Source organism: Pelmatolapia mariae, linkage group LG3_W, assembly GCF_036321145.2.
Source record: "Pelmatolapia mariae isolate MD_Pm_ZW linkage group LG3_W, Pm_UMD_F_2, whole genome shotgun sequence".
In the NCBI taxonomy this organism is placed as follows: Eukaryota; Metazoa; Chordata; class Actinopteri; order Cichliformes; family Cichlidae; genus Pelmatolapia; species Pelmatolapia mariae.
In genome coordinates this window covers 65,454,143-65,579,708 of record NC_086229.1, presented here as the reverse complement: position 1 = coordinate 65,579,708, position 125,566 = coordinate 65,454,143, and the positions used below count along the sequence as shown (strand labels likewise).

Sequence of the window (125,566 nt, the reverse complement as noted above, 5' to 3'; positions counted from 1 at the left end):
AAAGGTAACACAGTGCTTGAGTTATTAATGGCCATTTGAAAAAATGATTGTAAAGCATCAGTTTAAGAGACCATCTTTTCAGTCGGAGATGCTACACACAAAATCATGCTGCTACAAACACTCATTACAAGATAAATAAATAAATAAAAACATCCATAAAGGATCAAGAATTTTATTATTTCTTGTTCAAGAAAACAGAGATCAGCTGTTTTAGAAAATAAACTGTATTGTCAGGAACTGCATCTGTATGGCTGAGGTCACAGAGGGAGTTAAAAGCAAAAACATCTGGTAGCCCAGTGGGATTTGACAGGTGGGATAAATCAGGTGTTGTGGGAAACTTGGGGGAAAGGATTGCATGGAGTTATTCAGGAGTAAATATTTTATAAGATTTGGTAATTGGGTTGAAACTTGTTTTCTTTTTTTTTCTCTGTGTACTTTTAGCACACATTACAAATTACTTGACAAACAAGCTTCATTAAAACTTTGGTCCATCGATACAATCTGACTGTTAGTTTGAAGCAACCATCAGCTGAGGCAGCAGTGCTACAAGCTGCAGTTCCTCTAAAGTCCACATGAGGCTCCAAAGGTGACTCAGTCCCCACAACTAACAGCAGAAATAAACATGTTTACAGTTTAATACAAAAATACGTTTTCGTCAAGCTCTTCTAAACTTTAATGTTCAGTGTTTTGCAAAGAATTAAAAATGAATGTCCAAAAATCAGACATTTTCTAATGTAGGATATCTTAATTAGCCAATAATAATAATCAGATGTCAAATTACTTGAAATATACTGTAATCTGTTATCTGCTCTGAGCTAATGCTGATTTCTAACAGTGATCTTAGAAGGAATGAGAGGGAGAAGGGTGAAGACGCATCATGTTCATGATCATGTCAATGCAGTCCCACTGTAAAGCTGCCAGGTCGGATGATGTCTATATCATGTCATGTGGAGCCTGCTGCCCTCGCTCTATAACTTTTCACTTGGACAAACTCGAGCAAATGTTAAAGTGGCACAATCATTTCACTACACTGGGTAAATTATTCTCATCCATGATTATACATTTACAGAGTATTAACATTTCTGTCATTCAACAAGATTTATCATCAGCTCAGTCAAACATGGATATGCTCTTATTCTGTTTAATTGCTGCATTTTTTAACATAATTTAAATTGCACATACTAAACTTCATGACTGTGTGTTTTTATATCACAATATACTTAATATAACTTCTTTCTCAATGTTCACATTTGTCTGTCTGTTCCAGTTCACAGTTTTCCAGTTTTCCAGGCTACACTCCATGACGTATTGTCTTACTCCAACTGCATCACAGAGAATCTGGATCTTCTCGACGCAAGATCTCTTGGAGGCCACACAGACAAAAAACTCACACATTAGAACCATTTCATTAATCAGCCTCTATTTTCCTATCCATCATATTGATTTAATTTACTTTTGATGATTTTCATTTAGATTTAAATGTGAATAGATAACCTCTTTTAAAGCACTCTGTATAGTTTCAATGGAGATAATCTGGGAGATCTCATCAGTTTTGTGAGAGTGACAAAAATGTGGCAACCACCTTGTGCAGATCTACAATCTTGTTCCTCTTCCTCATGTTTGTTCCTCTCATGAACACCTGCCACTTGTATGTTCCAGTATCATTAATCATTATTCGTCACATCCTTCAGAATCAAAGACACGTCTCCGTCCTTCATCTGTCTGTCCTGCACCCGATTCTTAAAAGATGGATGCTGGTTTTCTGGATCAAACAGCTCATCCCTGTACAAAAGCACATATACATGTGGTCAGCTCTGCTCAGCTCTAAACCAATGATTCTGATATTGTTATTTGGAGCTCGACATGTCAGAGTGACATTCTTCTGTCCAGACTCAGCTGTGATGAATATCCGGTCTGAAAGAGGAAACAACAGCGAGCACAGAGGTTAAAGGTCAAAGTACAACTGTTCATTTTACAGTCAGGAGCTACAGACAGACCACATACATTTAAATTAACAAATGTAAGGATGAGATCTAATGAAGCTTTTTAAAGAAACCACCTATTCTTCTTAGAAATAATCAGCATAAATATTTTCTTCAGTGTGTAGTTTATTTTGAGCCTGTGTACAGGAAGTAGGAATGAATAAAGATGCATGAATCATGCTATGAACAAGTGTTAAAATATCTTTTTGCTTTAGTTTTGCTGCCTTTTCTGTACCACAAGAGGGGAACAAAAACTTTCCTCTATCAGTTAAACATGTTTAACTGTGATTCAAATATAAAAATATTTAGTTGATTTCTAATTCAGCTTCAGCTCTTCATATGTGATGAGAACAGGAAGTTCACATCACTTACAGACTCACTGACATCGTGGACATGAACAAATTTCTGAGCAATTTCATTTTACTTTGTCAATCTGAGAATCCTGTTTGATTAAAAACAAGCTCAGTCTCACCTGCAGAGACAAACAGGAATCAGAGAGACAGTGAAGTCCAGCAGAGAGACGCAGAAGTTACAGCATGAAGCATTTCTGCTTCATGCACACTTAGATATTTTTTAATTGTCTAAAGGACGGTGATAATTTCCAAAAGAGCAGAGGACTTCAGTTTCAAACCTCATGAGATTAAATTGGAGTGTGTTTTAACATGTGTGTTTGTTTTCAGAGGGAGGGAGGTGGGAGGGTTGAACTCGGACATCAAACATTTATCTATCTCATCTTGTTAATGTTTTTCATCATGAATGATAAAGCAAATGGGAACATTTACGTTGTTGAATCCAATTTTTAATTTTAAAAAATCATACAAATATTTGATTTAAAATATGAAATATAAAGAGAAACTAAGGACAGTCGCATAAACTATCACAATGGGCAAGGAAAATACATGCAACACAGATTTAATAAAGGGGAATACAACCATGTGCGACATGTGTGAAACCAGGTAAAGGGAAGACCAGGACACACCAATACAGCTGAGTGAGGAGGAAGCTAAAGAAAGCTGAGGTAGATACTGCATTTAAAGACAAAGTCACCGAGCTGTGGAAGATACAGAAGCGTACAGATGAGAAAACACTGTGAAGATGGTTCCACAAAAGGTGAATCCGCACATTAAATCTGAATCCTTTCGATCCTCTGTCCCTGATTTATGTTTGATTCATGAACGAGAGATGCAACTCTTCTTATCTCTCAAACAGAACTGAGTCCAGGCAGCTCAGACTCTGACCGAGGTAAACAACAGATCGCTGACCAGCAGAGCGCTTCAACTCTGTGCTCAGATGACCTTTCAAAGTGCAGACTGGCGCCACATGATCAGACCTTTGACCATGAGGACAGTTTGTGTTTGCAGTGAAAGATCCAATCATAACTGTCAGGAAACTTTTCCACTGACAGCTGAAATGAACATGAAGTTGTTGCAGGAATATTGAATCACATTAATGGTTCAAACCCTCACTATGGATGATGTTCGGCTCTCTGTGAAGTTTGGGATGTTTAATGAATGCTCTGTTCAAAATCCATTCATATAGAGTTAATCCAGAAAAAAAATACGTTTTATCCATAACACCCCACCCCTCACTGCCTGCACAGTAAAAATGTGAAGCACTGAATAATTACAAAAACTCTTTGTTTTTGTTTTTTTTCAAAAAGTATTGATCCATTTTAGAAGATACACACATAATCAAAGATTCATGAGGAGTAAGTAAATGTATGAGTAAAATACTCTAAACCATGAAGGTACATGTGGTTTGAAGTCTGAGCGTCTTCCTCCTCACAGCAGGAAGATGGTCGCTTTCTGAATAATTTGTGGTTTACATAGAGGCTGCTTCAGCACCTGATGGTGGGTTCTGTGGTTGCTGCACTGTGCTTGCTAAATCATGGATCCAAAAACATAACCATTGCTTACAATGATGCACATCACATTAGATAACTAAGATCCTTTTGTTTATTTAGAGCAGCTGACCTCAGACCTGCGCTGGTGTTCAGTGAGTTAAAAAGGTGTTCCTCTTAAAGTGGAACCTCCCACTCACATTTGACTGTCACTGTAAAGACAGACGTTGTGTTGGACCAATTACTGCACTGACTGTACAGAGCCAGCAGCTGAACGTGAGCTCATTTTCCTCCGCAGCAGATCATACAACAGATCAAACAACAGAGGACTCAGTGTGGAGATGGGTGGGGAGAAGGTGCTGGTTCTTCCTGAAATACCACTATTTTCCATCACGACCATGGAGTTTACTGGTGTGAGTCCAGAGAGGGTCCCATCAGTAACATGGTTAACCTGACAGTCACTGGTAAGCTGAGTGTGTGGAGTTAGTGTTGATGAAGCTGTGTGTAAATGGATGAAATGCTGTAGTTTGTCTCTGTGTTGAGGTGGATCAGTGATCCTGCAGAGTCCTGTCCTCCCTGTGATGGAGGGAGATGACGTCACTCTGCTCTGTAAAACAAAGACCACTCCCTCCAACCTCCCAGCTGCTTTCTATAAAGATGGCTCCCTCATCAGGAAGCAGCCTACAGGTCACATGACCATCCAGCATGTTTCCAGGTCTGATGAAGGCCTCTACAAGTGTGACATCAGCGGTCATGGAGAGTCTCCATCCAGCTGGATCACTGTCACAGGTGACACACTCACCTGTCTGTGTTTCTGCAGCTTTCAACATTCACAATGTGACGACAACTTAATGACTGTGTTTGCTTTATTTTAGACAAACACACCACCACACCTCCACCTACATCCAGACCTCCAATTATGACCACCTCTAACCCTGGTTCCTCTCTCATACCTGTGTTGGATCAGTCTGTGTTGTGGTTGTGGTGTTACTGGTTCTGCTGGTGAGACGATGTGTTCACAGGAAACCTGATGGTGAGACTCAGACTTCCTGATGTTTCATGTATTATTTGTTTAGTAGAATAAAGTTCACATTCATTATGATCACAGCAACAACTTTCTTAAATGTGATCTCTGTTTTGATATTTAATATATATCGTTGTTCATGTTGGATAATTTCAGCAGATCAAGAAGAAGCTGAAGAAGATGACATCATCACTCATGTCATGTACAGTTTCATCAAATCATCAACAACAGCCAGTCAGACAAAGCAGAGGTGATGTTGTGTTTTCTTAATTTTGTTATACTGCGAGGACATTTATGTAGTGGAGATCAGGGTTCCATTATGTTTATCTATATTTTTTCCATTTATGATTGATACTGAAAGGTAAAGATTAAACGATTAAAAGCACACATTCATCATTTGGGGATATTTTGAATTTAACAGATTTTCGGGGATCATGTTAGCAGTGTTCACCTTTTCCTTGTTGTCTCCTCAGCTGGAAGTGAAGGCAAACAGCAAAAGGATCTCAGTCCCCTGCTTAAGATCCCCTAGATCAGGGGTCTCCAACTCCAGTCCTCGAGAGCTGCTGTCCTTCAGCTTTTCCATGTTTTGAATGATTGTGTTGCTTGTTACCAGGCCTTTGGCAAACTTGATGGCATGCTAAAAAAGGGTCATTCAACCATTTGAATCAGCTGTGTAAGAGTAGTGATGCATCTAAAAGCTACAGGACAGTATTTCTTGAGGAGTGGAATCAGAGAAACCTGCTCTAGGGAAACCAAAGTGTCAGGTTACGTCAAATCTTGGTTTGGTGTGGGTTTATCTGGATATGTAATTTTTCGCTTGGTTTTGGTAGCTCTGGTGTCTGGTCATTCCAGAAACAAAATCGTCGACTTTCACAGAGGCTGGTCATAAATGACTGCCGTAACAGTAAAAACATCCAGTTGGTGGATTAATTATATTTTATTTTCAGGGCTTGTTGTTTGAACCTGAAGTCAAAACCATCTAAACTGACACGATGTAAAGAGATCAAGTATGAAAATATTTTAAAAAGGAGATGAAATGAAAGAAATGAATTCTGAATATAAATTAGTAAAAGCAAGTGTCCACACCCATGCTCTCAAACAGCCAATCAACAGATGAAAGATGAAACATGTGACCTTAGCTCATGTTAAGTTGTAGCTCATTTGTTACTATGTAAAAGGTACAACATGATGGCTGCTAAGATGTTTGATTTATTTTTAAATGAACATTTATGCAGCGTAGCACTGAGGGCACATTTAAATACATAGTTCAATTATACGTTTGTTTCCTTTGACTATGGTTTGATTTCTCAGATGTAATCATGTGTGTTTATCTCTGTACTTACTGAGTGTTGTTCACTGTGAGCTGGACTGTGTGTTTGTGGTCTGTGGTTAACTGAAACTAACAGCTCTGCAGTTCTGTTTTTAACATTTGTGTTTCCAACATTTTAAATTCTATCTCAGTAACAGTTCATAGTTTCTGTGCCTTCCTAACATGTTGAACATGTACATTGATGTTGATGAATCTAGTGTAACTGCAGTCTGTAGCTGATGAGACGTCTCGCTGCAGAGTCTTCTGGTTTGTCTAATAATAGTGTTCATGCTGTGAGAACATGTTTGCTTTCTGCTCTGTGGTGAAGTGTCGAAAAGATAAAGGCTTTGTGGTCGTCTGACTTCCTAATCACAGAAACACCTCCAAGGTCTTTGTGGTCACTCTGTGTTTCACAGCAAAGATATGAAGATGAGAAAACTGAGAAAAGCTGCTGTGGTTTATTATAATAAATAAACCACATCTCTTCATGAAGCTGAATCTTAAAAAAAATCACCTTCAGTAATTTAAATGTGTTTTATTCTGCAGAGAGTGAACCAGCTGAAGACATCAGTTATGAACCAACAAGGTATCCCAGGTACAGCTGCTCTTTATCTTTGACTCCTAGCTAAGCTAACCACACAACATCCTGACTCCAGATCAAAGCTCTGAACTGGGACTATGTGTGAAGCAGAGAGGTGAAGATTGGAGGTCTTAATTGAACTAAAAAGCTTGTAATCATGCTTCCTGTTGTTTGAACTGTGTGTGTTTGTGTTCAGACTTTAAACCAGAGTCAGACGTTGTCTACTCTTCACTGAAGTAGTCCACCAGTCCAAACACTGACGTCCAGCTGCTCTAACTGGTCTCCCCAGCACCTCAGACCAGAGGACATCCACATGTTTAAATATTTTGATTTTTATTGAATTACATTCAGTATTTGAATGTGTCATTTTCTATATCAGTAATAAACCTATTAGTCTGTTTTATGTCCTCGATAATTTCAGTGTTATTTATCTGTTGTTCTATTTGTTCTCACTTGTTTTTCCTCGTGTGGTTCTTTGGGTTTCACCAAGGTGTCAGATGGAAAGTTTGACTGTTACTGTTTGGTTGTTGCTAACTGATACACTCTTGAGTGCACAAAATAATAAACATTAAACCACAACCACAGACTAGAAACAGCAGTTGTAGTTTTATTTTTTGTTTTGTTTTTTCATTTAATTTAATATATATATATATTTTACTTTTCTTTCTTCTTCCTCTGTGAAACATTCACAGTGTCACATTCGGTGATTGAGATGAAACTGAGCTGAAGTGTTTTAGTGTCTGAAACTACAAACTGATGAGCTGGACTTCCTTCAGGATCCTGAACTCAGAGCTCATCCTGCTAAACCTCTCAGTGAAGTTAAAATGCACCTGAATCACATTTAATGTCTGCTCCCATCTACTGGATATTACAGCACAGCCGATAACCTCTTTAACATCCAGCAGGTCACCACGTTAATGCGAGTTAGAGTTTAATATCAGGGTGGTAGTTTGACAAACTGGAAGATGCCCTATTTCAAACTTCCACTGCTGTACATTAAATAGACAAAATTCCATATAGATGATTAAACATGAGCCTACCTACACCCACCGACAGTCTGCTGGTGATGTTCACAGCCATGAACTGGAGTCACTTTATATCTCATCTGGTCTCAGGATCTCTCAGGAGGATGGAAAACATCACTGTGGTAAAGATCACGAGGAAAACTCTGCCACTGTCACCTGACTATGGATAAACAGAGTCAATACATTGATACTCACTGTAGTGCTGGAGGCCATGCAGAGTAAATACCTCATTAAACACCATGTTTCTGTCAATTTAATAAAATAACTTCAGCTTTGTCCGAATTTAGTAAAAAGTTTTAAGAGCTGCCTGTGTTTTAATTCATATATTGGATTATATCAGCCGGCTTTATACATAACTTATACATAACATTACTGGCCTTGTGGATCAGTTTATTCAGTCTGTTGGCATCTGTGACCCTCAACCTGCTGCCCCAGCATGAAACAGCATAGAGGATAGCACTGACGACAACAGAGATACAACAAGATAACATTAATTAGTAGGGATAGTTAAAACGTCTGTTTACGTTTGTTAGCCACTTGGCTATGATAGTAAACAGTAGACACTGATGTAGCTTACTGAATCTTTTGGACTGTGTTCAGCACAATATTAATTAGTCATTGTCAATTGTTGGTTTGTCCTATTCTCATTGTATGGTGAATTATAATGGCTGCTTGTTAGCCGTACTACTACTATGCATACTCTTTGTCTCCATATATATATGTGTGTGTATGCATGTTTATCTGGTTAAATTCTGTATGGTTCCGACAACAGTTTTTACTATAAAATATGTACAGTCCTTAATATCTTTTATGTAAGTGTGTAGAGCTGGGCAATATAAGATTTTTTCATATCACGATATGTTTTTTTCATTTCAGGCGATAACGATACATATCACGATATAAGCCAAATAACTATATTTGTAAGATTTAAATTTGCCATTGCTCACAAGTAAAATGTGAAATAATTAGCAGCTTGTTTTGATTTTAATATTTATTTCCCATAATAAGTTCAACAGGGTAGATGTACTTAAGGAACATGAGACTTCAGTTTCAGATAAATAAAGCCAAATATTGCAAACTACACAAAAGGCAGCCGCTAAAGCATTTAAGTTTCAAAATAGAACAAACAAAACAGACAAATAAATTGTCAATTCCACTTAGAAACAAAAATATCAATTCTAAAAATAAATCTTAGTTTGTTTTACAGAAGAACAGACAAAATTGACTAACTTTTGTCAATATCAAATAAACTGAGAACTAAAAGGAAATTCTCAATCTCTCCTTCTTGTATAGCTTAGCTATTACCTCAATTAGCTGCTTGAATCCTTCATTTTCGACTGTGTTTATTGGTAGCATGTCTTTAGCAAGACAGTAGGCTATGGCATTCGTTATGTCGCTATGTCTCTTAGCTTTTTTGTCATATGGTAAGACGCTGGAGAAAGCCGACTCAATTGACTGTTGCTTCTTCGCAGGGATTCTCCTGGTTGTTTTCGATGACGAATTAGCGCTTTCAGTCTACGGAACCTCTCTGGCCCTTCCTTTCAACAATCTCTCCGGAATTGGAACCGTCATCTGTGTTCTCTTCGGTAACCTGGTCACCCAAGCTCTCGGTTGATTTTTCTCTAGCGGGCACACTCATTTTCTCCATTACCCTGCCGGCACGGCGGCTGGCTGCTTCCCAAACAAATACACATGTGCGGCTTGGCACTTGTGCTGTACGGCTGTGATTGTTTCGGCTATGCGCTACTTAATGTGGATTGGATGTTCTTTTTTTTGTTTAAGACAGGAAGAGAGAGAGATGAGGTCTATCGCAATAGTTTCATTTTTCTATCAAGAAAAAGTTATTTCGCAGTACATATCATTATCGTTCTATCGCCCAGCTCTATGTGTGTGTGTGACACGGCAGAGGGCGCCCAGGGCACCAAACAGGTTGGGACCGCCCTTGAATATAGGGTACATGCGCCTTGGTCGTTCCATAACTTGGCCCACACCCATGAAAGTACGTGCCTGCTGCCTTCTTCTCAGGTCGTGTGAGGCAGAGCTTTTAGCTTTCAGGCCCAACTTGGATTTAGGAGACAGACACCCTCTCTTATTCTTAAGATGTGTGTTTTCTGATGTGTTTTGAAATTCACAAGTCTTGTGACATAATGTGTGACCTTCAGTTTTGAACAATGTTTCAAAAGTTGCAAAAGCTGTTACTTCTCCAAACTATAACCGAGGCTATTTGCTAACTGATGATAATCATGATAATGAGTTTATCTCCAAGTCAAACTCAGTCACGCTCTTCTGTACGTGTTGTATGGTTAAGAAACCATAAGACAAAATTAAGATCCACCAAGCATCTGACATTCATCACTGTTTTCAATATGTTTGTCTTTTGACCACATGAAACACTCAGTGTTTCAATGAAATCCAAACACCCTCATTAATAATGTCTTATTCAGCCAAGATAACAAATGAGGCATTTTTTGTGGAATGTGGTTATAAAATGTAGTTTAAGAACATGAGTTAAATCAGACTTATGAAAAGTTTCCTTTGTGGTAGGCTTACTGCTGTGTAAGCAGCTTGTTGGTAATATGCTTTTAAGGGTGAAGCATGAAGTTAGGTTTAATACTGATCAGGCATTCACAAATATTTATGTTAACATGTTAAGCATTCAATCGCTCCTCTCTTCCATCTGTACGTGTTTGTGAATGTGTTTGTTTTTGTGCAGAAACAGGGCTTCCCACCCTCGGTCTCCACGGTCATATGAGCGATCACACACCTGTCCTCGATGTCCCTGTTTGGAAGCAACTGCTTACGGTGGGTGCTCATCTTCAGTCTTTGCTGGATGACTGAAAAACTATAAATAAGTTAGTGAAAGCCTCGCTTCTCTGCCCGTGTGATTGGTTTTTCTGCCTCTTTGAGAAGTGTTTTAAAAGAGTGATTGTGTGGAGAAATTATACTGTTGGAATTTGGACCTTCACTAATGTTTACTTTGTGGATTGTTGTAAATAAACACACTAAACATGTAGATTGAGTCCTGCAAATGATGGGATGTTCATAAGCCACACTTTGACCTCCCTCATATCCCATCCAAACTGTGGCCGGATTTATGCTTTCAAATACAGCAAGCATTCTTATATTCTACCATAATAGAATATTAGGAAGTAAAAAATTAAGAAATAGCACCTAATTATTTCTAGAGTTCGATGCTAAAATGCAACGTATAAAATTATCTAGAGAAAAGTACAAGCTATTTTGAAACACTAAAATAACAACTTCATGATGGCAGGATCCAATGTATTTATTCAAAGTAATGATTTTGTATCTTGATTTATTTTAAAAATCATTCATGTAGTAATGTTTCACATTAACACTAAGTAGAGTCTATTGTTTTTGTCAGACAGGAACATGTGTAAAATGTTAAATACAACAAATAGTCCGAGCAGAATGAATGAAGGAAAACATTCACATAGTTGATTTTGTGTTTCGTCAGTGAAGCTGGTGCCCTGTATGACTGAGGTCTATGGAAAAGAACCAGTTTTAGGCATTCACACATGTGACAAGGATGTCTCATGAATTTCTGAAGCATACAATATAAGGCACCCTGAGGTGGCTGTTTTTGGGATTTGGCACTCTATGAAAAACATTGAATTGAACGGATACATGGTAACAAGTGAAAGAGGGTGTAATTTATTTTTCACATTACTGTACAGGGAGGATGTAGTCATTGGGACAAACTGAAAATATTATTTAAAATAGCAAAATGTCAAAAGGAGGGTGCAGAATATTATAACAATCAAACAAGTGTGCACATAAATATCTCTTTCAAACTGACTAAGACTTCATATTTAGGGCAATCACTGCTGATCAGGGCTGTGTCCTTGAAGGCAGAAGATTTGATCAGGTCGTGATCGCCCTACAGTTGGATGTCTCGAGACCGGTCTTTTACGTGGTCTTGGTCTTGTCTTGATCTCGCTGTCTCGGTCTTGCTGTCTCAGATCAACATAGTGGTCGGGGGATTTGGAGTCAACAGTATCCATGACACACAACATAACGTCCGATAACGTTCGTGTCATGCGCAAAAGCATCAGTTCTAAGAGCCGTGCTTAGAAAGTGCTTTGTAGTGAATCAGAGTCGACTCCCATTGAGCTAGAGCCGGCTCTTCACCTAATTTCCTTTCGCTGCTCAGCTCTCACACAGTGGCTCAGCTATGCTCCAATCCCTCCATATTGTGGCCAATCACATGCGAGGATATAGGATAATATCATTGTGTGAAAAACAGAGAGGGTGACAGACGCGACGGTCAAGTGGAGCGTGCGTCTGTCCTCTCAGTAAGTGAGTGAGACAGTCGACAGCGGTGAGGAGGGCTGTGCGAGTGTATCGCAAAAACACATAAATATGAACGACACCCGTAAACGAAGCAGCATCTGGCTGCAGTTTAAAGACTTTTTTGTCTCGGTCTGTCTTGGTCTTGGTTTAGGCGGTCTTGACTACAAGTCTAAATCGCCCTCATTTTATATAGCTGTACTTTGTCCCCCAGCTAGTTGCATTACAGTGGTAACTAGTGTTGTTTTTTTTTTTTATGAGAGTAGACAAATATGCTTGAATTAAAAGTTTTCACTATTTATTATCAAATTGTTAGAATTTCGGATTATTTTACACAACTCCATGGACCTCTTTCTCTCTGGCTCAGAGACAAAGGCTGCTGTGCCTCAGCAGTAAATGCTTTTTTTATGTGTGATAAACAGGAAACTAAGGTGATTGGTCAAAAGTTGGGAGGAAAACCACAGTTCTCCTTATTTGGCTGAAATCCACACATGTTTAGAGATGACCTTGGCAACACTCCCATTACCATGGCAACCACCTCTTGCCCTCCAGTCAGGCCTACATGAAGAGAAAGAGAGGGGGAAAGGAAAAGGAAAGAGAGCTTCTCTAACCCCAGAAATGTATGACCCTGTTTATTCTAGCAGTGTCAGGCTTAAAGTTTTCTACCTTCTGGTACCATCACCTGTCCAGGCAGACCATCCCCCTCAAATTCCTCAGAGAACAGGCTTCTGTCTGTGCCTGTTAGTATCAGAGTGTTCAGACTACTTTCAAAACTTCTCTACAAAACACTGTGTGCAGTGAAGGATAAAACAAATGGGTGATGCTAATTATGAGGTATATAGCCTTGAAGATAATAAATAAATTCCAACACGAGGGACTACAAAGGACAGGAGAAAAGGCAAAACATGGCATCATATTGTTTTTAAGCTGTGTCTACTCAATCAAAATAAACTGTAATAAGTTCTGTATGGAAAAAGTAATAAGAAGAGGATCCATATCCTATTTAGTTTAATTAAATCATTGCACTGTACAATAAAAATGAGTCAAGCAAATATGACAACAATGTATTTGTATCAATGAAGACAAAAATAAAATGTGTCCTTTTGAAAAGGTATTTTATGAGTCCTTTTCCTTTTACCATCTGCTTTGTTTGCTCACATATCAAACAGTAGCTAAGATCAATTCTGTAAATTATCATTGGACCAACTTAATATTAATACTTTATTCTGGATATTATTTAGGATCTTCTTTACTAAATACTTTGAGCTCAGTCAGATATTAGCAGGTCAGACTTGTTATTTTCTATTTAGGTATTTAAAAATAAAGAGAGATGAAAAAAGTATTTGGTGTTTACGTTTAGACCAATAAAAAAAGTGACATGTGAGAAAGACTCAGAGGCCAATTTGATTTAATGCTTAAGAGTTTAATGATGAAGATAATAAGAACAGAAATGAATAGTTTTTGCGATTAAAAGACACAATCCAGTCCACTCCAGTTTGTGTCACCTGTTGCTTCATTCTTTATGCAGCAATACAGCGAAAGAAGATAAGTAAAGATGTAAAAGGGGAAACTGATAGTTCAGGGAGTTGGATGAAAGTATTTGCTTCTTTGTCTGATGGCCCATGCTTTTCATGGAAGACCAGGAATCATCTTCTTTTTCAGACCCAGACAAAATCGGTATCAGTGGTGACCGTACATATATCATTCGTTCATGTCTTTCCTGTTTACACACACAAAGAAAACAATATTAACTGAAACTATAAGACATGTATACTGAGGGAAATATTCAGTATGTTGCATCAACAAAAAAAAACTGTATACTTTAACAGCACTGTACAAAAAGAATGGATATTGTTATTAAATATTAAGAGAAAGAAACAAAGTGGTAAATCAAAAATCAGGTTTACCCCCGTCGCCCTCTGCATCTCCGTGGCCATGTAGTGCAACATCTGCCCCAAGTACATCTCTTCTCAACAACATGCTCTTCTAAAGACAAGCAAATTACACTTGTATGACTTTTCTGGATCTGTGAAAACATTTTGTATTTGCATGATGTTCTTTCTTTTTTTATTCTATCGACACACTTTTCAAATGTATATATTTAATTAAATATTTTGCCATATTTAATATAAAATTTTAGATTTCAATTTACATTAAAAAATAATAATTTTGAAATAACACAACATTTGTACTACAGACTTTGTAGTACATTGACATATTGCTGTTCCGTTCAGCATGACAGAACTGTGATTAATTTTGCTTTGAGTTTTTAAAATGTTGACCCACCTGATGGCTTATCCTCTGCTCCACTGCTGCCTGATTTTTCTGTAATAAAAGTTCAAATTAAAAAGTTCAAATTATATTAAAACATCAGATCTTGACTTTGATTGTTAAATTTCCATTTAATATTGAAAACTGTTATTTTTATGGATACATACAGACATATACACACATTATGTACAATATACTTTAATACTCACGAGCAGTAATGATCAGAGGCATCATTACACAAAGAAGCGCAAACACAATCAGCAGCTTCATGGTGATCTTTAATATCTCTGTGAAAAACAGAAGACATCAAGACATCATTCATTAAAAAAAGGATAGAACAGATTTTGTAGCAGACCTTCTGGAGAATATGAAGAATATTTGTAGAGTAGATTTCTTTTCAGCACCGACCGACAGCTTCAGCCGTCCAGTGAGAAGGTGCTAAACAGCAGTAAGATCAGTGCTTATATACTGTTTCTTTGACGCATCAAAACTGGGAACTAACATTGAAAAACTGACACGTGTATCATGTAATTCATGCTTGCCAGACTTCCACTGCACCTATTTATTTCTTCACCAGAATAATTTCCTCATACTGACTACTTCTCCTTTCGGCTGCCTAATTAACTTTACACCGACTAGTTGACAAAGTGTCTCCAAAGAGTATAACTACATGATATTTCATGTGTTTAATTAGGATTGAACATGTCTTTTAAAAAGAATAATAATCATCACCATATTAAAGGAATGATGGCTTGGTGTTCCCGTAGAGAAGCTACAGAAGGTAGCTAGGGAAAGGGACGTAGGGGCTTCTCTGCGTAGGCTGTTGCTCCCATGACCTGGCTCTGGATAAGCAGAAGAAAATGGATGGATGTCCAAGTTATGATCCCTGGGTTTTGGACCCTACTTTTGTGCATTGACCTTCTGGGTTGTGAAAATGTTTTATGTTTCAGTTTTGTTCCTTGTCTCTTTGGTGAACAGGGTTTTCAGCTTCTTGTCTCGTCATTTGTTAATATCATTCTTGTAGCCTATTTAATGTGTTTTTGGGGTTTGTTTGTTTTTTTTTATTATATCCTAATGCTGCAGCTTCTGTATTCCTGGGATGGCCAATATTTAGTTTCCAGTTTTTTAGTTTCCAGATGACTCAATTATTGTGTTATAGTTTGTACAGGTTATACGTTTGTTAAAGTTTATTTTATACACACAATTTTTTGATATTTTCGTATTTTCCATTTTTTCTTCTCGTTGCAGAATGAGAAATTAACCCACACACAATTACCTCCAGCTAGAGAAATGAAGCCAGCCACAATTGTGATCTATAGTGAGAGTAGACAGAATACATGTGTGAAGGAGCAGAAGGTATGACAGTGAAGATGCAAGGAGTAGAGGTAGTGATGGTAGATCAGTGTAAACGCATGAAGTGAACCATACAGAGCAAGAAAGTCCAAAAGAGAGGTGAAGTGACAGTGAAGTGACACCCACTCTTCATTTAAGATGTGTGTTTTCTGATGTGTTTTGAAATTCACTGTCCTAGCCTGTTTGGCGCCCCGGGCGAACACGCCCTCTGGCGCGTTAAAATGTGTGACCTTCAGTTTTGAACAATGTTTCAAAAGTTGTTACTTCTCCAAAATGTCAACTGGCTAACTGATGATAATCATGACGAGGAGTTTATCTGCAACTCAGGCTTAGTCATGGTCTTCTCGGTTGCCTGTTTATATTGCATGGTTAAGAAAATATAAGACAAAGGAAAGATCCACCGAGCATCAGACATTCATGGCCATTGTTTTCTGAGCGTTTGTCCAGTGTTGACCTGTTAAAAGATTGCTGAAATGCCTGCAAGGCTTATCTAGGGTATATTAATATGGGACCACTCATAATTAGCTGATTTGTCTTTGAATCATGTTTAAGTCTTGTTTTGTCGTTGTTTTATTACCTGTACAACACTAAAATAGAGACAGGATTGGCAAATTTGGAATATTGTTGGTGGATATCCACAAAACAGTACAAAGGTAGGTCAAAATGTCATCAGGTGCCCACCTAATCTGGCAGCACCTCCCCATCGGCTTGCAAGATAAACATTAAATGGTGAAATATACTTATATTAAGTACACATTTTTGTATTAGTATTCATATTGTTTTCTCAGTATGGTGTACCATATAGGACTACCTTTTGAGCTAGATAATGGAAATTAACAATTAATAATAGCAGACAAATAGTAATTAATATATCATATGACTGTATGGTCAGATACAGTCTGCAATTTACATCTTTTCTCTACATCTATGCTTAACTCCCTGCAGTGAAGCTCAGAGGAGGATGGCCAGGAAGGTGGCAAGTGACAGTGTGATAATGTAGATGGACATAGACGTGGAGACGGAGGACCAAACAGCGGCACGGCAGTCACAGCTGCTGAAGCTGGACCAGACAGCTTCTGTTCCCACTCGGGGCTCTCCAGAGCCCCGAGTGGGAACAGATGCTAGGCCAGCAGGCGGGGCGACCCCTGGCTGAGGCAAAGCAGGGTCAGCAGTTATGGAGACCACAGGGCTCAGGTGAAGCTGAGCCAGCAGATTTGGAGACCTCTGGCTGAGGCAAAACAGGGCCAGCGAGCAACAGAGCTAATGATTGAGCAAGGGACAGAAGCAGAGTTTGTAGTGGTGGCTGAAGTGGTGGTTGTGCTAGTTCTGCTGAGCCTCCAGAAAACGAGGAAAATGGCTCATCTGAGCCACCAGCGAGGACAGGAATGGGTGCCGGCACCTGCCGAACACTAGCCGCTCCCAGGAGTAGGTATGGGTGCGAAGGTCGGCTGTGTCCTGGCCTGCCTCACCTCAGGGACCGGCATGGGTGCCAGGGCAGACCAGACACAAGTCATTCCCACCCGAGGAGTAGGTACGGGTGCAGGATTGAGCTGGTTCATGGCCACCCTCACCCTGGGAGCCGCAACAGGCACCGACAATGGCAGGGCAGCAGCTGTCCCCACCCGAGGAGCTGGTATGGTGCAGGGACTAGCAGAGCCTAAGCCAGTCTGAAAACTGGAGTAGTGACCCACCGGGCCCTACACCCCTCACCCAGGAAACTGATTCAGGTGCAGGGGAGGGCTAGACCGCAGCCGCCCTGGGAACAGGAACACAGCAAGGCAGAGGAGCAGGCTATGGAAAAGACTGCCATGTCCAATGTGAAAGGAAACGCTAGACTGTAAAAATTAGTTTTCAGCAGTTGTTTAAAACAAATAACAGATTCAGCTGGAGAGGACTGTTCCACAGTTTGGGTGCCACAAACACAACAAAAGCACTACCCTTCTCTAAATAATATTTGCTTTATTTTATTTATTCTTCTCAATGTTTTTAGTTTAGTTTAGTTTAGTTATTTTGTTTATTTCTGTGCAGGGACCTCACAGAGTAAGAATTTTATTGCACAACTTAACCAATGTGTTCTCTGCTGTAAATGAAAAACTTCTTGATCTTGATATTGATGTTTCACTAGCTTTTCAGAATCACTCTGAGAGAGGATGTTTTCAATTCTAGAGATATTGCACAAATGTGAGAAAGCAGTCCTGTGTGTTCAATATGAACCCTGAAGGTGTTACTAGAGAAAACTACCAGTAGCTAACTGCGTATATTTGAAGCTTAAATTTCACTCATTTTCAATCATTATAGATAATTACATTTTCTACCATAAAACTTTCATGCACATCAGAGACAGTTGAGCAAAAGGCATGATCGATCTAAAATTGAATGATGCCAATGGATGTCTTGGATTTTAGTTATTAGACCCATAAATATGTGAGATGTGGAACAGACTCATAGACCAGTTGGATTCAATGCTTGAAACTTTAATGATGAAGATGAAAAAGAAAAGTTCATTCTGGAAAATAAAGATTTACTAAAAGCATTCTTTCCATTACACATTTGGTTTGTGCCTATCAAAAGAGACAGTCAAGCTCCAGTTTTCCACTGTTTGCTTCATTTCAAGTGAAAGAAAAGAAGCAAAGATGTGAAATGAGAAACAGAATTTTCAAGGTGGGATATTTAGAGATTATTTGCTTCTTTGTCCAGTGAACCATGCCATAATGTCAGGAATTATCTTCTTTTCCAGATGCAGACATATGGATATGTGACTGTATACATCATTCATAAATCTGTGTCCTGTACCAAAAATCAACATTAAGTGAAACCATAATCCATCCATCCATTCTCTTCAACTTGTCCTTTTCAGGGTCGCAGGGGGCCTGGAGCCTTTCCCAGCTACCATAGGGTGAGAGGTAGGGTACTCCCTGGACAAGTTGCCAGTATGTCACGGGGCTAACAGATCGAGACAAGCAATCATTCACACCTGTCAGCAATTTAGAAGGACCGATCAACCTAACTCCAATAACTACATGTCTTTGGACTGCGGAAGGAAGCCAGAGTGCCTGTAGAGAACCCACACAAACACAGTGAAAGCATGCCAACTCTAGACTTGGTGGAATTGAACTCAGGACCTTCTTGCTGTGAGGCAACAGTACTAATCACACCATGCAGGGCCACTGTGCTGCTCCACATACTTTTTTGTACTGAGGAAAACATTTAGTGTTGTATGATACCAAAACCACAGTGACTCTAGACTATACTTTCTCAATGTATATAAATATATAAATATTGTTTGATATATACATTGACATATATATATTCTAAATGAGTGAAATACCTTTTTTATGTAATATGGTAAGAAAGATACAGTAAATAAACTGTTTTTTTTTTAAGTTTTTTAAGTTCAAAATAATAGTAAGTATTTGACACACCAAACATGTCTGGGTATTCTTACTGTTCCCCCCCAGCCCCCCAACATCAACATCACATTTACCTGCCCAGTTCATGTGTAGGCGGTGCTGTCTGTGGATATAGTTGTTAGGGTCTCCACGAAACCAGTACATACATCTGAAAGGAGTTCCATCGATCCAAAATCAATGACGCACCTATAAAACAGAAACAAATGGACAATAATGCATTTAATACTATGCACATACATCCAGTATTATTAAAGTACAATGGTTAGATTCATCTTTCTAAGTGAAAGCTTTTGTATTATGATCAACGTTTATGCATCAGAGCCTCCAATTCATGTAACTGAGTATCTGTTAGTGGCACAATATGTGAAGCTTTGAATCACTCGGTACTGCCGAAGGCTCTGTACAGATGCCAGGGTTGCATGCGTGGACTGACAGTGTCTCTAGTGGAGTGAAGTAAAAAAAAAATGATTTAACCAAGCTGGACTTTATAAAATATTAAAGGAAATAAACAGAGATGGGATAAATGGAAAAATCTAAATCATTATTTTTGCCTGAGCATGAGCCCAATCCAATTGCTTGCACCAATGACATAGGGCTCTCCTCTCAACAAGATGATCTTCTGAAGACAGGCCAATAATAATTTAGTATAAGTGAATAAGGATTTAAAGTGTATATATTTGTTGGTGTATTTAAGATAAGAGATAAGATAAACCTTTATTAGTCCTCCACGTTGGAAATTTTTTGGTCACAGCAGAAAGTACAAGTTTTAAAACAGTAAAAATTAAGGAAAAAATATTTTAGCATATTAGTAATATGTATGTATAATTTCTTGAAATATTTTCTCTTCAGGGCCTCAAAACACAACTTTGTACCACAGATTTAGCAGCACATTAGCAGGATGCTGATGTGCTGCTCTTCTTTTCACCTTCACAGAAATGTGATTCATTTGGTGGCTTTGCCTCTGGCCAACTCTTGCCCCCTTCTTCTGGATGTGTTAGGAATAAAATGATTTTAAAAAGCTGTTTTTGTGATATATATACATATACATACATATATGTATATATATATATATATACATCCTTCTGATATATATATATATATATCAGAAGGATTTACAAACCTGCTTACACATCATAACTACCTAAAGTCAGGGTGATATTTCTCTGGGCCAAGGGGGTCTGAACAGTGTGTCCCAGACTTAGATAATAAGTAGAAAACAGCAGGCTGAGAATTGCTCGCTAATATAAATACAGAAAGGTTAGGGAGCGAGATGTTTTTCTTTTCTATCTTTTTCAGGAAAAGGAGCAGATGCAAGACGAGGTCAGACGTGGATGAAGTGCTGGAGAAGACCCAGTCAGGTACGGATGAACCACGTTTTTTCCCAGGAGAAGATATTCATAATAATACTTGTTTTTGCTGTGGTATAAAACTGTATTGCCCACTTACTGCTGGAGTGTCTGAGCTGAGTCTGCGCTCATTCATGGAGATTTTTTTACTTCTGCACCCAAATCCAGGAGACACGAAACTCAAAATTCATAACAGATGAAAAATAATCATTTGATGTCACTTTTTTATCTGCAGATTACGATGTAGATGCAGTGAATTCACAGTGACCTGCAATTATGTTTTAGTCTACATTACTCAGTCATTCAATCAATTAATCAATCAATCTTTATTAGCAGACTTTATATTCAGAGTCTAGAAAAAACAACAAGAAAACATCATATATTTGTAATGATTTAAGACCATTATATACATAAAATACATATAATAAAACAATAATATATATATATATATATATATATATATATATATATATATATATATATATATATATATATATATATATATATATATATATATATATAATAAAACACCTGGCAACTAATAGGATTTAAATAAATAAATAACAGTACAAAAAGTCAAATAAATAAAGGCATTTTGATGAAGGAACTGTTAAACAATTATGTTAAATAATTAAATAATGTAAATGTATCTAAATATTTACACATTGTTGAGTGTCAATGGAAGTATCTGTAAAAATAAATGTTAAATACAGCTTGAAAAATACACAAAGGGTATCACAAAGAAAGGGTACAAGAATTAGGCTAACACATCTAAATGATTCAGTTGTTACAGAGGAAGATCATTGTGAAACCAGTAAAAATGAATTTTGGTTTTGGTTCAGAGCTAGCCACAAAAGCGTATGATACACATTTTAAAGAATCACAAATCTAATCATAGTGTATCATCTCGAGAGACATGCAGTGCAATGCTTCTGTTTATTTGACTGGAATATAGACAATTTATATTAACAATTAATTTTACAGAAGTCTTCAGGAAATCCTGCTGCACGTAGAACGAGTTCAGTCTCACCAGTAGAGATGAGCAGGAGGCAGACAGAAAAGTAAAGTCCAGTAGAGATGCAGAAGCTACAGCAGACATTTCACACAGATGTCTAATGATACTAGAGAATGCCTGAGATTAACAAAAAAACAAAAAACAAGTTAACGAGAAATTCAGTCCTTAGTCTTCAACAGGCTGTAGCACGTCTAATATAACCTGAAGAACAACTCATTTATTTAGGAGTAAGGTGAGTCAGCGATAACTACTCCTGCTTTCAATTTGTAACTGATCAACAACACCAGCAATGTGTACGCAGTGTTTTAATCCAGAAAAAAGGAAAGTAGTACTAAAAAACAAACAGCTAAAAATGTGAATGTTCATTTAAATCACCGATGACTATAAAGAAACACTTTTCAGTTCTCTGTGTGATTTCACTCCTGGAATTACAGTGTGTGTGCATATTTTCAACATACAAGTAGAAATAATGTTTCAGTAATTTACAACAAACTATTCATCCAGCAGAGCTTCATCTTTCAGGCATTGCAAACTTACTGACAGCACAATTCAAACCCAGAGTCGTGGTGGTGTGCACATCCTGACCACTCTTCTCCATTCCAGTTTGAGAAAAAAAGAAATGTTTCTTTGCCTGATGAACATAATTTAAAATGCTGCTGCACCAAACAAGCATTTTGCACAAATGAAGTAAGAAGGTCAGGAAGTACAAGAAACATATGTCCCAACATGCCCCCATCTCAATTTACTCAGTGGAGTGCAAAATGATTTATACTATTACAGCTGAAATTCCTGTCACCATCACAGCTACAACAGTGGTTGATAATGCTCTGGTAAAAAGCAGGGAAACCCAAATTAGCTCAGCTGCCAATTTATACACAACAGGATGTTCAAGTGTCATCATGTATAAAGAAGCCACTCAGCTGTAACACCTGGATTAAACACTAGATGGCAGCTGTGATTGTGTTGGCCTTCAGCTTTACTTCCTGATCAGGCTGTAGTATTTATAAAGAGGTTGAACCTCCAACAGCAGCTGCAATATGAAGAAAAACTTTATTGTTTGACCAACACGTTTCAGCAAATAGTGAAGCAGCAAAACATCCTTAAATATACTACAAACATATAAAAATATACTAAAAAAAATCCCAACTAAAGTTAATTGAAACTAACATTGATGACACCAAAGTACCAAAACTGTTGAGGGTTTTTGTTTTCTTGCCACATGAATAAAGAACTTTTTCAAATACTGGCAATTTCAGTTCTATATTTATGTGATTTTATTTCTGTGTAGGCCACTATGTACCCGACCAAACACACACTCTCTCTATCTAGCTCTCTCTCTCTCTCTCTCTCTTTCACACACACACACACACACACACACACACACACTATTTAAATCCAAAAATAACATCACATAGCAATGATCAGTAACCAATGTCATCATTATGGCTTTTGTCAGCACCATGGACAGCAGCCTGAGTCAATGCTCAGGAATAGCTACTACATACATAACACATAGACATTAAACAGAATTTACTTATGCAGTTCTTTTCCGTCTGAGCATTCAAAGGGCTTTTTTCCAAGAAGTGCCATTGACCCACACTTTCATACATTCTTTTTTTTTCTTTTTTCTTTTTTTTTTTTTTGATGCCCAAGCAATTTTTTTAATTTTATTTTATTTTCTTACCTAACACACACAGAACAACTCACTCTGGCACCTCCGGAGCATGAGCCACCACAGCCACTCCCATTTAACAATAAATTGTGATGGATACACTTGTTACAGCAGCATGAAGAACATGAAGAAAAAGCAAATTAGAAATTTATTAGAAAAAGGTTAGTATTGGTGGTACATCTCAAAGTTTTAAATATTTTTATACCCATACTAATTATGCTTTATCTAATTCTTAGTATGGGTATGTTGCCTAAAAAGAGCCAAAATAGTATATTTACGTACAGATCGATACTATGCACAATAAGAAAAAAAACAACTTATTTTTATATGTACATAAATTGCAGTGTGAATAATAAATAATATATATGTGTTTACAAACAGCATTTATCCTGTTGTGTATTGTACAGTCTGACTGCTGTCAGGATGAAGGGAGGGGCTTGCTCAGGTCCTCCACAGCCTCACACAGGTGGTGAAAGGTGTTTTCCATAATGAACATTAGCTTGGCTAACATCCTCCTCTCACCCATCTCCTCTGTGATCTGTGGTCTAGGGGAATGTCTGGGACAGATCTGGCGCTGTTCACCAGTCTATTTAGCCGTTTCCTGTTCCTCTCTGTGGTGCCACCTTCTGAGCAGACAACTGCATAAACGATAGCAGTGGAGAGGCCTCTCACTACCTTCTGGGTCTCGTGGCACCTCCCCGTGTACCACATCAGGAGCTACAGATTTAGTCAAAGATTAGTTCTCTGGTCATCTGTTAGATCTCTGGAGGTTTAAGTACCTTATCACCACCTGAGTCCCTGATAAGGACGAGCAGAAGAGGATGGATGGATGGATGCTTAAAGAAGGGTCTCTGCATTGGCTCATGACTGATAATAACATCCTGTCCAGTCTGAGCTGCATGGTCATGAGTCTGTAGTTTATCTCTAAACACTTCAGCTCACTGGTGTCATGTCCAAGCTCTGAGTGTTACACTATGAGTGTTTCCCACATGAAGGAACAATAAATAAACACTCACATTAAAGATGTTTCTACCAAATAGTTTTACTATTTTTTCTTCTAATTGACCAGTTAATTAATGAAAATGAATTTTTTTGCCATGTCAGCTGCTGATGGCTAGTTTCAGTGTGTCGGTCTGTACTGAAGCTCACCTGAGCAGTTTACAGACACTGTAAAGCTGCTGCTGCAGTTTAGTGGTTGGTTTCTTTGTTTTGTGCACTGGCAGAAGGTGTGCATCGCTACAACCAAACCGGAAGAGGTCAAATTTTCCATCTGACATCTTGATGAAACCCACAGACCCATGTGAGGAACTTGAGTGAGAACAGAAAATGTATTTTTCCTGCAGAGAAAACAAATCACAGTAGTGCGAAGAAGAACAAGGTGCTTAAATATATATATTTTTAAATACAAATAACAGACAATTTACTGTGTCCATAAAACACATTTAAAACACCATTTAAAAATGGATCTAAATTTTTACTTATTAGATGTTAAATTAATGACATTAAACATTGCTGCATGTGGATGTCCTCTGGTCTGAGGTGCTGGGGGGACCAGTTAGAGACCAGCAGCTGGTGGTCAGTGGTTGGACTGGGGGACTATTTCAGTGAAGAGTAGACGACGTCTGGCTCTGGTTTAAACTCTGAACACAAACACACACAGTTCAAACAACAGGAAGCATGATTACAAGCTTTGTAGTTCACTAAGGACCTCCAATCTCCACCTCTCTGTGTTACACAGTTCAGATGTTACACCTCTGATCTTCCATACTGCCCACACTTTAGTGGCTTGTTGATGTTTACAAGAGTAAAACCTGGAACCCACAGAGCTGAAACAGTTGCTGTGACCTTTTGCTGCTTCCAGCTTCTCACAGAAGATTTCACAGACAGTGACAATTAAAAACAGGAACAACCACCACATGAAGTATCTGTTCTGTACACTATGAGATGAGATTCTTATAAATTGACAGCATGGTTGGTATTCAGTTTTTGCTGTCTTGTGCGACACCCTCTTGTCTCACATCATGTTTTCATTCACTTCATTCTGGTATACTGAGTCACTTTGTAACAGGCTGCCGACTTTTCCCACACTCCCACTGGGTAAGAGAGTAGTGAGGCTTCAGAGAGTAAAGCTGAGCAGTGGTGATGTACCAGTGAAGTGAGGTGTGGGTGTGTAAAGTTTGACCCAGTTAACTGCACATAAAAAAAGAACCTAAGGTTAAACCTTTTGGTACACCACAGGTACAGTTAGCTGTAGATGATGAAATATGATCTGTGGTGACATAAAAAAAAAAAAAAAATTACTTAATCAAAAGCTACAGATGTGTGTCAAAAAATGCACACATGTGGAAGAAGTGATAAACTTCATCATGCGTCCTGCCAAAACATTGGTCTGCAGCCAAAGCGTCTGACTAACAGCAATTACTGTGCACACACTGACCCCATTCTTTGAGATTCTTTGAGATTCTGGTTATGCTGATTTACCTTATTTTTTTAAATATAGCTCTATTTCCACTGTGCAGGAAAACAATAAATTCCTTATGAAATTATAGAAAAAAGTTAAATATCCCGAGTTTTAGTCGTGACATGGTTTGCTTACCTAAACATGTCTCTGTCCAAACTGATAAACAGAAGCTCTACCTCTTTTCCTCTAAGGTGTGATGGATGTTTGTCTATAACTGAAGTCTTGAGCTCTCACTGCTGAGTAGATTACAGATGGATCACTTTCTGCAGAACAAAACACACAAATTAAAGCGTTGTAGTATTATTATACTACAGCTGGCACATAAGATTTTTTTATTTTGATTATGTGGAGGATAAGTTTTGGCTTTTGTAACTAGCAGCAGATTTTCACAGTTTTTTCCACTTCTCTGAGAGACGAGAATTGATTGCTTAAAACTGGTAGGCATGACAGCTGGGTTTTTTTCATAAGTAACATCTTTAATTCTCAATGCTGGTTGGATTGCAGTTGGGCCACTTTCTGCAGAACAAAGCAGACACGAATGACTGCAATTGCAAAAGTAACAGTGCTGCTATACTATTACACTACAATGGTAAAATGTTTTTTCCTTATGCAGACATTAAATTATAACTTTTGTGACTTTCATCAGGTTTTCAGGTTCATTGCATAGAACTGTTTGTATGAAAATAAAGCTGAACAACCACAGAGATGCCCCCTTATCTCCGGACAGTCTGACACTTCACCACATAGCTCTGTAAACTAGTTCTCACAGCGTGAACAGTCCTATATGCGAAACCAGAACTCTCTGTGGTGAAAAGTCTCTTCAGCTTCAAAATAGAATCAACAACAGGAAGTAGCTGCTGTGGTTAAACATGCAGAATTTGTTCTATTCAGTCTGTTTCTTCTGACATCTCTTTCCAGCAACACATTCACTCTGCTAACAACTTGTGTGTACTAAAATCTGACGGCAGGGACCTCTGGACCTCATCTCAGCTGCTTTTGAATTTATGGCTCAGTTAAAGCCATGAGTCTCAATACACCTGACATCTGGTCCATGTAAGGTGAACCTGTCTGTGTATGTGGTAAAGGGCAAATAATGCCCAAAACTGCAGATTTGCCATACTATAGCTGAACAATTTGGCAGTGACAAGGATGGACAGGATTACATCAGAGGGACAAAACAGGTTGAGATAGTCTGGAGTTTAAGCTAGAAAAGCAAAGCTAGTTGGATATGTTCAGAGGAGGGATGTTGGACATATTGGATAAAGGATGTTGAAGACGGTGCTCCTAGGCAGAATACAAAGAGGAAGACATCAGAGGTTCATGAATGTAGTGAAGACATGCAGAGGAGTGGTGTGACAGAGGAGGATATTAGAAATAGAACAGTTAGCTTGGAAGCACTAAAAAGCTTAGAATAACGTGAATGGGTGTGATTGGGTGATAAGTTGTATAGAGTTGCTTTGAGTGCTCCGGGAGAGTAAAAAAGCACTATGTAAGAATCAGTCCATTTATTTAAACAACCAAAAAAGCATCCCTCTGAAAATGGTTAGGTACAAGGACTAGAGAACTAAAACTCAAAACCGCATTAAAAATCACAAGAAGTTGTAAATATCTTAAATATAAAGAAATGAACTCAAAACTTTTAAAAAGCACTTCTTGAATGTGTTTTTTTAAACAACCATAAATAAATACCTAAATATTTATTTTAATACACATTTTTTACACTATTCTGATCTGATTAGTTAATTAATTAGAAAAGATAACCAAAGGGACACCTGATATTCCCACCAGCCCTGTGCTGATTAGTAAATCTTAGCTTGCTACATATGGTTAATATGCGGACCATCTAAGCATCAGTTTGTTACTGTGCTAATGTTAGCATGTAGCTTAAAACAAAGCCTCAATTCTTGACTGTTAAAGTGAACCATGATGGAAACAAAGAAGAGCAGCTGTACCTCTCATCTTTGGTTTATTTTGGTTCTCCTTGATGACAATTTGTCCATAGCTAATGTCTTCTGTTCCCCCTGCTGAGTAGACTACAGCTTTATCACTCTCTGAAAAATAGGAAAAGGAAAAAGAAAACACAGAGATGACATCAGGGCAGGTAGTAGAGTTGAAAGCAGAGCTGAAACTAAAATCTTTCAGAAAGTAAGTAGAATCTCATTTATGGAGAATTATTTGGATAAACAGGTCTTGTCATGTAATATTCACACTTTGTGTTTTAGTGTTCATAGTGTTAAAATATTTTTTATTACATTTTTTTGTGACAACATGACTGCTCATCATCATGATTTGTAGCAGTAAACATGTCAGGATGTCACACAAACTGTTAAATAATGATGTCCTGCTCTTTTTGCCGTAATGAAACCGGCAACTGAAGGTGATTTGGGAGGAACAACCTGAGCCTGAGCAGTGTTTTGTTACTGGACTTTTTTGTAAACCACAGTTTGTCCATAACGAACAACATGTTAGAAAATAAGGTTGTCCGTAAATGCAGGTGCCACCACGATGCCCTAAGCTGCAGGTCCATGATCAATTTTGTAATTGTATCATCAGATCATTTGAATCAGGTGACAGGGAAGACTGGACAGACCTGGCACATTGAAAGGTATAGTGAGAGTGCACTGGGATCACCGAGCAGAGGTCCTGGTCCATGAGGTCTTCAACTCCCATGAACCAGCAGTGCTTCGATAGCATTGCAGGGAGACTAGGGACAATGAGTCCATGTTCAGCACCTCCATTGCTGATGCTGCTGCACTGAGCTGCAGCCTCAAGATGGTTGGTGCCTGTTGTGGTTACCCCCAAAGCAGATGGTAGACACTTGAGGTGATGGGTACCATTAAGCTGAAGGAGGAGTCCTATTGGGCTTGGTTAGCCTGAGGGACTTCAGACACCTCTAATAAATGCCAGCAGGCCAAGCAGAACATGGTTGAAGCCCTCCCCAAGCCATGGCCTCACCGAAAGTGTTTTGATACAAGAATTGGTCCTGCAGCTGCAGGAGACAATGGAGACAATGTACTGGTGCACTGCAGTGAAAAGAGTGGTGAGAGATTCTTAGCTTTCTCGTTTTGCAAGTTGATCTACTGTCTAACCATTAGCTATGGTCACAGGTTCAGGGTCGTGACAGAAATAATGAGACTGTGGATACAAGCAGTGAAAATAAGATTTCTCCAAAGGGTTTCTGGCCTCTCATTTAGAGAAATGGTGAGGTGCTTGGCGATTTGCGAGTGGCTCAGAGTAAAACTGCTACTCATCCATATTAAGATGGGCCAGAGTTTTCATACCTACGGAAAATGTAAACACTTACTTTAAAGTTACTAACATGAAATAAATCTAAAAATAATAAATATGTAGATTAATGAGCGAACACACCAGAGCATGTAAAATTCAAAATTCTGAGTCTCACCTTCAGGTTTCCTGTGAACACATCGTCTCCCCAGCACAACTAGTAACATCAGCAAAACCACAACCCAGACTAATTCAACAGGCAACAACACACGGAGAACAAGAAAAAGAGCAAAGGTAGGTGGAGGTGTGGATGTAGGTGGAGGTGTGGATGTAGGTGGAGGTGTGGTGGTGTGTTTCCCTAAAATAAAGCAAACACAGTCATTAAGTTGTCGTCACATTGTGAATGTTGAAAGCTGCAGAAACACAGACAGGTGAGTGTGTCACCTGTGACAGTGATCCAGCTGGATGGAGACTCTCCATGACCGCTGATGTCACACTTGTAGAGGCCTTCATCAGACCTGGAAACATGCTGGATGGTCATGTGACCTGTAGGGTGCTTCCTGATGAGGGAGCCATCTTTATAGAAAGCAGCTGGGAGGTTGGAGGGAGTGGTCTTTGTTTTACAGAGCAGAGTGACGTCATCTCCCTCCATCACAGGGAGGACAGGACTCTGCAGGATCACTGATCCACCTCAACACAGAGACAAACTACAGCATTTCATCCATTTACACACAGCTTCATCAACACTAACTCCACACACTCAGCTTACCAGTGACTGTCAGGTTAACCATGTTACTGATGGGACCCTCTCTGGACTCACACCAGTAAACTCCACTGTCCTGAGTGAATAGTGTACTAATGTTACATGAAGAACCAGTCCCTCTTCCCCACACATCTCCACACTGAGTCCTCTGTTCTTTGCTTGTGTTTCTCCTCAGAGTCCATCCAGCAGAGCTGTCGTCCTCCTCACAGCTCAGAGACACAAAGTCTCCTTGAAAGAACTGAGAGCTGCTGGGACTCACAGTCAGACGAGCTGTGAGGGTTAAAATGAAAAACCGATGATCTGTTAGACTTTACATTGTGAAACATGAACTCAATCAGGTCATATCAGTGAGCATTTCTCAGGTTTAAACTGTGACAGAAGAAGGTTACTGACCTTGGTTTGTTGTGCAGCTCAGCAGTGAGATCAGAACTAAAGAGAAATGACACTCAGGTTGATTTGAGGTGAACATAAAGAAAAACAACAACACATAAACAGCTGACAAACACAGACATCACACTCTTTTGGTTCTAGGGGATTGAAAAGATAAATATAGATAGATACTAGGTCAACTAGTTCACAAACTACTGGCATCAATGCAACTAACACAAATACCCCAACATTTCTGGGCACCTTGTCTCTAAATTTGGGCCAATCTTGTTTGTGTTGCATTTACACCTACAGCCAATTTAGAACCACCAGTTTTTACGTGTTTGAACTGTGGGAGGAAACCACCACAGACAGTAACCATTGCACCTCTGTAACACCTGTACTGTTAGACATGACTTAAACATTGTTGTATTATGTTTAAATTAACACTTCTCACCAGTTTTTAAGGACTTTACTTTTGTGCCACTTTAGAATATAATTTACACATCTTTATATATATACTTTTTTGTTGACAGTAGAATAAAAACTTCTGTTGGAGAATTTATTTTGATTGTTATTCACTCAAAACTTTTTGTTTTTGTGCCCAAAGATTTTATCCACTATATTTAAATAACCCATTAAAGTCATGTGTCCACTGTGCAGCTGTTTTGATATAATGAGTGAATGATTTGATCTTTTCACTGCCTGCTGTGTTTCCTCGACTCCTGAGCAAAGATAAAGAGTCAGTTCAGACCTGCAGTTGGTCCTCGTGGTGTTTTGAACTTGAATTCAGCCTGATTTGTTTTTCATGTCTTCTCCTCCATCATCAGTTATCAGGAGAGCAGACAGTCAAAGTACAAGAATTCAAACAAACACAGAGATTCTACTTACAGAGCAGACACAGCACAGATGTTTCCTTCATCGTCCTTCTCACTCATTTGACCTTTTTTCATTTCTGTCACTGACACCAAGTAAAGCCCGCCCTCTTCCTCTGAGCACCAGCTTTTCTATTGGTTCAAACACAGTAAGTAAGTGTGTGTGTGTGTGTGTGTGTGTGTGTGTGTGTGTGTACACCCCCTCAGTGAGAGAGGCAGATATGAGCTGAAACACAGGAATCAAACCAGGGACGCTGCTGTTATGGAGCTGAACTGGAACCATTCAGACACTGAGGCCCTCTGAACACATTTTAATTACAGCTGTGCAGAGACACACTGATGACTGACTGGAACACTATGATTCACATTTTACATTAACACCATCCTCACATGCCCTGGAGGTCGGGGCAGTGGCCCCCCACATCCTCTAGCAGATCATTACATGAAGGAACCTTTTAAAAACAAGCGCGCTCATGCTCACAGGTGTACACACGGGTGATCACACACACAAACTACACCCTTTTCGGCTCCTACCTCAAAGCACACTGTGCGCTGTCGATCTCACGTGCTGCACAATAATGTTTAATATTTAGTATTTACTGTCATATTCCCATATATCAATGCGATCTTGTTTATTACTCTTGTTTTCTTCTGCTTGCTTTCTTTTTTCTTTCTCAACAGGTGATCCAGGTCATTGATATATGTATTTTTTGTCTGCTTATTCTGCTGGTTTTTGGTTTTTTTGCCCTTTTTCCCCGTCCCCCTTCTCAGGTTTTTGTTTTTTTCTTCTTTCCCTCTTTCTTTCTCCCCTTTCTTTCCACCAGTCAAGTCTGTCCCGTATTCAGCAAGTGAAAATAAAATAAACAATAAAAGGTGAATCAAATGGACCATTACGGCAAGGCTGGGATGGTCCATTTGGTAAAGTAAATCCGTTGGGCATCTTTCTTCGCCTTTAGACAATAATTCTGAAGGCAAAAGAACCAAACGGGACAGGTATAAAAAAAAACAAAAAAAAAAAAAAAAAAAAAAACACCATCCTCACACATGCTTTATATATGACCACTAGAGGGAGATGTTGGACTTTACATACTAACATGGAAACAAGCAGATTATCAAATTGAATGTAAATTGTATATGAACGTAAACACGGATTAATTCAGTTTTAATGATAATCATGAAAGTAAAACTTGTTATATCACAATGTGTATGCACATCTCAGCACTTCCTGTATTGTTTTAAAAATTTAAATCTCCATTTCTTAACAATGCTTTCATTTCGAAACAATTAAAGGGAACTTAAAAAACTTTTAAAAAAACTTAAACTGATCTCAATTTGAATTAATATTTTATAACTACAGAAGTCATTTTTGGATTTGATATCAAACTACCCAAAAGAACGTGTTGCCACATCAGAGAATAGGGAGAGTGCAATTCAGAGCATATTTGGCTTCCCATTATACAGCAACATGGCTCAAACGGAGGAACAGTGAATGGCTTAGACACGCAAACACTCAAACAAATTCATCGGGAAATCAGGAAGATGTGAAAACATGTTTTACATGTGCTTTGTGCTGAATTATTGATGGTTACTAAAAACATCCAACACCTCAGCAGGTGTCTCAGAAAGTATGAATGCACTTTGAATCACCTTGCTGTTGAATTGTCCTATATAAATAAACTTGCCTTGCCTTGACAAACTCCATGATCATGACAAGAATTCCATCATGTGTTTCAGTCATGGTTTCATTTTGTGCATTTTATGCAGAATACATGTTCCACATGACCTGATTTCCCCATCCATCCATCAGCTCTGCAAATATTTAACATATTATTTTATAATACAATGAAAATAAACTTCCTGACCAGTCATCTGTGCAAAATGCTTGTAAGCCTTTTGAAGTAAGCTATTCAATTTTTGTTTTTTTAACACGTGTTTCATAGAGCAGTTTGTTGGCAGCAGCATTTTTGAATGACTGAGCAAAGCAAAAAAGTTTGGATTTAGGCAGTGTTGTCTTTAACTTCACTGAACGCACGACCCAAAAAATGAAGGTCTGATGCGTGAGCATGTTGGGATTTTGTAAAAAGCTGAAATGTTATTATCGCATGTGTTGTAATGTGTTTGTGTGTGAGGATTTCTATAAATGAGTGAACTCTAAACCTTAAATAAATGTGTCTGTTCCTCCAAACTGTGATGGTACGTCAGCAAATTTCAGATAACAATAGTTGTACATCTACAGAAAATAAATAAATACTCATTTCAGACAAACATAAAATTTTGCTGTTTTTATTTTCATTTGCACATTTCTAAAATACTATGGGCCATTTATACATGTTATTTAATTAAATTACACACAGAATACAAAATATATAAGGAAAGATGTTGGCTTTAACTTTAGTTCATTGTATCCTGCTAGGCAGTATTTTTGTCAACTTATCAGCTCAGTGTTAATTAGAAAGACTTTAACTCTTGCTGGACCAGACTCATTTCTTGGGACTTTCCAACAGATGCTTGAGAATATGATTTCAATTCTTTAAACTGTGCTTAAACAGTTAAACATTGCAGTTAAGATAATAATATTTTTTTAATAATTGCAGTTTCCTGTCTTGGGCTGACAGATTACTGATCCTCCATATTTTTCGTAATAATAATTTTTAATAGTTGTTTGATACTATATGTTTTTTTTCCCCTCTTTCTTGAGGGACTCTTAGCTTTTATTGAACATTGTCTCTGCTGTGAAATCTTTTTGGTATAAAGCAATTTTTATGTTTTTTTTGTTTTTACTTGTACTCTGGTGTTTAGGTTTCTTCAGTGAGACTAGTAAGGCAGGTTTCTCTCACTCAGCATCACCATGTGAGAAGCTCTGAGACATTTCAAAGTTGCTGATGTTCATCAGGATGTTAGTTAAAATTCTGTTTGTGTCGTGTAGGCCAGTAGATCATAAAACCAACAACAGCAGCAAAAGGAAACCCAGCAGACACACTCAGACCAACTTTCAATCCAACAGATCCATCCTCCTCCTCCATCCTCTGTGTCTGTTGGCCTGACAGATTTGATGTTCCTTGACTTGTGTTCTTCCTTATTTTATAATGTTTTTGTTTTCTCTTACTTGAGGCACGATGTGTATCATGGAGGAATTGACGTTCACCTCTTCTGTTATTTAAGCCTAACATTAGCTTACTTATCAAACCATTGTTCATCCTGTGAAATTTCTTGGAAAATATGCAGCTGTTTTTGTTTCATGCTCGGATGCTATTGTTTTAGTTTCTCCAGTCAGATTTTCTATTGATTTTCTGGCTTCCTTTTCCCAGCATCATCATTTAAGAATCTCTGGGACATTTCAAACAGGTTGCTGTTCAGCTGGAGGCTGGTATGAATCTTTACTCTGTTCTTGTTTATGTTTTCGGTAGAGCAAAAAAACTGAAACACCAGCAGCAACAAGAACTGCAAAAACTGAGAGACCAACAATCAGTCAAACAGGTCCATCCTTCTTCCCTTCATCCTCCTTCAATTCATTCAAAACAATTTTCCACTTGCTGTCAGTCTGATGCAGTTAAACAGTTTTTTGGATTATTTGAGGTATATTCTTGGTTTTCTATGATCTATTTGGGGTGAATGCAGCTGAGATCAAATCTGCATCAATTGCTTCAATAGAGAAAGAGAGAAAAGAGAAAAAAACATTTACAGCCACAAAAAACACATGAATAGACTCAAATAATAAGGGTAAAAAAATTGTAAGTAAAAACATTCAAAAAGAGTAAAATAAATGAATAACAAAAATATGACCAGCTCTTGAAAAATTTAAACTGACAGCCAGAAAACAGAATGAAAAGTTCAAAAAGCTTCACGGATCAGAGGAAACATCTGACTGTTACAGAAATCATTTCTATCTTTGGTTTTATGACACTGTCAGAACATTCATTCAGTTATAGTTAAATAGATCCTGAACTCCATCAGATTGTTATTGATGACCTATGATCCACAGTAATTCATATGTTCATCATCACACAGTGTTTGTGTTGTTAGCTGGTTCAGTTACTGTCTGTATTAACAGCTACATGAGGATCAGTCTGTGTGTTACAAACAGCTGCTGAAGATTCAGATTCATAAGGTAAAAGACACTACAGTCCAATTTTCCAATGCATCAGAAGCCAAACATCATCTGTGTTGGAAGCAAGCACACAACAATATATGTAAAGAACATGAAATGCTAACAGAAATGATTTAGGCCACAGTGTTTTATTCAATATTAGACAGCATCTAGTGTAAACTTTGCCTGTTGATTAAAATGTCTTTGATTTTTCTTGGATCTTTTTGAATCTAATTTCTTAGGTCTCTCCTACAGATGCTGGAGAATTTTTTAATTTTGAATTGCACTGTGATATCACAGTTAAAATAACCTACAAGTTTTAATAATTGCAGTTTGGATTGATTTACTGCTCCTTGTCTTTTTGTCTGATAATAATAATGATAATAATGATACTACTATTGAGAGACACTTAGCTTTTTATTTAACATCATCTCAGCTGTAAAATCTTTTTTTAATAGAAGCCACTCTTTTGGTTTTGTGGATGTTATTGCTTTTTATTCTTCAGTCAGATTTACTCCTGCCTTTGTTGCTTCTCTTACCCAGCATCACCATGTAAGAAGCTCTGAGACATTTCAAAGCTGCTGCATTTCACTAGGATGCTGGAATGAATCCCGACTCTGTCGTTGTTTATATTTTCTGAAGATCCAAAAACCAACAGCAGCAACAAGAAGCACAGCAGAAACTGACAGACCGACGATCAGTCCAACAGATCCTCCTGTCAGACCTGCAGGTGAGAAACAGGTGTGAGGTGTCAGCTGTCAGGTAGGTGATGAGTGAAGAACAGAACAGAATCCATTTCCTCTTCAAACTGCTGTCAGACATTATCTACTGCACTCTGATCACATCACTCAGACCAGGTGCTTTCTACAAAGTCTCATCAACAACATCTTTAGAAACAAACATCAACAACCAGGAAGCAGCTTCACCTCTGATCACACACACACTCAACTCTACTCACTCACCTGGAGGAACAACATGAAGGTGGATGATGCTGATCAGCTTCAACGGTTGTCTGACTCCCTGGACGACACGACACTCGTATGTTCCAGTGTCATTTATCGTCACATTCTTCAGAATCAAAGACACGTCTCCATCCTTCATCTGTCTGTCCTGCAGATCCACCCGGTTCTTAAAAGATGGATGCTGGTTTTCTGGATCAAACTGCCCATCCCGGTACAAAACAACATATTCTTTTGGAAGGTAGGATATGATCCACTTTACAACTATGATTTTGTTGCTTGGAGCTCGACATGTCAGAGTGACATCCTGTCCAGACTCAGCTGTGATGTTTTTCTGGTCTGAAAGAGGAAACAACACAGAGCAGAGAGGTTAAAGGTAAAAGTACAACTGTTGACTTCAACAGCAGCCAATCAGAATGAGAAACACACACACTTACTGTTTGTAGTGTTATTTATAATAAATAATTAACGGCAGGATCTGTGTAATATACACATCTATGCAGTGAAACGTGCTGATAATAAGTGAACATAATGTGTGAGAGAAAGCAGCCTCTCATTATAAGACACTGTGAGTCTCTGCATGCTGCCTTTATGGAGCTACAGCTGTTTGTATACACTGAACAAAAAGCTTTGTAGCTGTATAAAGGGCTGGATGTAGAAAAATGTTTTTAGGGTGGCAAAATCAAAGGCAATTCTTTACAGCTTTTACCTTCTGTAATATCCCTTAAAATAAAACTAATAAAACTAAGCTTCTGACTTTTTTGTACAACCATTTCATGCTTGCAGATTTTGCAGACCTAACCAACCAGCCAGACGCTAACCATCGCACAGCAAGCTGGACTGCTGGACATGCTAAAAGAAGTTTGAAGTTATGCATCTGTAGGGGAATTTATAGGAAAATGTTTATACTTTTTTTTCGCTAACAAATGTTTGGGGCTGAAAGCAGGGTTGGATCTTTGGTTTCATTCTATAATACTGGACTTATTTTTCTACGAAGGTTTGAACTTTGAGTGTGTTTAAACAAGAGAGAAAAGTGTGAAAATGTTCATGCCCCTCACCTATTGCAGGTTATTTTTAGAACATAACTCACGCGATTAATGGGGAACCACTGTATATGCATTGATCTGTGCAATATACATTTCAAGTTGTCAGAAGCAACCACCGCCTATGATTATGGGGGGGCAAACTTTTAATCAGCAGCATGGGTATTTCAGATTTCAGCACATGTGGTTGATTGTTACAATCTCCAGATGCAATGAAGGTGAGTGTTATTAACATCTGGTGTGGAGGACAGGTCACATCTCCAGATCACAGAAAGATTTAAGTTGACACTGAAACAAGAAACAGAAATAGTGATAGATTGTGCTCCAACACAATAATACGAAGGTTGCTACTGACAACAAGAAATAAAGCCAGGTGAGGGAGGGGGTTACAATATGAAATATATATTTAGTTTTAAAATTTATATTCAGTGTTAATAGTAGCTAGATTCAAAGTGTTGATGCTAGCTTATTTTAATAAACATCAATATTAGATACAAAACTACGGTGGCATTAGGGGTGGCAAGAGATCAGTTTAGGGTGGCACATGCCACTCCATGCCACCTCTGTAGATCTGTCCCTGACTTTATACTCACTCCTGAAACTGCAATAGATCACACTGACACACACAATACCCTTCTTTGTCTCTGTGCTGGAAACTGCACTGCTGACCATGCGGTCAAATTCCCGTTACTTCACCCAACCATGTGACATTTACACAAACAATAAACTGATTCAATATGATACAAATTGATTGGGAAGTATGAAGTAAGATGTTTATTCCTCTTTATCTCAGAGGGAAACACCGTTTGGTTTATAAACCTCACCTGCAGAGACAAACACGAAGACACCGACAAACAGCAAAGTCGAGCAGAGCGACGCAGTTACAGGAAACATTTCCGTGGTTTCTGTTTCTGCTGATCTGACTCTTAGATTGTTCTAAAAGTCTGAGTTTGTTGATATTTCCAGTTAACCTGAGGTTAAAACTTGACTGACTACATGAGGTTAAATTTGAGGTTTAAATAATGCTAAAACATTGTTTTTCAGCCACTCGTTCAAATGCCACACTTTCGATTGTCTCTTAAGGAAGTTGCGTTAGTGTGACGTTTGGTAGGTTGGACTGCATGATGACCATAAGTAAATTTGTCATAACTAAAGCGGTGAAATCTAAAGCAGGTCTGAGTGTTTAACAGGTTCAGTTCTTGAATGATCTCCACAGAACAACACAAACATAACCTCATCATCAATCATCAGCTACATACTAAAGACCATCATCATCAAAGGACTTCAACATGACGTCACTGTATAAAAATGCATATTGTACTATGGAGGAGGCAGCATTTAGCTGTAGCCTCCATAAAACCACAGACAACTTTTTCCTAAAAACTCTTAAATATTATTTTAAAACACTTACTGTTCTTCTGAAGAAATCTCTGAAGTCCTCGAAGTCTTTTCTGATCATCATGATGGAAAAAATAATCAAAACATTTTAAAAATGTAACGAGCAAAAAAATGGTAAAAAATAAAATAAATGGACCTCTGTACTAAACATCCAGAGAACAAACTGAGCTGTGTTTCCTTGTCAGCTGTTTTTATACAGACACACAGATCTGTGACATCAGCGTCACCATAGCAACCACATTCCTCTCCACCTATCAGCTGTGAGTTCACATATTCGACAAACAAATAGCACAAAAACAAAGTCACAGCTGACTCTGAGCCCTCACAGTCAGCTGATCATTCTGTCAAATAACTTCATGAAACCCTGAAATACAATAAATGTTTTCAGGTCCTTGAAGTACACACGGGTGGGGGCTGGAAACCCACTCCACCTGTCACAGTCTGAAGACAGAATGTGGTTTCTGTTCAGTGTGTGAGGATCAGTATGATGTAGAATAATGTGAGTAAACTTCAGCAGGTTCATGTCTGTGATGTAGAGAACAGGAACAAGCAGAGGTGCCCTGGATGTTTGATCTGTGCTCTGATAATTCAGCGTATCACCATGTGGGACAGGAGACTGTCCAGTACAAGTTACAGCCTGTCAGAGTGTCGCTCACATTTACTGACAAACATCAGATGCATCTGTTACTGAACTAAATGGTAAGTGATGATAAAATGCAGTCAACTTAAAATTGTCTTGTCATCTTCCAAATGATCAGTAAGTACTTTGAAATTATCATGCAAGAAAGTGTGTTAAAAACAACAAACGGGAACCGGACCTCCAGCTTTCTTAAAAGTTAATGTTTGATTTTTCAGTTTATGTTCCTCCTATGAGGCGAGAAGATAGACAGAAATACCAACATGATCCTTTAAAAAAAAAGCAGGTAAAAATTTGATAAAAGTTTATGAGAAGTTTTTTTTAGTTCATTGAGAAACGTTAACTTGTAAACCAAACACTGTTTTGTTTCTAAATCTCACCTGCAGACACAAATACAAAAACACCAACAAACAGTAAAACGGATCAGAGTAAAGGAGACATTCCTCTGTTATCTCACTTTGATTATCTATTTTGTTTTGGGTCTGTTGGTATTTCTAGTGAATAAGAGAATCTGGGCTTCATACACCTGACTAAGATTAAATTCAAGGTTTAAATCAAGTCACTGATTATGGTAAAGGATCCGTCGTTGCGCTACTTGCTTGATGAACCATAACTGTTAAAGAAAGAGGAAGCCATATTGGGGGGATGTTTGCGTAACTATATATATAAATGTGTCACAATAAAAAGGTGAACGATGGAGGAGGCAGCATTTAGCTGTAGCCTCCATAAAAGCACAGCTGTTCTGGAGAACTTTGTCCACCTTTGATTGTCTTTAAGTTGTGTTGGAGCCACAGAGAGCAAATCTTTGTTCTTTATGGAGAACCAGTGAGGCTGTTTGGACTTTCCTATGAAACATCAGTGCAGGAGTCTCTCAGTACATCTATTTACAGTGAGGACGAAGAAGCAGCAGAAACACACACAGAGAAAACATGGAAAAGATGAGCAGCAAATAGTATATAATAGCAGGGAGAGAGAGGGTGCAGTCCTGTGATTTGCTTCCTGTAAATCACAGGATTGTAATCACAGTACAGGAGAGTAACCGGTTACATTTAATCTTTGTGATTGAGGTGATTTTTTTCTTTATATTGTGTCAGATAAAGTCTGACAGCTTTTGGTTCTTCAGATGATAAAACACATTGAATTCATTTCATATGATGTGTTTTCGCAGATGAAACCAGCCAACAGTAAATCAGGTGCTTCACACTAACTCCACATGAAATTCATCTGTAACCAGCTGAACCAGTTAGTGGTTACAGTAACTAGTTATTCCACTAACCCTCACAGATTTCAGTCAACCTGTCAGATTAACTAAAAGACTGAAAGATGTCAATTTAAACACTGTTGTTCTGAAGGATCCCTGACACAGTCGTCTGATCATCAGGATGGGGAAATTATCCACTTGAAGCAACAAACCCTCGACGCCCCTGTGTGATATCATAGCAACATTTTAGAAACCACATTCCTGTCTTCTGTAGCTTCATACATACATATTTCCAATCCAACTTTATTTGTAGATTACTTTAAAAACAAAATGATTTATGGTTTACCAAAGTGCTTTCTAGAGTATTTGACAACAAATAAATTTAATAGTAACAGAAAGTCAACACGTTTGAGTTAAACAGATAGATATGTAGAGACAATCTTTCAACACACTGTTTGGTTGGAAGTTGTCTGACTGAGAATTGAGATTAACTTGGTCCAATGAATTAACTTCAAAGCTTGCATGTCTCTAAACATGTTGTAAAATGTTTTGTACAATGTGTTTAGATAGGAGTCAAAGAAGAAGAGGCGGCTTTTTGTAATCCTTTACACACGATACCAACAAAACCAACCTTGATTGTTCAAAATATACGTTACCTTTAAAAACAAAAAAAAAACAAAAAACAAAAACAAAGCATTCATCATAAATCCAGTAGGAATGATCCCATACACATGAATAAAAAAAACCACTCAACATCTGTAGACATCTAAAGACTTTAAAAAGTAAAAAAAGCAGGTATCAGGGCTCTAGACTAACTTTTTGACATGGGCGCACCGGTACGCCTAACTTAAAAAATTTAGGCGTACCGGCACAAAAGTTAGGCGCACTCAAATTTTTCAACCGCTTCGCTTAACACCGCAGTTTTACATGTGCACCTTCTTTGGGGGGAGGTCCATACAGACAATATTCATTTCTAAATTATTAACTAACAATGTTGTGCTTAAAGTGCTTTGTCAATATTGTAGAAAATGTTAAACTTAATCATCATCTTGGCCTCCTCTGACGACCTGTTTGCTGTTGCATGCTGCTGAAAGGCAGTGGGGAGAGAGGACACTTGGGCAGTGCATTTATTGCAGCATGAAGTGTGTTTTCTGGATACACTGCTGCTTTTTCAGCATTCAAAGATTGATGGCACCGTGTCAGAGCACTGGCTATGAATTTCAGACGGATCAGGCCTTAACTTAACAAAAAAGTTATCAATAGTTCTTTTCATCTTTTCTTATTACCCACAGCTACATCCACTTCTGTCAGGCCTAGGCTGCTCACTAGGGCTGGGTATCATCACTGATTTCTATAATCCATTCGATTCCGGTTCTCAAAGTCCTGATTCGATTCACTTTAGCCTCAGACAGTCAGAAATATTATAATTCTGATCATTTATCAGTACTGACACTTGTGAGACTTCATCAGAATTGTGAACATCACAGCAGATGCCTTTGTGTAAAAGTAACTGAGAATAAAACACAGAAAAACATGAAGGAGATTTTCCTGGTCTGGCGTTTTATAGCAGATAACCTTAAAAATATTCTGCAATATTCTGCAATTTTGCATAATTTTAAGAAGTTTAAATTTCTTCAGTATTGAACAGCAGAAATTAGGCTTTCTTGTCGGACGTCATTTACATGAAAAAAGAAAAAGACAGCGCTGTAAACAACGGTAGACTGGTGGGTAATAAGCGAATGAATAATCCAGAAAACAGAGATTTGAGACGGGAAACTGTTCTTGAAGTACACACAGGGAGCTGTGTAGGAAGTGTAATTTTTATCGTGGGGAAGCAAAACAGCAAAAGTCAGAGGGAATTCATGACGACATTGATCAAATGTGAGGCGCAGTTTGCTGCTTCTTTTTGGCTCGGCGAATTTTGGTTGGAGAGACAAAACCTGCAGCTCAGAATCAGCGCAAAAAAACGTAAACACAGCGCGGACCCGACGCATCAGAATCGCTAAGCTCCGACAGCGTGTCCATCTGCGGGCCGTCCGGAGAGAAAGCCGAGAAAGACAAAGCTGATTCTGATGCGTCGGGTCGCTCTGTGTTTACGTCTTTGTGTGGAATCCGTTAATGAATTGATATCGCCTTATTAAAGCTACTCACCTCCCTCTTCTACCTGCACTTTCCACTGGACCACGGCCAATCAGAGAGGTCCCGCCCCTGACTATCTCTGATTGGTTTAGTCCACGATAGGATCATAATGTGTGTCTGCTGTTGACAACATGGAGAGTTGCAGAGATTTTTTTTTGTTACCCAAACAGGTGCGACCAAATGGTTTTTTTAGTCGCACCACGGAAAAATTTGGTCGCATTTGCGACCATATTGGTCGCACTCTAGAGCCCTGGGTATGATCCCATACTCAAACAACATTAATGCAAAAACAAACAAACAAACAACAAACACTTACCAGCGATTCCCTCATTACATCATGAAATCATTAAGGCTAAAAGAAAATACCTGATTTAATATTATAATTCATATTAATGATTTTTTTACAGCACCCACTACAACTGTCACAATCTTCAGACAAAATCTTCATCACAGTTTCACTGTTTTAACAAACTAAACGAGCCATGAGGAACAGAAAGAAGTCCGGGCTGAAACAGTGCATCCTGGGAAAGTCATATGACCATGTGGGAAATATGGCTGCTCAGAGCAGTTGATGAGTTACTGATTACTGTTCATGGTGAAAACGTCAGAAAAGTCAGCTTTGTGTTTGTGAAGTGAGTCTCAAAAGGAATTTTCCTTCATGAGATTGTTACCTTAAAATAATTATTTGATATCCTGATTATTCATCAAATCTTCAGCAGCTTTGTGTTGGTGGAAAACAGGTGTATGTGTGTGTGAGTGTGAGTCAGTATCCTGGTCAAACTGGTTTAGCACCGAGTGTTTGTTGATGGTACACATGGACTCTATGTGTTTTGTATCTGAACACATGATCTGATGGTTTGTACAGCAAAAATGAAAAGACATTAAGCTTCTTTCTTCTCAATTTTTATCCTGTGTTCATGTTGATTGTGAAGTGATTTAATGTTAGTAGAGCTAACAGAGCTGCTTAGATGTTAACACAATGGTCAGCTCAGCTGCCTGAAAGCAACAAAACCACATAGTTCAAAAAATCTTGAAAAGGAATAGTTGCTGTTGTTGCAGTCAGCGACTGAACCGCCAATCTTTCACTTTCAAGGTGACCTACACCACCTACTGAGCTATAGCAACTCCAAATGAATACTTGCTACTAGCTAATTTAATTAGCAAGTGATTTTGCAGAGTCTGCTTTGAATAAAGGATGTGAAGATTACACTGTGGATTTTTTAAATGTTTTTTACTTAAACAGCTACACAGCTAAACAACACAAAACTGTGTGTTGTAAAAGGAACAGGAAGTGATACTGACACACACAGAGCAAACACCAATTGAGAGCGCCACCAAACTGTTCAAAGGCCATTTAACTCGAATTACTTCACTGGTAAGCTGAAGTTTAAACACTAGATGGCAGCAAACATGACCTTTCAAGTGTCAGCTCTGAGTTGGCTCAGCAGATGAGATCCATGAGTTACATGTTCATTGGTTTTTAGTTTATCTCCAAAAATTTTAGCTCTCTAGATTCATGTTAAAGTACTAAGTGTTAAAGAATTTAATTCAAGTGGGTCAAAGGCTATTCTGGAAATGAGTAGAAGACCTTTTGTTTGTAGATATCTGAGAAGTATACAGGGAATCATTCCCAGGAGGAGGAACAAAAAAGAAATCTGTTTATCAAAATGAAGCACCCTGTAGTCCAACTACACTAGACTAGAAGGTTGGAATTAACTTGTTTTTGTTCAGTAGAAAAAGGTCCCAAATTTGCGATTTGTAATAAATATTAATTGTAAAGAATCACATTTACGAATCTGCAACCAAATAATGTTTAGGTTGCTGTTATTATTTTTCCTCAACATCAAACAGTCAGCTGCTGCCGCTGGTTTCAGTGTGAATTAGAACATCAAGGTAAGAACTCTTTCCATGTTGTAGCTCTTCTGCAGGTTTTTTTTTTCCTCTTCTTCCTCTTCTCTGAAGTGAAAAGATGTCTGCGTCGGTTAGCCACAACCAAACCGGAACAAGTCAAATTTTCCATCTTACATCTTGGTGAAACCCACAGAACCACGTGAGAAACACAAGAGAACAAAGGATTTTTAATCCTGCAAAGAAACACATGTTTGCTGTGGGAACAAGAGCAAGTTATTTCACATATTTTTATTATAAATAACAGTGAAGTTACAGTGTCTATAAAACACATTTGTATATTTGTATTAGCACTGATGGTTCTGTGTCAGTAAAACATCATTTCTGATTATTTTAAATCAAAAAAGAGTAAAAAAAAAAAAGAAAAGAAAAACATGCACATACATAAAAGAAAAAAAAACTTTGTTAACATGTGGATGTCCTCTAATCTGAGGTGCTGGGGGACCGGATAGAGACCAGCAGCTGGACGTCAGTGGTTGGACTGGTGGACTACCTTAGCGAAGAGTAGACGACGTCTGGCTCTGGTTTAAAGTCTGAACACAAACACACACAGTTCAAACAACAGGAAACATGATTACAAACTTTGTAGTTCAATCAAGACCTCCAATCTCCACCTCTCTGCATCACACACAGTCCCAGTTCAGACTTCAACAAATTCAAAAACACTTGAACCTGAAATCCACAGAGGTCAAACAATTAACTCATAAACTAAACTGCATTAAATTATATTTCAAAGTCTAATATTTAATTTTTGTTCATCTAATTGTTGCTATTTGGTGACTTTGTTGCAAGATTTGGCCTCATTCAAGAACATCCTGTCATAAACTGGTGACCTCCAGAAGGGAGTATCCCAACTCACCTTTACAGCTGGGAAAAGCTCCACCATGCAAATGATCCTGAACAGGAGAAGCAGCAAGAAACTGGGTGGATTGACGGAACTAGCTAAACATTTATTCAAAATATGGAACTAACTAGTCTTCTAACTAATCGAACTAATCTTTTGCTCTTCTGGCATAGAAACAGTGTGAGAAGAGCTCTCTCTCTCTTTCTCTCTCTCTGTCTCTCATTCATTGGGTGGGCGAGCAGCGAGACTTCGGAGAACAAAGGTGAGCAGTGGTGCACAGTGGTGTTGCAATGAAGCAAGGCATAGGTGAGTGAAATTTGACCTAGTTAAGTGCACATAGAGGAAAAAACAGAGGACCTAACACTGAACCTTGTGGTGCATCACAGCTACAGCTAGATGATATGTTACCTATATTGACCAAAAAGCTGATTTCTAAAATATATGTATGAAATATATGAAATCAGCAGCTGATAAAAATGTTCAGATCTACTGAGTCAAATGCTGTGGTTATGTGTGAAAGAAAGCAGCCATGCTTCAGTGCAGTAATGGCAGCAGATTTATTTCAGTCTGTTAATGAGTCCTAAACTCTCATTTTCCACCATGTGGCAAATGTTACTGAACTGCAGCAGGTACTATGTAATGCACATGGTGCACTGCAGCAAAGTTTACCAAAATATCAGGATTGAGACGGTGTTACTGGATTCTGGTTTGGTTATAATTTGTAACCAGTCTGAATCAGCACCTTGTTTAAAGTGATTACATTTGTCATGCTCGAAGGGGGAATGGCTGCTTCCACTTAGCACATCTATTGTGCTATCCTGTAATTTCCACATTTCAACCAAAGCTCTTGTGCAAACTTGTGATAACTTTTGACCCACTTGAACAAAATCATTTCTGTTTAAGGTAATTTAAGTCAAGGTATATTAAATCAATTTAAATTTTTCATTGACTTCACAGTTTGCTTTGCACTTCGAATGAATAGTGGAACTTTGCAGATAAAAAAAATATATTTCTTTCTGAAATTATACCAAGAAGTTTGAAATCTTGAGCTTTAGTCAAGATCTGGGTTGCTGATCTTTGTGTGGAGACCAGAAAATCTTGTGTCCAAAGTCAGACGTAAAGATCATCTGTACCTCTTTTCATCTTTGGTGTGATGATTATGTGTTCATAACTAACATCTTCAATTCTCCTTGCTGAATAGATTACAGCTGGATCACCTTCTGTAGAACAAAGAAAACACAAATTACAGAAAAGGCAGCAGCAATGTTATACTATTTCACTTTTTTAATTTTTTCATTATACAGACATTAAATGATTACTTTTGTGACTAGCAGCAGGTTTTCAGAGGTTTTTCCACTCCTTTAAACCTCTGCTGAGAAACATAACATGATTGCATAGAACTGGTAGGTGTTTGTGTAAGAACAACATGCACAGCCACAAAGATGCCACCTTCTTTAAGTGCCGTCTGACACACTTCACCGCAGCGCACCAAGCAAACAAATTCTCACAAAATCAACACTGCCATTGGCCAAACCAGAACTCTCTGTGGTGAAAAGTTTCTTCAACTTCAGACTACAAGAACAAACTAAATATAACAGGAAGCAGCTGCTGTGGTTTGACACAGACCTTTAAGACGACAAAAGGACCCACTGTCTTATAGTTGTCTCTTTATACACTTCATATATCCAACACATTCACCACTCTAATAACCTGTATGTGGGTCAAGAACATATGGCGAACACAGCTGGACTGCTGTCTGCCCATCTTGGTTTATTTGTGGTTCCTAGAGAATTTTAAAGTAGAATGGGAGGCTGAGCCCTCGTTCTTCAGAACCATGTTCCAGTTTTGCTTCAGGAGACAGACACAATCTCAATTTTTAATATTAGGCATGTTCAACCGATCTTGGCAAATGACTTGGTGCTATATGAATAAAAGTGAACTGAATGGAATCTGGGCACCTCTTCAGTGATGGTACTACACAAAGCACACTGTAGATTTCTACTCTGGCAGGGGGAAGTATAAACTTTCAGATAGATGGGATCATGTTACAGTGGACAGTGGCATCTTGGACAATGGACTGAAAGAGCTGAAGACATTGTTAGATGGTTGCAGACAAACATCAGTGAACATCAGGGATACAAGAAGAGTCTGGACAGTCTGAATTGTACATTGAACACAGAAAGTCTCATTACCAAGCATATGGGCCTGTGGTGGATGTAAGGATAATTATGATGATGCTTGTATCTTAAGTCAAAGTAGCTGAAGTCAAAGTAAACTTTATTGTCAAGTTTTGTTTGGTCTAAATTTCTGAACAATTTCTTAGAAGCAAGATCATTTTATCTTATAAAATTTGATCAAAAATAATGAGTTTATTTAGAGCTCAGTGCCAATAAGACAGGTACAAGATGCTGTGCTAGAAAATGTGGCCATCCTCAGGAATGAATGATTTAATATCAGGAAGATTCTGGGTCCTTTTTCCTCTGCTCATGTTAGCCTGTAATTTTCAACTAGTCCATGTCCTTCAATACCTCTGCAAAATAACTTTATAGTCTAGTTTTTGTGTTTTTGATGATGATTTGTCCATAACTGACATTTTCTGTTCATATTACATTCGCTTAATATGTTTGTTTAATTATTATATGCTTCTAACCCACTTTAGATGAGGTTTAAAAATGTTTAAAATGTTTGATTGTGTTTTTTTTAATCATAATGTCAATGTTTCGGCTGTGTGGCAGGCAGGAAGTGGACCCAAACGCAAGCTCACGAGGCAGGAATGAACTCAAAACGCAGCTTTATTGCTGGACAGGAAGACCAGACAAACTAAACTGGAAACTAAACATATTGCACGGAGAAACACACGGCCATGAATGAGGGAGAACGCGACACAGGACTGAGGGAGACGCGGACCTACATACACAGAGGGTTAACAAGGGGAGTGGGCGCACACGGGGAACACAGGTGACACTGATAATCATAACAAGACACAACAGGAGTGAACGCAATACTGACAGGAGACTGTCAAAGTAAAACAGGAAGTGCACAGAGGTTCAGACAGGAGGAGAGAGAGCACGGGGAGAGCACAGACATAACGGGCTGGGTAAAACATGGAATAAAACACAAGGAGACGAGGGCTCACAGATACACAGAGGGGCACACAGGGGGTAAGAGTCACAAGGGGAAAAACACATAAGGAACAACATAACAGAGCAACTCAGGAAGCATGGCCTAAATAAGGAACAAAATACATGAAAACTAAGAATACTGGGCCAACGTGGCCCAGGACCATGACACATAAACAGGAAACGGTACAAATGCAGAGGTGTTAGCTTCTGTTAACCACAGACAACAAACACAGAGACCAGCACAGAAAGAACATCACACAGTAAGCACGGAGTGATTCAATTGCGAAGCGCCTTTTTAAAATACAACACTATGGGCCACTTGACCTTAATTGATTAATACTTATACCAATATTATGGGGCCTCTTTGACTGACATGTGGCTCGGGACAAAGGTGGCTGAGCTGCTAGCTGTCTGCTACGTTTCACCTCAGCTAATTGGAGTCCCTGAACTTGACTTCTGGACTGTGGTTGTAATGTTGGAGCTTCAACAGTTAAATTTTCACTCACCAGTTTTAAATCTAAGATTTTAATATATGTTATTTATCAAGAACAGATGTCCTTTTACAGTATATTTAAACGTTTCCTAGCTTTTTAAAAATGTCAGGACTGTTTCTACTTTCTAAATCATACTTGTCCACACACCCAATATTACCTCCGATTGGCTGTTGTTGATGATTTGATATTGTCGTATCTCTGCGCATGTTGTCATCTTCTGCAGGTTCACTGTGATCTTGTGAAATGTTTCAAATTTAACAGTGAAATATGTTATTGTAAAGAGTCTAAACAGAGCCTTAAAGTATCAAAAAGTACATATACATACATATATATCTATATATATAGATATATATATATATATATAAATGCAGATAATGTATATAAAAAACAATTTCAATATATATTTAAAAAACCTTACACGTCTAAAATGCAGCCATCTGGGTCTCACCTTCAGATTTTCTGTAAACACATCGTCTCACCAGCAGAACCAGTAACACCAGTAGAACCACAAGACAGACTGATCCAACACATGACAACACAGAGAGAACGGGAGGAGAGAGTGATGGAGGAAGAGTGATGGAGGTGGAATCAGGAGCAGAGGTGGATGTAGGTGGAGGTGTGGTGGTGTGTTTGTCTAAAATAAAGCAAACACAGTCATTAAGTTGTCGTCACATTGTGAATGTTGAAAGCTGCAGAAACACAGACAGGTGAGTGTGTCACCTGTGACAGTGATCCAGCTGGATGGAGACTCTCCATGACCGCTGATGTCACACTTGTAGAGGCCTTCATCAGACCTGGAAACATGCTGCATGGTCATGTGAATTGTAGGCTGCTTCCTGATGAGGGAGCCATCTTTATAGAAAGCAGCTGGGAGGTTGGAGGGAGTGGTCTTTGTTTTACAGAGCAGAGTGACGTCATCTCCCTCCATCACAGGGAGGACAGGACTCTGCAGGATCACTGATCCACCTCAACACAGAGACAAACTACAGCATTTCATCCATTTACACACAGCTTCATCAACACCAACTCCACACACTCAGCTTACCAGTGACTGTCAGGTTAACCATGTTACTGATGGGACCCTCTCTGGACTCACACCAGTAAACTCCACTGTCATGAAGCATCATAGTGATGGTACAGGAAGAACCAGCTGGTTTTCCCCACCAATCTCCACACTGAGTCCTCTGTTGTTTGCTTGTGTTTCTCCTCAGAGTCCATCCAGCAGAGCTGTCGTCCTCCTCACAGCTCAGAGACACAAAGTCTCCTTTAAAGAACTGAGAGCTGCTGGGACTCACAGTCAGACGAGCTGTGAGGGTTGAAATGAAAAAAATGATGACCTGGTAGACTTCATTTATTTTATTTCTGAGATTTTACATCAGCCTAAGCAGAGAAGCCCAAACCTGGGTCTGCCCCAGGGCCTCTTCCCGCTGGGACATGCCCGTCCCGGACACCTCCTGGGTGAAGTGTCCCACCTCACCCAGGAGGCATCCTTGTCAGTGTGGATGCTTCAAGTGTGGCAACACCTTGAGGTGTTATATTAACATATTAAGCGCATGAAGTTTGCGTTGACAAACATGAACCCAATCAGGTCATATCAGTGAGCATTTCTCAGGTTTAAACTGTGACAGAAGAAGGTTACTGACCTTGGTTTGTTGTGCAGCTCAGCAGTGAGATCAGAACTAAAGAGAAATGACACTCAGGTTGATTTGAGGTGAACATAAAGAACAACTCCAACAGCACTTTCTGCCAGTTGAGTGTATTTTAAACATTCTTTCCTTTATAAATGATTAATCCTCACACCATATATTGACTTAAATTTAATTCAGTTCTATTTTATTTTGTTTAAAATGCCAAATCACAACAACGGTAGGCTGAAAGTTCTTTGCTGAGAACCCCCCCAAATCAGACAACTCCTCATGACTGCGCAATTTGGATACACTGGAATGAAAAAAACTTAAATAAGGAAAATAGAGAGAATTAGGATCTGGGAGTTGTGGAAATGAAGACAAAATAAAGAAAATGGGATAAAACAGATGTTTAATATGTCCCAATTTGGGGGTGCATCCTCCTGAGGACCCAGACTTTGCGGTCTACATGGCCCGGGTCCTTCGAAATGGGACAGCCTTTAGATATGCATCTCTACTGGTGCTCTCTCCGGCTGTAGTGAGCCTTGACCTTCCAGCTAGCTATCGAGCTGGTGAGTAAAGGGGGTGATCGTGGCTCAAGAGTTGGGAGTTCGCCTTGTAATCGGAAGGGTGCCGGTTCGAGCCCCGGCTTGGACAGTCTCGGTCATTGTGTCCTTGGGCAAGACACTTCACCTGTTGCCTACTGGTGGTGGTCAGAGGGCCCAGTGATGGCCATCACACTGGCGCTACCGGGCGCCAATGTGTTGGCGCCGGGTAACTTGCCATCACGAATGGGTGAATGACTGGATGTGTAAAGCGCTTTGGGGTCCTTAGGGACTAGTAAGGCGCTATATAAATACAGGCCATTTACCATTAAAAATGTCAGAGTACTTTTGCAAATATGTGATGTTTTGATAAACCGAGCAGATATTTGAAGTTTACACAGCTGCATTCTCGCCTGAAAATATGTTAAAAGTTTGTTTTGTGACCCATAAAGAGTAATATTTCAAACTGTTTTGCCTATTACATTGCCGCATTTGAAAAGTATTTTTATATTATTATAAAAATATTATAAATACTACTTCAATTAATAAAGTGTTGAAAAGAGAAATAAGAGGAATATTAAAACTAAGTAGCTGCCGCCATTGTTGGGAACTGGATTTGGCTGCTTGAATTCTGGGTTGTCTTATGTGTATATTTAACCCCTAATTTTTAATCAATCCTGATCTGCTTCATGCTGTGTGCTCTCCTGTCTGTCAGTTAATCTATGTTTGTTTGTTTTTTTCAGTCAGTCTGCCTTATATTTTGTTTAAACTTGACAGTTTCCATCTAATAAAGCTGTGTCTTCAGTCTGTCTGCTGAGTCCACGCTCTGCATGCATCACACAGTCACTAACCACAGCACCTCTATGACACCTGTGCTTTTAGGTCTAATTTTAAAACCTTTTTATAGTGTTTTGGAGGAACTTTGTTACTGACAAACATGTTTATGCAGTTTGGGCTCAGCTTTTAATTTGGTTATAATGTTTACAGCAAGTATACAAAATTTATCCTCTACAGTTACGTTTCCTCAACTCCTGAGCAAAGATAAAGAGTCAGTTCAGACCTGCAGTTGGTCCTCGTGGTGTTTTGAACTTGAATTCAGCCTGATTTGTTTTTCATGTCTTCTCCTCCATCATCAGTTATCAGGAGAGCAGACAGTCAAAGTACAAGAATTCAAACAAACACAGAGATTCTACTTACAGAGCAGACACAGCACAGATGTTTCCTTCATCGTCCTTCTCACTCATTTGAGCTTTTTTTCATTTCTCTCACTGACACCAAGTAAAGCCCGCCCTCTTCCTCTGAGCACCAGCTTTTTATTGGTTCAAAGACAGAGGTGGGGGACTCACGTTTTCTAATTACTAAAGAGACATCATCATCGAAACTTTTTCATAAAATATGATTTGCAACTTTTTGTCTTTTTTCCCAAAATACTTTAAAATAAAACATTCATTGGTTAACCAAATGAAAACAAATTTAAAAAAACAACAAAAAAACAAAGAAATTTCAATTGTCCTCTGCTCTCAGTGATCTGTAGTTTGGTTGATGAACAAATCCATGTCCATGTAGTTACGTCCCCCTCAGTGAGAGAGGCAGATATGAGCTGAAACACAGGAATCAAACCAGGGACGCTGCTGTTATGGAGCTGAACTGGAACCATTCAGACACTGAGGCCCTCTGAACACATTTTAATTACAGCTGTGCAGAGACACACTGATGACTGACTGGAACACTATGATTCACATTTTACATTAACACCATCCTCACGTATGGTTTATATATGGCCACTAGAGGGAGATGTTGGACTAACATGGATACAAGCAGATCATCAGTGATGCTTGAGTAGGAACATCACACTGAGCATTTGCATCTCATAATAATCTCAAGTTTACTTAAATGAAATGGAGCCCACCTGTCACAGGGCTGGAGGCGAGTACATCCTGGACAGGTGACCAGTCAATTGCTGGGCTAACACAGAGAGACAGACAACCGCTCACACTCACATTCACATCTACAGCCCCACTAACTGTATGTCTTTGGACTGTGGGGGGAAGCCAGAGTACCTGGAGAGAACCCACACATACACGGGGAGAACATGCACACTCTAAAGGCCCCCGGGCCAGTTGGTCACTTTAAGCTCAGGGTCTTCTTGCTGTGAGGCACTAACCTAAAAATGACGTCACTGTATAAAAATGTATATTGTTCTATGGAGAAGGCAGCATTTAGCTGTAGCCTCCATAAAACCACAGCTGATCTGGAAATTAAATATGTCATTTAAAACACTTACTGTTCTTCTGATGGGACCTCAGAGTGATGCAACTAAACAACCTCAGGTTTTTTTGAGTGATATTCTTGTATGTTTTATCTGATCTATTTGGACCGACTCCAGCTGAGATAAACTCTACATCAATTATGTCAACAGCAAGATTAAAGTGATATAAAAAAAAACTTTTACAGCCACAGAAAACACACGAATAGACACAAAACAACTATTCAGTACTATTTTATGTAAAAAAAATTATTAGATCTTGAAATATTTCCACTGCAGTAACAACCAGAAAACAAACAACACAAGTGTTCATGGGATTAAAAGTTCAATAAATCTTCAGATATCAGAGGAAACATCTGACTGTTACAGAAATCATTTCTATCTTTAGTTTCATGACACTGTCAGAACATTCATTCAGTTATAGTTGCCAAATGAACACCATCAGACTGATTATTGATCAGTTAGTGTCTGTAATTAAGTAACAGCTGATCTGCACATGAGGATCAGTTTGTGTGGTTCAAACCTCACAGAAGAAGTCTGACTTTAAAAACAGTGGCTGAACCTGTAACATTCAGGGCACTGAACTCTGAAAACTGATGAGAAACAAACCATAAAAAAGTAAATTCCTGACATTAGTGGAAATAAAATTTTGCTTCAAACAAGTTCAATCGGAAACAGAATATGTTGTTTGGGAAAACACTGAAATGTATTTGTATTCATTTTAAGAAGTCTTAATTATTGTTTGAAAATATGAGCTCATGTCTGTCCACAGAAATGTAAAGAGTAAAAAATGTTGAGCTGATATGAGCGGCTAACCACAAACACAAATCTGACATTCATTTTCTCTACAAACTAATTTAGCTGCCTCAGAACAACATACAATCAAATGATGAAAACCTGTGTGTGTTTGAAACATTTAACACACATCATCAAAACTGAACTACTATTAATAATAATTGTCCAATACATCAGAAGCCAATAATGCTCAGTGTTAGAAGTAAATACATAACAACAGATGTTAAAAACAGTAAAGGTGTAGGCTTTAACACTTTTTACAACATTATTCAGTATTTTCTGTCAACTTCTCAGCCTGCTGATTAAAAATGTAAAAAAAGTGATCCTTCCTGTATGGCTTTGGGTTTAATTTCTTAAGACTCTCCCACAGACTTAGGACAATATGATTTATTTATTTTTAACCTGCAACTTTTAATAATTGATTTTCCATTGTTATTCCTTTGTAATTCTGGGACATTAGCTTTTATTTAAACGTGGTCTCAGCTGTGGAATCTCTTTGGAATGAAGCAACTCTTCTGGCTTTCTACTTGGACTCTAGTGTTTAAGTTTCTTCAGTGTGGTTTTGCTGCTTTTCTGCCTTAATGTAGGCTTCTCTTACCCAGCATCAACATGAAAGAAGCTCTGAGACAATTAAAACTTGGTGATGTTCATCAGGATGCTAGTTAAAATCTCGGTTCTGTTTGTTATGTTTTCTGTAGATCAGAAAACCAACACCAGCAGCAACAAGAAGCACAGCAGAAACACTGTGGAATCTATTTGAAATTAAGCAACTCTTTTAGTTTTCTATTTGGACTGTATTATTTTACTTTCTTCAGTCAGGCTGACTTTTGCTTTTCTGCCTTAAAGATGCAGGCTGCCATCTTTAAGCATTCTTATGTAAAAGTCTGCAGTTCAGCAGGTGGACGCTCTGAATCCTGACTCTGTTTGTGTTTTTTGTAGATCACAAAACCAACAACAGCAGCAACAAGCACAACAAAAACACTCAGACCAGCGATCAGTCCAACAGATCCATCCTCTGTGTGTCCTCCTGTCTGACCTGCAGGTGAGAAACAGGTGTGAGGTGTCAGCTGTCAGGTAGGTGATGAGTGAAGAACAGAACAGAATCCATTTCCTCTTCAAACTGCTGTCAGACATTATCTACTGCACTCTGATCACATCACTCAGACCAGCTGCTTTCTACAAAGTCTCATCAACAACATCTTTAGAAACAAACATCAACAACCAGGAAGCAGCTTCACCTCTGATCACACACACACTCAACTCTACTCACTCACCTGGAGCATCAACTTTCAGTGTGACGATGCTGATGGGGTCACTAACTAGATTAGCTCTCTTCCTCACGTTTGTTCCTCTAATGAAGGCCTCACACTTGTATGTTCCAGCGTCATTAATCATCACATCCTTCAGAATCAAAGACACGTCTCCATCCTTCATCTGTCTGTCCTGCAGATCCACCCGGTTCTTAAAAGATGGATGCTGGTTGGTTGGATCAAGCTGGTCATCCCGGTACAAAAGCACATATTCATCTCTCAGGTCAGCTCTGCTCCACTCTACACCGGTGATGCTGCTGCTGTTGTTTGGAGCTCGACATGGAAGAGTGACGCTCTTCTGTCCAGACTCAGCTGTGACGATTTTCTGGTCTGAAAGAGGAAACGACACAGAGCAGAGAGGTTAAAGGTCAAACTACAACTGTTCACCTCCAGAGCAGCAATAATTGGCGTTATTTTAGTGCCTCTAATCTGAGTGTACGTACAAAGAAAAAAAAAGCACAAATGTTGCATTTTGAGAAGAAAATTATTTTGAGTGTTTAAGTTTAATTTGAGCAAACAAAATTAATTTCTGCAGGCAAGAAATTTATTTCAGTCTTTGCTATTATCCATAAACACACACACACACACACACACACACACACACACACACACACAATAACAGCCCCTCTCACTGAGCAATTAGCATTTGCTCTTGCTCAGATCTCTTCTGTGTGCGCTCACAGACATCTGTGGACCTGCTCTCACTGGGTCATTGAACTCACAGCATCTCAATTCTTTGTGCACTCAACGCTTTAACATCAGCACAAGATCGTTTGAGAACAACTGCACAGTTCCTGCAGCTTCCACAAACAAACACATGTGCTATTCAGAGTGAAGAGTACATACTTACTGCTTGTATTATTATATACAAATAATTAAGATGAATGTAAGAATCAGTGTTATATAAACATTTATACAGTGAAACATGTGCTGATAATAAGTGAACATAATGTGTGAGAGAAAGCAGCCTCTCATTATAAGACACTGTGAGTCTCTGCATGCTGCCTTTATGGAGCTACAGCTGTTTGTATACACTGAACAAGAAGCTTTGTAGCTGTATACAGGGCTGGATGTAATGAAATGTTCTTAGGGTTCCATGGAAATCAAATCGATGACCAAAAATCACAGGCATTTTTTTACACATAGGCAGCTTTTGCATTTTGTAATATAAAAAGATTTAAGCTGACATTGAAACAGCATCCAGCCTTGTTGAGTCTCCATATCAGCTTGTGTTGAGAGTTCGGACTGCCTTGATCGGTGTTATTGATCAATGGTCATGAGAATTTGCATAATTAAGATTTAGGAACTGACCTCACAGCCCATTGTTCCTTCAGTGGGCTGGTTTCAGTCATTATGCAAATGTACTGGTTATAAGATTGGGGAAACCTGCAGTCAGCTGAGACTGAAGAAGTCACTTGGATGAGTGATGAAACGTTTCTCCCACTGAAATAAACAGAATCAACCTTTGGAGATGATTGAGCATGCATCGACTGCAAACTATGCAACAGTTTTTATATTTTATTGACAGATTGTATTCTGGCACAATAATATGAAGGTTGCTACTGACAAGAAGAAATAAAGCCAGGTGGAGGGGAGGATAACACTGTGGAATATATTCCGTTTTACAATTTAAATTCAGCATTAATAGTAGCTAGGTTCAAAGTGTTGATGCTAGCTCATTTAAATAATAAAGAAAAAAAACGTCAAATAATAAAACTACAACGGCACAAGCTGTGGCAAGATAACTATTTTTGGGTGGCACATGCCACTGCATGCCATGTCTGTAGATCCGTCTCTGGCTGTATACTGACTCCTGACACTACAACACATCACACTGACACACACATTACACTTCTTTGTCTCTGTGCTGGAAACTGCACCGCTGACCAAGCGGGTAAATCCACACAGACGCCACCAGACCTCGTGATGCCGTCAGGCAAACAAACAGTGAGAAACTAGATGTTTGGGAAGTAACATGTAAACCAGAAGGATGTTTATTCCTCTTTATCTCAGAGGGAAACACCGTTTGGTTTATAAACCTCACCTGTAGAGACAACCACGACGAAACGGACAATCAGCAAATTTGAGAAGAGCGACGCAGTTACAGCAGACATTTCCGTGTTTTTGTTTCTGCTGATCTGACTCTTAGTTTGTTCTAACTATCGGTGACTGTTGATATTTTCAGTTAATAACAGAATCTAATTTTTTAAACTGACTACATGAGGTTAAATTTGAGGTTTAAATAAAGCTGAAACATTTGATTTTCAGCCACTCGTTCAAGCACCACACTTTCGATATCTCTTAAGGAAGTCGCATTAGAGTGACGTTTGGTAGGTTGGACGACATAAATAACTACGTCATAACTAAGGCGGTGAAATGTAATGATTTCGTTGAGAGACATCAATGTGTAAATCAGGCTAATTCTCTTTTACTTTTACTGATACAGGCTTCTCTTACCCAGCATCACCATGGAAGAAGCTCTGAGACAATTCTCACCTGCTGGATTTGACTGGGAGACTGGAATAAATCCTGACTCTGTTATTTATGTTTACTGTAGATCAAAAAACCAACAAAAAGCACTCAGACCCACTCTCAGTCCAACAGATCCATCCTCCTTCCCTCCATCCTCTGTGTCTCCCCCTGTCTGACAGGACATTTCCTCTTCAAACTGCTGTCAGACATTATCTACTGCACTCTGATCACATCACTCAGACCAGCTGCTTTCTACAAAGTCTCATCAACAACATCTTTAGAAACAAACATCAACAACCAGGAAGCAGCTTCACCTCTGATCACACACACACTCAACTCTACTCACTCACCTGGAGGAACAACAACTCTCAGTGTGACGATACTGATGGGTTCACCAACTAGATTGGCTCTCTTCCTCACGTTTGTTCCTCTAATGAAGGCCTCACACTCGTATGTTCCAGTGTCATTAATCATCACATTCTTCAGAACCAGAGACACGTCTCCATCCTTCATCTGTCTGTCCTTTAGATCCACCCGGTTCTTAAAAGATGGATGCTGGTTGTCTGGATCAAGCTGGTCATCTCTGTAAAAAAGCACATATTCATCTCCCAGGTCAGCTCTGCTCCACTCTACACCTAAGATGATGTTGTTGTTTGGAGCTCGACATGGCAGAGTGACATTCTGTCCAGATTGAGCTGTGATGATCTTTTGGTCTGAAAAAGAAAACAACACAGAGTAAAGAAGTTAAAGGTCAAAGTACACCTGTTCACCTCCAGAGCAGCCAATTATGGCGGTATTTTAGTGTCTCTATTCTGAGTGTGCGTAAAAAAAATAATTAATTTGCAAGCGCAAATGTTGCATTTTGAGAAGAAAATTATTTTGAGTGTTTAAGTTTAATTTGAGCAAACAAAATTCATTTCTGCACGCAAGAAATTTATTTCAGTGTTTGCTATTATCCATATACACACACAATAACAGCCCCTCTCACTGAGTTGTTAACATTTGCTCTTGCTCAGATCGCTTCTCTGTGCACTCACAGACATCTGCGGACCTGCTCTCACTGTGTCATTGAACTCACAACATCTCTGTTCTGTGCGCACTCAATGCTTTAACATCAGCACAAGATCATTTGAGAACAATTCCACAGTTTCTGCAGTGAAGTATACAGTATACAGTGAAACATGTGCTGATAATAAGTGAACATAATGTGTGTGAGAAAGCAGCCTCTCATTATAAGACACCGTGAGTCTCTGCTTGCTGCCTTTTCTGTAGCTGTGGCAGGCATTTTTTTACACATAGGCAGCTTTTGCATTCTGTAATATGAAAGATTTAAGCTGACATTGAAACAACATCCAGCCTTGCGGAGTATCATATCAGCTTGTGTTGAGAGTTCGGACTGCCTTGATCGGTGTTATTGATCAATGGTCATGAGAATTTGCATAATTAAGATTTAGGAACTGACCTCACAGCCCATTGTTCCTTCAGTGGGCTGGTTTCAGTCATTATGCAAATGTACTGTTTATAAGATTTGGGGAAACCTGCAGTCAGCTGAGACTGAAGAAGTCACTTGGATGAGTCACTAAACGTTTCTCCCACTGAAATAAACAGAATCAACCTTTGGAGATGATTGAGCATGCATCAACTGCAAACTATGCAACAGTTTTTATATTTTATTTGCAGATTGTATTCTGGCACAATAATATGAAGGTTGCTACTGACAAGAAGAAATAAAGCCAGGTGGAGGGGAGGATAACACTGTGGAATATATTCAGTTTTACAATTTAAATTCAGCATTAATAGTAGCTTGGTTCAAAGTGTTGATGCTAGCTCATTTAAATAAAAAAAACGTCAAATAATAAAACTACACCGGCACAAGCTGTGGCAAGATAACTATTTTTGGGTGGCATATGCCACTGCATGCCATGTCTGTAGATCCGTCCCTGGTTGTATACTGACTCCTGACACTACAACACATCACACTGACACACACATTACACTTCTTTGTCTCTGTGCTGGAAACTGCACTGCTGACCAAGCGGGTAAATCCACAGACACCAACAGACCTCGTGATGCCGTCACGCAAACAGACAAACAAAAACTAAATGTTTGGGAAGTAACATGTAAACCAGACTGATGTTTATTCCTCTTTATCTCAGAGGGAAACACCGTTTGGTTTATAAACCTCACCTGCAGAGACAAACACGAAGACACCGACAATCAGCAAAGTCGAGCAGAGCGACGCAGCAACAGGAAACATTTCCGTGTTTCTGTTTCTGCTGATCTGACTCTTAGTTTGTTCTAAAAGTCTGAGTCTGTTGATATTTTCTAGAGTTTTAAAACTGACCACATGAGGTTAAATTTGAGGTTTAAATAAAGCTGAAACATTTGTTTTTCAGCCACTCGTTCAAACACCACACTTTCAATATCGTCGGGAAGTCGCGTTAGAGTGACGTCTGTTGGACGCGCTGTAGGACGACCATGAACAAGTGCGTCATAACTAAAGCAGTGAAATCTAAAGCAGGTCTGAGGGTTTAACAGGTTCAGTTCTTGAATGATCTCCACAGAACAACACAAACATAACCTCTCTCATCATCAATCATCAGCTACATACTAAAGACCATCATCATCAAAGGACTTCAAAATGACGTCACTGTATAAAATGTATATTGTACTATGGAGGAGGCAGCATTTAGCTGTAGCCTCCATAAAACCACAGACAACTTTGTCCTAAAAACTCTAAAATATAATTTTAAACACTTACTGTTCTTCTGAAGGAATCTCTGAAATCCTCAAAGTCTTTTCTGATCATCATGATGGAAAAAAAGAAATAATAAATATTTTAAAAATGTAAAGAGCAAAAAGAAAAGGTACAATAAAATAAAATAAATAAAACTGGACCTCTGTACTAAACATTCAGAGAACAAACTGAGCTGTTTCCTTATCAGCTGTTTTTATACAGACACACCTCAGATCTGTGACATCAGCACCCACAGCGTCACCTTAGCAACCACATTCCTCCACCTATCAGCTGTGAGTTCACATATTTGACAAACAAAAACAAAGTCACAGCTGACTCTGAGCCCTCACAGTCAGCTGATCTTTCTGTCAAATAACTTCATGAAACCCTGAAATACAATAAATGTTTTCAGGTCCTTGAAGTACACACGGGTGGGGGCTGGAAACCCACTCCACCTGTCACAGTCTGAAGACAGAATGTGGTTTCTGTTCAGTGTGTGAGGATCAGTATGATGTATAATAATGTGAGTAAACTTCAGCAGGTTCATGTCTGTGATGTAGAGAACAGGAACAAGCAGAGGTGCCCTGGATGTTTGATCTGTGCTCTGATAATTCAGCGTATCACCATGTGGGACAGGAGACTGTCCAGTACAAGTTACAGCCTGTCAGAGTGTCGCTCACATTTACTGACAAACATCAGATGCATCTGTTACTGTTTCTGTCTGCTTTTACTCTAAGAACACCTTTTATTTCCTGTCCTCTTCTTGTTTTGTGCTCATGGTCTGACTGTGAAATGATTTCACTTCAGTGCAGCTAAAGCTTCTGTTAGAGCGAACATAGCTGTGTTAGCTCCACCTGCCCGTCTGTTAGAGCCCAGTAGAATCAGATACAATAAAAACATCCTGAATATTAACATCATTAGTTCAAACTAACAAGGTTTATGTATTATTATTATTATTATTTTAACATTACACTGAGAGCCAGCATAAACTGTTAATTTAAAAGAAAATTTGAAATTGATTATTGCAGCAACTAAATACATTTACTAAAGTAAAACTCATGACATAACCTGTTAAAAAACACTGATTTTACAAACCTTAAATATTCTTTTCAAATGCAACACGTGTAAAACCAATAAATCAAGGTCATTTATTCAATGATTAAATTATTCATCAGATCCTCAGCACTGTGTTGATGGTAAATAGCTGTGTGTCAGTATCCTGGTCAGACTGGTTCAGCAGTACAATCATGTGTCTGTGTGTGAATCATATCAGATTTCCTCTTTGGTGTTCAGCACATTCATCAGCTCTATTTGAACTTGGAGCTTCATTATTTTTCTTCTGTTGTTTTGTTCTCGTCTTGATGTAAAATCATTTTAGAGGTCAAAGCTGACACACCTGTGGTTATTTCTACCTGTCCAACAGATCTAAATATTTCAAAATTCACAGAAGTTTATTTTTGATCTACTTTGATTTTTCTTTCTTTTAGTGTTTGTTTTCCAACTAAATACTTGATGAGTTTCTTATTGTTTACTTCTAACGAATTAAATGATCAGTAACTCCTTTAAAATGATCATCTGAGAAAGTTTGTTAAGACAACAAACAGAAACTAAACCTCCAACTTCCTTAAATGTAAAAGTTTGATTATTTTTCTTAGGTGAGAACATAGAAAGAAATATGTCAACATGATCATTTAAAATCAAGCAGGGAAAATGTGATGAAATTTGAAGAGAAGTTAAAATGTAACAAAGAGAAATGAGTAAATATTAACTTCCTTTCTCTTTGCTGACAGTGAGTGAAGATTAGATAGGAAACATTTTATGGTCTTCCTCTTGTCAGTAAATTTTTTGGGCCATTTATTTTTAATCAGTCTGTGGAAATAAAATAGGAACACATTTTAGCTCAAGACTGTGGGAAGCAGGTACGCTGAGGGTGCTGCAGCACCTCCTGGTGGATGTTTAAATTCATGACCAGGGAGACGTATTCAAATAAATAAATAAATACCAAAGATATCTCAAAAGGTTCTTCAAAGTTCTTTTGTAAACAGCAGAGTAATAATGTGTAATTCCACCTTTACTTTGACCCAGAGCTCAAAGACTATATGCAGGTGAAGTCTATGTTTCATGTATATGTTTTAAATGATTACTCTTTTATAATGAAGGTAAATGTATGTTAATAGCTAGAAAGATTCTAAAAATAGATTTTATTCCTCTGTGGACCTGGCATAAATAAAACCTTCCTACTCCTAACAGTTAAATCTTGCCTGCAGACACAAACACAAAAACACTGACAAACAGAGAAACTGATCAGAATAAAACAGACATTCCTCTGTTATATCTAGTTGTGATAATCTGCTTACTTCTAAATGTCTGAGTGAAAACAGAAACAGAGTTTCAATCTGACTAAGATTAAATTCAAGATTTAAAGTTGACTTTCCCGTAAGTGTAGATGAAAGAAGAAGTTTGGGTAACTACATATAAGTGCGTCATATTAGCTGTCACCTCCATAAAACCACAGCTGTTCTGGAGAACTCTGTCCACCTTTGGTATCCAATCTGTTAATCCACTGAAGACCATAGCAATATTTTAGAAACCACAGTCCTGTCTTCTCCAGCTTTACAAACAAATAAATTTACAAAGTAAGAGGAAGTGAACTTGTCTCAGTAAAACAGGTAGATGTGTAGAAAGAACATCCTGTCTGTGTAGTGTATGTGAATTGAAATCAACTTGTTCTAATGAATAAAATTCAAATGTCACATGTGCCTAAACATCATGTACAATGTCCTGTATAACACGGTTATTTACAAAAACAACAGGCTCTTTTCTTAATTCTTCACATGTAATAGGAAAAAGAATAAACCCCAAGAGAGTGACTGTTCAAAATACATCCACTCTCTTGAGTGAATGTATTCTTTCATTTGAAAAAACAAACAAACAAACAAACAAACAAAAAGATCATAAATCCAGCAGGTCTGATCACATACTCAGACAACATGAATTAAAAATGTAAATAAAACACTTACTCTGTTTAAAACCACCACAGTTGTTTCTGGTGTCGTCTGTGTCATGGACGTCATTCATGACTCTACTCCAAGTACAAAGCGATATATAAGAATCATTTACCGTTCACGATTTGTTCCCTCAGAACTTCACAAGTTATTTAATTTCAATGGCCAACAAAACTGAACAACAAAAAACATTTAAGTTCTATGAAAAGCTCAAACCAAATTAATATTTTTTACAGCACCCACTACAACTGTCACAATCTAGAGACAAATATTTTATCAAAGTTTTAATAAACTGAATTTCATCTGTGAGGAACAGAAACAAGTTCAGGGTAAACCAGTGCATTCTGGGAAACTTTGAAGGCTCATATGACCGTGTGGGAAATGTGGCTCAGAACAAGTTTCAGTAAGTAAAACAAAAAGGCCGATGGAATTTTCCAATTAATTATTATTACTATTGATTATTATTTAAATAATAACCTGACTATTTATCAAATCCTCAGCAGCTTTGTGTTGGTGGAAAAAGTGCGTCTGTGTGTGTGTGTCTGTGTGTCAGTATCCTGGTCAAACTGGTTCAGCAGTGAGTGTTTGTTTATTGTACAGATGTGTGTTTTGTTTCACATGAGCTGTTGGTTTGTACAGCAAAAAAAAAACAAAAAAAAAACACACACACACAAAGCTTCTTTCCTTCTCCATTTTTATTCTGTGTTCATGAAACATGTGACAGTGACGTGACCTCATGTGTCAGTGGAGCAAACAGAGCTGGTCAGCTGTTAACAAGATGCTTAGCTCAGCTGCCTGAAAGCGATAAAACCACACAGTTCAAAACGTTTTGAAACAGAACGGCTGTTGTTGTGATTGTTTTTTTATTTATTAACATTTTGGAATCACTGTACAATACCATCAAGTTCGGCAATTTGTCATTACATGTATTTCTTTTTTTCCCCTTTTTTTCCATATTTAAACAACTAAAATATCAATGTGAAAAAAAAATGAAAAAAAAAAGAAAAAAATGAGAAAAGGAAACAAAACAGAGAAAATAAATAAATAAATAAAAAATATAAAAGGAATAAAAGAAAAAAAAGGGCATGTAGGGAGTGTGTTTTTGTTTCCATTAATATAATTAATATTTCCTCTAGTCTTCTAGTATTTGACAAAGTCAAAATCCAAAGCAAGTACTGGCCTGCGTTTTTTAATGTAGTCCATCCATTTCTTCCATCGTGATACCAACAGGTCCCTCTTGTAGTTCACATCTGCTGTCATTTTCTCCATTCTGTAAATATCCATTGTGATGTTCATCCACATGTTCATCGTTGGGGTCTCAGAAGAAAGCCATTTTTTTGTGATAGCTTTTTTGCCTGCCACCAGTAAAATATTAAACAGATATTTATCATTCTTTGTCCATCTTTCTGGTATAAGTCCAAAAAATAGAGTTTTACTTTCCAAAGGTAAATATCTTCCAAATGTCTCTTGTATAGCTGCATGTATTCCCTTCCATAGGTTTTAATGACATGACAGTCCCAGAAAATATGATAATGATTTGCATTTGTATTTCCACAATTTCTCCAGCAGGCGGAAGGGTTACCTTCATAGTGAGATTTTTGGTGAGGCGTAATAAAATATCTTGCCAGACATTTCCGCCCAAATTCCCTCCAGCTCTGTGAGCTGCTACATTTCCATTGATATGCCCATATTGTTGTCCATTCTTCCTCCTTTATCTCTATTCCTCCCTCCATTTCCCATTTTGTTTTGACATATAAGGTTGAGTGTAATTTCATATTTGTTAATCCTTTATAGAGGTCACCTATAATACCTCTATTTTTATTTGAACTATATGTCCTTTTAAATACATCTAGCAGCTGTTTACTTAATTCAGCCTTAACTTTTATCTTTTTGTTGACAAAATGCCTCATCTGTAGATATCTATACAAATCCTGTGTTTCTAATGAATATTTCTCTTTCATTTTATCAAAACTAATTAGTCTCCCTTCCTGCATTACCGTACATAAAGCTGTTAATCCTTTATTTGTCCAATCTTTGAATCTGGTGTCCAATTTATTTGGAGCAAAATGTGTGTCATACCACTTAAGAGTTGCTATATCCTCTTGTAGTTTATATTCTTTTATTACTGTTTTCCAAATTTTAAAAGTCAACTTGATCCATGGATTTTCAATAGTTTTTATTAAATCTTGCAGGCTGCTGTCTGCTATAATAGCTTGTATGGGGATGGAAGTCAGACCCTCCTCAATGTCTTTCCATTGAGCAACATATGAAGGATTACACCAGCATATCATAGGCCTTAATTGTGCTGCCCAATAATATTCCCTAAGAGAAGGTAAGTCCCACCCCCCTTTTCCTTTGTTAAGTTGTAAGGTTTTAAATCAGTGGTTCTTAACCTGGGTTCGATCGAACCCTAGGGGTTCGATGAGTCGGTCTCAGGGGTTCGGCAGAGCCTCTGCTGTGACATGCAGGCACATTTTGTGCACCAGTAAAAAAACATATCTATGTCTCGAATTAGAAAAAAAAAATCACATTTTATTTTTCACTAAAGAGGGGTTCAGTGAATGCGCATATGAAACTGGTGGGGTTCGGTACAAGGTTAAGAACCACTGTTTTAAATCTAATTCGGGGCCTTTTTCCTTGCCATATGTATCTTGACAAAATTTTATCCCATTCATTAAATTGTTTCTGGTTAATTTCTATTGGTAATGTTTGAAATAAATATATTAATTTAGGGAGTATATTAATTTTTATTGAATCTATTCTGGAATATAAACTTAAATATGGAATTAGATTCCATCTTGCTATATCTTCCTTAATTTTCTTTTGTATTGGTAAGTAATTTCGTTCTGATAGTTCTGTAAGATCCTTAGGTATTGTGACTCCCAGATATTTAAAGTACTCTGTTTGCCATGCTAATTGGTACTTATTTTTGATTTCTTCTGTTGGGATATAGTTGTATTTAAGCAACTGTGTTTTACTCATATTAACTTTATATCCTGATAGTCGACCAAAGTATTCAAATGATTGCATTAATTTAGGTAGAGAGTTTGATGGTTGACCCAAAAATATTAAAATATCATCTGCATAGCAGGCTAATTTATGCTCCTTCTCATGGATATTAATACCTTCTACTTCTTTGTTTTGCCTTATATATTGAGCCAATGGTTCCAGATACAACGCGAATAGTAATGGTGAACACGCACAGCCTTGCCTTGTTCCTCTTTGCAGCTTAATACTATTTGATAGGTAGCCATTCATTTTAATCCTTGCTGTAGGGTTATCATGACGGTTAGCTCAGCTGCCTGAAAGTGATAAAACCACACAGTTCAAAACGTTTTGAAACAGAACGGCTGTTGTTGTGATTGTGTAGATTAGTGCTGCATTCATTTGATCTCTAGTCAAGGCTGTGGAAAAAATGAGTGGCTCCCCCTGGTGGATCACCGGGAAAATTGTTGAACTAAATAGCAATGAATATTAAAATACAGAAAACAAAATCAAGATGGCACCGGTGTGTGTGGCTTGGCGTCTGCTAATGTCAATTGTGTTATTGTTTGTTTTGTTTCTGACAGTTCTTGCCACCAAATCAACTCTCAACTGGTGTATGAATGCCCCCAAACTTTTGGATCTTCATCATCTTTTTGCCATAAGTTTTGAAAGCTGTAATCAGAAAGAGTTAAGAACAGGTTATCCACTGCTCCTGACTGATGTTCTTACTGCTACGTGGAGCGCTTCCACCTGCCCCGACACACCTCCATTAACGCTGTAAACGTACTGATCGGCTGGTGAAGTTTAAACCTTGCCTTAGAGTTTCTTCAGTGGCTGCTCCAGTTGGTTATTGTCTGTCCCATCGCATCCCAGGGCGTCTCCTGGATCCTGTTGCCTCTTGTCTGGTTCTTGTGATGGGGTTGGGTGGAGGTGAGCCTGCTCGCTGCTTTTTTTTTGCATCTTGAGAGTCGTGGAACATGCTTTTTGAATTTGTGCCTATTAACCTGAGCTTTACAGACAACTTCTACCCAGGCTTCAGCTCCAATGAGGATGGCTCTAATAAATGCTTCTTTAGCAAATAAAACATTCAGTTGGTGATTCTAGCATTATTTCTGAGCTGTTGCCCTCTGACGGCTCATTTCTTAATGCTCCAAGGATATCAGGTTGAGGAGGAGGAATATTGACTGTTTTTAAAATAACTTTCACTGCAAACAACTCCATGTACCAGTTTCCCCCTCCAGCTTTGAACTTCTCATATTTGAACTGGGAGGCTCTCAACTGGTTGTGTGCAGTAATCCATCATCTGTAATTGAATTTTAATAGTTGGTGATTTTAATATTCACGTCTGTTGCCCTGATGGATCGTTTGCTCACGAGTTTTTAAATCTTATTCAATCTTTTAACCTTGTACACTCTGTAGAAAGCCCTACACATTAGCAGGGGCATACTCTTTAAACTGGCCTTGACCCTCGTCTCGATTTGCTCAAATTTTAGCCTCAAAACTCACATTCCTTTCAAAGCTATTGGAAAAAAAACTGATTATGTTTTTGGATACTAATGGTGTCTGGTCTGGTCTGGTTATAAACATCTACACTCCACTAAAACAACACTTTTACGGGGTTTTAATTACATAATTCTAGCAAATGATTGCAGAAGATACGCAATTCTTGTGCTTTTAGATCTTAGTGCAGCGTTTGATGCTGTTGAACGACCACAGGTGGAACACTGATCTAAAGGTTTAAAGGATCTTAGATCAGCCGACCTGCTGCTTGCGGTTGTCCCCAAAACTGGTTGAAACTTAGAGGAGAACGAGCTTTTTCAATTGTGGCTCCCAAACTTTGGAATACGTTGCCTTTAAATATTAGACAGACATCTTCACTTCTTCCTTTTAAGTCTCTTTTGAAAACACACCTTTTTTCAGTAGCATTTAGACTGGTGTGAGTTGATATGCTTTTTTCCCTTCATGTGTGTGTTTTAATGTGGATGGTTTTATCTTTTGTTTTATATCTTGTTTGATTTTTGTACAGCACTTTGGGCAAAATTTCCACTTTTTAAATGTGCTATATAAATACATTAGATTGTAACCTCTAATTATAAATTATTCCAATTCACTGGAATCAGAAAAAAACTATTTTACTTTCATATATTTAACAATTAGTTTCTGAATCCTTTTTGGTAAAAAAAGCCGTTAAACTCTGACATCTTGAAGTAAAATGTGAACAGTAATCTGTATGGTAATCTGTATTAATATTAATTAATTCAGTGTGAAAACACTGCCACCATGTGGTAAAAGTGAAACATTACATAATTATGAAAAGACATATTTGTGGGATCATGAATTATGCTTAATCAACTGGGTACAATATGGCACGTGACTGATTCTTCACCAGAATTACCTTTTGTTAAATCTGTTGTGCAACAACAACAATCTTTATTTATAGAGCACATTTAAAAACCAGCAGTATACCAAAGTGCTTAACATAAAAGACAGAGAAGTAACACGAGTATTATAAGGCCTCAGCAAACTATCAAATATACTCAAAGATCAATGCCATTAATACACAGGAGTAGTATAAAATGCATATCAAGTAAAAACACAATAAAAGCACAAGCCATAAAAACTATGTATAAAGAAAAATAGAGTAAGTGTGTCAGGTGCAAGCATTAACAAGCATGAAAGGCGAGATTAAACAAATAGGTTTTTAACCGTGATTTAAAGATTGGATAGAATCGGACGCCCGGATCACGATCGGAAGGTTATTCCACAACTCTGGTGCAGCCAGGGCAAATGCACGGTCACCTCTAGACTTCAGCCGAGATCTAGCACCAAGAGTAACTGAGTAGAAGAACTCTAGCACTGTCAGGACCCTTCAAGTATCACAAAATTTCAGACTTGATTTTTCACAGAAAGTTAAAAACACATCATCCGTGGTGATCCTAAGAAGCTCCCAGCTAGGTCACAGGAGTGTTATACCCACTGAGATTTAAATTCATCCCTCTTACCTAAATAGACATTTATTAGTTTATGAAAATAGCAGCAGCAGAAACTGGTTTGTATAATCAATAGATTAGTACGACTCTCATGCTGCTATGACAGAGCACAAATCTGGCAAACTCTTTCATGTTTGTGTGTTTTTTCCTTTTAATCAGTTTCAGATTTGTGCGCCATCTCTTCTAACTTTGTTATACTTATCATTGTGTTTGTTACTGAAGACATTCTGAATTATGATATCACTAACTAATCTTTACTGGTGTATGGGCCCTTTGTACATTGCTCATTTAGCCTAAAAAATATTAAATACTCCAATAAAAAATACACAAAAAATGACATAAAACATAAAAATGTGTTTGATCTATTTTTTTACTCTAGTCTGAGATGCTCAGGGGACCAGTTAGAGAGCAGCTGGATGTCAGTGGTTGGACTGGTAGACTACTTCAGTGAAGAGTAGACGACGTCTGGCTCTGGTTTAAAGTCTGAAGACAAACACACACAGTTCAAACATCATGAAATATGATTACAAGCTTTGTAGTTCGATCAAGACCTCCAATCTCCACCTCTCTGCATCACACACAGTCCCAGTTCAACTGGGTTAGAGCTCTGAGTTTGATCCAGGATGAGGTTTGATCAGCTTATCTTAGCATGATGGATGCAAACAGGGTGAGCAGCTATCTTGTCTCTATGCAAAGTTAAAGATAAGAGCAGCTGTACCTGGGCCTCCTTGTTCTGATGGTTGTTTGTCCATAACTGACGTCTTCACTTCTCACTGCTGAGTAGACCACAGCTACAAAATAAATATCTGCAAAATGAAAACAAAAATCATTGAAGGTACAACAACTACACCAGTGCAGCTACAGACAGCAAAACATTTTTACTGTTTCTAATGTTTCATCACAAGAGTCCCTGACAGTGCCAACCTTTGCAAGGGTCACATTTGTAACCAGATGAATTTGCACAACACTGTTTGTGTGACTTCTCAGTGGAGTTTATCATCCAATACAGTGAAGAAATTACAAGAACATGTAAAACTTTCTTTCTGTTCTTCACACGGTTCAGTAACCTGAGAACTGTGATGGGTCATGAACAGGAGGAGCTACATGTCACTGATGTTCTGCTTTATAAACCGCAGCATCTTCTTACACATATTTTTCTCTCATCTTAACACCTCTGCTGTGAAACACTGAGTGACCACAAAGAACTGTGTTTCTGAGAAAGATGCAGGTGGACGACCACAAAGCTGCCATCTTCTTCCACTGCAGACTGACACTCTTCACCACAGAGCACAAAGCAAAAACATTCTCACAACATGAACACTGTTATTAGACAAACCAGTAAAAACCGTGGTGAGAACGCTCATCTGTGATGGATGAACTGTAATCAACAACAGGAAGTTGGTTTTACAGTTTGCTGAACTTTGAAAGAGTAAAAAGTGTTAATTTTATTACACAACATCTTGTCGATTCAGTTGTTTTCTTTATATCGACCGACAACCAACAACCCGACAGTCTCGGTCGTTGTGTCCTTGGGCAAGACACTTCACCCGTTGCCTACTGGTGGTGGTCAGAGGGCCCAGTGGCGCCAGTGTCCGGCAGCCTCATCTTTGTCAGTGCAATGTAGCTTGCCATCACCAGTGTGTGAATGTGTGTGTGAATGTGTGTGTGAATGGGTGGATGACTGAATGTAGTGTAAAGCGCTTTGGGGCCCATAGGGACAAAGTAAAACAATATACAAATACAGGCCATTTACCATTTGCCATATGCAAATATGGCAATAAATTGACGTGGACCAAGAACCAGACAGCAGATACATGTCAGACTAATCAGAGCTGCTCTAAGCTCCTACCGCTCAGTTACAACACTGATAATGTTTGAACTTTCACAACACATCCTGACATCTGGACCTGAGGCTGAGTCATTAGTTAAAGTCAAAGAGTCCCTAAAGAAAATTACTGATCTGTCACATTTATTTCTGCTAATCTGCAGGGGAAGCAGCCTAAGAAGAGTACTTAGAACTCCCCCTCATTGGCCACCTCCTCCAGTTTGTCCAGGGAAACACAATATCATTCCCAAAGGCTGCTGAGTAAAATTATCTCTAAAGCATGTCCTGGGTCTGCCCCTGGGCGTACTCCCAGAGGGACACCTCACCCAAGAGGCATCCTTTTTAGATATTTGAACCACTGCAACTGGATCCTTTTAATGTGGAGGAGCAGTGGCTCTACTCTGATTAAGCAAACAGAACCACATCATCTGCAAATAGCAGGGATTAGATTCTAAGGCTACGATCACACTAAATGCCAAAGCGCATCAATTCTGACTTTTTTGACCCTATGTGACCCATATCCTATCATCGTATGACAGTTTGAACAGCACAAATCCGATATTTTCAAATCCGACCTAGGTCACTTCCGTACCTACCAATTATCAGTGCCAAAGAAGACAAACGAGAAACGAGAAAGCATGGCGGCAGAAACTGGAGACGGAGCGAGTCAATGGACAGAAACTAAGTTTTCTCTCTAATTAATTTAAATTTGTCCTGGGTAAGGGATCAAATAAAGTGCAATTTAAAAACTCCTTTGAGCAGAGGTCGATTGGGCCTGGCTGCGCATAACCCAAAAAAGGAACATCAGTCCACCCTTTTGCATGCCCACCAACACCATCCACACAAGGCACTGTAGAGGTCAGGAAACGTGTGCTTGGTAGGGGCCAGGATTGGAGGCCCTGGCGGACGGATCCCCGGCTATGCAGCTCAGTAGGTAGAGTGGTCGCCCCATTATTGGAGAGTTGGTGCTTCGAGTCCACCGAATGGTTACCCTGAGGTACCCCTGAGCTAGGTGCCGTCCCTACAAACTGCTCCCCCTGTGCGCCTGCTTAGTGGCTGCCCACTGCTTCACTGAGAGAATAGGTCAAACGCAGAGAGAGGGGATCAATAAAGTATACACTATTATTAGCAACAATATTTGTTGAAGATTTTCATTTAGATTTGGGTGGCTGTGGCTCAGGTGGTAGAGCAGACCAGCTACTGATCGGAAGGTTGGTGGTTCGATCCTAGGCTTCCCCAGTCTGCATGTCAAATATCCTTGGGCAAGATACTAACCCCAAATTGCCCCATCGGAGTGTGAATGTGTGTGAATGTAGTTATAGTTTGCACTTGCGTTTAGAAGTGCTTGCATGGGTGGGTGTAAATGAGGCATGTTGTATGCAGAGCTTTGAGTACTCCGGGAGAGTAGAAAAGCGCTATATAAGAATCAGTCCATAAAATTGTAATGTCTCTCTGTTAACATGTTTTTTTAAATCATTTTTATTGGTTTGCAATACTTCATTTGGAAAAGATTATTTATATACTTACTAAGAATATTAAAAACAGACCTTTGACCTCACATGTGACCCACAGCCTACCATAAAGAAAAAAATAAAAATACTACCTCGTCTTTCTTTGTCAGATTGTTCTTGATGAGTTGATATCTCAATGATGACATACGTGATGAGGTCGTCTTCTTCACTTTCTTCTTGATCTGCTGAAATGATCCAAATAACGTGAATTACATCTCTAAACAGAGATTGGACCCAAAATAAATCTCAGACATGTGATATCTAATGATATCATTACCTTGGCCTTACTTTTTATTACTCTTTATTTTATTTAGGACAGTGCATGTTACATACATGTAAAAAACAAATACATGAATGTAAACATACCAGATTATAGCCAATGACTAATTTCCATCTGTTGTCCATAAAACATAAAAAATAGACATAATAATTCATAATAAAAACTCCATCACCAAACTCACACATACACACCCATCTATTCCCAAATAAAACATTAAAACTATACAAGTTCAGGAACACTTAGAGGCCCTGTAGTTATTTTTGACCAGATTACATCCTTCAGTGTGCATATTAAAATTAATATGTGGGTTTTTTTCCCCTGTTTGTCTCAAACCTATGCTGAAAAGCTAGATTCCCACGATGCATGAGTGTTTCTGTGTCAGTCAACTTTTTCACTCACTATGTGCTTTATACCTCTCTGCATTTAAATATTAGCCCTTATACATCTCTACCTCTCTTCCACAGCATGTCTGCCTCCCCTCAACCCAACCAATCACGACAGATGGCCCCGCCCCTCCCTGAGCCTGTTTCTGCTGGAGGTTCCTTCCTGATAAAAGGGAGATTTTCCTCCTCACTTTCACCAAATCAACTGCTCACAGGAGGTCAGATGATTCTTGGGTTTTATTGTTTGGTTTGTTTGGGGTTTTTTTTAATTTTCATCCACCCATTTCCCTCTGCTTATCCTTTTCAGGGTCACGGGGGGCGCTGGAGCCCATCCCAGCTGTCTTAGTGTGACAGGCAGAGTACACCCTGGACAGGTCAGTCAGGCTCAGGGCTAACACAAGGAGATAGACAACAATTCTCACTCACGTGTTCACACCTATGAGCAATTTAGATTCTTTAAAGAACCAACCAACCTTTTTTATTTGTTTTGTTTAATGATCATAATGAATGTGAACTTTATTCTACTAAACAAACTCAGACATGAAAAATGAGGGAGTCTGAGTCTCACCTTCAGGTTTCGTGTGAACACATCGTCTCACCAGCAGAACCAGTAACACCACAACACAGACTGATCCAACAAATGACAACACAGAGAGAACGGGAGGAGAGAGTGATGGAGGAAGAGTGATGGAGGTGGAATCAGGAGCAGAGGTGGATGTAGGTGGAGGTGTGGATGTAGGTGGAGGTGTGGTGGTGTGTTTGTCTAAAATAAAGCAAACACAGTCATTAAGTTGTCGTCACATTGTGAATGTTGAAAGCTGCAGAAACACAGACAGGTGAGTGTGTCACCTGTGACAGTGATCCAGCTGGATGGAGACTCTCCATGACCGCTGATGTCACACTTGTAGAGGCCTTCATCAGACCTGGAAACATGCTGGATGGTCATGTGACCTGTAGGCTGCTTCCTGATGAGGGAGCCATCTTTATAGAAAGCAGCTGGGAGGTTGGAGGGAGTGGTCTTTGTTTTACAGAGCAGAGTGACGTCATCTCCCTCCATCACAGGGAGGACAGGACTCTGCAGGATCACTGATCCACCTCAACACAGAGACAAACTACAGCATTTCATCCATTTACACACAGCTTCATCAACACTAACTCCACACACTCAGCTTACCAGTGACTGTCAGGTTAACCATGTTACTGATGGGACCCTCTCTGGACTCACACCAGTAAACTCCACTGTCATGAAGCATCATAGTGATGGTACAGGAAGAACCAGCTGGTTTTCCCCACCAATCTCCACACTGAGTCCTCTGTTGTTTGCTTGTGTTTCTCCTCAGAGTCCATCCAGCAGAGCTGTCGTCCTCCTCACAGCTCAGAGACACAAAGTCTCCTTTAAAGAACTGAGAGCTGCTGGGACTCACAGTCAGACGAGCTGTGAGGGTTAAAATAAAATAAAAAAAAGTTACAGTAAAAAACCAATGATTTTGCATTTGAAAATTACATTACATTACATTTACTGAAGCATGAACCCAATCAGGTCATATCAAATCTGTTTTTTATCAGCTCAGTAAAGTCCTGATAAAAAGCCTTCAGTTAAACTTTCTTCTGCATCACATCTCGAGTGCATATGACATTATCACTACTTGAACCCAATCAGGTCATATCAGTGAGCATTTATCAGGTTTAAACTGCGACAGAAGAAGGTTACTGACCTTGGTTTGTTGTGCAGCTCAGCAGTGAGACCAGAACTAAAGAGAAATGACGCTCAGGTTGATTTGAGGGGAACATAAAGAACAACTCCACACAAACAGCTGACAAACCCAGAAATCACACTTCTAATCATAGATTCTGGGTCAACTCGTTCAAACAACATCATATATACTGATGTTAGCACAGGAGTGGTCTCTGTGCATCGCCTGTATGAAGTCAGTATTGTCTCTTGTGTTAGTTAATTTCTTTTTTCACTTTTGTTCCCGTGATCTCTTACTCATTATGTTGCTCTTTTATTTGTCACTCATCTCTCTTTGTGTTCAGTTTTTCTTCCACTTTCCTGTATTGTTCTCTGCTGTTCACCTGTATTTCATTTTCAGTCCAGTTGTGTCCTTGCTCTCCAATTTTCTCATGTTTATATTTAAGCCTTCACTTTTAGCTAAGGTCTTTCTGCAACGTCTTGCATTCAACTTGCTCTCTGCTCTGTGTGCAACACAGACCGCTCTGTCTCCTGAGCTGTAAAGCGCAATTTAATATATATATATATATATATATATATATATATATATATATATATATATGAACCAGCTGCTAGTTAACGAGAGACACCCGGAATGGCTAACCGAAGGGACCGGTCCCATCCAACTACTGACCAATAACCTGCCTCAGTACTACATGGAAGCTCCTGTCAGGCATCATATCGGCTAAGATGAACAGGCACATGGGTCAATACATGAGTGGGGCACAGAAAGGGATTGGCAAGAATACCAGAGGCGCAAAACACCAGCTACTGGTAGACAGAACAGTCAGCCGAGACTGCAAGACCAGACTGATCAACCTGTGCACAGCCTGGATTGATTACAAGAAGGCCTATGACTCAATGCCCCACAGCTGGATACTGGAATGCCTAGAATTGTACAAGATCAACAGGACCCTAAGAGCCTTCATCAGGAACTCAATGGGGATGTGGCGTACAACACTAGAGGCCAACTCCAAGCCCATAGCACAAGTCACCATCAAGTGCGGGATCTACTAAGGAGATGCTCTGTCCCCACTGCTGTTCTGCATAGGCCTGAACCCCCTCAGTGAGATCATTAACAAGACTGACTACGGATACCGACTACGGAACGGAGCAGTTGTCAGCCACCTCCTGTACATGGATGACATCAAGCTGTATGCCAAGAGTGAACGATACATCGATTCACTGATACACACTACCAGGCTATACAGCAATGACATTGGAATGTTCTTCGGACTGGAGAAGTGTAGTCGGATGGTAACAAAGAGAGGGAAGGTAGTCAGAACTGAGGGGATCGAACTACCAGAAGGCAACATTGCATAGTTACAAGTACCTGGGGGATCCCGCAGGCAAATGGGAACCATGAGGAGGCTGCTAGAAAGGCTGCAACCACCAAGTACCTGCAGAGGGTCAGGCAAATCCTGAGGAGTCAGCTGAACGGTAAGAACAAGATCCGGGCCATCAACACCTACGCCCTGCCTGTGATCAGGTACCCTGCTGGGGTAATAGGCTGGCCAAAGGAGGAGATAGAAGCCACTGACATAAAGACAAGAAAGCTCCTTACCATGCATGGAGGGTTTCACCCCAAGTCCAGCACCCTGAGGCTGAACGCTAAGCGGAAGGAATAGGGCCGGGGACTGGTGATTGTCAGCACCACAGTCCAGGATGAGACAACGAACATCCAAGAATACATTGGGAAGATGGCCCCATCTGACAGCGTGCTCAGTGAATACCTCAGGCAGCAGAAACCCAAGAAAGAGGAGGGAGACGAGGAACCATCATGGAAGGACAGGCCCCTGCACGGTATGTACCACCGGCAGATAGAGGAGGTGACTGATATCCAGAAATCCTACCAGTGGCTGGACAAAGCTGGACTGAAAGACAGCACAGAGGCACTAATCATGGCAGCACAAGAACAAGCTCTGAGTACAAAATCCATAGAGGCTGGGGTCTATCACACCAGGCAAGACCCCAGGTGCAGGCTGTGTAAAGATGCCCCAGAGACAATCCAGCACATAACAGCAGGGTGCAAGATGCTAGCAGGCAAGGCATACATGGAACGCCATAACCAAGTGGCCAGTATGGTGTACAGAAACATCTGTGCCGAGTATAACCTGGAAGTCCCGAGGTCAAAATGGGAGACGCCCCCAAGGGTGATGGAGAATGACCGAGCTAAGATCCAGTGGGACTTCCAGATACAGACGGACAAAATGGTGGTTGCTAACCAACCGGACATAGTGGTGGTAGACAAACAGAAGAAGACGGCCGTAGTGATCGATGTAGCGGTTCCAAATGACCGCAACATCAGGAAGAAGGAACACGAGAAGCTGGAGAAATACCAAGGGCTCAGAGAAGAGCTCGAGAGGATGTGGAGGGTGAAGGTAACGGTGGTCCCAGTGGAAATTGGAGCACTAGGTGCGGTGACTCCCAAGCTAGGCGAGTGGCTCCAGCAGATCCCGGGAACGACATCGGAGATCTCTGTCCAGAAGAGCGCAGTCCTGGGAACAGCTAAGATACTGCGCAGGACCCTCAAGCTCCCAGGCCTCTGGTAGAGGACCCGAGCTTGAAGGATAAAAAAAAAGCCCACTTATCAAAGTCATGTGTCCACTGTGCAGCTGTGTTGATATAATGAGTGAATGATTTGATCTTTTCACTGCCTGCTGTGTTTCCTCGACTCCTGAGCAAAGATAAAGAGTCAGTTCAGACCTGCAGTTGGTCCTCGTGGTGTTTTGAACTTGAATTCAGCCTGATTTGTTTTTTATGTCTTCTCCTCCATCATCAGTTATCAGGAGAGCAGACAGTCAAAGTACAAGAATTCAAACAAACACAGAGATTCTACTTACAGAGCAGACACAGCACAGATGTTTCCTTCATCGTCCTTCTCACTCATTTGAGCTTTTTTTCATTTCTGTCACTGACACCAAGTAAAGCCCGCCCTCTTCCTCTGAGCACCAACTTTCTATTGGTTCAAACACAGATATATGTAGCTGACTTTTTCTCTTTACTTAGTAAGCTACCCATCACTTACCATTGATGAAGTGGATGCCCCCCCTCAGTGAGAGAAGCGGAGGAATCAAATTCACAACCTTCTTGCTGTGAGGCAACAGTGCTAACCTCAAAATCAATTTGAGGTCAAGAATTACAGTCAGTGATGCCAATGTATAAAATTTTATGTTGTACTGTAGAGAAGGCAGCATTTAGCTGTAGCCTCCATAAAACCACAGCTGTTCTGGAGAATGTCCACCTATCTATCTATCTATCTATCTATCTATCTATCTGCCTGCCTGCCTGCCTGCCTATAACAAACATGTATATACAGATAACTCTTAGATCAACTTTCCTCTACACTTATCAGCTGTGAGTACAAATATCTGATAAACAAATGCCACAAATATAAGGAACAGCTGCAACTGACTCCCTTAGAATCAGATGACTTTCTGTCAAATGAACCCTGAAATGCAATAAATATGTTAAGTTCCTTGAAGTACACATTTGTGGGTGTTGGAAACCACTCCACTTGTCACAGTCAAAGACAGAACTCTGACATGATGAAGAAAACAAGTTAAAATTATTCTATGTGTGTGGAGAGCAAAATGTCAACTGGGTTTTTACATTATCTCACCTTGTAGGATATCCCAGGAGGATGAACAATAAAGATATCTATTTATCAAAATGAACCACCTTGTTGTCATGTTATCTCGAAGGTTAACTAGAAAGTTGGAATTAACTTGTTTTTGTTCAGTAGAAAAAAGGCACAAATTTGAGATTTGTAGTAAATATTAATTGTAAAAAATCACATTTAGGAAACTGCTACCAAATAATGTTTTAGGTTATTATTATTATTTTTCCTTAATCAGCTGCTGCTGCCTGGTGTCAGTGTGAGTTAGAACATCAAGGTAGCAACTATTTCCATGCTGTAGCTCTTCTGCTGCTGTGGTTTAATGTTTTTTCCCCCTCTTCTTCTTTTTATCTGCAGTTAAAAGATGTCTGCATCGGTTAGCCGCAACCAAACCGGAACAACTCAAATTTTCCATCTTATATCTTGGTGAAACCCACAGAACCACGCGAGAAACGAAAGAGAACAAAATGTTTTTAATCCAGCAGAGAAACACATGTTTGCTGTGGGAACAAGAACAAGGTATATCTCTCATATTTTTATTAGAAATATCTATGAAACACATTCACGTATTTCTGTTAACCCTGCTGATTTTTGAGTCAGTTAAATATGATATATGATTTAAAAAACAAACAAACACAAGAGTCCAAAAGAGCGAAAAACTACTTTGAACATTTAAAAAAAAAAAATACATTTATCCCTTTTCCAACAGCACCTACTCAGATAGACTCCCCACAGACCGACTGGTTTTTCATTACAATCTGGTAGTATCTAATGTGTATGGTTGTCGTCATACGCATCCAAGTATCCCTCTACCTTTATATACAAAAAAGGTGAACATCGAGGCAAAAAATATAACTTCTTCATCTGAGGATTTAATCAGTTTAGGGAAACACTGCATTATTTTTTGTAGCCATTTCTCTTGTTGCAGGGTTAAAAAAATCCACGTTCTAGCTCAAAAAAATATGTTGTTGGATGAATACAATTTAATCATGGCACCTTTTTCCACGTGATTTAACCAAGTACAATAACCTATTTCTTAACTATGTCAAACTAACACATTTGGCATTTGGTAGCTTAATGTAATCAGATTACACTGGACCAACGTAGTATATTTACATTGACTTGAAGTGATTTATTTAAGTATGTAGATTGAAATTTGTTTTATTCATGCTACACAAGTTAAAAACTTTATGAAAACACAATGAAGTCTTGTTGTTTGAACAACTACTTTGTTAATCAAGGCAATTACTGCTAGTCTTGCCTAATGAACCAGTAGGCGGGTTGACAATTTTATAGAGACAAACAACCATTTGCACTTGCATTCATGCGCAATTTACAATCACCAGTTACACGCTATATAAATCCAATGCATTATTATTATTATTAATTAACCTAACTGTAATTACACACTGTAAACCAGCCAGATTGTGGATTTGAACCCAGGCCCTTCTTGCAGTGAGGCAACAGCACTAACGATCATGCCACCGAGCTGTCAAGCCAGGTTTAACAAAACTGGGAAAGCTATGATTTCAAGGTTTGATGCAGAATTTTCTGTACATTTTTGTCCTTGACAGGTTAAACCATAGTAAATAGCCATAGCATGCACGTGGTGTGGGTGTAGCTGTCTGCTTCTAATGTGATCTTGTGAATTTCGAGAGTCCAGGCAACTAACCACTCTTATTAGATTGTATCATATCATCTGAGCAAGAACAAATTAAGTTGCTTAATTTCATGCAGACACTACATGATTTAATTACATTCACCATAGAAACATGAAATTATTTAGTTCAAATGACGAGTTTAAATCTTGTACATGTAACAACCACCCAATTTCATTTTTTGGAGTGTAATTTTTGTGAACGTGACGCAATCGTGACACATTGAGTGATGCTACTGACCAGACAATCGGTGGGAAATAGTCTGAAATTGTCATATTTTATTACCTGCTCGGCTCTCTTGGAACCGAGAGCAGGTATTAACAAATACCTGTTGCCATGATTTAATGAAAAACCTTGAAAACGTTGGCAAAACATGCTGCATCGATCCGACTAGGTACTACTGGAAAAGGAGCTTTTTCTAACACGTGGATATCCTCTGATCTGCGGTGCTGGCAGGACCAGTTAGAGACCAGCAGCTGGACGTCAGTGGTTGACTGGTGGACTATTTCAGTGAAGAGTAGACGGCGTCTGGCTCTGGTTTAAAGTCTAAACACACAATTCAAACAACAGGAAACAAGATTACAAACTTTGTAGTTCAGTCAAGACCTCAAATCTCCACCTCTCTGCATCACACACAGTCCCAGTTCAGATTGTACTGGGAACCAGCTGAGATACAAATCAGAGCTTCCATACTGGTCACACATTAATTGCATATTAAAACTAAAAAATCTTTAACATGAAATCCACAGAAGTGAAACAATTTCCACATTTCAACCAAAGCTATTCTGCTTGTGTCTAGTATAGCTTTTGACCCACTTGAACAAAATCCTGACTTCTGTTTAAGGTAATTTAAATCAAGTTAGATTAAATTAAAATTAATTTTTCATTGAATCCCCAATTTAATTTGTAATTAAAAGGAAAAGTGCAACATTCAAGTAAAAAAAAAAAGTTTTTTTCTGAACAGCAGCTGTACCTCTTTTCATCTTCCGTGTGACAGTTATTTGTCCATAGTTAACATCTTCAGTTCTCATTGCTGAGTAAATTACAGCTGGATCACTTTCTGCAGAACAAAGCAAACACAAATGACAACAGATACAACAACAACAGTGATGTTTTCAAATTTTATACTACAGCTGTGGCAAAACAATTTTTATTTTATTATTTTATTTTTCACTGGACATTAAATATCCATTTTGCTCTCTTCTGCAGGGCAATCGTTGCTCAAGAGTTGGGAGTTCGCCTTGTAACTGGAAAACTGCCGGTTCGAGCCCCAGCTTGGACAGTCTCAGTCATTGTGTCCTTGGGCAAGACACTTCACCCGTTGCCGACTGGTGGTGGTCAGAGGGCCCGGTGGCGCCAGTCCGGCAGCCCCGCCTCTGTCAGTGCGCCCCAGGGTGGCTGTGGCTACAATGTAGCTTGGCATCACCAGTGTGTGAATGTGTGTGTGTGAATGGGTGGATGACTGGATATGTAAAGAGCTTTGGGGTCCTTAGGGACTAGTAAAGCGCTATACAAATACAGGTCATTTACCATTTGTGACTAGCAGCAAGTTTTCAGAGTTTTTTCCCACTCCTTTACACATCTGCTGAGAAACATGAAATGATTGCAGAGAACTGGTAGGTGATTGTGTGAAGAAGAGCATGCACAACCACAAAAATGCCACCTTCTGTAAGTGAAGTCTGGCACACTTCACCGCAGAACACCAAGCAAACAAGTTCTCACAACATGAACACTGTCATTGGGCAAACCAAAGTTCTCTGTGGTGAAAAGTCTCATCAGCCTTAGACTACAAGAACAGACTGAATATAACAGGAAGTAGCTGTTGTGGTTTTACATACAGGCCTTTAAGAAGACAAAAGGACCCATTGTCTTACAGTTTTCTCTTTATACACTTCATATAGCCAACACATTTACCCAGATAACAACCATATGGGGGTTGAAACCAGATAGCAGACACATCTGGGCTGCTGGCTGACTCATGGTTCCAATCATATTTAAAAGTAGAATGGGAGGAAGAACCCCTGTTCTGTGGAACAAGGTCCCAAATTAGATTCACGAGACAGACAACATCTCTACTTTTAAGATTAGACCTGTCATGGTACCAGATTCAAACTGCCAAGAAAGAACAAAGAGACCTTCTGGTTGTCTTTTTAGACCTTGTCAATGCCTTTGGGTCAGTTCCGCACGAGATCTTGTAGATGGCCTTTAACTATTTCAGCGTACCAAACCACATCACAAGATTGGTCAAGATCTACTTTCAGGACTAACAGTTTTGTGTGACAGCTGAGAACACCACCAGAGCCTGGCAGCACCTGGGAATTGGAGTTATGGTAGGCTGCGCGATTTCCCCTCTGGTATACATCATGGCAATGGAGTTGGTCATGCCGGCATCTCGGTGGGTAGTGGGGGGGTTAGAAACTCAAGAGTGGCCTTCGTGTTCCTCCCATAACAGCCTACATGGATGACATGACCATCATTACAACAACAAAACCATGTACTAGGCGATTGCTACAGAAGCTCCAGGAAAACATAGAATGGGCAAGAATGGAGTTTAAGCCAAGTAAATCTCACAGAATCTCCATCATAAAAGGAAAACTGACAGCTGAGCAATTCTATACTAGTGGAGAACAAATTGCAACAATCTTAGAGAAGCCCATAAAGAGCCCAGGATGGTAGTACAATTCAGACCTCAAAGATACGTGGCAAGTAGAACAACGAAGGAAGAACTTGGCTAATGACCTCAAGTAGATTAACAACACTGCACTCCAAGGGAAAATGAAGCTCTGGTGCTTCCAGTTTGGGTTGTTACCCAGACTACTGTGGCCTTTGAGGTCTCTCTCAATCATGCCAATAGACTAGAGAGGCTAGTAAACTCCTATGTTAAGGAGTGGCTCAAACTTGGGAAATGCCTCAGCAGCATTGGACTCTATAGCGACGGGATACTGCCATTGCCTATCCCTGGTCTGGTTGAGGAGTTTAAATGTGCAAAAGTGAGGCTTGAGATATCACTCACAGGACCCAATAGTGAGAGGCACTGCTCCAACCCTAGCAATGGGGAGGAAGTGGACCTCAGCCACATCTGTGCTATAGGCCAAATCTTCTCTTATGCATCGTGACATGGTGGGTCACATCGAAAAGGGCAGAGGAGGATTTGGTCTTGGAGCAGTAACACCTCGGTGGCAATAGGCATCTGTAACCAAACTTCGAAAAACAGCGGTGGAGGAGGTGCGCCGACAGGAGGAAACAGCCAGACATGCCAAAGCCGTAGCGTTGGCCAAACAGGGTCACTGGATGAATTGGGAAAGCATGGAAAAGAGGAAACTCTCATGGAGTGAAATCTGGGGAATGGAGTCTAATAGATTAAGTTTCATCATCCGAGTGACAAATGATGTGCTACCTTCCCCAACAAATCTGCAGCTGTGGTTTGGAAAGGATCTGTCCTGCTCCCTGTGTACAGACCCAGTAAAACTCAAGCACATCTTGGTTGGCTGTATGACTACCTTACTCAGGGCAGATACACATGGAGACAAAACCAGGTCCTCAGGTGTCTAGCTGAGAAAGATGAGTGCAAAAGAAAATCCATCAACGCTAAACCTTTCATGGAGCAAGAGGAGCGTCAGTTTTCATCCACATTTGTCCGAGAGGGAGACAAGTCGAGGGCAAGCCCCTCAACCCCGGACCTTGGCCCGGTGAAGGTTGCCAGGGATTGGCAGATGCAAGTGGACTTGGATCAGAGGCTATTTTTTCCCACAGAGATCTTGTCCCTTTTGTCTTAGTTCTATCCCTTTGAAGAAGTGAGGCTCCAGAAAAACGAAAGAGGTAAGTATTAATTCTCAGTTGCAGTGAATAGATAGGAGAAAATAAACTGTAGAAAACTAAACAGAAGAAAGAATAAGAGAAATAACAATTTAACTAAACCAGTGATCAACCCTGGCAGGGCCTCCTTGGATGAGGATGTGTAGCCCCCCCCCAGATTAGCTTGGGTAAAAGACCGAAAGCTGAGGCACACATTGTTGTGTGCTGCTGGTAAAGTTTCTGGGCTTTTCTGAGATGTCATCCCTCAAGACTCTTGTCATTTAAAGCAATGCATTATCAGGGACTACAACATCTAGTCCTTTTACTGTACAGTAATATTTTATGTAGTAGTGTTTTGTGCCCTTGTTGTAGTATTTCTTGGTTTATTAATAATTTAGTTTATGTCTTGTTGTGAAGTCTCAGTTTCTGAATCTGGGCTTTGTCCCCTGTCTTTGTCTTAGTCTGATTCTTAATTAGTAATTTCTTATCTTATTTTGGTAGTTTCTTCTCCTGTGTGCATTGTGTTCAGGTTTACTTCGTTTGTCTCAGTCTGTTATAAGTCTCAGTGTTGTTCCCACCTGTTGATGTTCCTAGAAGCTTCTTGGACAATGGAATAAAAGAGCTGAAAATAGTGATAGATGGTTGGAAACAAATGGGCAAGTGAACATCAGGGAGGCGAAGTCACGTGGACAATGACAACACAGGAAGTCTCATGAAGAAGCATATAGACCTGGTTTTGGTGGTTATGAGATACATGTATTAATTGTGTTTATGCTCATATCTTAAATCTTAAATGTTGTTAGTCCCAATATTTGTGGATTTCCTTTTTTAATATTGATTATTTGTGTAATTTTATTGAAATAAAGATGGGTTTTTATGCTGAATAATACTGGGAAACCGAGGACTGAGTTTCATTCCTGTATCAACTTCTCATATTCCTTTTTTTTCTTCACAGCAAGCTGCTGCTAGGCTGCTTACTGAGTCAAACTGACAGCAGACATGAGACAAAGAAGAGCAGCTGTACCTCTGGTCTTTGATCTTGTTTTCTTGTCTTTGATGATGATTTCTCCATAATAGACGTCTTCTGTTCTCACTGATGAGCAAACTGCAGCTGGAAAAACAAAGAACGTCACAGACATAAATGGAATTTTAAATGTTTAAAATTCCATGTTTTTTTTTTTTATCATAAACAGGAAATAGAACTGCAGAGGTGTTAGCTTTTGTTAACCACAGACAACAAACACAAAGGCCAGCACACAAAAACAATGCTCAGTAAGCACAGAGTGAGAGTTTACAGACTAAGTGTTTAAAATGACCGAGTTTGGACAAAGGAAACAAACTAAGAAAGGGTTCCTTAAAATCCTTTTATTTTCAGAAAAATCGACAGTGTGCCTTATAATCTGGTGTGCCATATGTGTGAATTCTGGTTGTGCTTACTGACCGCAAACCGATTTTATGTGGTGCACGAAGCTCAAAAATCTGTCAAAAAATGTTTTAGTACATCTTTACTAAGCTACAAAGCTGCACTGCTTGATGGATTGTCGAAGCATTACGGCTACCTTAGTCGGGAGCCTCGCGGAGTAATCAGGGTCCAAAACTCCGTCCACTTCAGGTCCCAAAGTCAAATGAACACTGCTGCATCATTGAGAGTTAAAAACTGTCTAGATTATTTCATCTTTAATAAAATGATCAGCATTGCTGCTTTACCAGGTTTAACAATTAAGTATCCAGGCACCCATGAAAACAAAATTTATAACATTTAACGGAGTTAGAAGGTAGTATAAAGTTAGCTCACTAGTTTCCACCTAAACATGATATAGCATGTTCTGACTGAGAGACGTAGAGCTCTGCCATCACTTCCACCATAAATGAACAAAGAAAACTAAACAGCGGTGACGTTTGTAAGGTTACTGAAGTTGGACTAGCTGGTATATATTGATGTGCTATGTGATCACTAACGACACAGCTATGTTAGCATAACATTACCATGGTGAAACTGGAGGATAAACGCTAACTTTTTTTCCACTTGATAAAATCTAACATGAAGGTTCCCGAATTGAGCAGCTGTGAAAGAATTCAGCATTAATGACTAAATGGTACGGAAGTGGAGGAAGCAAGAAGAATGAGCTGAGTAAAGTTTGACTTATCTGACTGTTTTGTTTCGCTTAATTTGCTTTATAATCTGGTGCGCCTTATGTATGAAAACAGACCCTTTCATCGACAATGTGCCTTATGGTCAGGAAAATACGGTACAAAGTCATAGGCAGCTGTAGGTGTTAGCTGTCTGCTAGGCTTTGCCTCAGCTAATTGGAGTCCCTGAACTGGACCTCTCTGCTGTGTTGTGTACTGTTTGACTGTTTTGGAGCTCCAACAGTTTTAATTTCACTTACCAGTTTTAATTAATGTTACTTACATGGCACAATTACATTCAAAAATCTTCTCATTATTTTTTTTTCTAAATCATTTTTCTGCAAACACTCAAGAATTTTGTGACCACCCAGAAACCTAATATTACCTCTGTTCATCTGCTGTTGATTATGTGATATTTTCACATCTCTCTGCATGTTGTCATCTTCTGCAGGTTCATCGTGAGCTGTTGAATTGATTGCAAATTTAACAGTGAAATATTTTACTGTCAAGAGTGTAAATAGAACTTCATTCTAACAAAAATGAAAAAAAAATGATGTAATATGTAAAATGTGAGCTAGTTGTGTAACAATATAATGTAATTGCACAAACATCGCATGTGAAAATATGCACAGAAAATAAAATACATATATAAATGTAAATATATTATTAGAAAAAATTTGCAGCTTATCAAAACCCAAACTCAGTCATTTGAGTCTCACCTTCAGGTTTCTTGTGAACACATCGTCTCACCAGCAGAGCCAGTAACACCAGTAGAACCACAACACAGACTGATACAACAAATGATAACACTGAGAGAACAGGAGGAGAGCCAGGAGGAGAGGCTGGTGTAGAGATAGAGGAGGATGTAGGTGGAGGTGTGGATGTAGGTGGAGGTGTGGTGGTGGGTTTGTCTAAAATAAAGCAAACACAGTCATTAAGTTGTCGTCACATTGTGAATGTTGAAAGCTGCAGAAACACAGACAGGTGAGTGTGTCACCTGTGACAGTGATCCAGCTGGATGGAGACTGATGACCGCTGATGTCACACTTGTAGAGGCCTTCATCAGACCTGGAAACATGCTGGATGGTCATGTGACCTGTAGGTTGCTTCCTGATGAGGGAGCCATGTTTATAGAAAGCAGCTGGGAGGTTGGAGGGACCAGTCTTGTTTTTACAGAGCAGAGTGACGTCATCTCCCTCCATCACAGGGAGGACAGGACTCTGCAGGATCACTGATCCACCTCAACACAGAGACAAACTACAGCATTTCATCCATTTACACACAGCTTCATCAACACTAACTCCACACACTCAGCTTACCAGTGACTGTCAGGTTAACCATGTTACTGATGGTACTCTGATTGGTGTCACACCAGTAAATTCCACTGTCATGAAGCATCATCATGCCGATGTTACAGGAAGAACCAGCACCTTCTCCCCAAATATCTCCACACTGAGTCCTCTGTCCTTTGCTTGTGTTTCTCCTCAGAGTCCATCCAGCAGGGCTGTCGTCCTCCTCACAGCTCAGAGACACAAAGTCTCCTTTAAAGAACTGAGAGCTGCTGGGACTCACAGTCAGACGAGCTGTGAGGGTTAAAATAATAATTTTGGTGAAAAGGTGAAGTTTTATATGTGAGCTCCATTGTGAAACATGAACCCAATCAGGTCATATCAGTGAGCATTTTTCAGGTTTAAACTGTGACAGAAGAAGGTTACTGACCTTGGTTTGTTGTGCAGCTCAGCAGTGAGATCAGAACTAAAGAGAAATGACACTCAGGTTGATTTGAGGTGAACATAAAGAACAACTCCAGACAAACATCACTCTTTTATACTTCTGCACATTTTCAGTTAGATGGTAGCAACATGTTTCAATAAAGTTTGAATAAAAGCTTGACTTTTGACTTTTTTTGATCAAAGCTGACTTTGATCGATTCCAGCTATCACAGGGTGTGTACAGCTCGTCAGTCCAGTGAAGACTATCATTCACACCCAGAGCCATTTTAGAATCACCAGTTAACCAAACATGTCGTTTGAATGTTGAGGAAACCTGTGTTGTTGACAAGGTATTTTGAGTTTTGTCTTTGTCATGATTTATTTTTGGACTCATGAGGTAGCTCACAGTCTAGTGTTGTATTATTTCTTTTTAATTTGCACTGACTACACTATGATTCTATGGAAAATATCAGCTGCATTTAAATAACACAGTACAGTCATGTGTCCACTGTGCAGCTGTGTTGATATAAAGAGTGAATGATTTGAGCTTTTCACTGCCTGCTGTGTTTCCTCGACTCCTGAGCAAAGATAAAGAGTCAGTTCAGACCTGCAGTTGGTCCTCGTGGTGTTTTGAACTTGAATTCAGCCTGATTTGTTTTTCATGTCTTCTCCTCCATCATCAGTTATCAGGAGAGCAGACAGTCAAAGTACAAGAATTCAAACAAACACAGAGATTCTACTTACAGAGCAGACACAGCACAGATGTTTCCTTCATCGTCCTTCTCACTCATTTGAGCTTTTTTTCATTTCTGTCACTGACACCAAGTAAAGCCCGCCCTCTTCCTCTGAGCACCAGCTTTTCTATTAGTTCAAAGAAAGTGTTGGGGGGCTCACTTTTTTCTTTGTGATATGATGATGCTTGTTAAAGTTATTTTGAAATCTAACTACAATCACACTATAGTCCCTTTAAGAAAATTAACCATTGTTTTAATATAATCCAGTATTTTCTATAAACATCTTTTCTATAAAAATCTGAGGAATCAGATGTCCTCTGTTCTCAGTGATCTGTAGATTGGTTGATAATCAAATCCAATTCCATGTAGTGGACGTCCTCCTCAATGAGAGAGGCTGAAACACAGGAATCAAACCAGGGACGCTGCTGTTATGGAGCTGAACTGGAACCATTCAGACACTGAGGCCCTCTGAACATATTTTAATTACATTTCTGTCACTGACACCAAGTAAAGCCCGCCCTCTTCCTCTGAGCACCAGCTTTTCTCTTGGTTCAAACACAGAGATGGGGGCTGGCTTTTTTTCTTTTCTTTTTTTTAAAGATTAGAAAGACACACGCCAAAAAAACATCAAAACCCTCTAACTCTGTCATTTAAAACTGTGACACACACTTGCAAGTACTTAAGGATGAACACATTCAAAAGAAGTGTACATAAGCACTGCTTTAACTTTATCTGAGTTTGACCAAAGTGATTACATTTCATGTCGATGCCCACAGACATGCTCGACATTAGTTCAACGCAAAATTGAGTCTCCTCTGTTCTCAGTAAGCTGTAGTTTCGTTCATGAACAAATTCTATTTCAATGTAGTTGATGTGTAGTGGACATGGTTTATATATGGCCACTAGAGGGAAATGTTGGAATTTAGTGGTTGCCCCATGATCGGGTTCGAATCCACTGAACGGCTCTGAGGTACCCCTGAGCAAGGCACCATCGCCACACACTGCTCCCCGGGCGGTGCACTGGTGGCTGCCCACTGCTTCACTGGGTGAATGGGTTAAATGAAGAAGAGTAATTTCCCTACAGGGGCTAACACGTACAGATTGAAAAAATTATAACATGGATGAGCCCGTTCTCACTCTCGAGGCATAACATCTTGACGATTTGTCACGTCCCGCGGCGTGAGGAACGCGAAAGGTGGCCGTTTGCATTCTTATAGTACACGCAGGGTTATGGGTGAAATCCAGTAGAATTACGGTCCCACGGTAAAATCATAACCTTATCCCTAACCAGCACTTTAATGACGTTAAATAGTGTTTTCCAAAGCGATTTAAGGAAAAAAAAGAGTGAACGAGACATCGATTCACTGATACACACTACCAGGATATACAGCAATGACATTGCAATGTCGTTCGGACTGGTGAAGTGTAGTCGGATGGTAACAAAGAGAGGGAAGTTAGTCAGAACCGAGGGGATTGAACTACCAGAAGGCAACATTGCAGACATAGAGGACAGTTACAAGTACATGGGGATCCCGCAAGCGAATGGGAACCATGAAGAGGCCGCTAGAAAGCTGCAACCACCAAGTACCTGCAGGGGGTCAGGCAAGTCCTGAGGAGTCAGCTGAACGGTAAGAACAAGATCCGGGCCATCAACACCTACGCCCTGCCCGTGATCAGGTACTCTGCTGGGGTAATAGGCTGGCCAAAGGAGGAGATAGAAGCCACTGACATAAAGACAAGAAAGCTCCTTACCATGCATGGAGGGTTTCACCCCAAGTCCAGCACCCTGAGGCTGTACGCTAAGCGGAAGGAAGGGGGCCGGGGACTGGTGATTGTCAGCACCACAGTCCAGGATGAGACAAGAAACATCCACGAATACATCACGAAGATAGTCCCAACTGACAGCGTGCTCAGTGAATACCTCAGGCAGCAGAAACCCAAGAAAGAGGAGGAAGGCGAGGAACCATCATGGAAGGACAGGCCCCTGCACGGTATGTACCACCGGCAGATAGAGGAGGTGGCTGATATCCAGAAATCCTACCAGTGGCTGGACAAAGCTGGACTGAAAGACTGCACAGAGGCACTAATCATGGCAGCACAAGAACAAGCTCTGAGTACAAGATCCATAGAGGCTGGGGTCTATCACACCAGGCAAGACCCCAGTTGCAGGCTGTGTAAAGATGGCCCAGAGACAATCCAGCACATAACAGCAGGGTGCAAGATGCTAGCAGGCAAGGCATAAATGGAACGCCATAACCAAGTGGCCGGCATAGTGTACAGGAACATCTGTGCCGAGTATAACCTGGAAGTCCCGAGGTCAAAATGGGAGATGCCCCCAAGGGTGATGGAGAATGACCGAGCTAAGATCCTGTGGGACTTCCAGATGCAGACGGACAAAATGATGGTGGCTAACCATAGTGGTGGTAGACAAACAGAAGAAGACGGCCGTAGTGATCGATGTAGCGGTTCCGAATGACAGCAACATCAGGAAGAAGGAACACGAGAAGCTGGAGAAATACCAAGGGCTCAGAGAAGAGCTCGAGAGGATGTGGAGGGTGAAGGTAACGGTGGTCCCCGTGGTAATCGGAGCACTAGGTGCGGTGACTCCCAAGCTAGGCGAGTGGCTCCTGCAGATCCCGGGAACAACATCGGACATCTCTGTCCAGAAGAGCGCAGTCCTGGGAACAGCTAAGACACTGCGCAGGACCCTCAAGCTCCCAGGCCTCTGGTAGAGGACCCGAGTTTGAAGGATAAACCGCCCGCAGGGGCGTGCTGGGTGTTTTTTACACACACACACACACACACACACACACACACACATATATATATATATGTATATATATATATATATATATATATATATATATATATATATTAGGGGTGCAACGATACTCGTATCGATATTGAACCGTTCGATACAGTGCTTTCGGTTCGGTACGCATGTGTATCGAACAATACAACATTTTTAATTTATTTTATCAACTTTTCTTCTGACGATGCTGTCTTTGTTGAGAGCTCAGTGGATCTGCGTTCGACTACTCCGCCTAGCCTGCACTGTCGAGCGCAGATCCACTGAGCGCAGCGCAAGCTAGCAAGACAGAAGCTAAGCTCATTGCAACATGGCAAATTGAACCTCCACCGCCCGCATTCAGATCTGGTGTTTGGAACTATCTTGGTCTTCATGTGAAGTATGACCCTGAAGGTAAGCGTGTCATGGACAAAAGTGAAACAGTATGTCTGATGTGCCATGCAATGCTTAATTACATGGGTGGGAACTACTGCGTTACCACAGTTTACTCGTTAACGTGTTGACTCCGTCTAGCCCCACGCACGGGGCGATCCGCGATTTGCCATGTTGTGGTGTTAACGTCATTTCAGATTAACGCTGACAGCACTAGTGGGAACACAATGAATATGACTGCACATTTACGCCGACATCATCCTAGTGCAAAGACAAGTGGAAGCAGACAAAAACAACAAGCACGCATGCTACAAACTTTACCCGAGTCATTTAGACAGCTGTTAGCACATGATTCTCCTTATGGGGACCTGATATGTTTAATATGCTGCTGAGAATATAGCCCAGAAGAAGGGTACAGTATAGCTTTTATTTTGGAAAGAGCTATTTCTCTGTAATAAACTCTCTTTTCCAAAGATGAGGGATTTCTCGATCAGATAGATTTTTTTTTTATTACTTTGTTGTTTCAGCAACATTAAATTTAAAAACTGTACTTTTGAGTTAAAATATATATTTATAATTTCAATAAATGACAAATTAAAGAAGCATGAACATTTTTTTGTATCGAAAAAATATCGAACCGTGACACCAAAGTATCAAACCGAACCGAACCGTGAATTTTGTGTATCATTGCACCCCTAATATATATATATATCTATATCTATATATATATATCTATATATATATAGATATATATATATATATATATATATATGTGTGTATATATATATATATATATATATATATATATATATATATATATATGTATATATATATATATATATATATATATATATATATATATATATATATATACATATATATATATATAGTTTTTTTTATTTGAATGAAAATGTGTTTTTTAATACTGTTGAAGCAACTTCCAATTTTATGATTTAATTTACACTAACAGTAAAACTAGGTGGTAGTTAGGTAACATTACTAGGGTTTAAGGATTCAAGGTCTCTATTGTCAATACAACACTATACAAAGAATACAGCGTACCGAAATGCTGTTTCACCCCAAGCTCCCCACGGTGCATTTATAAGAGTATCAAAAATTTATATAATTTATATAATTTATAATAGCATTTTGTAAATGTGTTCAGTAACTATGTGACCAAGGTGTGCAAATTAGCATATTGTTCCCAGGTCCAGTTTGTAGTAGATTTGTGGAAGTTTGTGTTGTTTTTGAGTCTTTTAGTGAGTATAAGGTGTTTGTAAAAGTGTTTAAGTTTGGTGGTAGTGAGTTGAGGGCTCCAACTGCTTGGGGGAAAAAGCCCTTGAAGTGTCGGGCCGTTACTGTTTTGATGCTGCGAAAACATCTGCCAGATGGAAGGAGGGACAGCAGTGCATGTGAGGGGTGGAAAGTGTCCTTCACTATGCTGTCCGCACGCCGGATGATGCGTTTGTCGTAGAGTTCGGAGATGGGTGGGGGAAGGCCTCCAATGATCCTCTCTGCTGTCCTCACTATCTGCTGCAGAGACTTCTTTTTAGCGAAAGTGCACTTCCCGTACCAGATAGTGATGTAGCAGCAGACGATGTTCTCCATGGTTCCCTGGTAAAATGATGGGAGGATGGGAGGAGCGAGACTGGCCTTCTTCAGTTTTCTAACAAAGTGAGATGTTTTGGGGTTTTCTTCATTACAGAGGTGGTGTTCAGGTTCTAGGAGATATCTGATATGTGCACACCCAGGAACTTCACCCTGCTGACAATCTCAACAGCAGATCCGTTGATGTGCAGTTGGGTGTGGGTCATTGAGCTCTTCCTGAAGTTAACAATCATGTCTTTAGTCTTCTGAACATTTAGAGACAGGTTGTTATTTTGACAGCAATCCCCCCCGGTGTTGTACCTCCTGTCTGTATTCACTGTATTCTCTGTGGGTCTCATCATTGTTGCTGATGAGACCCACCACTGTTGTGTCATCTGCAAATTTGATGATATTATTTGAGCTGTACTGTGCAGTACAGTCATGTTTTAACAGGGTGAACGGCAGCGCACTAAGCATACAGCCCTGCGGCAATCCTGTACTCAGCCTGAGGACGTGAGGAAGAGATATTTCCTATGATGACCAGCTGGGGCCTGTCAGTGAAGAAGTCCAAAATCCAATTGCAGAGAGTGGTGTTTATTACTAGTAGGTCCAACTTCTTAACCAGCTTCTGGGGAATGACTGTGTTGACTACTGAGCTGAAGTCAATAAACGCCATTCAGACAAAAGTGTCCTTTATGACAGAAAGGTGAAGAGCAGAAGAGATGGCACCATCCGTGGAGCAGTTTGGGTGGTAAGCAAACTGTAGCGGGTCCAGATTCTGTGGAAGCTGAGTTTTCATGTGCCTCAATACCAGCCTCTCAAAGCACTTAGTGATGATGGGCATAAGTGCCACAGGATGGTAGTCATTGAGGCAGGACACAGTAGACTTCGTTGGCACTGGGATGATTTTTGTGGTTTTGGGGCATGCAGATACCACAGCTGAGCTCATTGATGTATTTAAGATGTCCATGAAGATGCCTGCAAGCTGGTCAGCACACTCCCGTAGCACCCGGCCAGGTATGTTGTCAGGTCCTGCAGCCTTTCATGGGTTTACTCTGTAAAGTGTCATCCTGACATCTGCTGTGGTCAGACGGAATACTTGGTCACTGGGGGAGGAGGGGCATCTTCCTTGCAAGCTCTTTGTTCTCTGTCTCAAAATGTGCAAAGAAGTCATTCAGTTTGTCAGGAAAAGAGGGATCACTGCTGCATGCCGGAGGCGTTGGCTTGTAGCCCGTGATTGTTTGAATGCCCTGCCACGTGCGCTGAGTGTCCTTTGAACTTGTGAAGTGTGTGTTGGTCTTTTCTGCATACTCCCACTTTGCCTTTTGGATGGCCTGTAATAGGTCTGTTCTGGCTGTAGTTTTTCTAGCTGTTGTTTTCATTGGGCTGCATAGCTTTGCAGAGAACCATGGTTTATGTTTTTCATTGGTGATGACGGTCTTGAAAACAGTGACATACACAATCCTTTTGCCGATGTAGCTGGTCACTGAGGTTGTTCCTGCAGGTCTATGGTGTCTGTGTATGTAGCAGCTTCTCTAAACAAATCCCAGTCTGTGCATTCAAAGTTATCTTGCAGCACTGGTATGGCCCCCTCTGGCCATGTTGTCACCTCTCTGAAGGTTGGTCCGATCTGTTTGTTGATGGGTCTGTAGACTGGGGTGAGAAGTATGGAGATGTGGCAGATTGTCCAATGTAGGGGACGGGTGACATCTTATATGCTAACCAGAAGGTCAGTGGTTCAATCCCAGGCTGCTCCAGGCTGCATGCCAAATATCCTTGGGCAAGATACTAACCCATGTTTGCCTACTGGTGGTGGTCAGAGGGCCCGGTGGCGCCAGTGTCCGGCAGCCTCGCCTCTGTCAGTGCGCCCCAGGGCAGCTGTGGCTACAATGTAGCTTGCTATCACCAGTGTGTGAATGGGTGAATAACTGAATGTAGTGTAAAGCGCTTTGGGGTCCTTATGGACTGAGTAAAGTGCTATACAAATGCAGGCCATTTACCATTTATATGCATGTGTTTTGTGTAAACAATGTCTAACATGTTGTCCCCTCTTGTTGCAAAGTCAATGTTCTGATGAAATTTTCTGATGAAAGAACTGATTTAAGTGTGTTAAGTTTATTAAGTGTGTGTCTTCCAGCTTATCCGGCTGAGAGATCTAATCGCTAAAGTGAGTCCTGCATCAGCCTCAGATGCTTTCCCTGTATGATTTCCCCAAAACACCTCACCCAGGAGACATCTTAGTCAGATGTCCAAACCACCTCACACCTCACATTAAAACACATGCACACAGCGCTGCTGTGCTGACCAGCTAGCAGGTGTGTTCACTTCCATCTTCAACGAGTCCCTGGCGAAGTCCGTGGTCCCCACATGCTTCAAAAGATCCACCATCATCCCTGTGCCCAAGAACAGCAAACCCTCATCCCTGAACGATTACCGGCCAGTTGCACTGACCTCGGTAGTAATGAAGGTGTTTGAGAGGCTGCTGAAGAACATCATCTCCTCCTCCATCCCAGACACCACAGATCCGCTCCAGTTCGCCTACCGACCCAACAGATCCACTGAGGACACTATCGCCCATGTCCTGCTCACCACCCTCAGCCACGTGGACAAGAAACAGGGTAACTATGTGAGAATGCTGTTTGTTGATTACAGTTCAGCGTTTAACACAATAGTGCCCAGCAGACTGTTCACAAAGCTGAGGGATCTGGGACTCAACAGCCATCTGTGTGCATGGGTGTTGGACTTCCTCACTGGCAGAACTCAGGTGGTGAGGGTGGGTAGATGCGTCTCTAACAGCATCACCTTCAACACAGGAGTACCACAGGGATGTGTCCTCTCACCACTGCTCTACTCCCTCTACACTTCAGACTGTGTGGCCACCCACGGCTCCAACACCATTGTGAAGTTTGCTGATGACACAGTTGTGTTGGGTGCCATCTCCAACAACGATGAGGCGGCCTACATGGACGAAGTGAAGAATCTGGCATCATGGTGCCAGGACAACCACCTCCAGCTGAACGTCGGCAAGACCAAGGAGCTGGTGGTGGACTTCAGAAGGAGTCAGCACAGAGACTACAAGCCCATTATCATCAATGGAGCTCCAGTGGAGAGGGTGCAGTCCTCAAGTATCTCGGTGTCAACATCTCCTCAGATCTGACATGGGCTGCCCACATTCAGGTCCAGACCAAAAAGGCTAGGCAGCGCCTGTCCCACCTAAGACAACTGAGGAAGTTCAGGGTCTCCTCAGGATTTTCTATACAGGTCCTGTGGAGAGCATCCTCACACAGAACATGAGATCGTGGTTTGGGAACAGCTGACCAAAAAGCTCTCCAGAGAGTGATCCGTACAGCAGAACGCTGGTGCAGGATTGCTCTCCCTCCGCTTCAGGACACCTACACCAGGAGACGCCAGACTAGAGCAGCGCAGATACTGAAGGACCCGTCACATCCTGGCAACAAACTGTTCCAACTTCTACAATCTGGTAGAAGGTTCCGCATCATCCGGGCAAGGACAGAAAGACTCAAGAGGAGCTTCTATCCCCAAGCACACACACACACAAACCCGCCCTCTCACATCATCTATAATTGACTGAGACAGGACTCTCTTCCAGACACTCTAAACCCACCGGCACAATATTCTGCAAAATAGTCAGATTGTCTATTCTTATTTAATTCACTTAATGTACAGAATTCACCTACTGCACATTCACCTAATGTATATACTATATATATAATGTTCTTCCTCTACCCCCCCCACCCCATTTTTGCACATGTCGAGGAGCGTGTCAGGCTACATTTCACTGTGTGTTATACCTTTATAACTATGCATGTGACAAATAAAGAACCTTGAAACTTGAAGAAGCAGTTGCTTTACTCCAGGTCCATCTCAGATGACCGAGCTCCTTATCCTATCTCTCAGACATAGCCAAGCCACCCTTTGAACTCATTGCTGCTGCTTGGACATGTAAATTTATTCTTTTACTAACTACAATCAACAGCTTCATTTTTATGCTAACCTTCCTCTTCACAACGACAGATTGGTACTGCTCCCCCCATAAACAATGTTCGGAGATACTTAAATGCCACTACTTGGGGCAGCAACTCCTCACAGTCTGTGACGTGCTAACTCTTGTTCCCCGCACTTCACACTTGGCTGTGAACTGCTTCAGCTCAAGCTTAAGATTGCCACTTGACGGACCCAATAGATTCGGCTGCAAAAAGAACAAATGAAATCTTAAGTCCACCAGAACTATGACCAGGATCACTGAGAAAGAACAGCTCTATTGGAGTCCAATACCCAAGTGAATCAAGCTCAACCTACTCTAAGCAAGCTCTCACTGCAGTTGTACCCAAATCACCCCCATTGGATCATTTTGGCTTTTTTCTCATCGGGAAACTCCTGTGTCATGATGCAACTAGTTATTTCTGGGAAGGTTTTACTAGCCTGGATAGCAGACTCCAGCGAGACATTATTTGACCATTCTGGGGTTACCTGTAAGAGCAATTTGTACTGATAAAGAATAATTACTGAGACTTTTACCTTTACAGTTTCACAAAAGCTTAAAAAATGAATGTCCACAATTAAAGCTTGAGTTGCACAAAATGTTATTAAATCATAAATTTTGAGACTCAGACATTCTTTAACACCAGTGAGTCCTGTGCAGTGAGGCCCGTTATTAGAATCACTGTTATTCTATTTTCTGATTAATCATACCGGTTTACTTAAACACATTGCTCGCGTACACCGCGCACCCATGCCCAGTATCCTGCCAGCCAATGTTCAATCCATCGAGAAGAAGCTGGATGACCTCAGAGCCAGAATCAAGTTCCAGAGAGACATTTGGGACTGCAACCTCCTCTGCTTCACCGAGACTTGGCTGAACCCAGCGATACCAGACCACGCCGTGCAGCCGGTGGGGTTCTTTTCGGTTTACCGCATGGACAGGACAATGGAGTCGGGGAAGAAAAGAGGTGGTGGAGTGTTTGATGGTGAACAACAGATGGTGCGACAGCACAAACATCTCCCCACTCACACGCTCTTGCACGCCCAATCTGGAACTTTTGATCGTTAAATGTCCCCCTTTCTTTCTTGAGGGAGTCCAGCTCCACAACACTACTGGCCTTACGGATCAGATGCCAACAGACTTGATAAACTGATCTGTAAGGCCAGTAGTGTTGTGGGGATGGAGCTGGCCTCAAGGTGGTGTCGGAGAGGCCGATGTTGTTCAAGATAAAGGCAACGTTGGATAACACCTCCCACCCACTCCATGACATGCTGGCCAGTCACAGGAGCACGTTCAGTGAGAGACTGAGATTACCGAAAAGCACCACTGAACGACACAGGAAATCTTTCCTGCCTTTGGCCATCTCCCTCTACAACTCATCCACTTAACACACTGTTTACTGCAACAGCTACACCTTTCTTTTTTAGCTATTTATTAATAAATGACTTATGTATATATATGCCTGTATATATTGTACTATTCTTAGTTAGTGTATTGTCTGTCTTGTTAATGTCTGTTTATAATGGAGCACTGTAACAAAAAAATAATTTCCGCTAGGGATCAATAAAGTATTCTGATTCTGATTCTGATTTCTATCTTCCTTCGGGAATTCACTGCAGTCATTGCCTGCACTGTTTACATTCCGCCTCAAGCGGACTCAGACACTGCCTTATGTGAGCTACATGAGGCTCTCACACATCAACAAACACGTCACCAAGATGCCGCACTCATTTTTATGGGAGATTTTAACAGAGTGAATCTTAAACGGACATTCCACAACCTTCACCAGCACATCAACTGCCCCACCCGGGGCACTAGGACATTAGACCACTACACCCCGTTCAAGAGCTGTTACAAGGCTCAGCCCCTGCCGGCTTTTGGAAAATCGGACCATGCCGCCATCTTCCTCATGCCTGCTTACAAACAAAGACTAAAGCAGCAACCACCAATCAGGAGGGAGGTCGCTTGCTGGACAGACCAATCAGTGGCCGCGCTGCAGGACGCATTGGCTGACGCAGACTGGGACATGTTTCGGCACAGCTCTGATGACATCAACATGTTTACGGAAGCAGTTGTGGGATTTATCGGGAAACTAGCGGACGACACAGCAGAAAGAACTATCATCCGAATGTTTCCCAACCAGAAGCCGTGGGTGGATAAAAACATCCGTGACGCTCTGAGATCACGCACCGCTGCCTACAATGAAGGGCTTGTCTCCGGTAATATGGACCTATACAAGGCTGCATCTTACAACGTGCCCAGTGCGGTCAGAAAGGCAAAGCGGAGCTACAGGGAAAAACTAGAGTCACAGCTGCGACAGTGCGACTCTAGGAGCCTGTGGAAAGGACTGCGGACTATAACGGACTATAAACGACCAGCTTCTTCAATGATGAATGCAAATGCTTCACTGGCTGATGAGCTGAACACGTTTTATGCTCGCTTAGACACGGCAGTAATTAAAACAACAAACGGCTGCGCGCGCTTGGAATGCACCAATGAAGACAATGCATTCATCATCACAGAGCATGCCATGAAGAACACCTTCAGGAGGGTGAACACCAGGAAGGCAGCAGGACCAGATGCAATCCCTGGCCGGGTCCTGAGAGCCTGCGCTGACCAGCTAGCACCGGTGTTCACGGAGATCTTCAACCTCTCCCTGGCCCAAGCAGTGGTTCCCACGTGCTTCAAACAGTCCATTATTGTTCCTGTTCCAAAGAAACAACAGCCCGCTTGCCACAATGACTACCGTCCAGTAGCACTAACTTCAATTGTGATGAAGTGTTTTGAAAGACTGATGAGAGATCACATCACTTCTTCACTTCCTGCCACCATCGACTCACTTCAGTTTGCTTACCGGACTAATCGTTCCACAGACGATGCCATATCTCACCTGCTCCGCACATCCCTGAGTCACCTGGACACTGGCAGAGGGAATTATGTTAGGATGCTGTTCGTGGACTACAGTTCAGCATTCAACACAATAATTCCCTCTAAGCTTTTCACCAAGTTGACGGATCTAGGACTCAGCTCATCACTGTGTCAGTGGATCCTCAACTTCCTCACAGACAGACCCCAATCAGTGAGGGTGGGAAAACAAGTCTCCCCCTCCATCTCACTCAGCACTGGAGTGCCTCAGGGCTGTGTTCTAAGCCCCCTGCTGTACTCACTGTACACTTATGACTGTGTAGCCACATCAGACACCACCTCCATTGTCAAGTTTGCTGACGACACTGTTGTTGTGGGCCTGATCTCCGACAACATCGAGACGGCCTACCTGGAGGAGATTAGGAACCTGGAGAACTGGTGCCAGGAGAATAACCTCCTCCTAAATGTGAGCAAGACTAGGGAGCTGATCGTGGACTTCACTACAAAGCAGGCGAGGAATTGCAAGCCCCTCATCATCAGTGGCACGCCAGTGGAGAGAGTGGACAGTTTCCGATACCTGGGTGTCCACATCACTCAGGACCTCTCATGGTCCTGTCACATCAACACCCTGGTTAAGAAAGCCCGTCAGCATCTCTTCATCCTCAGTAAATTGTAAATACTGTAAAACCACTCTCATTTAATGGTCGGGCATTGCACAGCTACAAGCATTTCACCCCCATGTCATACTGTGTATGGTTGTGTGTGTGTGACAAATAAAATTTGAATTTGAATTTGACCAAAAGAACAAGATTATGGATACAGGCGGCGGAAATGGGCTTCCTCTGAAGGGTGGCTGGCCTCTCCCTTAGGGCGATAAGTTATGCCGGGCTCACACTGTGCGATTTTTTTCAGTCGCGCGATTCAGCTCCTGCTCAAACTGTACGACTGACTCGCAGGGGTTAGAAGTTCACAGGTCACGATGCAGGGTCTCACACTATACGGCCCGATGCTCTGATGCGACCTGAGTGCTCAAACTGTGCGTTCATAAAATGAAGGTTATAACAGAAAATCTGTCGCTCGCTCTCCCTCTCTGTCTTTCACTCACACAGACACGCACACCACCACCATCAACTTTATGAAAAACATTGATCAGGCAGCTGTGATTGAGCAGCAGTGTAAATACAACTATTTTCACGGTTGTTGTGGTCGTGATAATTTTGTGAGGCCACATTGAAAAGGCTCAGGTGAGCTTTCCAAAGTTCTACAAGTTGTGCCTCCTTCGCTTGTGTCCAGATCACACGCTGCACTGCTGTGCTGCGCCGTCTTTTTCGCTGACATTTGTGTTTGCGCGTGCGCAGTGTGAGAAGCTGCAGTGACACCCTCCCGATGGTCGTGAGGATTTCAAACAGGTTTGAAATCCTCCCGACCAAGCGATTGATGATCGGGAGCTGGTCGTGAGGTGTTAATCGCTTCTCGTTACCCCACGTACACTACACGATGCACGACGCACGATGAAGGACAAACTCGGGCCGATCACCAAAACGGTCGCACGACTCAAAAATCGGCTCAAAATGGGCCAAAAATCGCACAGTGTGAGCCCGGCATTAGACATCCGGGACGGGCTCAGAGTAGAGCTGCTGCTCCTCCACATCAAACGGAGCCAGCTGAGGTGGTTTGGGCATTTGACAAGGATGCCTCCTGGCTGCCTATGGGATGAGGTGTTCTGGGTGTCCCACAGGGAGGAGGCCCCGTGCCACACCCACGGCATGTTGAAGAGATTATATCTCTCAGCTGGCCTGGGAAGGCCTTCGGGTTCGCCCGGATAAGCTAGAGGAGGTGGCTTTGGAGAGGGAGGCCTGGGCTTCTCGTTTAGGCTGCTGACCCCACGACCCAGCCCCGGATACGCGGAAGAAGATGGATGGTTATTTATGTGTATTTCTTTATGTTGACACAGTATCTTCGCACATTCCTCCAGACACACAAAACTGTTACGTTATTAAGACCTTTTAACCTCTATTAGCTGAGCTGTGAGGCAGCCAGGGGGAAGTTTCTTTCTACCCCAGGTCACGTGACATGTTTCATCCCAGTACAATATGGTCACTTCTAGTTTTAAAAGAGAATATGACATAAAACTTTAAAATGCCAATTTCCATCCCAGTGTAAAAATTGTTCCATCATCTGTGCTGGAGGCCACTGAAGCCCAAGGAGCACATCATCACTAAAAATCAGGGATTTGTTTCTTTCAACAAGTCCACTCATTGGTTAAATCGTATGGAACATTGGCATTCCATAAAATCGAACACCCACTGGTAAAAAATCTGAACAGACAAAAACCATTATGTGTACCTGGAGTGTTTCTTGGTCCCTGAACCACCATCCTTGTTCTCTGCTGAAATCACAAGTTCAGAGGAGTAAGGTCACTTTTTTCAGAGCAGATTCAAAACATCTTTCCACTAAAAGTCATCTTGTTTCTTGTTACAGGAACAGTCACAAAGTTTTATCTCTCAGTCTGATGCAGTTAAAGCAGGGGTGTCAAACTCAATTGCGCAGGGGGCCAAAACTCAAAGCACACTTTAGGTCATGGCCCAAACAGGTTAAATATTTACTGAACACACAAAATTTTAACTTTAAATATTTTGCTCTCCATAAAACTATATCCTGTGAAAATTAAACAAGCTTGAAATATGAACATGCTGCTTCTTTCACTCAACTGTGTTCTTAAATTAGTGGCCATCTCACAAACCTGATCAGCAACTGTATTTCTACTCAGGCTCACATTTGCCAAAATTTCAAAACTTATGCTCTGCATTTAGGTTTTTCAGCTTATGTTTGGTCTGGTAGTGCCATCTTAAATTAAATTCCTTCATTACAGCCACATTAGCTCCACTAATAAGACACACGGGTTTACCAGCAATGTCTGTAAACATATATTCAGTCCCCCACCGGCGTTGAAAGGCTCTGTATTCAGAATCAACTTTTCTCTCCACCATTGTGAGCGGCTAGCTTTGCAATAACAGAAGCTTGACTTGATTGACACGGGAATGTTCCCAGGTAGCCTAGCGTTCAGCAAGGAGGCTGCAGCGCTGCATTATGGGATCTGTAGTTTGTGTGTTATTAGCGTGTCACATCGCCATGCATAACAACGATAATAAAACTATATAAATTGATCTTGCGGGCCGGATATAAATGTACGTTGGGCCAGATGTGGCCCGTGGGCCTTGAGTTTGACACATATGAGTTAAAGAGTGTCTAGATTATTTTATTATGTATTATTGGAATCTAGCTGAGATAGAAATCTGCATCAGCTGCTCCAGAAATAAAAGAGAACGGTTACAGCCACAAAAACACATGAACAGACTGAATCAACACAACAATAGAGTCCTATTTTTATTAGCAAAAACAGATTCAAAAAGAGTCAAATAAAACATTACAAATGTAACAAGTTCTTGAAATATTTAAACTGAAATAACAACCAGAAAAAAAACAACCAAAGAGTCGTTCATGGAATGAAAAGTTCAAGTTTCACAGATCAGAGGAAACATTTAATACATAAACCATTCATAGCTTTGGTTTCATGACACTGTCAAAATTACTGTTACTGTCTGTGATCTCCACATGAGGATCAGTCTGTGTGGTTCAAACCTCTCAGAATGAGTTTGATCTCACAGATAACTGACCTGAAGATGAAACAAACAAACTCACTGGTTCTGATTCTGTAACATTCTGGGCACTGAGCTCATGGATACTGATGAGAACCAAACTATGAAGAAGTAATTTGTGTGTTCCACAGAAATGTAAATATGCAGGGCTAACCTCACAAACACAGATCTGACATTCATTTTTCTTTACAGACTAATTTAGATGCCTCAGACCAAACACACAATCAAATGATGAAGAACTGTGTGTGTTTGAAACATTTAACACACATCATCAAAACTGAACATGACTACTAATCATAATAATTTACAATTGTCCAATACATCAGAAGCCAAAAATGCTCAGTGTTGGAACATAACAATGTATGTTGTTAACAATGCTAACTGTAACAGTGTCAGCTTTAGTAATTCTTTCAACATTATGCAGCATCTACTGTAAACTTGTTTACTACTGCAAGCAGCCTGTTGTTAAAATCTCTTTGAGCCTTCTTGGATCATTTTGGGTCTAATTTCTTAGGACTCTTCCACAGATGCTGGAGAATTTTTTTTTCTTAAATTGGATTATCATATTATGGTTAAAATAACCTGCAATTTAAATAATTGCAGTTTCACATTTTCAGATGATACATTTACTGCAACTTGTTCTCCACACTTTTTCTTCTTTTTGATTATCTGTTATTTTTTCTTACTTGAGGAACAGTTAGCTTTTTCTTTAACATTGTCTCTGCTGTAAAATCTCTTTGGAATGAAGCAACTCTTCTGGTTTTCTACATGGATGTGATTGTTTTAGTTTCTGAAGTCAGACCTCTGCTTTGTGCCTTAGTGATACAGGCATCTCTTGCATCTTCAAACATGCTACAGTTCAACAGGAGGCTGGTATGAATCCTGACTCTGCTGTTGTTTATGTTTTTTGTAGACCAGAAAACCAACAACAGCAGCAACAAGAAGCACAGCACTCAGACCGATGATCAGTCCAACGATCACTCCAGCAGATGGTCCTGTCTGACCTGCAGGTGAGAAACAGGTGTGAGGTGTCAGCTGTCAGGTAGGTGATGAGTGAAGAACAGAACAGAATCCATTTCCTCTTCAAACTGCTGTCAGACATTATCTACTGCACTCTGATCACATCACTCAGACCAGCTGCTTTCTACAAAGTCTCATCAACAACATCTTTAGAAACAAACATCAACAACCAGGAAGCAGCTTCACCTCTGATCACACACACACCCAACTCTACTCACTCACCTGGAGGATCAACAACACTCAGTGTGATGATGCTGATGGGGTCACCATCCAGATTTGCTCTTTTCCTTATGTTTGTTCCTGTCTTGACACGGCACTCGTATGCTCCAGCATCATTAGTCGTCACATCCTTCAGAATCAAAGACACGTCTCCATCCTTCATCTGTCTGTCCTGCAGATCCACCCGGTTCTTATAAGATGGATGCTGGTTTTCTAGATCGAACCGCCCATCCCGATACAAAAGGACATATTCATCTCCCAGGTCAGCCCTGCTCCACTCTACACCGGTGATGCTGCTGCTGTTGTTTGGATCTCGACATGTCAAAGTGGCGTTCTGTCCAGGCTCAGCTGTGATGGTTTTCTGGTCTAAAAGAGGAAACAACAAAGAGCAGAGAGGTTAAAGGTCAAAGTACAATCGTCGCTTAGTTATGCTGTAATAGACTCTGCTGGGGGATTCCTATAATGCATTAGGATCCCTCCTTCAGTCACCTTTCTAACTCACTATGTTTTAATAGACCTCTCTGCATTTAATCATTAATTATTATTAATCTCCGTCTCTCTTCCACAGCATGTCTTTGCCCTATGTGCCTCCCTTAACCTCCGACTGGTCGCAGCAGACGGCCGCCCCTACATGAGCCTTTTCTCTGTATGTATTATTGTAGGGTCTACCCTTACAATATAAAGCACCTTGAGGTGACAGTTGTTTTGATTTGGTGCTAAATAATTTAAAATGGAATTGAACTCAATTGAATACAGCAGCCATTCAGAGTGAAGACACACTCACTGCTTGTAGTGTTATATAAAATAATTAAGATGAATGTAAGAAGCAGTGTTATATAAACATTTATACAGTGAAACGTGCTGATAATAAGTGAACATAATGTGTGAGAGAAAGCAGCCTCTCATTATAAGACACTGTGAGTCTCTGCATGCTGCCTTTATGGAGCTACAGCTTTTTGTATGCACTGAACAAAAAGCTTTGTATCTGGGCTGGATGTAATGACATGTTCTTAGGGTGGCATGGAAATCAAATGGAGTGGTAAAAGGTATTTCTTTACACATATACAGTAATGTGCCTTAAAATGTAGCTAATGCAAACTCAAGGGTGGATCAACAGAGGTGGCATGCAGTGGCATGTTCCACCCAGGTTCAAAGTGTTACTGCTAGCTTATTTTAATAAACAACATTGCCATGTACAAAACTACGGTGGAACTCGGGGTGGCAAGAGATTGTATTAGGTCGGCACATGCCACTCCATGCCACCTTTGTAGACTCGCTCCTGGCTGTATACTGACTCCTGAAACTACAACACATCACACTGACACACACATTACACTTCTCTGTCTCTGTGCTGGAAACTGCACTGCCGACCAAGCGGGTAAATCCACAGACGCCACCAGACCTCGTGATGCCGTCACGCAAACAAACAGTGAGAAACTAAATGTTTGGGAAGTAACATGTAAACCAGACTGATGTTTATTCCTCTTTATCTCAGAGGGAAACATCGTTTGGTTTATAAACCTCACCTGCAGAGACAAACACGACGAAACGGACAAACAGCAAAGTCGAGCAGAGCGACGCAGTTACAGGAAACATTTCCGTGTTTTTGTTTCTGCTGATCTGACTCTTTTAAAAGTCTGAGTTTGTTGGTATTTTCAGAGAATATCAGAACCCGAGTTAAAACTTGACTACATGAGGTTAACTTTGAGGTTTAAATAAAGCTGAAATATTTGTTTTTCTGCCACTCGTTCAACCTCCACACTTTCGATTGTCTCTTAAGGAAGTCGCATTAAAGTGACGTTTGGTAGGTCGGACTGTATGACGATCATAAATATCTACGTCATAACTAAGGCGGTGAAATGTAATAATTTCTTTGAGAGACATCAACATGAAAATCAGGCTAATTTTCTTTTTCACAGACAAACACTGTTTGTTTTCTAACAGTTAAATTTCGCCTGCAGACACAAACACAACGACACCAACAAACAAACAAGCTTTAGTAATACAGGCTTCTCTTACCCAGCATCACCACCTAAGAAGCTCTGACACATTTCTAACGTGCTGCATTTGACTGAGAGACTGGAATAAATCCTGACTCTGTCATTTATGTTTACTGTAGATCAAAAAAACCAACAAGAAGCACTCAGACCAACTTTCAGTCCAGCAGATGATGCAGGTGAGAACAGCTGTCAGGTAGGTGATGAGTGAAGAACAGAACAGAATCCATTTCCTCTTCAAACTGCTGTCAGACATTATCTACTGCACTCTGATCACATCACTCAGACCAGCTGCTTTCTACAAAGTCTCATCAACAACATCTTTAGAAACAAACATCAACAACCAGGAAGCAGCTTCACCTCTGATCACACACACACTCAACTCTACTCACTCACCTGGAGGATCAACTCTCAGGTAGATGATGCTGATGGGGTTACCATCCAGATTTTCTCTTTTCTTTATATTTGTTCCTCTGGTGAAGACACGGCACTCATATGTTCCATCATCATTAATGGTCACATTCTTCAGAATCAAAGACACGTCTCCATCCTTCATCTGTCTGTCCTGCAGATCCACCCGATTCTTAAAAGATGGATGCTGGTTGTCTGGATCAAACAGCTCATCCCGGAACAAAAGCACATATTTGTCTCGCAGGTCAGCTCTGCTCCACTCTACACCGGTGATGCTGCTGCTGTTGTTTGGAGCTCGACATCGTAGCATGACATTCTGTCCAGGCTCAGCTGTGATGATTTTCTGGTCTGAATGTGAAAAAAACAGAGCAGAGAGGTTAAAGGTCAAAGTACAACTGTTCACTTTGACAGCAGCCAATGAGAGGACCACACACTCACTGCTGTAGTATCATCTTCAATAAACAAGAGCAGGACCTGTGTTATATAAACATCTATACAGTGAAACGTGCTGATAATAAGTGAACATAATGTGTGAGAGAAAGCAGCCTCTCATTATAAGACACTGTGAGTCTCTGCATGCTGCCTTTATGGAGCTACAGCTGTTTGTATACACTGAACAAAAAGCTTTGTAGCTGTATACAGGGCTGGATGTAATAAAATGTTCTTAGGGTGGCAAAATCAAAACCATTTCTGTACACATATCAGTGAAACATTGTGTAATGTGCCTTACAATGTAAACAATGATTCTGACATTTCTTTATACTTTTAAAACTCAGGGGCAGATCTGCAGAGGTGGCATAGAGAGGCATGTGCCAGCCTAATATAATCTCTTGCCACACCTTAATAAACAACAATGTCATATAAAAAAACTACTGTGGCACTAGAGGTGGCAAAAGATCATTTTAGGGTGGCACATGCCACTCAATGCCACCTCTGTAGTTCGGCCTCTGGTTGTATAGTGACTCCTGAAACTACAACACATCACACTGACACACACATTTACTTCTTAGTCTCTGTGCTGGAAACTACACTGCTGACCAAGCGGGTAAATCCACAGACACCAACAGGCCTCGTGATGCCGTCACACACGCAGACGCTCAGAAACTAAATGTTTGGGAAGTAACATGTAAACCAGACTGATGTTTATTCCTCTTTATCTCAGAGGGAAACACCGTTTGGTTTATAAACCTCACCTGCAGAGACAAACACGAAGACACCGACAATCAGCAAAGTCGAGCAGAGCAACGCAGTTACAGGAAACATTTCCGTGTTTTGTTTCTGCTGATCTGACTCTTAGTTTGTTCTAAAAGTCTGAGTCTGTTGATATTTTCAGTTAATAACAAAACTAGAGTTTTAAAAATGCGTATATTAGGTTAACTTTGAGGTTTAAATAAATCTTAACCCACTGGTTAAAACGCCACACTTTTCGATGTCTCTTAAGGAAGTCGCATTAAAGTGACGTTTAGTAGGTTGGACTGTAGGACGATCATAAATAAATACGTCATAACTAAGGCGGCGTAATGTAATGTAATGATTTCTTTGACAGATATCAACAATGTGTAAACTATTTCTCTTTCTCAGAGATAAATATTGTTTGCTTTCTAACATCCTTAGAAACAAACATCAAGAAAGCAGCTCCACCTCTGATCACACACACACTCAACTCTACTCACTCACCTGGAGGAACAACATGAAGGTTGATGCTGCTGATCAGCTTCAACGGATGTCTGACTCCCTGGACGACGCGACACTCGTATGTTCCAGTGTCATTTATCGTCACATTCTTCAGAATCAGAGACACGTCTCCATCCTTCATCTGTCTGTACTGCAGATCCACCCGGTTCTTAAAAGATGGATGCTGGTTGTCTGAAACAAAGTGCTTGTCCTGGTACAAAAGCACATATTTATCTCCCAGGTCAGCTCTGCTCCACTTTACAGCTCTAATGTTGTTGTTTGGAGCTCGACATCGTAGATTGACGTTTTTTCTGTCCAGGCTCAGCTGTGATGATTTTCTTGTCTGAAAGAGGAAACACAGAGCAGAGGGTAAAGGGGTTAAAGTACAACCGTGAGAGAGTGAGAAACAGACTCACTGCTTGTAGCATTATATACAGTAAAGAAGATGAATTTAAGAATATGTGTTAGTTAAACATTTATACAGTGAACCATGTGCTGATAATAAGTGAACATAATGTGTGAGAGAAAGCAGCCTCTCATTATAAGACACTGTGAGTCTCTGCATGCTGCCTTTATGGAGCTACAGCTGTTTGTATACACTGAACTAAAAGCTTTGTAGCTGTATACTGACTCCTGACACTACAACACATCACACTGACACACACATTTACTTCTTTGTCTCTGTGCTGGAAACAGCACTGCTGACCAAGCGGGTAAATCCACAGACACCAACAGGCCTCGTGATGGCTTCACACGCAGACGCTCAGAAACTAAATGTTTGGGAAGTAACATGTAAACCAGACTGATGTTTATTCCTCTTTATCTCAGAGGGAAACACCGTTTGGTTTATAAACCTCACCTGCAGAGACAAACACAAAGACACCGACAAACAGCAAAGTCGAGCAGAGCGACGCAGTTACAGGAAACATTTCCGTGTTTTTGTTTCTGCTGATCTGACTCTTTTAAAAGTCTGAGTTTGTTGGTATTTTCAGAGAATATCAGAACCCGAGTTAAAACTTAACTGCATGAGTTTAAATTTGAGAACTAAAAAAAGCGGAGAGAATTGAATTTCAGCCACTCGTTCAAACTCCACACTTTCAATGTCTCCTAGTGGCATCAGAGTGACGTGAACAGACTGTAGGATGATGACAAATGTCAAACGTCATAACTAAGGTAGTAATGGTTTCTTTGAGCGATATCAGCATGTAAATAAGGCTAACTCTCTTTTACAGAAATAAACACTGTTTGCTTTCCAACAGTTAAATTTCACCTACGTTCACAAACATAATGAATGAAGAACAGAATCTAACTAAAGCTGAAAAATTTGTTTTTCAGACATTTGTTCAAACTCCACATTTCTTGTGTCTCTTGACGATTCGCATTAGGCTGAGCAGTAGGATGAACACAAATAAGTGCAAATAAGTTTAACAGGTTCAGTTCTTGAACGATCTCCACAGAACAACACAAACATAACCTCATCATCAATCATCAGCTACATACTAAAGACCATCATCAGCCAAAGGACTTCAAAATGACGTCACTGTATAAAAATGTATATTGTACTATGGAGGAGGCAGCATTTAGCTGTAGCCTACATAAAACCACAGAGAACTTTGTCCACCTTTGTACAAAATACTCAAATATATAATTATAAAACACTTACAATTTTTTTGAAGGAATCTGAAATCCTCAAAGTCTTTTTATGATCATCATGATGAAAAAAGAAATAATAAATATTTTTTTTTACAAACGTAAAGAGTGAAAAAGTAAAATAAATAAAAATGGACCTCTGTACTAAACATCCAGAGAACAAACTGAGCTGTGTTTCCTTGTCAGCTGTTTTTATACAGACACACCTCAGATCTGTGACATCAGCGCCCACAGCGTCACCTTAGCAACCACATTCCTCCACCTATCAGCTGTGAGTTCACATATTTGACAAACAAAAACAAAGTCACAGCTGACTCTGAGCCCTCACAGTCAGCTGATCATTCTGTCAAATAACTTAATGAAACCCTGAAACACAATAAATATTTTCAGGTCCTTGAAGTACACACGGGTGGAGGCTGCAAACCAACTCCACCTGTCACAGTCTGAAGACAGAATGTGGTTTCTGTTCAGTGTGTGAGGATCAGTATGATGTATAATAATGTGAGTAAACTTCAGCAGGTTCATGTCTGTGATGTAGAGAACAGGAACAAGCAGAGGTGCCCTGGATGTTTGATCTGTGCTCTGATAATTCAGCGTATCACCATGTGGGACAGGAGACTGTCCAGTACAAGTTACAGCCTGTCAGAGTGTCGCTCACATTTACTGACAAACAACACATGCATCTGTTACTGTTTCTATCTGCTTTTACTCTAAACCCACCTTTTATTTCCTGTCCTCTTCTTGTTTTGTGCTCATGGTCTGACTGTGAAATGATTTCACTTCAGTGCAGCTAAAGCTTCTGTTAGAGCGAACATAGCTGTGTTAGCTCCACCTGCCCGTCTGTTAGAGCCCAGTAGAGTTAAATACAATAAAAACATCCTGAATATTAATATCATTAGTTCAAACTAACAAGATTTATGTATTATTATTATAATTATTTTAATATAACACTGAGATCCAGCATAAACTGTTCATTTAAAAGAAAAAGTGAAACTGATTATTGCAGCAACTAAATACATTTACTAAAGTAAAACTCATGTCATAACCTATTTAAAACACTGATTTTACAAACCTTAAATATTCTTTTTAAATGCAACATGTGTAAAACCAATAAATCAAGGTCATTTATTCAATTATTAAATTATTGATCAGCTCCTCAGCACCACTGTGTTGATGGTAAATAGCTGTGTGTCAGTATCCTTGTCAGACTGGTTCAGCAGTACAATCATGTGTCTGTGTGTGAATCATATCAGATTTCCTCTTTGGTGTTCAGCACATTCATCAGCTCTATTTGAACTTGGAGCTCCATTATTTTTCTTCTGTTTTTTTGTTCTCGTCTGGATATAAAATCATTTTAGAGGTCAAAGCTGACACACCTGTGGTTATTTCTGCCTGTATAACAGATCTAAATATTTCAAAATTTACTGAAGTTTAATTTTGACCTACTTTGATTTTTCTTCCTTTTAGTGTTTGTTTTCCAACTAAATACTTGATGAGTTTCTTATTGTTTTCTTCTAACGAATTAAATGATCAGTAACTCCTTTGAAATGATCATCTGAGAAAGTTTGTTAAAGACAACAAACATAAACTAAATCTCCAGCTTCCTTAAATGTAAAAGTTTGATTATTTTTAAGTTTATTTTTAATCCTCTGAGGTGAAAAAGAAATATGTCAACATGATCAATTAAAATCCAGCAGGGAAAATTAGATGAAAGTTGAGTGAAGATTGGATAGGAAACATTTTGTGGTCTTTTACTTGTCAGGGAATATTTTAGGTGTTTTTTTTTATGTTTTTTTTTTTATTTAACCAGTCTGTAGGAATGAAATAGAAACACATTTTAGCTCAAGGCTGTGAGAAGCAGGTACACTAAGGGTGCTGCAGCACCTTCTGGTGGATGTTAGAAATAATTCATAACCAGGGAGACGTATTAAAAGAAAGAAATAAATACCAAAGATATCTCAAAAGGTAAGTTCTTTTGTAAACAGCAGAGTAATAATGTGTAATTCCACCTTTACTTTGACCCAGAGCACAAAGACTATTTCCAGGTGAAGTCTATATTTTATGCATATCTTTTCTATGATTATTCTTTTGTATGTAAAAGTTGTGTTAATAGCTAGAAAGATCCTAAAAATAGATTTTATTCCTCTGTGGGCCAGGGATAAACAAACAAACAAAAAACTACCTAATCCTAACAGTTAAATCTTGCCTGCAGACACAAACACAAAAAAGACCAATAAACAGAGAAACTGATCAGAGTAAATCAGACATTCCTCGTCCTACGTGATAATCTGCTTTGTTCTAAATGTCTGTGTCTATTTGGTATTTTCGCCGAAAAACATAATTTGAGTTTCAATCTGACTATGATTAAATTCAGATTTAAATAGGTCACTGATTATGATAAGAGATCTGTGTTTGAGCTACTTGGTTGACTTTCCCGTAAGTGTTGATGAAAGAAGAAGTTTGGGTAACTACATATAAGTGCCTCATAATAACATATTAGCTGTAGCCTCCATAAAACCACAGCTGTTCTGTCCACCTTTGGTATCCAATCTGTTAATCCATTGAAGACCATAGTAACATTTTAGAAACCACAGTCCTGTCTTCTCCAGCTTTACATACAAATATTTAACAAAGAAGTACATTTACAAAGTAACAGGAAGTGAACTTGTCTCAGTAAAACAGGTAAATGTGTAGAAACAACATCCTGTCTGTGTAGTTTATGTGAATTGAAATCAACTTATTCTAATGAGTAAAATTCAAATGTCACATGTACCTAAACATCATGTACAATGTCCTGTACAACACAGTTATTTATAAAAACAACAGGCTCTTTTCTTAATTCTTCACATGTAATAGGAAAAGAATAAACCCCAAGAGAGTGACTGTTCAAAATACATCCACTGTCTTGAGTGAATGTATTTTTTCATTTGAAAAAACAAACAAACAAACAAACAAACAAAAAGATCATAAATCCAGCAGGTCTGATCACATACTCAGACAACATGAATGAAAAATGTTAATAAAACACTTACTCTGTTTAAAACCACCACAGTTGTTTCTGGTGTCGTCTGTGTCATGGACGTCATTCATGACTCTACTCAGAGTACAAAGCGCTTCATAAGAACCATTTACCGTTCAGGATTTGTTCCCTCAGAACTTCATAAGTTATGAAATTTCAATGGCTACAAAAAACCCTGAACAACAAAAAACATATAAGTTCTATGAAAAGCTCAAACCAAATTAGTATTTTTTACAGCACCCACTACAACTGTCACAATCTAGAGTGAAAATCTTTATCAAAGTTTTAATAAACTGAACCATCTGTGAGGAACAGAAACAAGTCCAGGGTAAACCAGTGCATTCTGGGAATCTTTGAAGGCTCATATGACCATGTGGGAAATGTGGCTCAGAACAAGTTTCAGAATAAAGTAAAACAAAAAGGCCGATGGAATTTTCCAATTATTTATTATTATTATTGATTATTATTTAAATAATATCCTGATTATTTATCAAATCTTCAGCAGCTTTGTGTTGGTGGAAAAGGTGTGTCTGTGTGTATCTGTGTGTCAGTATCCTGGTCAAACTGGTTCAGCAGTGAGTGTTTGTTTATTGTACAGATGTGTGTTTTGTTTCACATGAGCTGTTGGTTTGTACAGCAAAATGAAAACACACAAAGCTTTTTATTCTGTGTTCATGAAACATGTGACAGTGACGTGACCTCATGTGTCAGTGGAGCAAACAGAGCTGGTCAGCTGTTAACAAGATGCTTAGCTCAGCTGTCTGAAAGCGATAAAACCACACAGTTCAAAACGTTTTGAAACAGAACAGCTGTTGTTGTGATTGTGTAGATTAGTGCTGCATTTATTTGATCTCTAGTCACGGCAAGGAAATGAGTGGCTCCCCCTGGTGGATCACCGGGGAAATTGTTGAACTAAATAAATGAAAATACAGAAAAAAAAAAATCAAGATGGCACTGGTGTATGTGGCTTGCCATCTGCTTCTGTCAATTGTGTTATTGTTTGTTTTGTTTCTGACAGTTCTTGTCACCAAACCAACTCACAACTGGTGTATGAATGCCCCCAAACTTTTGTCTCTTTAGCTTTTTGCCATAAATTTGAAAGCTCTAATCAGAAAGAACAAAGAACAGGGTGCCCAGGCCCCCTGACTGCTCATTTCTTAATGCTCCAAGGATGCCAGATAGAGGAGGAGGAATACTGACTGTTTTTAAAATAACTTTCACTGCAAACAACTCCATGTACCAGTTTCCCCCTCCAGCTCTGAATTTCTCATATTTGAACTGGGAAGTTCTCAACTGGTTGTGTGCAGTAATCCATCATCTGCCTAAGTTTAACAAAGATTTTATAAATTACTTTTCATGTTTTTGGCTGAAATTGTGACTAAGTGTGATTGTATTTTAATACTTGGTGGTTTTAATATTCATGTCTGTTGCCCTGATGGATTGTTTGCTCAGGAGTTTTTAAATCTTATTCAATCTTTTAACATTGTACAGTCTGTAGAAAGCCCTACACATCAGCAGGGGCACACTCTTTAAACTGACCTTGACCACTGTCTCGGTTTGCTCAAATTATAGACTCAAAGCTCACATTCCTTTCAAAGCTATTGGAAAAAATAGTTTATTTTTTCCAACTGATTATGTTTTGGGATACTAATGGTATTTTTTTTTTTTTTAAGTCTGGTTATAAACATCAACACTCCACTAAAACAACACTTTTATCGGTTTTTAATTACATAATTCTAGCAAATGATTGTGAAAGTTTTGTAATTCTTGTGCTTTTAGATCTCACTGCAGTGTTTGATGCTGTTGACAAACCACAGTATTCTTGGAACACTGATCTAAAGGTTTAAAGGATCTTAGATCAGCCGACCTGCTGCTTTCGGTCCCCAAAACTGGTTGAAACTTAGAGGAGAACGAGCTTTTTCAATTGTGGCCCCCAAACTTTGGAATAAGTTGCCTTTAAATATTAGACTAGACAGGCATCTCCGCTTCTTCCTTTTGAAAACAAACTTTCCACTATTTAAATGTGCTATATGAATACATTAGATTTGGATTTTGTATTTGGAAATCATTAATCTATAAATCAACACTAAACTTTCCAGGTGATGGCTATCTGATCATTTGTAACCACTAATTATAAATTATTCCAACTCACTGGAATAAGAAAAAGCATTATTTTACTTTTATATATTTAACAAATAGCTTCCGAATCCTCTCAGGTAAAAAAGCCACTAAACTGACATCTTGAAGAAAAATGTGAACAGTAATCTGTATGTTGTGGAGGGCAAAATATTAATCAATTCAATGTGAAAACACTGCCACCAAGTAAAGGTGAAACATTACACAATTATGAAAAGACACACTTGTGTGATTATAAATTATGTTTATTCCAGTGGGTATAAAATTGCACGTGTATGATTCTTCCCCAGATGTACTTTTTGTTAATCTCTTCTGTTGTGCACAAGAGGGCGATATACCATTCCCAGCTATTTCATTTAGCACAAATCTGGCAAACTCTTTCATGTTTGTGTGTTTTTTCCTTTTAACCAGATGCAGATTTGTGCGCCATCTCTTCTAACTTTGTTATACTTATCACTACATTGTGTTTGTTACTGAAGACATTTTGAATTATGATATCACTAACTAATCTTTACTGGTGTATGGGCCCTTTGTACATTACTCACTTAGCCTAAAAATATTAAATATTCCAATAACATAATACACAAAAATGGCATAAAACATATAAAAATGTGTTTAATCTATTTTTTTTTTTTTACTCTGGTCTGAGATGCTGGGGGGGGGGGGGGGGGGGGGGGGGGGGACATCAGTGGTTGGACAGGTGGACTACTTCAGTGAAGAGTAGACGACGTCTGGCTCTGGTTTAAAGTCTGAACACAAACACACACAGTTCAAACAACAGGAAACATGATTACAAGCTTTGTAGTTTGATCAAGACCTCCAATCTCCACCTCTCTGCATCACACACAGTCCCAGTTCAACTGGGTCAAAGCTCAGAGTTTCATCCAGGATGAGGTTTGATCAGCTTATCTTAGCATGATGGATGCAAACAGGGTGAGCAGCTAGCTTGTCTCTATGCAAAGTTAAAGATAAAGAGCAGCTGTACCTGGGCCTCCTTGTTCTGACGGTTTTTTGTCCATAACTGACGTCTTCACTTCTCACTGCTGAGTAGACCACAACTATAAAATAAATATCTGCAAAATGAAAACAAAAATCATTGACGGTACAACAACGTCACCAGTGCAGCTACACACAGTAAAACATTTTTACTGTTTCTAATGCTTCATCACGAGAGTCCATGACAGTGCCAACCGTTCCAAGGGTCACATTTGTAACCAGATGAATTTGTCCCCCCTAACACTGTTTGTGTGACTTCTCAGTGGAGTTTTATTGTCCACTGTTCTTCACACGGTTCAGTAACCTGAGAACTGTGATGGGTCATGAACAGGAGGAGCTACATGTCACTGATGTTCTGCTTTATAAACCGCAGCATCTTCTTACACTTTTTTCCTCATCTTAACACCTCTGCTGTGAAACACTGAGTGACCACAAAGAACTGGAGGCTGTTTCTGAGAAAGATGCAGGTGGACGACCACAAAGCTGCCATCTTTTTCCACTGCAGACTGACACTCTTCACCACAGAGCAAAAAGCAAACACATTCTCACAACGTGAAAACAATTATAAGACAAACCAGTAAAACCCTCAGTGAGAACGCTCATCTGTTATAGACAAACTGTAATCAACAATCGGAAGTTGCTGCTCTGGTTTTACAGTTTGCAGAACGTTGAAACAGTTTAAAAGTTTTTATTATATTAAACAAGAACGCTTTTTCATTATATGTCTAATAGTGACAATAAATGCGCTAAAAACCAAACACCAAACACATATGGGACTAAAAAGAGCTGCTCTAAGCTCCTACTACTCACCTACCTGCCATCTGGACTTGAGGCTGAGCCATTAGTTAAAGGCAAATAATCCCTAAAGAAAAATGCTGATCTGCCAGATTTTTTAGCCGGGTTGCAGGGGCAGCAGCCTAAGGAGAGAAGCCCAGAACTCCCTCTCCCTGGCCACGTCGTCCAGTTCCTCCTCCGGGGAACACCAAGGCGTTCCCAAGGCCAGCCAAAATATACTATCCCTTCAGCATGTCCTGGGTCTGGCTCAGGCCTCCACCCAGTGGGCTATCACCAGAAAACCCAAATGTACAGGCACGAAGCTGAGGGGATGCTAAGATACCCATCCCGGCTCAATACCTCTGTATCAGTACTGTATTTTCTTTGAATTGTTGCCTTTTTGTGGTGGAGGGGTTTGTGTGTCCCAGGGATACCAGGGGCTATGTTGTTCGGGGCTTTTTGTCCCTTTGTTAGGGTCTGCTGTAACAAATTGGTACTGTGAGGGACCAGAGAAAGAGCAATTCAACAACTCTTATGAACTGAGGTCCATGTGGGCATAGCCCAAAAAAGAGACACACTTTTGTAGGCCCAACACCCATACGAGGAGCTGTAGGGGTTAGGTATAGCTGTGGGGGCGTGACCAGGAGCGGAGACCATGGTCGACCCATCCCTGGCTATCGAGGCTACCAAGTTCATCTTTGACACAATAAGATATATCCAGTACATCTCAGATCGTTCTGGTAAGTATGTGTTCCAGTGTCAGCTGCTGACTGGCTCTTTTTGGTGCGGGGCAACCATGTTTGTTGCAGATTTAGATTTATATGAAATTCTCCTTGAAATGTCTGTTTACACATTTTGTAAATCATTGTTATTAGTTTTCAATACTTCCTTTATGAAAGTCTTTACAGGATTATTTATATACTTCCAAAAAATATTTAAAACAGATCTTTGACCTCACATGAAAGGGAAATGACCCACAACCCACCATAAAGAAAAAATATATTACCTTGTCTTTCTTTGACAGATTGTTCTCGATGAGCTGATATGTTGATGATAACATGAGTGATGAGGTCATCTTCTTCACTTCCCTCTTGATCTACTGAAATGATCCAAGCTGATCAATAATATGAATTAAATATCTAAACAGATATTTGACCCAAAATAAATCTCAGATATGTGGTATTTCACCAGATACTTACTCTTAATGTCATTAACTTTGCCTTCAGGAACACTGTGAGAAACATTGCAGTTATTTTTGACCAGATTATATCCTTCAGTGTCCATATTAAACTACTTGACTTCTCCCATGTCTGTCTCAAAGTGATGCTGAAAAACTAGATTACCGTAATGCACTAAGAGTATCTGTGTCAGTCAACTTTTACACTCACTATTTGCTTATACTCAGCAATTAAATATTTGGCATTATGAATCTTTGGCTCTCTTCTACAAGATGTCTCTGTCCCTTCTTCCTCTCCTCATGCCAACCAATCACGGCAGATGGCTGCACCTCCCTGAGCTTGATTCTGATTCTGCTGGAGGTTCCTTCCTGATAAAAGGGAGATTTTCCTCCCCACTTTCACCAAAGCTCTTGCTCATAGGAGGCCATATGACTCTTGGGTTTTACTGTTTGTTTTGTTTTTTTGTTTGTTTTGTTTGTTTTTTTTTTCATTTCCATCCATCCATTTGCCTCTGCTTATCCTTTTCAGGGTCGCGGGGGAGCCTATCCCAGCTGTCTTAGGGTGAGCGGCAGGGTACACCCTGGACAAGTCGCCAGTTAGCGCAGGGCTAACACACGGAAACAGAAAACCATTCGCACTTACATTCACTCACGTATTCACACTTATGGGTAATTTCAATGTTTCAATTAACCTAACCCGACCTTTTTTTATTTGTTTTGTTTAATGATCATAATGAATGCGAACTTTATTCTACTAAGGAAACTCTGAAATGGAAGATCAGGAAGTCTGAGTCTCACCTTCAGGTTTCCTGTGAACACATCGTCTCACCAGCAGAACCAGTAACACCAGTAGAACCACAACACAGACTGATCCAACAAATGAAGGCACAGAGAGAAGAGGAGGAGAGAGTGATGGAAGAACAGCGATGGAGGTGGAATCAGGAGGAGGTGTGGATGTAGGTGGAGATGTGGATGTAGGTGGAGGTGTGGTGGTGTGTTTGTCTAAAATAAAGCAAACACAGTCATTAAGTTGTCATCACGTTGTGAATGTTGAAAGCTGCAGAAACACAGACAGGCGAGTGTGTCACCTGTGACAGTGATCCAGCTGGATGGAGACTCTCCATGACCGCTGATGTCACACTTGTAGAGGCCTTCATCAGACCTGGAAACATGCTGGATGGTCATGTGACCTGTAGGCTGCTTCCTGATGAGGGAGCCATCTTTATAGAAAGCAGCTGGGAGGTTGGAGGGAGTGGTCTTTGTTTTACAGAGCAGAGTGACGTCATCTCCCTCCATCACAGGGAGGACAGGACTCTGCAGGATCACTGATCCACCTCAACACAGAGACAAACTACAGCATTTCATCCATTTACACACAGCTTCATCAACACTAACTCCACACACTCAGCTTACCAGTGACTGTCAGGTTAACCATGTTACTGATGGGACCCTCTCTGGACTCACACCAGTAAACTCCACTGTCATGAAGCATCATCATGCCGATGTTACAGGAAGAACCAGCTGGTTTTCCCCATGTACTTCCACACTGAGTCCTCTGTTGTTTGCTTGTGTTTCTCCTCAGAGTCCATCCAGCAGAGCTGTCGTCCTCCTCACAGCTCAGAGACACAAAGTCTCCTTCAAAGAACTGAGAGCTGCTGGGACTCACAGTCAGACGAGCTGTGAGGGTTAAAATTAAAAACTGATGAACAGTTTTACTTTTGTCAAAACCATGGCAACATTATTCCCTTATGTCATAAGTTTTATATGTTAGTTTCATTGTGAAACATGACCCCAATCAGGTCATATCAGTGAGCATTTCTCAGGTTTAAACTGTGACAGAAGAAGGTTACTGACCTTGGTTTGTTGTGCAGCTCAGCAGTGAGATCAGAACTAAAGAGAAATGACACTCAGGTTGATTTGAGGTGAACATAAAGAACAACTCCAGACAAATATCACACTTTTACATTTCTGGACATTTTCAATTTGATGACACCCACGTGTTTAAGTAAAATTTGAACAAAACCTTGAAAAGTCTGTAAACTTAAATAGCTGCCATCAATCCATTCCATTTGTCAAAGGGTTTGCCCATCACAGACTAACATTTCCTTCCTCTTTTCTTGCTAGTTAGCTTCTATTCACCTTCTTGTGTCTTCTCTCCCGGTCTCCATTTAAACTTAAATCTTTTTGCCAAGTTTCACTTTTGGCTCTCTGCCTGCAACACACACAAAACAACTACAGCTATCTGTCACATGTGCTTTCAAGTCCGATATCTTATAACGATTTTATTACCAATTCTCACCATATCCATGCTTTTACTGTCATAATAATATTCAGTGTGGACTCCTATTGCTCCACTTCCCTAGTTTTTATCTAAAAAGCAGCTCTGATGATTACATTTACTACAACACTGTGAGTATATACAAAATACCATTGCATTTAAATAACACATTAAAGTCATGTGTCCACTGTGCAGCTGTGTTGATATAATGAGTGAATGATTTGATCTTTTCACTGCCTGCTGTGTTTCCTCGACTCCTGAGCAAAGATAAAGAGTCAGTTCAGACCTGCAGTTGGTCCTCGTGGTGTTTTGAACTTGAATTCAGCCTGATTTGTTTTTCATGTCTTCTCCTCCATCATCAGTTATCAGGAGAGCAGACAGTCAAAGTACAAGAATTCAAACAAACACAGAGATTCTACTTACAGAGCAGACACAGCACAGATGTTTCCTTCATCGTCCTTCTCACTCATTTCAGCTTTTTTTCATTTCTGTCACTGACACCAAGTAAAGCCCGCCCTCTTCCTCTGAGCACCAGCTTTGCTACTGGTTCAAAGACAGAGGCAACATCATGTAGGAGGGAGACAACGTATAATGGATGTCTCCCTTCCACTTATGGCCACTAGAGGTAAATGTTGGACTTTACAAGCAGGTCATTAGTTGATGGTTCCTCGGTTTTATAAATAACGTTTCTGGGATGCTTAGGACTCATTCACTCGTTCATCTGCATCTAAAGGATAAAGGTCACTCTTTCGAGGATGCCAACGTTCACATTTTGGACAGAGAGGACAGATGGTTTGAAAGAGGACTGAAAGAAGCCATTTACGTCCACTGTGAGCGACCATCTTTGAACAGAGGCGGCGGTTTACGACACCAGCTGTCTGCCATCTATAATCCAGTTTTGAGATCCCTTCCCAGACGCCTTAACGCCCACTCACATCCTGGGCCATCTGACCTCAGGAAATCACATGATAGGGTGGGGCCAGGTTTCACAATGAGCTTACCCGAAACTCTGGCTGATCGGGACCCACACCCGCTTTCACACCTTGGCTCATGTGATTAGGTAGAGGATCATCAGGGGGTCCTTTGTCCCTCTTTGGGGGGAAACTCCCACTGGGTTTAAATCTGGGACTCTCGGCCATTTGACCTTAGAACTGAAGAAGCTTCTCGGATGAGAGGTGAAACGTCTTCAAGCAACTCAAAGAAGTCCAGACGCTTTTCTTTCCTAGCTCCTTAGACTACAATGACCTGGATGACTGAGAACCTTCACAGACATATTAGGACTCATATTGCACTGCTGGAAATAGTTTATTCTGATGCATATGCCGGTTTTTTGCAAATTTGCATTTTAATATTTATTTCCGTTTTTCCTGCAGTATATGAAAATTGGTGTATTTCAAAAATAAAACTATGAAGACACTTAAAATACATTTCCTGTGGTGGGAAACTAGTTTGTGCAACTTTTTTGTATTTACAGTTTTGAGGGATAAGCCTCTTAAATTTCTCTAACTATAAATCTATGTTAAAAAAACAAAAACGATTTTCAATTTTTTGTAGTTTATTGCACTTTTTTGCAATTTTTTTTGCAATTTATGTAATTACTATATATTATTACAATTTGGGCTATAATGGTTGTATTGATGTATATCAACTTGAAATGCTCCCAAAAATGGCACTACAGCATGTAAAAATATAATATAGGCTCTGGCGGACTTGGTTCTATGCTAGGTCTTAAAGGGTTAAACCCAGATAGTTTTGGGCCCACAAGCAGGATTCATCACATCATCATTTAAAGACCAGATTGAGCTGCCTTGATTTAGCTGATTAATTAACACTCCACCCTCTCATCTAAAAATAGTAACTCCTCCAAACAACATGGCCTGAAACTTAGTCTACTGCTTTCCATCTCAGTGTCAGGGTGTCTGTGACCCAGCATTCTGATTTTATTTTGTATTTTTTATTTTTCTTATGTTTAGTTTGTGACAATAAGTTCTTATGTTTTTATTATTTAGGGTGTAGTTGAGTGTTAGTGTACCCAACATTATCATCCATGCCCCCTGGTTTATGTGTTGTGTTTCCTGTCCAGTCTGTCGTGTGTTTCATGTCTGTGTTGTGTTCACATCAAGCTTGTCTGTCATGTCTATGTCTCTCTGTATTTCCTGTTTTATTTTGAAGAGTCTAGTGTTTCCATGTTCAATGTGTTTTCTTTTACTTCCTCCCTGTGGCATCATGTTGAAGTGTGTCAGCTGTCTCTCCCCATGTATTTCCACTTTCCCTGATGACCTCCTGTGTGTATTTACTCAGTCAGGTTGTCTGTTTTCCTTTCCCCATGTTATGTCAGATTCCAGTTACCTCATGATTCTGTTCAGGTTATGTCATGTTTCATGTTTACAGTTTATTTGTCATAGTTAGTCTTGCACTCGTGCTCAGAATCATGTTCATTTCTTGTTTGTCAAAGTTTCCACTGTCTGACTTTTCCCAGTTTGGGTTTTCGTTTTGCCTCTGTTCATTTTTCCCTTGTTTAGTATTCATGTTCTTTCATCAGTGCTAATAAACGACTCGCTTTTTGTTAAACTATAGTTTGTTTCTCCTGTGTCTGCATTTGGGTCCACTTCATCATTACACCTGCACCTCCAGCTGTGACACTCAGACTGCAAACGTGCAAGGAAAAATACGATGGAATAATTTCATTTCACAGGGGCAATAAAATTCCTTGTTCATAAATTCAACAGCCATGTGCTTATAATTCAGCAGCCGTGTGACTCAGTGACCTGGTCAAACTTGTTCAGCTGTGAGTGCTTGTTGTTGGACTGACTGTGATGCCACATGAAAAAAGAGCTAACATAGCTGGTTAGATGTTAACAAGGTGGTTATCTCAGCCTGTCTAATAGCGATAAAACCACATAGTTCAGAAATCTTAAAATGGAACATTATTATTATTATCTACACTTAGACTTTAGTGATTTTACAAACTATATATTTTGCCCGCACTAGACATACAGAGATTAAATATAACATACAGTCAGTTTTTAAAGAGATAAAAACAAAATAAACAGACAAAAACTGCAGGATCCTTGAATGTAAATGTTTATGATTCTGCTCCTGAGGTGATGACAGAGACGGAGATATGACTTAAAGACATTAGGACACATGACCAAAAAGCATAAGAGAAGAGAGTTGGATCAAATCAAAATCATCAAAATATTGATTATTCACTGTGATAACACTGCCACCATGAGATGAAAGTGATAATGTACAATTGCAGCTGTACATAGTGTCACGATCCTGGGTCTTTTGACCCAGTGTCTTGGAGTTTTAGGTTATGTTCATGTTTATGTTTAAGCCCTCTAGGTTTTCAGTTCATTTTTCATCATGCCTAGGTTGTTATGGTTCTTTGTTATTAGATTCCCCTTGTGTCTTCCAACCCCTGTTTAGTCTCCCCTGCCCTTCATGTGTTTCATGTCTGTTTTGTTGTCAAGTTTATGTAGTCATGTCTGCATTTCATTATGTTTCCTATTTTATTTTCCAAGAGGTTCTGTGTTTTGTTTTACTCTTTCCCTGTGGCGTTATGTTCATGTTGTGTCTACTGTGCCTTTCTGTCCCGTGTTTCAGGTCCCTATGTTCTGTGTCAGGAGAATTATTCTAAAGCACTTCTTTAGTTGAGAGGAGAGGAGAGGAGAAACACAGTTTTACTTGTATACAAGGGCAGGACAGAGCACCCACAGTGAGAGTGATGGCTCTGTGACACGCGCTCTGAGACTGCCCTGGCCTTTATTTATACATCAGTTGGTGTTTGCTCTTTACATTGGAATGTGGATGTTTAGGTGTGTGTGTGTGTGTGTGTGTGTGTGTGTGTGTGTGTGTGTGTGTGTGTGTGTGTGTGTGTCTGGAAGTCCAGCAGTTTATCTAAACAAAAGGCACTTAGCCTAAAACAGATATAGATACATTTATCCTATCATAAAACAATAAGACAAGGTACGACCTCTCCCCTGCTCCCAGAGTGTGGGTGTGAAAACCAGAACACTCTGGAATCACACAAACCTCCTAGGATGAGACATTCTTTCAATATACCATCAACTACATACTTCTAAACACAAATGATAACATGCAGCATTCTACCATAAGTAAACTTATATTATTAAAAGATTATATGG

General features: G+C 39.9%; 4 protein-coding genes and 1 long non-coding RNA gene across 6 annotated transcripts; 1 reads left to right on the top strand and 4 right to left on the bottom strand.

Annotated features, from left to right (window-relative positions):
- The first annotated feature begins 4,245 nt into the window (after window positions 1-4,245).
- On the top strand, window positions 4,246-5,329 carry LOC134623879 (Fc receptor-like A). Its single transcript, XM_065470222.1, has 4 exons — window positions 4,246-4,286; window positions 4,366-4,611; window positions 4,698-4,824; window positions 5,320-5,329. Exons 1-4 carry the CDS (start codon window positions 4,265-4,267, stop codon window positions 5,327-5,329), a joined length of 405 nt encoding a protein of 134 aa, XP_065326294.1. The 5' UTR covers window positions 4,246-4,264.
- Window positions 5,330-13,488: 8,159 nt separating this feature from the next.
- LOC134624736 (uncharacterized) lies at window positions 13,489-14,763 on the bottom strand. Its single transcript, XR_010093638.1, has 5 exons — window positions 14,698-14,763; window positions 14,552-14,629; window positions 14,358-14,396; window positions 13,979-14,057; window positions 13,489-13,791 (listed from the first exon to the last, which is right to left on the bottom strand). It is a non-coding gene; the product is annotated as an uncharacterized LOC134624736 (long non-coding RNA).
- A 20,605-nt stretch (window positions 14,764-35,368) lies between these two features.
- Window positions 35,369-38,438, bottom strand: LOC134624735 (butyrophilin-like protein 8). 2 transcript variants are annotated; one of them, XR_010573611.1, is made up of 3 exons: window positions 38,329-38,438; window positions 35,878-36,213; window positions 35,369-35,639 (listed from the first exon to the last, which is right to left on the bottom strand). XR_010573611.1 is itself a non-coding variant. In XM_063469755.1 (3 exons), the coding sequence occupies exons 1-3, from the start codon at window positions 37,809-37,811 to the stop codon at window positions 35,488-35,490; spliced, it is 558 nt and encodes a 185-aa protein (XP_063325825.1). In that variant the 5' UTR covers window positions 37,812-37,845; the 3' UTR covers window positions 35,369-35,487. The 2 variants fall into 2 exon arrangements, 1 of the variants encoding a protein (XP_063325825.1); XM_063469755.1 differs by lacking the exon at window positions 38,329-38,438 and adding an exon at window positions 37,742-37,845.
- Window positions 38,439-53,885: 15,447 nt separating this feature from the next.
- On the bottom strand, window positions 53,886-57,431 carry LOC134617963 (programmed cell death 1 ligand 1-like). Its single transcript, XM_063463064.1, has 3 exons — window positions 57,246-57,431; window positions 55,166-55,531; window positions 53,886-54,927 (listed from the first exon to the last, which is right to left on the bottom strand). Exons 1-3 carry the CDS (start codon window positions 57,313-57,315, stop codon window positions 54,764-54,766), a joined length of 600 nt encoding a protein of 199 aa, XP_063319134.1. The 5' UTR covers window positions 57,316-57,431; the 3' UTR covers window positions 53,886-54,763.
- A 584-nt stretch (window positions 57,432-58,015) lies between these two features.
- Window positions 58,016-107,090, bottom strand: LOC134623878 (CXADR-like membrane protein). The gene is made up of 3 exons (XM_063468887.1): window positions 106,830-107,090; window positions 105,307-105,669; window positions 58,016-58,386 (listed from the first exon to the last, which is right to left on the bottom strand). Exons 1-3 carry the CDS (start codon window positions 106,897-106,899, stop codon window positions 58,016-58,018), a joined length of 804 nt encoding a protein of 267 aa, XP_063324957.1. The 5' UTR covers window positions 106,900-107,090.
- Window positions 107,091-125,566: the final 18,476 nt, after the last annotated feature.

Coding starts and splice junctions, on each gene's coding strand:
- LOC134624735 (XM_063469755.1), bottom strand. CDS start 37,811: ATGTTTCCTGTAACTGCGTCGCTCTGCTCGACTTTGCTGTTTGTCGGT. Junction 36,214..37,741: donor CTTCGTGTTTGTCTCTGCAG/GTGAGGTTTATA, acceptor TTCCTCTTTCAG/ACCAGAAAAACATCACAGCT. Junction 35,640..35,877: donor CCTTCATGTTGTTCCTCCAG/GTGAGTGAGTAG, acceptor TCTCACCTGCAG/GTCTGACAGGAGGATCTGTT.
- LOC134617963 (XM_063463064.1), bottom strand. CDS start 57,315: ATGTCTGCTGTAACTGCGTCGCTCTTCTCAAATTTGCTGATTGTCCGT. Junction 55,532..57,245: donor CGTCGTGGTTGTCTCTACAG/GTGAGGTTTATA, acceptor TTCCTCTTTCAG/ACCAGAAAATCGTCACAGCT. Junction 54,928..55,165: donor ACTGAAAGTTGATGCTCCAG/GTGAGTGAGTAG, acceptor TCTCACCTGCAG/GTCAGACAGGAGGACACACA.
- LOC134623879 (XM_065470222.1), top strand. CDS start 4,265: ATGGTTAACCTGACAGTCACTG. Junction 4,287..4,365: donor GGTTAACCTGACAGTCACTG/GTAAGCTGAGTG, acceptor CTCTGTGTTGAG/GTGGATCAGTGATCCTGCAG. Junction 4,612..4,697: donor CAGCTGGATCACTGTCACAG/GTGACACACTCA, acceptor GCTTTATTTTAG/ACAAACACACCACCACACCT.
- LOC134623878 (XM_063468887.1), bottom strand. CDS start 106,899: ATGTTTCCTGTAACTGCGTCGCTCTGCTCGACTTTGCTGTTTGTCCGT. Junction 105,670..106,829: donor CGTCGTGTTTGTCTCTGCAG/GTGAGGTTTATA, acceptor TTCCTCTTTTAG/ACCAGAAAACCATCACAGCT. Junction 58,387..105,306: donor GAGTGTTGTTGATCCTCCAG/GTGAGTGAGTAG, acceptor TTTCTTTTTCAG/ACCAAAAGATCATCACAGCT.